This window comes from Emys orbicularis, chromosome 5 (assembly GCF_028017835.1).
Source record: "Emys orbicularis isolate rEmyOrb1 chromosome 5, rEmyOrb1.hap1, whole genome shotgun sequence".
Lineage (NCBI taxonomy): Eukaryota > Metazoa > Chordata > Testudines > Emydidae > Emys > Emys orbicularis.
Genome location: NC_088687.1, coordinates 14,569,042 through 14,683,330, shown reverse-complemented (window position 1 = coordinate 14,683,330; position 114,289 = coordinate 14,569,042). Strand labels below are relative to the sequence as shown.

At 44.5% G+C, this 114,289-nt stretch overlaps 3 protein-coding genes across 3 annotated transcripts; 2 read left to right on the top strand and 1 right to left on the bottom strand.

Annotated features, from left to right (window-relative positions):
- Window positions 1-10,477: 10,477 nt before the first annotated feature.
- On the top strand, window positions 10,478-44,946 carry SCARB2 (scavenger receptor class B member 2). The gene is made up of 12 exons (XM_065405163.1): window positions 10,478-10,594; window positions 16,875-17,032; window positions 21,020-21,167; window positions 27,077-27,265; window positions 28,030-28,121; window positions 31,407-31,526; window positions 32,920-33,098; window positions 35,610-35,728; window positions 38,063-38,136; window positions 39,314-39,365; window positions 41,080-41,238; window positions 43,960-44,946. The coding sequence occupies exons 1-12, from the start codon at window positions 10,478-10,480 to the stop codon at window positions 43,999-44,001; spliced, it is 1,449 nt and encodes a 482-aa protein (XP_065261235.1). The 3' UTR covers window positions 44,002-44,946.
- Window positions 44,947-51,089: 6,143 nt separating this feature from the next.
- NUP54 (nucleoporin 54) lies at window positions 51,090-76,141 on the top strand. Its single transcript, XM_065404877.1, has 12 exons — window positions 51,090-51,166; window positions 57,962-58,045; window positions 58,167-58,304; window positions 60,740-60,966; window positions 64,279-64,466; window positions 65,981-66,177; window positions 71,513-71,567; window positions 72,335-72,428; window positions 73,797-73,904; window positions 74,053-74,172; window positions 74,572-74,682; window positions 75,435-76,141. Exons 1-12 carry the CDS (start codon window positions 51,115-51,117, stop codon window positions 75,561-75,563), a joined length of 1,503 nt encoding a protein of 500 aa, XP_065260949.1. The 5' UTR covers window positions 51,090-51,114; the 3' UTR covers window positions 75,564-76,141.
- A 1,258-nt stretch (window positions 76,142-77,399) lies between these two features.
- On the bottom strand, window positions 77,400-109,000 carry PPEF2 (protein phosphatase with EF-hand domain 2). The gene is made up of 17 exons (XM_065405262.1): window positions 108,946-109,000; window positions 103,952-103,981; window positions 100,772-100,899; window positions 98,692-98,749; window positions 96,782-96,957; window positions 86,746-86,860; window positions 85,932-85,978; window positions 85,072-85,238; window positions 84,947-84,983; window positions 84,704-84,853; window positions 83,040-83,390; window positions 82,454-82,639; window positions 81,559-81,701; window positions 80,637-80,743; window positions 79,987-80,150; window positions 78,887-78,974; window positions 77,400-77,626 (listed from the first exon to the last, which is right to left on the bottom strand). The coding sequence occupies exons 1-17, from the start codon at window positions 108,998-109,000 to the stop codon at window positions 77,400-77,402; spliced, it is 2,229 nt and encodes a 742-aa protein (XP_065261334.1).
- Window positions 109,001-114,289: the final 5,289 nt, after the last annotated feature.

Here is a 114,289-nt window from a genome sequence, read left to right as displayed (position 1 = left end):
TCAAATCAGGATGGTGAACGGCTCTGCTGTCTGCCTGGGGCCATGAGGGTGAGCTTCACACGCCCAATGTGAATTTGCCAGAAGGATGGGCACAACTAGGCAATGATGTACAGCCTCCCCACAAACCCCGCTCACCATGGGGCTGAGCCCATCCCTGCAAGTAGGAGGCAGCTGCTGCGGACCGTTGGTGGGACAAGGTGCTCCTCTCCCCCTCCCCACCACAAGGCAGAACATTAGGGCTGTCTCCGTTCCAAGCACCGGCTCCAACCACCCAGGCTGAGAACGCTGGTTGCTACGAGACCATGGCCAGGGGGTGCATGCAAGAGTGGGAGAGGCTGTTGGGCAGAGTAACTGTCACATAGGCTTTGACTGACCCCTCTCCTATTGTATCTGCCCCCCACCCTCCCTCTCTTCCCCACCCCCATCATGTCTATCATGTTGGCTCCAGTGCACCACAACTGTTGGCCAGGCTTCCTCTCCACACCATGGCTGCCAGGCCTGGCCCTCCCCCAAGAGCAGTGTGGCCACGGGGCCTGCCACTTCTTGTGTCTTCACGGCCTGCCTCCCACCTGGGCACAGCAGCTCCAGGGCCTTCCCTCCAACTGGCGGTGCAGCAGTCAGGCCTGTTCGCTCCCCCTCACACACTGCACCCACAGGGCCAGCCTCCTCACTCCCCCATGGGCACCCACCACACACAGCGTCACTGCCGAATGCCACACCCGCCCTGACGTAACCACTGAAGTAGCTCAGCCACGTAACCAGGAAACATGGGGAGAGTTAAGGCCACACTGTGGCTGATCAGGGTGAGGGTGAAGAGCCGTGGGCTGAGGTGGTTCTGACTGCCTGGGTTCTTACACAGGTGCCCTCCCAAGAGTAGAAACTACCCCGACAGCGAAATCAGGTTGAGAATGGGACCTGATGAATGGAGTGTAGCTAGGGTATTGAGCGGCTTCACAACTTATTTCCTTGCTTGCACTGCTATGGAGAGTCTTTGATGCACCGATGCCTTGGTACAGAGACAGTCAGCTTCCTACCGCACTGCTGGGTACACTGGGGAGCTGGAGCAGCAGCACCAAGGGAATGATTCAAGGGCTGATGACTTGGTTCGGAAACAATGAGCTCTTCCCCCCACCACTCCACCTTCCAGTCCCCATGCAAAGCAAAAACCCTCCCCCCCAAGTCCCTGACACACACATGCACATACAACGTCTCTTTCCCACAGTCTCCATCCATCCCTGCTAAATCCATCCACTTTCTCTGCATTCCTGCTGAACCCTCATATCCCACAATCAGGGCCGCCGAGAGCGGGTTCGGGCCCCGGTGAAAAAAAAATTTCGGACCCCCCCAGCAAGGGTGGACCGGCTAAACAGGGCCGACGAGGAGGGGGGGGGAGCCGGGAAAGCCGGGCCCTGGGCCCCGTTCCGGACCGCCGGGCCCTGGTAATTTGGACCGGCTTCCCCCCCCCGCTCGTCGGCCCTGCCCACGATGCCCAACCCGCTGCCCAGACTCACTGGACTATGTACAGAGGCAGCTGCTGAGTCAGGGAGGCAGCAAGTGAAAACAGAACTAGCTGGCGGATGTGTGTGGTTGTGTTGGCTAACCTCGGCATCACTCAGTTAGATGTGATGAGTAAGGGAAGTGCTGTGTGTTTAATTTTAAAGTTTCTAATGTGACCTATGTCCCAGATGTTAGAGGGTGTGTGTGTGTAGCAAATTTCACAAGAGAGCATTGTTAAATGTTTCCCCTGCATAAGTTAGTAAAGATTTCACCAAAAAGATACATAGAAAATGCCATTGTCCCTTGAAAAGTTATTGTGCTAAATTTGGAGGTTAAATTCAGTCATTAAGATATGAAAGAGAGCAATTTTAGCCCTGTTCTAAATACAAACCTTAACTCAAGCCTTAACTATGGAGTCGCTACTGATGCCTCCATAACTTGTAGCTAAGTAGGGTGACCAGATATCTCGATTTTATAGGGACAGTCCTCATATCTGGGGCTTTGTCTTATATAGGCACCTATTACCCTCCAACCTCTGTCCCTATTTTTCACACTTGCTGTCTACTCACCCTATAGCTAAGCCAAGAGGGGAACTGTTATTCCATATGTAGAATACAGCTTAGCATCTATTCACATGCATGTTAACTTTAATTCTTTCAAGAATAGTTGGTTTATCTACTATTCTGTAGTATTACAGGGAGTTCCTTTCCTATATGCCAGCTGCTAATTTGTAGTGTATATGAATAATAAATTAGAATAAAAATATTAAAGTGAAACTTGCTTCCTAGAAGCTGTTTAACCTTCCAGAAATAGTCCCATGTCTCAGCCAAAGTCATATACTTATATTATTCATTATTTATATAATTCCATAAATTTACATGGCAACTTAAAGGCAAAGAAGAAGAAGCAGCTTCACCTTGTGCAGTCATTGATACTTGGGCAAAGAGGGTATTAAATACCAGTGCAAATACTTTGACAAAGATGGTATAAAATATCAGTGTTTGCAGGATCAGACAAATGTTGACTTTTTTGTAACTTATAGTCATTTTATATATTCAAGTTTACTAATGATTTAGAGTACATTTCACACCCATGAAAGGTGCTGGAGTAACACTCCTGAAAACATCCCCACAGAGTTGCACCAATATGCCTCGACCTTTATCTCGAGATGCCACCTCTTGGACTGGGAGGATAGTTCATAGCCCTGTATGTTTGTATTCTCTATGGCCCACTCAGTCCTTGGCCACTAGACTGAGACTTCCAGCAAGGGAGCCAGTTAGGGCACTTTGTGATGGTGGATTTGTTACTCATTGGAAGACTGGCATGTGAAGGATTTGGAAGATGCTGTAATATTTTATGACTATTGTGACAGGTTGGATCACAGAAAACCCCTTGGGAACTGTCAACTGATGTGCTGAGACTACCTCTGAGCCCGTTTTCCCTGGCAACTTGGGACTTCAGTGCCCTGTCTGGTTTGAGCCAGACACTCTAGCCTGCTGCAAACACAGACCCAGGTCTGAACAACGTCCCCCCAAAAGCTGCAGGCTCAACTGAAAACAGCTTAAGAAGTGTTCCTGTCTCCAGCACTCAGATGCCCAGCTCCCAATGGGGTCCAAGCCCCAAATAAATCTGTTTTACCCTGTATAAAGCTTATACAGGATAAACTCATAAATTGTTCGCCCTCTATAACACTGATAGAGAGATGTGCACAGCTGTTTGTCCCCCACCCCCCACCCCAGGTATTAATACATACTCTGGGTTAATTAATAAGTAAAAAGTGATTTTATTAAATACAGAAAGTAGGATTTAAGTGGTTCCAAGTAATAACAGACAGAACAAAGTGAATTACCCAGCAAAATAAAATAAAACACGCAAGTCTAAGCCTAGTACAGTAAGAAAACTGAATACAGATAAAATCTCACCCTCAGATGTTTCAATAAGCTTCTATCACAGACTGGACGCCTTCCTAGTCTGGGAACAATCCTTTCCCCTGGTACAACCCTTGTTCCAGCTCAGTTGGTAGCTAGGGGATTTCTCATGATTGCAGCCCCCTTTGTTCTGTTCCACCCCCTTATATATCTTTTGCACGAGGCGGGGATCTTTTGTCCCTCTCTGGGTTCCCACCCCTCCTTCTAAATGGAAAAGCACCAGGTTTAAGATGGATTTCAGTTCCAGGTGACATGGTCACATGTACTGTGAGACCCCAAGCCTTCATTCCTCCCAGCCTGACTCACAGGAAGGCCTGCAAGCAAACAGAGCCATCCACAGTCAATTGTCCTGGTTGATGGGAGCCATCAAAATTCCAGACCACCATTAATGGTCCACACTTTGCATAATTACAATAGGCCCTCAGAGCTATATTTCATATTTCTAATTTCAGATACAAGAATGATACATACATACAAATAGGATGACCACACTCAGTAGATTATAAGCTTTGTAATGATACCTTACAAGAGACCTTTTGCTTGAAGTATATTCCAGTTACATTATATTCACACTCATTAGCATATTTTCAAAAAATCATATAGAGTGCAACGTCACAACTATTACATGTTCTATCTGAGAGTTTGATTATAGTTGTGCAGTTTGCTAGATGATTACAAAGAGATTCATTCTAACAGGAGTTGTCTTGCAAGTATGGAGGAAGGGAGACCATAAGCTCAGATAGCATCATTCACCAATACTGAAAAGAATAATACTGGTGTCAAACCCTTTGAAGTTTACCTCTGACCATGTTGAGTTCAACAGCTCTTGTTTGGTATTTAGGAGGGAGGAATCCAGGTAGGAAACTGAAACAAAGAGCTTGGGAATGGATAAAAATGGTCACTGAGCCCCTGGGACACAAGGGAGAGAGACATGGGGACTACTGTGAAACACACTGAACCCCAGTCCCCAGAGGTGGGGTGTCTGGAGAAGCTAGGCCTACCTGTACTTTAGATAAGACAGATGCATGTAGACTGTTTGTTGTGTTAAAAATTCTTTTCTTGTTGTGCTTTGAAGGCCGTTTTATGTCACTGTATTCACATACTGACCACAGCTTCCGAAGGGAAGAATTGCAGGGCTCGGACCAAGTCAGGCCTGCTGGGGAATCACAGGGATCTGTATCCTGGTTCCCAACTCTGAGAGTGGGATACTGCTAGATTCCACTCCAGGGATATGAAGGCCTACAGATGAAAATATAGAGGTCTAAATCCCAGAGGGGTTGCCCTTGGACAACAAGCAGAGGAGGTACAGCTAGAGGTACAGTTGGCCCTGAACTGTGACACAGACCACCAACAGGACCAATTTTCCAACATCTGTCCTTCATTTGTTAAAACATACATAAAACATTTACAATGGAAAGGGTTTGCTTTATGATTAGAGTCAGGATTCCTGGCTACTTTTCTGGCTCTGCCACTGACTTGCTCAGTGATTTACTACTTTACTAGATTCTCTGCTTGACACACGCCCTTTTGACGATCTGTTGGGGCCAATTCAGAGAAGCCGAATCTCTAGTTTAGGTAAGTCATAATTTCTGATGCTTCCTTCTCAAAGATCTTCCCTGTGCATCTGAGGGGAGGATTCCATCCCTGGTTTAGCTTAGCATGCACAGGGGTGCTTGGACTGCTTCAGAGTGTGGAAAGCACTTTGAGATAATGGACACCCTTCCCCCCTCCCCCCCAAATGCTTCCACTTGGGGGCATGAGGATTGCACTTCAGATGATGAGTCACGGGTTCTACCTCCAAACTTGGAGGAGCCTCAGAAACCTGTGTGGATCACAGAGGTTGCGCAGGAGGATAGGCCTCTGTGTGGAGGCTCCATGCCTACCCACTGATTCTATGTCCCTCCTCCCTAGCAGCATGGAGACATCAGAGCCACACTACCATGGACTCCCACTGGCAACAGTTGCCTGCAGGACCCCTACTTAAAAGGATATCCCCCTGTGGGCGGGGCTCTGCAGAAAAGGTATTACAGACGCTTGCTATCTGGCCTTTTCTGGGAAATCTCAATGGGACTGAAGTGGAGGATGATATGCATCCACACTTGTCCTGCTCCCCACCCTAAGTCTCCCCAGTCCCCTCCTTCATGCAGATCCCAACCCTGCAGAGAGCCCATCACAGGCTACAATGCAGAGGACACTGCCCTAGAGATGGCTAAGCACCTTTTTGTGCATAGGGAGTGAGATTCATGCATAGAAGGGCCTGTCTGCACTTGGATATTGGCCCATTTTGCCTGAGAGAGTGACACTATCACCACCATTAGTTACTCAGTGACGCCCCAGTGCAGCAAAGTGTTTTGCTGAGGAGGGATGAGATGATTATTATTTATGATGTTTATTTTGGTAGCGCCTAAGCACCAATCCCCATTGTGCTAAGCACTGTACAAACATAGAGTAATAGACAGTCCCTGCCTCCATAGAGCTTACAATCTAAATAGACAAAACTGACAAGGGATGTACCATACAAGCAGAGAAAATAGAGGTATGGTTTGCAAACGTCATGTTAGTGCCAGAATTCTTTAGGATTTGTGGGGTGGTATTTTGCTAAACAGAAAGACAAAGGAAGGGAGAGAGGATATTGAAGGGAAGTGGGTGAGAAGGCCAGGGCTGGGGGGGGGGGGGGAGGGAAGGGGGGAAGTGGGAGGGGAGGGAGAAAAAAGATAGCAGGATTGTTACGATTAAGCATGTGTTTAAATGTTTTGCTGAATCAGGGCTATCATGCCTTTTCCCATTGGCAATGTCATGCTGAAAGGAAGATAAGTCTCTGCTTGTTCTGTGATTACAACATATTATGACACATTGATCTAACATTGCACCCACTGTCTTCCCACACTGTACTTCAGATGTAGAAATTTTGTCAGTTATGTACTTTAAAAATATAATCAACAGCCGCTTCATATGTATTTTTAAAGGTGAAATAACTTTCACCAAACCAAGACTTCATATAAAGAATCTAGAAAATCTGTATGGCGAAATCGTACAGATATACTCTCTATGGATAGATCTTTATGAATGAGAAAAATACTAGCACAAACAAGACTGCACAAAAAAGCCTTTCAAGGCTTGATCCCACAAATCCTCAAGCATGTGTCCAACGTTAAACATCCGAATAGTTTCATTAGCTTCAAGGGAGTTTTATTTCTTTGCAATAATAAATTAAATTTAGTCTTAAGTGATCCAGTCAAATCTCAGATTCCAATTTCCATTTCAAATGTGCTGTTACCCTCCAGAACTCCGACTGCATCAGTGTTCCTGCCTTTCTATTGATTCTCATTATTTCTAATGTTCAGCTAAAACAGCATTTTCTTTAATTGTATTAATACAAAAAGCTTCACCACTATGAACATCAGATTCACAGGAGAACATTGCATTTAGCTACAAGATTCAGATTTTTTTTTTCCGATTTTGTCTTTGATTTAGAGACTAGGGACTGATTCTCTTCTCACCCAAGGCTTGTCTACATGGCGAGTTAGTGTGCAGGAAGCCAGAATATGAATCCACACATGAATCCAGCTTGTCACACACTAACTGGCCATGTAGACCCTACTCCCGCTCACTAAAAGTTCCCTGCTGTTTGAAATGGGAGTACGTCAAAGTGCACTATAGAACTTTTAGTGCAGCCAGTTAGCATGTGGCAAACCTGTGCACTGTAAAGTCACATCCTGGCTTGCTCTTCACTAACACACCATGGAGACAAGCCCATACACTAGTGTGAATCAGGAGTAACTCCCCCTAAAACAATGGAATTATCTGATGTGAAACCAGTTTAAGTGTGAGGAAAAACATCCCTTTGAAAAATAAGGGTTTCTAGTTTGGAAACAAACTTCTGCTGCATTGCTTCAAAGGCCATTAAAACTGTGTTTAATGCAATCTCTAAAGAGGCATCTGTTCTTGAAGAATCCCCAAGTGATAATACATATGGTATAGGGGAGAATTTGTAATTCCAGTGGTTGAACTCATGCGAGTTTCCTTTCCTTGTTCCAATGATTTATTCTGTTGTTTGCATTTTGGAACCATTATAAGAAAACAGAATTAAATCACCCCCTCAAAACTGAAATCTAATAACCTTTCACTAAATTAAACAAAGTTGCCCATAAAATCGTACACTTTTTTACTTCGGGGGTAAACTACATTAATTATAACTTGGTTGTTCCAATTTCCCCATACATGTTGAATGTGGTTTAGTATCTTTTAAGAAGCAGAAAAATGCATACCACAAAAATATTCCAACATTTGCTGCAATGAAGGAGGGTGCAACATTAGTAATTTAAAAGAAAAACCCACATGGTTGTAGAGAAAAGCTTGAAATGTGAACCCCAAAGGCTCAAAACCCAGAAGGCAAACAAAACAAACTTTTTATTTTTTAAATCTCATGATTTTTTCATTTATTTATTTATTTATTTTTGGAGGCCTGACTTGTGATTTTTGATTCTTGTGGTTGGAAAACTAGTGCTGCTAGCGCCATTGTTCCCTGCTACAGGAAAGGAGTCCTCTTAACTGACAGGGCTCACTTTTCCCTTGGAAATCACTGGGGCCATAATGGGAGACAGCTAGATCAGTAGGCACTGCTGAAGGGAGGGAGCCTTTGCTTTCACAGGGCTCCTTACTCTCTGCAAGCAGTGCCCTGGAGGTGATTACTGAGGGATGCTAGAGCAACACTCCTCAGCTGAGGGCCTTAAAAGGAGAAATCTCTCAATAGTGCATTGGTCTGTTTATTTTTCATGAACAGTTCAACTATATTAGCGCAAGCTGATTTTCACTGAATTATGGCAGAATTTGCTCTCTACGAAATAATGACATGTGAAGGTTAATTCAATACTGAGGCAATTTGTGTGTGTGTGTTGATCCTATGACAATGGGCTTTTCCCCCCCTTCTGCTCTCCCATCTGGGGTATTGTTGTTCTTCCACTTGTTCACTGGTGAAACTTTTAAATAGCTGGATATATTGTATAGCTAATATATGCTCTAACAAAATTCCATGTGCAATAGGATCCCTGCCAATGGGAGCATTTACTGCAAGCAGTAACCATAAATTCCACATGTCCCTTTTGCTAGATTTTTTCCTGGTAGATCAGGCAAATAATGGTTGAGGGTTTTGTTACTCTTGAAAGACGTATGGGCAGCTCATTGCCCTGCCAGGGCCTGCTTAGTCCTGGACACAAAGATTGTTGGTTTTGCCTTTCTTGGTATAACAAACAATCAAGGATTTTCCCATGGCCTGTGTGCTCAGGAAAGGGTACTGGATAAAGTGATTTTTAGCAATGTAGGCATCTCGGCCTTCTTATGCAGCGTAGTATCAGTGCAGTGTTACACCACAGTGGTTTATTCACCAGCAACTTCAGAACTTCTGATGAACAGATCTCTGCAATAACTGTATGATAAAAGGTTTAGATCCATTGGGTGCCTTCGCCAATCTTCTCAAATTTTAGCTCTAAAGCCACAATGACTATCTTGCTGCCTAGCATTTCTCTGAAGCAAAGAGCTTCAAACAATGCTCATATGAATCAGAATCTCCATGACCCCAGGGCACACTTGTGCAGATGGCCTATAATCAAGCAGCCAACCAGGTCAAGTCTGAGGATATGTCTACACTAGAAATGCTACAGTGGCATAGCTATAGTGTAGACACTTCCTACAGCATCAGGGGTTCTTCCATTGTAGTAAATCCACCTCTCCAAGAGGCGGTAGCTAGGTCAAGGAAAGAATTCTTCTGTTCAAGAGGTGTCTAGACCAGGGCTTAGATCAGCTTAATTACATCACATAGGGCATGAAATTTTTCACAGCCCTTAGTGATGTAGTTAAGCCGTCCTAACTGTGTTATGTGGAACAGCTCCAAGGAAGTAGCATACAGTTCTCAGGCTCTTCATGTCCCACCTGTGCTCTGTGTGGGTACTGTACTGACACTGTCATAATCACTCAGTCCCAAGTAAGTCAAATGAAAACGAATCTTCAGAGATCCCCCCTGCCCAGAGTCATCCCAGTGCATTTTTGTCTCTCTCCATTTGATTGTATTTCATGTTCTGTTGCTGTTACTCACTCAAACTATCTCACCCTGCCAAACTGGCTCTCCCAGCACTAGAAAAACCAGTCTCCATACATGAACCCGAGCTGATTGCTATATAAATACAACCCACAGAAAAACAGATGGGAATGGCCAGCCTGGTCCAGATCAGCAATCCACCTCATCCAGTGGCCAGCCCCAGCTGCTTCAGGGGGGAGAGGCAAGACCCCTTCCCAAACTGGGCATTTAGGATGACCCGTTTTGGGGGACTTTTTCTTATACAGGCGCCTATTATCCCCCACCCCCATCCCGTTTTTTCACAGTTGCTATCTCATCACCCTATGGGCATGAAACATTAAGTCTGTGGGACAGAGGGGGGCCAAACAGCAAGTGTGAAAAATTGGGACAGGGGATGGGGGGTAATAGGCGTCTATATAAAAAAATCCCCACAAATCAGGACTGTCCCTATAAAACTGGGACATCTGGTCACCCTGGTGGGACAATGCTGCAGAGGGGAGGCCAAGGGCTGGGCGTAGGGTGACCAGATGTCCCGATTTTATAGGGACAGTCCCGATATTTGGGGCTTTTTCTTATATAGGCGCCTATTACCCCCCGTCCAGATTTTCCACACTTGCTGTCTCATCACCCTAGCTGGGCGGGCAGGACTAGGGCCTGGCTGCAGGAGCCTTAGCCCTGCCCAGGTGCCCAGCCAGCGCGTCACTGCCCGGCGCCCTCGGCCCGGCCTCGCCTCCCTCTGCCCTGCCCGATTGCCCAGGAAACCGAAACTCGCAGCATCCCTCCCCAGGCAGCAGCAGCAGCAGCGCCGCGCTCCCCCGGCGGGCGGCGCCTCGGTGCCCGGCCCAGCAGCACCGCCTCAGGCCGCCAGCGCGCTGGCGTAGGCGGAGAGCGGTAGCCCGGCAGCGGCAGGCTCCTCTCCGGCTCCCCAGCAGCAGCGCGGGCTGTGTGTGCGCGGCTCGGCCGCCCGGCGCCCCCCGCCATGAGGAAGTTCTGCCTCTCCACGGTGGGGATCCTGTCCATGACCCTGCTCATCGCCAGCGTCGCCCTGCTGGTGGCCCACGTCCTCCAGAGAGCGGTGGACCTGCAAGTGAAAGAGGTGAGCGTCCTGACCCGGCTCCTTTGCAAGCCGCAGGCGGCCTTGGCTAGCTCTAAATATAGCGAGGGGCGCAGGGGAGAGGCCGGGGATGGCGCTTGATGGCTTCCCTCGAGGCCTGGGTAATCCTAGGCAAAGCATCACTGGAGTCCAGGCAGGGTGGGGAGCAGTGCCATGAAATCAGGCTCTGGGGGAGAGCTAGAGAGGTTGCCCCTGAGCTGCAATGAGAAAGCTCAAAATAAATGTATTTTAAATAAGGCTGATTTTAAATGTCCTGTTGAAATGCAGCAACAATCCTTTGAGACTTCAAGGGCTGCCTTTAAAACAACCATCCTTTGTTAATAAGCCTCCCCCCTTCCCGGGGAAGCCTAATGTGAGATGTGTGATTTTAAAATAGTGTGAAATGTAATCACATGCAAGTAGCTTTAATGACTGTAATTAAGGGACACACTCCAAAGCAGCAGTAAGTAAGTGGTGAAAAGCATATAAAGCTTTAAGTACTTGCTGTCTTACAGTTCATCTTATACCAGGGGTCGGCAACCTTTCAGAAGTGATGTGCCGAGTCTTCATTTATTCACTCTAATTTAAGGTTCCGCGTGCCAGTAATACATTTTAACCTTTTTAGAAGGTCTCTTTCTAGAAGTCTATAATATATAACTAAAGTATGGTTGTATGTAAAGTAAATAAGGTTTTAAAAATGTTTAAGAAGCTTCATTTAAAATTAAATTAAAATGCAGAGCCCCCCGGACCGGTGGCCAGGACCCAGGCAGTGTGAGTGCCACTGAAAATCATAGGTGCCATAGGTTGCCTACCCCTGTCTTATACGGTCCTAGTGACATTTATCTTGAATAATTCTGTCTTCATGTTTGCTGATAAATTTCTCTCAACTTTTCCTGACTTTTGTATGGATCAGTGCTTTATTTGTTGTCAGGCTAGGATAGCCATGGCAAATCATTAAAATATATTCAGTATTTTTAAACCTCATAACACGTGGCTATCAATTTTTAAAAGCATTTAAAATTAATTCCTGGGTGTTATTTAGCATAGTTTTTTTTTTTTTAAGCCATTTGTTCTCCCCTCCTATCTGCCCTTTGTTTCTGAATGGTTGTTGTCCAGAGTTTCTAGCCTGGAGTCAAGATGGGTCAATTCGATTAGCATTAATGGTTACTTTTAAAAAATGGTTATAGTAGGAATCATCATTTACTGATATCAGCCCTAACAGTAAGTGCACACTCTTCATGCCAATCATTAATAATATTTGGTTATAATACAGTGCTATTCAATTCTAGATCACAAAGCAGGGTGAGTGTCCTCATCCCCACTTTTCAGCTGGGGAAGCTGAGGTGCAGAAAGATGAAATGATTTGGCCATGTCCATACAGCAGTGGCAGAGCAGGGATTAGAAACCAGGTCTTCTGAAGCTCAGACCAGGCTGCCAAGCACTGCGTGGTACTGTTGTTGTAGCGTTGACAAAGGGCTTGTCTAAACGCAGAAGCTGCACTGTTTTAACTTAAAATCAGTTTAGTTAAGCCTGTGCTACTTGTGGGTGAGGACTCTCTTCAGTCTGTTTAAAATTGATTCTCTGAGTTTAGCGTGACCCTGTAAATTTACCAATGCAAGCTAAATGGATATAAGACAGGTTGAAACTGATATAGGAGAGTTCACATGCAAAGTTGCACCGGTATAAGACTCACACAAAAACAGTGCAACTTTGCGTGTAGACCAGGCCATAGTTTCCTAGCATAAAGGGTTAATGGTGGGGCGGAAGAAGGAGAAAATCTGGCTAGTCCTTGTGCAGCACACAGCAAGGAGTGCAAGTGAAACTGTGAGTGGAGGGTAAGCTTAGGCACAAGTAAAGTTTCAAATTTTCAAAAGCACCTACGTGACTGGTGCACTGAAGTCCCATTGACTTTCAGTGAGAATTAGGGATCTAAGTCACAGAGGAACTTTTGAAAATTATGACTGTATTCCTTTGCACTAAGTCGAAGTTGGTTGCACCACCACTGTATGTATGCTCACTCTGACTTCAAAGGGTGTGAGGTACAACAGAGCTTGGGATGGAGAATGGGAGTGTCTGCGACAGACATGGGCTTATGTGTGATTGTCCTCATGCTGGTGAAGCCCTTAGCTACATTCTCTTCTTTGGCCTTACTCCTGTTATTAGGTAAGAATAAATTAGTACTGGCGCAATGGTGCTCTCGCTACTGTTGGATTGGGTTCCCTTGTGCTCCTCTTGCTCATCACTTTTTACTTTGTACTTATACACACCTGCGCTATGCAGGGTCAGGTACTCTCTCTCCGCTTACCTAATGCACCCCTCCTGGTCGGATCCAGGTGCCACATGCAGAAACCGAAGAAAAGCCCCCAAAGATTGTGCTCGCTATCACTCCATTGACTCTGCTGTTTACTTAGTGGGGTTGTTCATACTTGTTTGCATGCTAGGAAAAAGCGTCTGGCTATATGATGTAGTCAGTGATATTTTAGGACATCGTGCAAACGGATGAATCTTGCATTGCATTTGAAATGTGGCAAGATTTGGGCTTTCCCCAATCCCGGATGGGGGAGTTCCACAGTTCAGAGTCTGTGCCAAAATCCCTCAGCTCCAAGCTCTCAAGAGTTTTATTCTGGTCTCCGGCAGCTGCAACAACTCCATCTGCTCACAGCCGTTGAGGTAGGTTGCAGAGGGAGAGGCTGTCTTTGTGACAGATGAACCCTAATCCATTGAGGGCCTTACAGCAAAACTGGAATTGCAGCCAGGTATGATGATATGCTATGATGGGCAGTCATCAGTCTGAATTGTGTAGTAGGAGGAATGGCCACACCTAGGACAATCACAATTGCTGTAGGCTAGCCTGGGGATCACTATACTTATCTCATAGAGCTGGAAGGGACCCTGAAAGATCATCGAGTCCAGCCCCCTGCCTTCACTAGCAGGACCAAGTACTGATTTTTGCCCCAGATCCCTAAATGGCCCCCTCAAGGATTGAACTCACAACCCTGGGTTTAGCAGGCCAATGCTCAAACCACTGAACTATCCCTCTCCCCCTGTGCAGATAACATGCAGGCGTATAAGACTGAATGACCAGTTTAAATGTTACTTTAGAAGTGAGTATTCCCTAGGAGATAGGGAAAATATACCTAGATTTGAGTCAAGGAGTCCTACTCAGAGTGGTTGAAGAAGTTTACTCTGCTGTTCAGTTGTACTCAATCCAGGAGTGTGGGCATCTTGAAAAATCAGAATGAAACCTTGCAGGAGGGGAACATAACTATTCCCAGGTGTTACAACTTCTTAGGATCTTTGGCATGCCTATGGGGAAACAATGAATATTTAATCCACTAGCATGAATTCTAAGGAAGGATCGGTGGGGTTCTGCATGGGTGCAGGAGTCCACCTGCATGGAATGAGTTGCAGGATCAGGGCCTAAGACATCAGGACCTACAGGAAACAGGATGTCAGAAATACTGGGAGTTCCCATGGAATTAAAAAATAACTCCCCAAAACATTTCTAAAATAATGTTTTCGTAATACATGTGGCATATTCAGAATACATGATTTGAAATTCTTTTATGAAAAGCACCCTGTAACTCCTGTGTATTACTATGGTTATGCTGTGGTGTGCTACATGACATGATGGGCCAGATATCCCCTCTCAGGGCGTTTGCCACAGACTCTACAGCCTCCATCTCTAGATGTCCACTCCCACCTCCTTTATATCCACAAAGGATAGAAATCCACTCGCTTTGGTGAATCAGCAGAACCCATTTAATTTAGCATTCCTTTGCAGGACCAACATCTCTCAGTGGAGAGGTTTTCCATGCAAACACTGCAGCCTGTTACAGGCCTTTAATCCTTTGTCCCAGATATCAGTGGGTGTGCCTAACTCCCGTTGGTATCAGTGGGAGTTAGGTGCCCAAATACTTTGGAGGATCTGGGCCAGCTTGCTTTCCCATTTAGAAATCTTGCGGCCATCCCAAGCTCATTCTATCAATCTAACCACTCAAAAATAAAAATGTAAGTGGAAAGGAAACAGAAACTGAGGCTGGGAGACTCAGAATGTGTCTGAGAAACAAATGGTGTTGATGAAATTAAGATCCTATAAGCACCAACCAAGAATTGGCAGTTCTCCAGGCCTTTCTGCTTTTGAGCTTGTGTTTACAATATTTAATGTGATTTCCCAGAAAAATAAAAGGAGCGAATGGAGATGTGATCCATTTAGTTGCAGATTATTTCCCCCTCTTCTGCCTCCTGGTGATGTAGCATTGAAGATATGGTTTTCTTTGTGCTTTTTTCTTAAATAGTTTAACTTAGTGGGTCAGATTTATCTCTGCATTGACTTTAGTGGAGCTGAAACCGTTTTCCCCAATATTGATTTATTTTCTCTTTTTATAGCACTGCTGCATTATAGCTGTAATGTCATTTTCAAAACAAAATGAGCACGTTTGGAATGAGACTTATATATCATGTTTCTAGAGGAAATGTAAAAAGGTGGCATTCTGACCCCGACCCTGCAATTATAGATGAATTGCCGATACAATAGTTAAGTGATTCTACAATAACAGGGATTTATGGACATTCTTATATAGACGTCTATAGAATACAAGATGAGCTGATAGCAGATGGATTTGTGTGCATTTATTTTTTGTTAGAAAAATCTTTAATGGGGGTGGGAAAGGAACCCAGGCCCAGCCAGGGATTTTGCTAAAACAGCTGTTAAGTCCTGGTCCACATAATTGTGAGGACCCTCAGTAACTTGCAGGCTTGGAGCCTGAGACTAAGTGCTCATGCCAGTCTGACCTAAAACAAATGTCACACGCTGCAGAGTCAAAACTTCACCCCTTTGCTGGAATTGGGTTTATTAGCAAAGAAATTAACAATAACACAAAGCTCAGCTTCTCTCCTAGTCTGAGCACTCCTAGGGTGCCTGCCTCAGGGCTGTTTGCCACAGACTCTGCATCCTCCATCTCTAGATGGCCACTCCCACCTCTATATTCGCAGAGAATAGAAATCCACTTGCCTGGGTGAATCAGCAGAACCCATTTAATTTAGCATTCCCTGGCAGGATCAACATCTCTCGGGGGTGGGGGGAGGTTCCATGTAAACACTGCCGGCCTGTTACACGTAATCCTTTGTCCCTATTTTTACTAGTGCAATGCAGTCGTCGGAAATTGTTCTAGTTAGAAAACTAAAAACATAGGGTTTGAAAACCCCCAGTGCAGCTAGCTGTTTCCGTTCCTGCTTCCCCGCCTCCTGCTCCCAGTTTCTATGAATTAGAGAACCCAGGACTCCAGGGTGCATACTGGTGGGATCCTGTCAGGTTATACCTGGTCATTTATAACAGGATAAAGCTTAAAGCATGTCACTATGGTATAACTACATCTGACTTGTAATAAGATGACAGGCAAAGACAAACCTCCCTCAGTTTATGTAAATTCTGAGTTGTATTTATATGTATACAGATGGTTGCATTCACCTCTGTGCAACACTCTATTCCCCACTTAAGCATAATGGTCCCAATCCTGATCTTACTGAAGCTAATGCAACAAGGAATTTACAGTCTAAGGCCTTGATTTTCAGAGGGGCTGAGAAATGCCTAAGGGGTTAAGAAGTGTGGAGGGGTGCATTTCACCCAGAATTAATATAGGGACAGATTCTGATACCCTGACTCTGGTTTAGTAGAATCTTACGCTGGAAGAAACCACTTGTGGAGTAAGGCCCAGATCCTCAAAGTTATATAGGTGCCTGAATACCTTTGAGGATCCAGGCCTAAATGATAATTCATTGTGAGTAAGGGTGTCAGAATCTGGCCCAAAGTGATATTCAAGAGGGACCTACTACTTGAGGACAATAGGTCCTTTATTTCAGTAATATTTTAAAAGATTTCTGTGCCCCAAATAAAACCAAATGGACGGGGTGAAGCTGTTCTCTCACCGAGGCACAGGTGTTGCTGTACCTCAGTAGCCAGTATTGGCTGGTATGGACATAGTTCATTGTGCTCTGGCTGGTAAGTCTACATGCCAGGGAATTTAAGACACAAACATTTGAGGGAAATAGAATGAGAATTTCTGCAGCTCTAGGCCCCGGCCTTGCGAAGGCTAATGCACACGTTTGATTTCAGTGGGGCTACTCGTGCTTAAAGTTAAGCCCATAGAGAAGTATTTGCAGGGCCCAGGGCCGCCTCAGCCTCAGTCCAAGGGCAACTCACGAGTCAGTTTCTTCTCTCTCCTACAGCGAATCTTCACAGAATGCCCAGCAACCGTGTGATTTTATTTTTTTTGTTGTGTAGGGAACAGTACTAAAGAATGGCACAGAAGCCTTTGACCTCTGGGAAGACCCTCCTCCACCAGTCTACATGCAGTTCTACTTTTTTAACGTGACCAATCCTCTAGAAGTGGTCAGTGGAGATACCCCTTTTGTGGAAGAAATAGGGCCGTACACCTACAGGTAAGTCTATATCACTTACTGTATTTGCAAAAATAAAACTTGGGAGGGTTGGTGCAACCATGACAGGTTTCTTAGCAAAAAAAAACCCCAGTTGATATGTTATGTGCTGGAGAGTTTACTCAAGGGAGGCAGGATGTTCTAGTGGCTAAGGCACTGGACTGGGACTTGGGAATCTTGGGTTTAATTCATTGCTCAGCTCCGGATTTCCTGTGTATGACTCTGGACGAGTCACTTAATCTACCTTGTGCATCAGGAGCGGGTCTGGACCACGGTTGTGACCCAGGGCCAGGAGCGGGACCGCATTGGGGCCGGGAATCAAGAGCCGAGGCTGGAGCCGGGAGCCGGGGCCTAAGGCCGAGGTCAGGGCCAGCGCGGAGCTGGAAGCAGAGTGGGGCTGCTGGCTATTCTGGGCCCCTCCGTGCCCCCCTGAACGTTCCTCTGCCCCACAGTTTGGGGACCATTGGGTGAAAGGAAATTAGGCCCCTAGTGTTTGAAGGGATGCTAGAGAATTGAAGGGAGAGCCTGGTTTGTTAATGTTTCACAGCCACATTGATCTTTGCACATGCCTTTATTACCCATGTTATTTCTCTCCCTCCGCCTTTTTCCTTCCACACCTCAGCATCCTCGTTCTCTCACTGCCTCTCCTGCTATTCTCTCATCTTCCTTTCCCCTCCTGCAGTCTCTGCCTCTCCTCCCTCCTTATTTCATCATGGTGGCCAATCTGGTTCCTTCCATATATTCTCCCTCCAGCCCTTCTGGCTCCCATCCCAGTCATTGGAAGCTTTGCTCATGCAACACCCATGCCGCTGAGAACCACTGCTGCAGCATCTCTGTGTGAAGTGTTCTGGCAGAGCGTGGCACTTACAACTAATCAGAGCGCTCTCCTGTGTGTCAGACAGATAAACAGGGCTCTAGTTTTTGTAGGGCCCTATGTGAAGTGACACAGAGTCCCCCACCTCCTGGTACTCATGACACATGCCTGGGTGCCACCTTCCTGTCATCCTTCTCAGGCTGTGATTCCCTCCCCGCCACATAGCCTTCGCCAACACATATTTGTGAGGCTGCACAAGCTAGAAAGCCAGCAGGTAGAACTGAGTGGAAACCTTCTGACTGGGGAAAGGGTCCTGCGAGAATTCAGTCTTTGCTAAGGCCCACTGGCCCCACAGTCAGTTGGGATGGAAGACGGAGAATCAGGGATGGTGCTGTGGCTGGTGGATCAGGTGTATGCATGTGGAGAAACACAGCATGAATGGCTAGTGTGTAGATCCCCTGGCAAGAGCTCTCCCATGACATGTAATTTTGCAGTCAGTGTGCAGGAGGCGGGGCTGGGTGGTGCAGGCTCAGTCTCAGTTACTTGTGTGTATGACGTGGGTAAGCCAGGGCTGCACATTTCAAAGGTCTGTGATTCACTCTCTTTCTCTCTCTTTCTCTCTCTCTTTTGTTTGGTTTGCCCTATTTTGACTTGTCTGTACAGGATAGGGTCTGTCTGATACAGAAACACTGGAAGCCGAAGGTCTATTTTCCAACAGATTGATTGGCCTTTCCAGGGCTGTGGGTTGCTGACAGCACCAGCTGTGTCACGTGGGAGCCATTGTAGACTGCTCCCCACTGGGACGGAGAAGAAATATCAAGCTGCTTGCTCGGGCCACAAGCCAGCAAAGCACAGAAGTGCATGCTTCTCTTTAAACACATGAGTGCTTAAACCATGCTTAAAGCTAAGCCTGCGCTTGTGTTTTTGTGGGGGCAGTGCAGGCTGGCTTGATAGTGGACATGCTCTGAAATTGGGCAGGGGGAGAACTGTGTTGTGACTGACGTAAACAAGATTGGACAATACTGAAGGGCTATTTATAAACTCAGCATGCTGGACAGATGACGTAGCTTTAAACAAATCACGTTTTTGATTCGCAGACTGTAAACCCAGTAAACACAGGGACATTCAATAGGACTGTTGTAATTGCAGAGATGGGCATCAGCTGCAAAATTCAGATCTAGCTAGAGCCAAAAATAGTATTAGTGAATGTCTCTCTAGTCACCTGAAACCATATTTACTGGTTTTACAGGATGGAGATCAAAGGAGTAATTTATTGTAAAGCACAGCCTGCTCATCTGTCCAAACTTGCTGAGCTGGGAAACGCTCTTTAATTTTGTCTGGTTTTGCCATATTGAAGATTTTCCTCTTTAATCTTTGCGACTCAACCCTTGGAATCCTGAGGGGTGAGTTTTATTTTCTCCTCCAAGCCTTTAAGGAGTGGGAGATTTCTCAGACTGATTATGGCGTAGAAATTGGGAGCCCTCTACAAGTTCTTCTGCCCCCTCCCCTCCAATTCAAGTCCTGGCTTCCAGGGGTGATTATTCCGTGATAGTCTGTTGCCAAGTCAAATGGGAAGTGTTGCCAACTCAAAATGTTCCCAAATAGTGAGGATGCTGAAGTGTGGTGGATCTGTCATGTATAAACATTTGGGACAGGGGGAATGGCTGGTTTCTAACTGGAATATTTTCCATGGAACATAAGCATCTCTCTAAACAGCTTAGAGGTTGAACCAATATCCTGAAAGAAAAAAAAATTAAATGCAAATATAGCTGTATGTTCGTGTGTGTGGATTAGAATGCTCTGAAGATTCTTGTATGCACTGTTGTTGTACCTGTATCGCCCCCAGGATATTGGAGAGACAAAGTGGGTGAGGTAATATCTTTTATTGGAACAACTTCTGTTGGTGAGAGAGACGAGCTTATACAGAGCTCTTCTTGACCTGAACAAAAGCTCTGTGTAAGCTGGAAAGCTTGTCTCTCTCACCAACAGATGTTGGTCCAATAAAAGATAATGACCTCACCCACCTTGTCTTTCTGAAGATTCTTGTGCAGTAGGCATAGAACATGGGAGTTGAAATGTATGAAATACAGCATTGATTATGTTTGCTCAGGAAGAAACCCTTGTAAAAGGCAACATATGATCCTTTTAACTCAGGAGCTGCTGTGGAGTTAGTGAGATGTAACCAAATTCTTACACAGCTATAAAGAAATGCTGGCAAAGCATGTACCCTGACATTTATATCTGCTTCTTCTGCTTTTGTTTTGCAACAGTTCTAGGCACAGTTAATTTGGGAATTGGGCGAGCCAGCTCTGCAGAACTTCGTATATATTGTTTGTGAAATGGTAGCTGCTAAAGTTTGTAAAAGGGTGGGGCATACGTTTCAAAGTATTGAAAACTGGAATTCTGATCAGATCAGCTGGCAGCATTCCACCCCTATGCGTTAGGCTAGTTTATGAGCAATCCTGGGACGACCTCTGCCTGGGATGGTAAACAGGATTATAGAGGTGAAATCCTGGCCCCACTGAAGTCAGTGGAAAAAATCCAGTGGACTTCAGTGGGGCCGGTGTTTCACCTGGCGTATTCAAGAACCTAGGGTGAAATTCATCCCTGTGCAGAGAGCAGCATAAGGCCTTTTCCACAGTCTTGTCTCACATAAGCCCATAGGACCTGATCTAAAGTGCACTGAAGTCAATGGAAAGACTCCCCTGTTGGTGTCAATTGGTCTTGGATCCGGGCGATGAGGCTTAAGCGGAGCATACACCTTGCACTGGCCTTCTGCACAGGAGGCGTGAATTTTGCCCACAGTGAAGAGGCAAAACTATAGTTTTCAATCCATATTTCATGTGCAGAACCTTAGATTGGGCCTTTAAATCTTTTTGTGTTGTCTTGGGCTATAATCTTTCTTCTTTTCCCATTGTCATTTATAAAGCAAAAAAGTATACGTCACTAGACTGCATTAAGAACATTGGGGGGTGAACAGGATTTTAAAAAGTGCTCAGCATTGACCTAACTCTGCCCCCTTTGGATCCAAAGGGATCCAGACTTCAGTGAGAGCAGAGTTAGACCAGTGCTGAGAGGGTGGGATTTTCACAAGCATTCTCTTTATGCACTTAAAGCAGGAGTTCTGTAGTCATAATAAATATTATTTGTACCATTGCAAATTTTCTGTCTCCCAGAGAGTACAGGCCAAGAGTGAATGTTCATATTTTGGACAATGACACCAGAGTCTCTTCTGTGAACCCAAAGACCTATGTATTTGAACCAGAGAAGTCTGTTGGAGACCCTGAAGTTGATCTGATCAGGACAGTAAATATTCCTGCAGTGGTGAGTTCTGTTGTATTTATGGCTGGAATATTACTGACATGTGGCTATTACTGACATATGGCTACAACTTGTATTTATATGCATGGTATTTCTCATCTTCAAAGCGTTTTGTTAATTGCCAACTCATTTCTTCTTATGACAACTTCTTGAGATAGGTAAGAATTATCCCCATTGATGGATGGGGAACTGGCGACAGAGAGGTTAAAAGGCCATCGAGGCAGACCGTGTCAGAACAAAGATTGGAAATCAGGCATTCCTGGATCCCAACCCTCTGCTCAGACCACTGGACCATACCGCTCTCAGTCCTTTCATAGGCTCTACTGTCTCATTTTAAAGGATGCATTACCCCATTTACAAAAAAAAGGAACTTGATCTCTGAAGTCCTCAGATACTCTTAAATGAACTGAGTCTGATTCTCCATCGCCCTGCACTTTGTGTAGTCATGTCCACCTGTTCAAATACATGTAAAATGATCCCAGATCACAGTAGTAGCATTTTACACCCACTTTGCACTGATATAATTGACTGCACAAGGTGCAGGGTAACAGAATCAGGTCCATTATCTGACTCCGTTCTACAGCTCTTGGCTATACACATAAAGGCAGGACTTATACTAAAGAAATACGCAAAAGCCAGATATAGTGGTTAATATTTTAATGTTTTTTTGACTAAAGGTTATGTGTTACAAGAATATTGTTTCTTGTCACTGTGACAGATAGGGCAATTTCCTGTAATATCTTTGAAAGACCTTATTTTATTATGTTTATGTATAAGTGTGGGCTGGGATTGCATATAAGTTACCTCTCTAAGGAGGAGATGTGACAAATGCAAGACCTGGGAATACCGGAGACTATTGAAAATGTGCCAGACAAGTATGGACTTTTCGGACAATATGTGTTAAGTGGATTTCCTGGGGAATCCATAGGAAGAGGTTAATGCAGATCCCCTGCTCTGGTTATGCAAAACCACAGCCTTTTGAAGCTATGCCCTGAGCAGAGGGTCATTGTCTGCTGATTGCCTGTTACAGAAGGCCAAGATCAAAGGCCCAAGCTGTATAAAGAAGCGGCTGATACGCCCAGTCTGTTGTCGTTCTGGATCTAAGACAGATGAACTTGTAATCATGGGGAAAGCCCAGTTGTGGGTTTTAACCAGAGCTCTAGGTTGGATTGGGGGTGACCTCTGCTAAGCTTTTTAGCATGCGCGTAGGTTCTTTTATGGTTCTAATGTGTTTTCTCTGTAATGCTTTTACCTTAAGAATAAATGTGCTTGCTTAAAAGGAGCTGTGTGGTAACTTACAATACTCTGGGCAATACTCTGGTCATAGCCCTTGGAGAGAAAGCCAAGTGCAGGTGCTGGCCTGTTAGGCAGTCTGGCTTGCTGGGGTATCACAGTGTAAGGTAGGGAGCTGTGTAGCCTGGAAAATCCCCAACAGGTTAAAGATGGAAACAAACCTCTAGAGACAGAATATGGCTCTGCAGAGAGCCATGACTTATAATTTGTTGTGTGCAGTGTTGTTGTAGCCATGTTAGTCCCAGGACATTAGAGAGACAAGGTGGGTGAAGTAATCTCTTTTATTGGATCAACTTCTGTAGACCTAGTGCTGTCTACACCAAGGATTAGGTTGGTGTAACGGCATTGCTCAGGGGGGTGGATTTTTCACATCCCTGAGCGATGTAGTTATACTGACCTAATTTCCTAGTGTAGACCGCGCATAAGCTCGAAAGCTTGTCTCTCTCACCAGCAGAAGTCAGTCCAATAAGAGATATTACCTCACCCACCTTGTCTCTAATATCCTGGGACCAATGTGGGTACAACAACCCTGCAAACAACAAATGATAAGTTGTGGCTCCCAGCTTGATCGGGCACCAGCTCTATCTTGTGGCTGTCTGCAGAGCCATATTCAAAGGCTTGTTTCAATCTTTAACCTGGTGGGCTACATTTTGAAGAAGATGAGGTGGAGTTGCACACCTAAAACTATTCAGTGTGCACATAAAGGGGTGCTCAGTTGCAGTGTAGGCACTTGAACATTTAACGCGTGACAACGATGTTAATGAAACAATGTCATGGCCAGCTTCTCTTAGCTGAAACCAGCCATAACAGATCTTTGAGGTCCTCTCTAACACAATTTATACTGCGTGAGTCTGCTATCCAGTCCCTATTTTGTGCAGTCCTAGAGTGCATACTCAGGCAAAAATTCCTATTGACCTCAATAGTAGTTTTGCATGAGTAAGGACTGCAAAATCAAGCATTTTTTCAATGTCAGCTATTCAAGACAAAGGGTGCTGTCTCCCTGACCCACCTGCAATAGATTTAACAGAGTGGCATGCAATCTAAAAATCGCACTTTTAGACTCAACCATACTAATAATCTCTTGTAACTCAGTTGCTTGTTTTTATTTGTGGTTCAGTTTGCAGTTAAGAAGGTGAGGGGTTGGCATTTAAAAAAAAATTGTTAAAAATAAGATTTGAGGGTTTTGACGTTTCCTCCTTGTTTTTTATGTAAAAATCAATTATTTTATGTAGAAGCTGATAATTTCTCCAAAAAGCTAAAAAACCAACAACCCTCAAGCGAGTTAATTTGCATTAGCAGTTGGACTTTCAGCTCATGTGCCAGAATGTAACTTCATTAGGTCTGACACTAATTCACAATACAGGGCAGGGGACTTGGGTGACGGCTAGCAGCAGAAGCTCAGGCAGCAGTTTTGTTGTGGTGGAGTTGGATGCTCAATGATTAGGGCCCTACCAAATTCAGGGTCCATTATGATCAAGTTCACGGCCATAGGATTTGAAAATTGGTAAATTTCACGTTTTCAGATGTTTAAATCTGAAATTTCACAATGTTGTAACCATGGGGGTCCCGACCCAAAAGGGGATTGTGGGCAGGTCGCAAGCCTGTTGTAGGGGGGTCATGGGATTGCCACCCTCACTTCTCTGCTGCCTTCAGAGCTAGATTCTGAAGGCAGCAACCGCAGAACTTCCTGCAGCCTCAGGAGGTTCCCGGAGTTGGAGGTGAGGTCTGATCTCCCTTTTCCCCCTCTCCCCCCCGAGCAGCTGTGCAGGGGATGGACAAATCCTGTCCCGCCCCAGCCCAGCTGGAGGTAGGAGCGTCCTTTGCTGGGGTGCTCCTAGGAACAAGATGACATCGGATTTCATGGGGAAGGGCTTATTTCACAGTCCGTGATGCGTTTTTCACTGCCGTGAAATTGGTAGGGTCCTATCAATGATCATTTGAAGACACTGATACATCAGTGTAAAACATACTGCTGCAGAGCTCAGTGTAGACACTCATTCCAGCGACAGGAGGGGTTCTCCCATTGCTGTAGTTAATTCACCTCCCTGAGAGTGGTAGCTAGGTCCACAGAAGAATTCTTCTATCAACCTAGAGATGTCTACACTGGGGGTTAGGCTGGCTTAACTACATCACTCAGGGGTGTGGATTTTTCACATTCATGAGTGACGTAGCTGGGTCGACATAACTTTTCAGTGTTGACCAGCCCAGAGCCTTTCGTTTAGAAGCTGGCTATCTGATGGCCAGCACTGAATATCTGAGCTACTGGCTAGTCAGGGCACAACATTATTTGCCAACTGCACAAGGGTTCAGAGGGGGATCAGGGCTGGGGCAGAGGGTTGGGGCGCAGGAGGGGGTCAGGGGTGCAGGCTCCGGGCGGTGCTTACCTCAAGGAGCGGAGGCATGGCCAGGTGGCTCTGCGCGCTGCCCTGTCTGCAGGCGTTGCCCCTACAACTCCCATTGGCTGTGGTTCCCGGCCAGTGGGAGTTGCGGGGGCAGCGTGCGGAGCCCCCTGACTGCCCCTACGCGTAGGAGCCGGAGGGGGGACATGCCGCTGCTTCCGGGAGCCACGCAGAATGGGGCAAGCCCCAGGCCCCGCTTCCCGGCTGGAGCTCGAGGGCCGGATTAAAATGTCTGGAGGGCCGGATGTGGCCCCCGGCCGTAGTTTGCCCGTCCCTGATCTAGACATACCATTTAAGAACTCTGAGGCTTTCTGTGGTTAACAGTACCCCTGCTTGGGGCTAGCTTAATACCAGAACTAGTTTACAACAACCCAGAGTCCCAAAGCGCATAGCAACAACACAAAGAAAAAGTCCATACTTAACTCTGGCATTTTCTCTCACCCCTCAGGGCTCTTCTGTCCTAGTCTGATCTCCTAGCTCTCCCTCACTGGGGCTCTGACTTCCAATCCCAGAGTCAGGGTTTCCTGCTCCCTCCCCCGTAGCCTCCTGCACACTGGGCTTTACCCGCCAAGTTCCCTGGTGTCATGAGCCTGCAGGAGCCTTTTTTCCCTGCAGTGTCTACTGACATAGCGACAGCTCTTTAGGCTTCCCCTTTTACTTTGTAGGGACTTGCCCTGTTCCCCTCACTGGGGCTCATTCCGTAATCAGGGTTGGCTTAGTCCCAGGCTCTCCAAACTGTGGGGCAAGCCACCCTGTCACCCCAACGAAAACTATTGCCAGCGATAATCATCAAAATGTACAGCTAGGCAAAGTAAGAAAAACACTGCGTAAGAACGTATTGGAGTTTGCTTTAAGGATGTACATTTTGACATGCGATGTTGCCAGTTTGTGTGTTAGCAGTTATAAAGCTTTAACTTTTTGAATCTCCGTGTCTGCTGTCGTTCAGTAGTTATTGTCTGATCACGCTCCTAAGTTCCCACAACTGTGAAAATTTAAATTGATAAAAATTGAAAAAAATGCTTTAAAATAACCACTGATATTATCTGTCAAAATGATAAAATAAAAATCAAATTCTGCCAAGCCTAACTCTAGCCCGGTCCACACAGGGGTCATTCATGTTAGTGCATTTGAATGCAGCTCTTGCAAGCACGGTTTCCCTGACCTGGACGAACTAAGGTTTCTTTTTTTGAGGGCGACGCTACAAAAACCCTATTGCGGACTACCTAGGGAAGTAGTTTCTTGCACTGTTTGACTAACACTGTTCCCTGAAAAGAAGCCCTGCCCACACCTGTCTGGGAAATCAGGCTAGAAACTTGCTAGTAACAACCGTGTTTCCATTCTGTTGTTGATAGCATGATTTGGATGCCATAAGTAATCATTAGTCCTGCCATGAGTGCCGGGGACTGGACTAGATAACCTCTCGAGGTCCCTTCCAGTTCTATGATTCTGTGATTTGTACCAACCTGTTCTTATGTCAGTTTTGCTCTTTTTTCACATAAGAAACTTGACTTTTAACTATCTGTTTAACTTCACTTCTTATATTGAGCTGTAGAAAGTGCAATGTACCACAGGTTACAGGAAAAATAAATTCCATTCCGTTCAGCATATACTGTCTTCACTAAGTAAGTGATGCAGCCAGTCCATGCGTTTTGGAGAAGTGGCCTCCTTTTATAGAATTTAATCCGCATTTGGTTTCACAACTCTGAGCCACATCTTTTTTTAAACTAAATTTCAAACACTTCTCAGGTCAGTAGGCTACTGTGCTTCAGCAAACCACCTCTGTTTAGTAAAGCATTTTTGCATGTACTTTGGTTTAATGCCTCGGAGCCACAACATCTTGAAACTAAAATTCAGTCACTCTAGCCAATAGGTTACCGGGCTTAAGGACCATCTCGATTCAGCAAATCACTTACACACATGTTTAACTTGATATACATTCTTAAGGATATGCTTAACTTAATGGAATGAAACTTACGTGCTTTACTGAATAGGGATGGATTTAAGCAAGGGCTTAAATGTTTTGCTGAATTGGGGCCTGTGAAAGCAGATATCGATAAGAACATATCAAAAGAATCCCAGTGACCAGTAAATTACCTGTTATCATTAAATCATAAGGTTGAAAATATGCTTCATGCCTATACACTGTTCTGCTATTGTGTGTATAAGTACATTTTATTTTAATACTGTATCAACTTGTCCTTGATTCCTCTCTCATATCAGACTGCAATGGAATGGGCCAAATCGACTTCTCTACGGCTACCCACAGAGATTCTCCTAATATTATACCAAGAAAACTTGTTTATGACACACACTGTCCACGAATTACTGTGGGGCTACAAAGACAAACTTTTGTCAACCCTTCATGTGCTTCATCCTGAGATTGATTCAGAGTTTGGCTTATTTAATAAGGTAACTTGTCTACGATGTCTTGCTTTCCGGAGCTTTAAATTAATGGCACGTTACTGATGCAAAGTTGAGCCTGTAATTGCTGGGCCAGTTGTAAAGGGTCTATCGGGGTCACACGCAAGCATTATGGGGAGGTTGTGGGGAAACAACTGAAGAGATGACAGTGCGGATAGCTGAAGGACTACATCTGCCTTTTGCTACTCGGGTTCAGAGCCTCTGAGTAGAGGGCAGCAGAGCCACATATGCTTCTTTTCCCACCCATGCTTGGCAAGGAGGTTGCAGAGTTTCCTTATTCAGATGTGGACCGTACCACTGTTGCTCATGCCTTAGTCCCCTATAATGCACTGTTTGTGGGACTAGCCTTGAAATCCACTGGGAAAATTCAGCTGAGACAGAATGTGGCTGCCCACTTACTTAATAGCATTTCATTGTGGGAGCACATAAATATCTGGGCCCTAGAGAGACTGTATTGGCTGCCAGTTTGTGTCTGGTTGCAATTCAGAGTGTTGATTCAGTCTCTAAAGTTCTTTATGGCTTGGGCCATAGATATCTTGGATACCCCTTCTCTCTCCTTGAAATCATCTGGAATACTTCGGTTGACCGTCCCTCTCTGTCAACAATTAGCTTGCAGCCCCCAGCAGAGTCCAACGCATGGTAACAGGGTGGCACAACAGTAGACACCTACCACTCTGTTCTAGTGCATCAGCTAGCTGCCCTAGGGAGTGACTGGCCCAGCACTGTGCAGACTAACGCTTCTGTGTTTCTAGATGAATGGAACGGATGACGGTGAATATGTTGTTCTCAGTGGGAAAATGAACTACCTTAACTTCTCGAAGATCGTGGAGTGGAGAGGAAAAGAGTAAGTTGTCGAATCGGATGTTGTGAAACTTCTCACTTCCTTTGAGACCTTTCAGTCAGCAGAGACAGCGCCTTTCATTTCTAATATTTTTACAAAGAAGCCAGTTTAGTGACAGGCTCTCTGCACACCCCAAATCCCACAGCTCACAGGAAGTTAGCCTTTGCCTGCAGAGGACAGAGGCAGGCAGAATGGACCTGCAGGGTGCTGAGGGAGCAAAACGACTACTATACCCTTTACATGGGTGCTGCATCCGCTCCCTCCACCATTGCCCTCAGGCCACCAGCTGGTGCAGAAAGGGGGCTGCGGTGTGGCCATGCCCCCGCACAGACACAGTGCACCTTCTTTGAGAGATGTCATTGCTGCTGGCATTTCAGATGCTACAGGGATGGAGCAGTATAAGTACCTGGGTGGATAGATGGGGAGAGAGAGACACTCCCACAACTTGCAGTTGGTCAGGAGAAGCCCCAGGATTTTGATTGCTGCCTGCACGAGCAAACCTGCACGCTGGGCAGCCAGAAGTGGGAGGGGTGGATGTTGGAGACGATACAGTTTTAGTGAGTGTAACTTCTCAGCAAACAGGGCTGTTTCTGTCGTGAAAGGAGAGTTTAACAACTAGACCAAGTCCATTCTATCTGGGCACTTGTCTTCCCTGGGAGAAAGGTGAGTTTTTAAACGTGTGTTAACCTGTCCTGTGTTCAGCTAGCCCATGGTACAGTCCTAGTAAAGAGGGGGCAGTTGTAGTTTTAACCAGTATTAGATGGCCAAGGTACATAGGTTAAAACTGCAACTGCCTCATTGTCACTAGAATTGTAGCAGGGGTTAGTTACACAAATCATCTTAGGTTACGTCTTCACTGCGCCAAATGGTCTGTTTGTGCATTGGTGCGGTTGATTTAAAATCCTAGTGGAGACAAGGCTCTATAGTTTTGACTGTGATGTAGCTAGGCCAGGTCAGCTGCAGGTGGGGTTCACCCCCCTCTCCCCCCACCTCAAGGGCTTTCTTACTTGGTTAACATGCATGGGTTTAGTTTGTGATCCTTTTGGTCTTTTGACTTGATATCAAAACTCTACTGAAAAGCTGGGGACTATAACAACAAACTCCATATAGGAACTGACATATTTCTCTGCATACTGATTTTACAGAATCAGCTTGAATTTGAAAACTATTGCCAATAATCTGCTACATCATATTCACTGAGTATTTAGCAGTATTGTGGGCTACTACTTAGTTTTCCCTTTGATTTTATTAAGTATACAATAAATATTAATAAAAAGGGTGGTGGAGCTTGCGTTAATGCATTCAAGCTGGAGATTCGCTCCATGTGTTTCCTGCTAGTCAACATCCATCCATGTACTCTTGCAGATTTCTATAACACAGATGGCATTTATCTTTATTTGGAGTGAACATACTTGGGTCCTGCTTCCATTTGCTGTTTCCCTCCATTAAATTTTCTGGTTAGTTGCTGTTTTCTGGTGGCTTTCACGCAAAGGAGGAGATTGTGACTTTAGATACAGTAGTGAGCAAGGGGTGGTGCTCCTCATAAAACTGCCCCTCCCAGGAGACATTGCAGCTCTGAGTCACAGTCATCCCCTGCTTCCTTGCTCCTGGGGAGAGCTCCCCACACCGTGCAGCTGGTCAGCTACTCTGGGTTGCAAGTAGTGGGGTGGAGCTTCTAAGGCAAGGCTCAGACCATTCCCCATGTTCCCAGCAAGTAGCCTTGCCTACTCCTCTGCGTCCAGACCCAAGGTCTGGGGAGAGCCTGTTATTGGCACCAGGGGGCTACTACCCCTGAATGGATCTTTAATGGCTCCTAGTGGAGCAGATTACTGTCATACCAGTGAAAAAGGTCCACAGTAATTATCTTGCATACACAGCACTTTATTTGAGAAGGAATCACACCAGCGGTAAAAGGTTACATTAAGCACATAACTCCTATGTTAGACATTAGAGAACTATACAGTAAGAGCAATACATTCCTCTTAGCGAGCCTCTCATTCACAAACGTACACAAACAGGCCCTGTGCTAGCCTCACGCAGTTCCTGCTTGGCAAACAGAGAAGGTGGTCACCAATTCTATGGACGGCTTCTTCCCTCCAGGTTTGGTCTCCTCAGCACTCTGGTCTGTCTCGATTCCCTCGAGGCTAGGCTTGGCTACCTGGAAACCCCTCTGGTCACAATCCTACTCGAGCCCACGGTGCAGAGTTTTCGCTACTCTGTCTAGCAGCTTCTTCAGGCGTCAATTAAGGAATCCCCCAACAGTAATTTAATTTGCTTGATTTTTATACTCTTTTTCCTCAAAGGAGTCACATGTCTTAAAAGCATGCCCAGTGGGCGTGTGGTTACTAATTTTTACCTGGTTAGTACTTTTGGAGGAGACTGCAGAGTGGTGCCAACTGAACGTTACCCCACATTCACTCCCTTATCAATCATTCACATCAGCCCCCTGTGTGATGTCCTTTAACAGGGTTGAGATGACCCCGTCAGCCCATGCTCCACTCAGGATGTTCTACACGTGTTGTTTGCTTTCAAGTGGACATATTTGCTGACCCAAAGATCAGTATTGATCATACACGCAGCATGGAGCCAATCAGTTTCACCTCTGGCATCTGCCTGATGCTAAGAGGTCTAGAGGCAGAAGAGGGTTCCTACACACTTGCTTGACATGTGGTCTGGCTCATAAACAAGCCCAAAGTGAATAACCCAAACCACCGTGCTGTTAATTAAAATGTCTGCCAGCAACTTTTTGCTTGGGCAATATACTCCGAGCCAGATTCTCAGTTACACTAAGGCCCCAACGTAAAGGGGATGTAAGTGTAATTTATGTGCAGTTTAGGCCCTGTATACACTGCCAGAGCTACTTCCATTGCGCTACGGGTAGGTCTGCACTGCAATCCGAGGTCTGATCACAGCGCAGGTAGACGTAGCTACACTAGCTTTAATCTAGCTAGCGCAGCTAAAAATAGCCGTGAAGCCACAATGGCATAGACCCCAGTATGGGTTGTACAAGTCCACCCAGAAACCTGGGTGTGTACTTGCATTCCTAGCCCGCACTGAAGCCGTGCCACCGTGTCTTCACTGCTATAGCCATGTTAGCTCAATCAGAGCACGTGCGGATACGGTTACCCAGCTACAATCACACCTCTGACTGCAGTGTAGACATGCTTTCAGTGTGAATGAGAGTCAGGCCCTCCCGGTCCTTCCCACACCAACCAAGCAGTATTAACTCACCATTGCTCAATAATTCTTTGGTTCTTTCGTTCCCTCTCTCTGCTTCTTTTACTGCAGGTCACTGAACTGGTGGACCACAGAGTCATGTAATATGATCAATGGGACAGATGGAAGTGCTTTCCACCCATTGATAAGCACAGATGAAACAATTTATGTCTTTTCTTCTGATTTCTGCAGGTAAGGAGAGGAATTCCAAAAGTAACGTATCAAACTGTTCACACTGGATCCTTCTGAGATTTCAGATGAAATCTTTTTCCCTAATGTTATGTTTTACAAGCTCTATTCCTGAAGTACATTTGTCCTTTATTAATTCACTCTAACAAGTAGGAGTGAGTTAGCCCCTAAAAACCAAGTCACATCTAGTTTAAAAATGAACTATTTGTGACAAAAGTAAAATGAAAATTTGAGTTACATCCTGAAATATCTGCTGAATTCCCTCACTCAGCAGGATGAGAGGAAACAGCACAAGCGTGCTAAACAGATCTTATTTGAAACTTCTCTTTCCCTCTGTGAAATCCTCTTTCACTTCCTAGTTTGCTAAAGACATTCCAGAATGCATCATTCTGTGACATCACTTCCACCATTAGACACATGCACACATACATAAATAATGGGATATGGAAGAGCCTGGGATTTTTCTCTTGCCATCCTACCTAGTAGCCTCCTTCCTCCTAGGTTTCTCTGCCATTTGAAAACAAAATTGACACATTTTCTTTTTAAAATCAGGAAAATAACCCCCATTAGATGAATCCAGGGCCGGCTCCAGGCACCAGCATTCCAAGCAGGTGCTTGGGGCGGCAATCGGCAAGGGGCGGCAGTCCGTGTGTTTTTGCGCCCCCAAGCAGCGTGCCGAATTGCCGCCGCGGACGGCGGGGGCAGTCCATGTGCCATTAGGGCGGCACACGCATTTCCGCGGCCGCGGCAATTCGGCGGCAGCTTCTATGTTCAGCTGCCCGCGGCGGCAATTCGGCGGCTTCTGTCTTCCTGCTGAAGACAGAAGCTGCCGTCGAATTGCCGCTGCTGCGGAAACGCGCATGCTGCCCTAACGGCACACGGACTGCCCCCGCCGTCCGCGGCGGCAGTTCGGCGCGCTGCTTGGGGTGGCAAAAACAGTAGAGCCGGCCCTGGATGAATCCAGGCAATGTTGGGGGTTCAAGAATTGCCCTCTTTGGGGCCTGCTGGTACTGTCTCCCCCGTCCATGCTTTTCATTGTCACCATTGTGGTTGTGAGATCTGTGGCACAAAAACAGCTGCAGCACCACTGAAAATCGTATGGCTGAAAAGATAATCGTGAGGACTTGAGAAACCCTTCTGAGGCCAGGCATCTGTGCCCCAGACCTCCATTTTTTTTAAAAGGCTCATGCAACACCACAACAAGGTGTATAGGACCTGATCCAAAGCGCATCGAAATTAGTGGCAAGGCTTCTGTTGGTTTGAGTGGGCTTTGGATCAGGTCCGTAGCTTACCGTAAATCCAGATGGGCATACGGATGCCACTTTGAAGGCTATACAGCATAGGCTACTAAGTCCTTGTGTCTCTCAATTCAGATTCTTGCTTTTCTTCCCCACAGATCTCTGTATGTAACTTTTGATAGCTTTGTGAGTGTGTCTGGAATCCCTGCCTATCGGTTTGTGCCCCCTGAAAAGGTGTTTGCCAATACGTCAGTGAACCCAGACAATGCAGGATTCTGTGTGCCAGCAGGAAACTGCCATGGCTCAGGTGTCCTGAACGTCAGCGTCTGCAAGCAGGGTATGTAGCCAAGGAGTGTGGGGAATACTTCTGGGGCAGCACATTTTCACATTTAACTGAAACACGTTGGGGCTTGGTTTGATTGGCTTGATCCTGTGAGGTCCTGAGCACTCTCAAGTCTACATGAAGTCATTGGGAGCCGAAAGAGTCCAGCATCGTGCCAAATCAAACCCAGTATCACCAGTTGTTATTAAAAGGCTCCAGTAGTGAAGAAAACTGACCTGAAATAGCATTCCTGAAAGATGTCGTCTGCTCACGCTCTAGTTTACATCATATAAAGACTGGAGTCAGAAGCACATCCTAGGAGCCGGACTGTAAAGTTAAAAGCAGTCACAGCCAGCCATGCTCTACGCAGCACAGTCACTTCTTAGTGGGCAAAATTCAGTATGGGGCCTATATACCACTTGACCCTGGTGCATAGGCCTCATGCTGGCTGGCTGTACTGGGTGAATTTCTCCTCTGTGAAGATGGGGCATGTCAATCAGTAGCCTCTGCCCAGGTGACCCCTTATGGCCTCCAGGCAGCCCTGCCAGCAGCTCCTCACCTCCAGTTCCCCTCTTGGTTCCTCAGTAAACTCAAAAAGAGACTTTTACAAATCCAACAACAGCTTTCCTCAGGGTCTGGTTTATTAACTTACATTTCAAAAACTGAACACAAGAGCCTTCCCTCCACCATTAAGCTGGGCACAGCCCCAAACTCCCCTGGTGTGCAGGGTCTTCCCTGCTTTGGCAAGCTACTCCCAGCCTTTCCTAGCTGGAGCTGAGCCTTCAGGCTCTGGCTTCCAGGCCCCACCCTTTCTCCCAGTTAGGGGCTCCTGCATTATTATTTAACTTAACAACACATTCCAAATAGAGTTTTCAAGTCCATCCATTCTCCCAGGCCATTCCTTGCCTGTTGCCTCACTCGCCCAGCTTCAGTTTCTCTGCTAGAGCCTCGCTCCCAGCTACTTCTGTTCTCCTTGAGAACACCTGCTGCAGGGCCAGGTGTTTCCTGCTCAGGTGTGCCTCCTTACTAATCGGAGCTGGCGGGCCTTGGGAAAGTTCTGCTTTGGTAAATGTCACTTCCCCAGTCAGCGTGTGAAAGTCGTGTTCTGTGCTGTCTTCAGTGCTTTCCGTGTGTGCTTTGTGAAGGTTAGCTCTGTTGGCATGAAATTTGTAATCACACCTCTTTAGAATGTCCTTAGACCCAGTCTGTGTTGGGAATAAAATAGTCCTAGTAGAATAATTTTTCATCCGTGCAATGAGACTGCTCACGTACCTTAAAGTTACACAGCTGCATAAGTGACCGGACTGTAACATGAGTGACACCTCAGAAGTGTAGTGTGGGCTCACAGCATGGATGACACGAAGGGCTAGATCAGGGGTGGCCAACCTGAGCCTGAGCAGGAACCAGAATTTACCAATGTACATTGCCAAAGAGCCACAGTAATACGTCAGCAGCCCCCCATCCGCTAACCCCCCCCCCCAGCACCGCCCGCCCATTGGCAGCCCCATCGATCAGCACCTCCCCTTCCCTCCCCACGCCTTCCGCCCGCTGCAATCCGCTGTTTTGCAGTGCGCCGGAGGCTCTGGTGGGGAGCAGGAAGGAGCGAGGGCATGGCAGGCTTGGGGGAAGGGGAGGAATGGTGGCAGGACCTGGGGCAGAGCAGGGGGTTGAGCAGTGAGCACCCCCTGGCGCATTGGAAAGTTAGCATCTGTAGCTCCAGCCTCGGAGTCAGCGTCTATACAAGGAGCCGCATATTAACCTCCGAAGAGCCGCATGCGGCTACGGAGCCACAGGTTGGCCACCCCTGGGATAGATCCTCAGCTAGTGTCAATTAATGTAACTCTTTTGGCTTCAGTGGGACTGCCTGTGTGCCCAAGTGCTTTGCTGGATGAGGGCCTAACCCTCGGGAGAGAACAAACTACATGTGACAGATGTTAGTCACCTTGCTTAATGCACTGCTGGAAGGCCCTCGATGACTGAAGTGATGAGAGTGTAAGAACCTAGATAGTAATAGTATACACCAGGACTAGGTTGGAATCTGTTACGTTGATGGACCATAAGAATATAATAAATAACAATACCCAGCTCTGATATAGCACTTTTCATCGGTGGATCTCTTAGCACTTCACAAGGAGCTTGTACGTTATCCCCATTTTATATATGGGGAACTGGGGCAGGGAGAGATGAAATGATTTGCCCAAGGTCACCCAGCAGGCCAACGGCAGGGCCAGCAATAGAACTGAGGTCTCCTGATTCCCAGTTCAATGCCTTATCCACCAGGCCATGCTGCCTTCTGTAAAGTGCTGCCAATCAAGTGAATGGGCTCCAGAAGAAACCAGTTTTCTTCAGTTATTTATTACTGGATTCTGGGAATGTATGTTAGTGATGATGTTGCTTACTTTTTACTATTGGAAGTTGTTTCATGGTGTGTGTGCGGTACCTGGCCACACTGATAGGCTGGATGGATGGGGATCTGATGCATTGTTCTCTTTAGAAGATAGTGACTTCACTGTTTTAAAATTCCAGGTGTCCCGATCCTTTTATCGGCCCCACATTTTTACCAAGCAGATGAGAAGTATATTAAGGACATACAGGGCATGCATCCCAGAAAGGAGGATCATGAAACATTTCTGGACATCAATCCTGTAAGTATGTGCTTCCCTCTGAAATGGCTTGCAGGGTATCTGATTCTCCCTCCACTAGATGATGTGAATAAATGAAGGCAGCCACCTCCGGTTAGCAATCTGCCCCACAGTGACTAGGGGGCATCACAGAGTCCTCCTGTCCTGTTGATACCAGACCCTTGAGAGAGAAAACCAAGCTCTACCCAAAAAAGCAATACAAGAGTACTGATCTGTGCACTTAGAGCGTTGTGTTTGTAGATCCAAGACTTCACCAAAGATATGGGCTTGTAGAATACACTCCCTAGGCAAGGAAGGAAGGAAGATGCTAAGGCCTGATCCAGCTCCCATTGACTCAGAATTGAGTCCTTAAACCTTATTCCCTTAGGCATCCAGTTTATATGTCATGCCATGAATGTTATGGCTTAGATAATGGCAGGCCAGAGGGTTTCACAGTGTTTATTCTGGCTTCATCCCTGGTCTGACAATCTCCTCTCTAAGCGCTGTTCACTAGCCCTCTCCACTAGTAGCCTGGTTCATATGATGAACCCCAAGACTAACCTTCTTCCAGAGGAGGAAGGCAGAGAGACACCCCAGCCAGACCTCCTTAGAAAGGCACTTCCCACTCCAAGCCCCAGGATCATTCTGCTCCAAATTCTACAGCTCTCAGTACCAGAAAGGATCAGTTTGATGTTCGCGATATCTCAAGCTTTCCCACCAACCCACCCACACTAGGCAGCCTCCTCAAGGACAGGTTTTGACAGGAAGTTTTCCCTTTGTGTGGGACAGGATTTCTTTTTGCCTGAGAAGGGTGGAGATTGTTTCCATGCAGTTGGTGGTTTCCATCATAGCCACTCGATAGCATTCCAGGAAAACCCCCTCCCTCTTCGCTTGGCTCTCTTCCTTCTCACTTCCTGGCTCATAGAGCGACGAGCAGTCCGCGGGCTCCAGCTTTCGTCTCGTGTTCACCAAAGCCATCGCCCAGTTTCCCCTGAGAAAGAGGAAGTGAAATCTTCTCTATCTACTTCAGGGCCAAAAAATCAGGAGACTGAACACCAATCTTACACCTCAAGAGGCTAAATCCATTCATACTGCCCCAGAAGTTCAAGATAGAGGCTCTGCATTCATCCCTGATTGTCAATAAGCCCAAGTAGTTGCTGGCCTTGGTCAAAGAGCTGTTAGCTGGGTTTACAGCTATTTTGCATCCCAGAGGAGTCGCAAGGTAGCTGGAGTTGACCACTGAATCTGGCACAGCATTTGTATTATTATTGTACCTATTGATCCGTGGCTTTAAAAATCTACTCTTCCGTAAATCCATGCAACAGAGCAGTGGCCTGGAAGTGAAAATGTGAAGGAGTACAGTGGAGAACAGAACAGTAAAAAAACAGAATGAGGGGAAAGAATAAAGGAATGACCAGCATAATGACAGGGGGAAACTAATCCGACTCAGGATGCTGGGAGGTACAATTTCCTTCTGCTTCAGCAAGGGCAGCTCCTTTCCGAGCACTAGTGCACATGCTGTTCAGAATCCAAACTCTTGGTGCCAGCAGGTTCTTGATTGCCCAATCCCTTCTTACCCAATTCTTTCTCAATGTGTGATTGACAGTCATATGAACTAACCCCTGCCACACCAAAAAAATTAAAGCTACATTTTGCCACCTCTACACTTACAAATCTCCTTCCTCCAACACGCCAGACATTGCAGCATTGATGATGATGATGATGATGATGGATTATTATTGCAACTCGTAGAAGAATATTTTGCACAGATCTTCTCAGTGGCAGTGCAGCCAGCTTCATCACTCTATCTTGGGTTGTAGTAGCAATTTGTTTTATAGTTAAGGCACAAGGACTCTGGGTTCAATTCCCAGCTTCGCCACAGACGTCCTGTGTGACTTTGGTCCTATCAATTTAACCTCTCTGTGGCTCAGTTCTCCATCTGTAAAATGGGGCTAATAGCACTTCCTTTCTCCCACCCTTTGCCTTTCTTATCTGTTTACACTGGGACAGGGACTGTCTCCTAACTGTGTGTTTGTACTATGCCTTATAGAATGGTGCCCCAGGCTCAGTTGGAGCTTCTAGGGACACCATTAATACAGAGTCTCTCAGGTTCTATAGTAATGAGGGTCATCTAAGTATCTGGATGGATGGATACAAATAAAAATAATCCCCTAGCATGCATCTACCTAATTCTCCTGTAAAGAGATAGGAAACCCATCCAGTTCCATCTTAACTTGCAGATGTGTTGTTTTATCACCTTAAAAGCAACTCCTTCCCACTGTAAAAATTGGGCAGAAATCATACTTTTGAAAAAAAAATCATAATTTTTTACTCTAAAAGTTTCCCTTTCTTTCACAGCTGACGGGGATAGTTGTACAAGCAGCCAAGAGAATGCAGATCAATGTTCTTGTCAGAAAACTAGATGGATTTATGTAAGTATTCTGCTTTAGCAGTGTGGATTTCAGGGTTGCTTGCCTGACTTCGTATTTGAAGTGACTTTGTCTGCAGAGTCCTTGGGGGAAATACTATTTGTAGAGATAGTTCAGTCCAATAGAATCTGACCTAGAAAATGGCAGGGTAGTTCCTTCGTCTCGTTTCACATTCACAGTGGCAATTTGTAGTTATTTCAACAACCTGAAAACTCAGGGGTGAGCTGTTGCAAGCTACGGTGGCCCTGCTATGTTTTCTGAACATATCTTTCAAACTGCGAAAGCCAAAATGTGAAACACACTATGTGACAGAGAACTAAAACGTATTGGTGGCATGATTTCTGTGAAGTCAATAAAATAGATTCACATCGACTGAGGATCTGGCCGACTGTCCTTATGTTAGTTATAAGAGAGACACTGTCACAGGAATGCACGTGTACCCACACACAGCCACGATTTCTGCCACAGCAAATGCCAAACACAGTCCCAGCTGATGAGGCCAAATTGGTGTCAGAATGGTAGCAGGAGCTAGTTAGAAACTTTACAGGAACTCCCATTCACTTTCAACTTGACACTTCAAAGTTCCCACATGAGTCTGTATGTACAAGGCACTTTAAAATATATAAAGGGTGGCATTTTATCTGCCCAGATGCCTTTGGGGGACTGGATCCTAAGACAACATTTCCTCATATCTACTGTACTGTACTTTCTAGTCGTTATGAGATCTCTCATATCCCAGTATTGCTGGCACCATTAACATAACTCCACTGTAATACCAGGCATCACTTTAGCTGGTGTGTGTCTCTTATAACAGCATATGTATATTTCACAAATCTGTATAGCCTTCAACAACCGCTCAGGTTGGTGTTCCCATTCCCTGGCACAAACTTTCCATGAGGTCAGCTATTAATAAGCCTCTCATGGATCCTTTTTTTCCCCCGCTCCCCAGGAAACCCCAGTATATTTTATTGCTTTAAAAACAAAGACTACATTCCAGTTTCTAGATCTTGATTCTTATCCCAATCTGGGGGAGAGGAGGGTTAAAAGTTTAAATAAAGATAAGAAAGGTCTAGAGTTTTCACATGGGAAAGTTTTCCCCCCTTGATTGCTGTGTTCTAATCTGTCTGGAGAAAGCTGAAATCATTGCAGAATCTCAGAGCTTTGTTGTCTTTTTACACAGTGAAACAGGCAGTGTCAGAACATTGGTTTTCCCCGTGGTGCATGTAAATGAGGTAAATATTGTAAATGGGGAATGTGTCATGTTTCTCCTAATTTTACAGTAGCAGCAGGGTAGGAAATAGTTCTTTGTATAAAATTTCTGGTTGATGGTTGTCCAAGGTCCCAGTCCTGCAAACTCCCCTTCACATGGGAACTCCTATTGACTTCAACGATACCTTTCATGGGCGTAAGAGCTACTCATGGGGAAGAAGTTTGATGGATCAGGCCTTTAGTTTGTCAGACTTCCAGGGAGGTTTCTTCCCTCAAGGTGGATCCCTGAATTCCTTGGATTTGTGATGCAGTCAGTGTTAAAGGGGACTTTGCAAAGAGGTTTAGGTTATCTCTATGCAGGAGCTTTATCTCACTGAGGATCTTCATTGTGGCCTGCTGCAGAACCGTAACTAGCTATTTTTGCGCCCAAGGCAAGAATATAAAATTGCGCCCTCCCCCCTCCATATAAAAAGAAACGGCACACATGGGGTGACCAGATCACAGCAGTAAAATAGGACCCGCCCCCTCCCCGCTCGGCCCCACCATCACACCCCTCTTTGGGAACTGGGATTGTTTAGTCTGCAGAAGAGAAGAATGAGGGGGGATTTGATAGCTGCTTTCAACTACCTGAAAGGGGGTTCCAAAGAGGATGGATCTAGACTGTTCTCAGTGGTACCAGATGACAGAACAAGGAGTAATGGTCTCAAGTTGCAGTGGGGGAGGTTTAGATTGGATATTAGGAAAAACTTTTTCACTAGGAGGGTGGTGAAGCACTGGAATGGGTTACCTAGAGAGGTGGTGGAATCTCCTTCCTTAGAGGTTTTTAAGGTCAGGCTTGACAAAGCCCTGGCTGGGATGAGTTAGTTGGGGATTGGTCCTGCTTTGAGCAGGGGGTTGGACTAGATGACCTCCTGAGGTCCCTTCCAACTCTGATATTCTATGATTCACCCCCTAGCCCCCAGCTGGCTTGCTGCATCCCTCCTAGTCAGTCCCCCACCCACCACTCGCCTCCTTTCACCTTCTCCCTCCCCTGCCAGAAACCCCCATGCCCGCCCCTAGAACCCCTGCTGGCTCACTGCTCGCCTCTTTGCCCACCCGCCACTTGCCCACCCGCTCACCCCCCCCCCCCCCAAGTATAAAGCCTCATTCAAAGACCCAGGGGTCACTATATTACAGGCCCTGCAGCCATGTCTCTTCATGCTCTGAACCTGAGAGGTCTCACAAATTAATGCCCAATCCTGCATATAGTTACAGCTGGGAGTAGAGTTTACTGTCTTGAGTCCCACTGACTTCAGTGAGACAACTCCTGGCAGCAAGCATGCCACCTGGCAACAACAATTTGCAGGATCAGACTGTGGGTAAGGTCAAGCGAGGTCAGCACTTGAATGGGAGACCTCCAAGGAAAATCTTAGCTATTGCAGCAAGTGTGCTGGTGATTCGTGAACCAGTCCCTCCGTGGGGTGCTGGAGAGAAAGCACCTTCCCTCTGAAAAACCAACCCTTTTAAGGTGTCCCACAGTTGTGCACACAAAGTCATTAGTCACTTTTGAAAACGCAGACCAGTTTACCCCTAGAGCTTCTAAACTAGAGCTAGCAGTTCTAGTCAGAGGCAAGACATATCAAACAGTCATTATGGCAGAGGGGATGCTGCTGTTTCCTCTTATGCTTATTCTAAGTAAGAGAGCGAGGTATTGAAATGTATCATTTTTCTCTTTCTCAATGCTCCCTGCTCCTCCAGAGTGTTCTCATTGACGAAGCATCTGCCAAAAAACTGAAGAGCGTTCTGTTTGAAGCCACAGTTGTAACCAGCATCCCCTTCATAATCATGGCATTAGGAGTTATTTTGGGGATTTGTTTCATTGTGCTCATATGCAGGCCCCCTGGAACAAGGGAAGAGGTTAGTAGCATCTGAAGTTGAACTTCCTTTCTCTGTGTTTATCTGTGTTTTATTTGCCTTTCATTGATTTTACCTTTTGGGTTCCCACAACGTTTTTGCTTTTTGTTTTTGTTGCAACTGCTCTTTCCAGGTTAGAGAAGTGTTAATAGACCCAGAGTAAGTGCACCCAAACAAAGCTATGCAGCCAGTTTAAGATACATGGTAAGGTGGGTGAATATAAATATTTTGTTTTGTTCCTAATTCTTTTGCTAGCTACAAACACTAGTTGTAAAAAGAAGCCTGTCTAGTGAACTCTGAAGGGTAAGATCCAAAAAACCCACATATTTGATTGACATTTTGAGCCCTGTTCAATTTGACAGTTGCCTTTTGAGGAAAAAATATTAAATTGATTTTCAGGTTTTCTTGTAATACTTTGGGCTGGGTCTAGGCCCAGTGTTCTTCCTAAACCAACCGAAGGCCAAATCGGCATCTAAACTAACAGCCCAATTCTGAACACCCAGAAACTACAGACAAATTCAGATTCTTATCCCAGCTTTGCCATTTGGGCCATTCAACAATACTGTCCCCCTCAGAGAACTGAAAATCACTCCATAATGCACAACCTTAACTCTGACCGTACCATATTTAACCATTCAATGGCAATTATAATCTTACAACCTGAGCATCTCCACATGTCAATATACCTGATACAAAGACGATACAAAGTGGATCAGCTCCTCCAAATTACTTCTCAAACGCACAAACTTATGCTATATATGCACATTACGACTTCAAAAAAACCCACCGATCAATTGTACAATACAGTACCATACACCGATAATAGTGTTCCATATGTGTATTCTGATCTGTTATATTAAAAAATTGGCATTAAGGTTGTCAGTGCTGTCAAAGATTGTGAGCCAAAACTTCACCCTACTTCAGTGGTCCTGTATGGATGCTAAATTAGGGACATCTTCGTGATCCGAGACAGGGTACCCTAGTAGGCTTTTTCCACTTCTAGCTGCTGTTGCTCTAGGACCGTCTTGCTTTTTGTGTATTTTGCTTTCTAAACGGGTTCTTGCAACTGCACGAAAAAGCACACACAACCTGCCTCCTGAATTCACACCCAAACCGTGCGTGTGCTGTTTCTCAGTTTGTGAGGACCTGGGCATGCTTATTAGTTAGCCTTGTGGTGGTGGTTTTGTGGCAAGACCTCAAGAGAGACACCTGTGTGATCTTTCTGCAGCCTGACAGACTTTTCCTCAAATGTTGACTGCTCCCACTTGGAAACTTTTGCTTCATTCTTGCACTCTGCTCAGCTTTTTGGCAATGGATGTTTTAATGACTCTGGTCCTGGTTCCTTTATGGGAGAGGCGGATCCTGTTTCTCCTCAGCACCTGAGTTTCTTTTTCCCTTCCCTGTCTGGTTGACAGGCTCAGCCTGAGAGCCAAGCAGCAGGCCTGTGGGCTCCGGCCAAGGCCCCAGCCCTACCTGCTCTCTCCTCTCAACCCCAGCGAGATCAATCACAGCCACGTTTCTCAGGCTTTTTCCTGCAAACTGTGAAATCTGTAATGGCCATGAAAATCATATAGCCCTGGTTATACCCCCTTGTATTGCACCAGTTCTTTTCCCTCCCTCCTGTTTATGGCCTTAAACTATTTGTAGACTATTATCATATCGCTGACCCCACCCCTCAGTTGTCATTTCGCAAAGCTCAACATATTTAACTCTTTAAATCTTTCCTCTAAATCTGTCTCTTCAGCCCCGCATCATTTTTGTTGTTCCGTTCTGAACTCCCTCCAGTCTGTCATTAACATACTAGGTGCCCAGAAGTGAACACACACATTCCAGAGGTGGTTTCAGCCACATACAGAGAAACTCTCACCTCCCTGCTCTCTGACTCAATATTTTTGCAGACGCAGCCCAAGATTGGCCTTTAATTTTGCAGCCTTATTACCCTGCCTTCTGTCGCCCATAAGTCTCCAGCATTACTGGTTCCCAGGATTCTCCCTCCTGTTGAGTGCGTGTGTGTCAGATTATTTTCCCCAAGATGCATTATCTTGCATTTTTCCAAGATTTCCTGCCTTTGACCCTGCCGCTCTGTAGGTCCCTTTTAATTATCTCTGTTCCCACTGGCGCAGATAACTCCTCCCAGTGTAATCTCGTCAATATGCTGTTCACTCCCAGCATCATCATGGAGGATGTTAAATAAGCCCTGCCCTAACGCTGGTTCCTGTGTCACCCCCTAAACATCTCCAAGGAATGCAGACAGCGTGTGCCTGCTGCACCATTCCCTAGGGTGATGCAGCACGCTCCCCTCTCCGTGGCTGGCCAGCAACACTTGCCCATGCAGAGAAGAGGGGGGCATGTCCTTTTCTCCTCTCCAGCCCCTTTGGGGCAGCTTTCCCAATGGGAGCCCTATGAGGAACAATCCGCGTGCTCACAGTAGAGCATATGCTGCGGTTGTGCTGGTCCTGGCATAGGGCGAGCAAAACTGGGGCGGCTTCTTGCATCATCCCCCTTGAATATTTATGCAAAGACCACTCACAATCTGCCCCGCGGTGCTTTTTTTAGCTTAATAGTTGTTCCTGTATGGCACAAGGGATGGAATTCGGACTTAGGGGATGATGATAACCAGGATCACTCTTCTTTGCTGCTTTGAAACTCAGTCTTACATTTGCTGTCCTCCAGCTGTCTAACACCCTGCAGTTAACTTTTCTGCTTTGCCATTTTGTATTTCAGAGTTCTGAAGAGGAAAGGGCTCCGCTCATCAGGACATCCTAATCTTCTTTTTTTCCCCTTCCCATGTGAGCTTGGTGAATACACTATGCAAGTTGATCTAATACCGAACACTACCCAGCATTCAGCATTCTAAAAACCCACCATGCTAATTATAATTATTTGTAGTACAGGGATGGAAAAAACTAAAATGCTAGTGAATGAGGAAACTGTTCTTCTCAGCTGCTAAGTAAGTTTTAAAACCAGATATTAAAATGACTTGAGATCCTGCTTTATTAACTAGTGTTTAATATTCCCAGTGCTGTTGAAAGCCATAAAAGCTCAGAACCACTATATCAGTGAGAGTATAATACCCTGATTCATGTATTAGAATTACATGGGGTAAACTTTGTAAATGGACCTTAGTAATGTGGGCTCCTAAGTCCCTTTTGAAAATGGAACTTAGGCATGTTTGAAAATATTGCCCTAGGTCTAATTTTGTCTTTTGTGTAGAGTACACTTGGCTTCTTATTAACAGTGTGTGAATGGATTGTTTTAGTAGTTACACATCATGCCTTTCACCTCCAAAATTGTTTTGTGAATCTAAGCCAAAATGGTAAGTGAGGCCTATTTAATCATACCTAGTTTTCAGTTAAGAAGCCAAGTACTTCATAGCTCATTTTCGTACAGCACCTTGATCTGTCCCAGTATTGCTTGAAATCCCATTGTGTGGTATTAATAAAATGCCCTGGCAAGTTTTTTAATTTTTAATTGTTTTTTACACTGGAAAACAAAGGGTTGGTTAGCTGAGGGTACAATAGAGCGTTCTCCTTTTTCCTGTGTCAGTGTCTCACAAATATCTATTCTCTGGAGCACTGTACAGGCAGATGTTGCAAGGGTATTTGTAATTGCATTCAACATTTAGGAAACCTACAGACCTTCTGTGTTGAGGTATGTTTGGAACATAAAGGAAAGCAGCATAAACGTTTTTTTAAAAATACTGGTAGTTTAAAATATCATAAGGGTACCTTTTTTTCTCTCCGTGAGGAAGAGCATTCTCACAAATATATTTTCATCAAATAAAGTCAGTGAAAAATTGAGACCTACTTTTTTGACTGGCTGAACACTCATGCGTAGGATATGTATCAGAGGGGTAGCCGTGTTAGTCTGGATCTGTAAAAAGCAACAGAGAGTCCTGTGGCACCTTTAAGATGCGTCCGATGAAGTGGGAATTCACCCACGAAAGCTTATGCTCCAATATATCTGTTAGTCTTAAAGGTGCCACAGGACTCTCTGTTGCTTTCCACATGCGTAGGATGTTAGCCTATCAATTGTCCAGCAATCCAGACCATTTTGGGCTGGCCCAGTCAGAAAAGCTCATTATTATCACTATTATTATTATCTGTATTACTGTAGCACCGAGGAGCCCAAGTCCTGGACCAGAGCCCCACTGTGCTGTGGTCTATAGATTTGTACCAATCACAGAAGGCTAGAGAAACTGGCATTGCACCAGGCTGACTTCTTCAGCCAACTGGCTCCTCTCCTATGCAAGCCAAAACCAACCAAATAATAATCATCCAAATTCAGGCATCTGCCGCGCTGCCTGGCTGAGGATAAGGGCTCCTGTACATAATGGAGCTCCCAACCCATCGTGATCTGCAAGTGTGTTCCCAATGAGTGAGAGACTCAGGCTAGCCAACTACAGCCATTCATCTCAAGGGATTTGCTCTGCAGTAATGTCTCCATTTAACCTCATGAGAGGAAACTGTCCAGCCCTCATCTGCCCGGTGATTGGCCAGGATGAAAATAATGCCATGTGAAAACCCTTGTGGGTGAGGGGGTTTGGAACTCTGCCCTACCTTTACCCCAAATGTTGTTCTGCGGGAGGGGAGACTCTTCCTTTGCCAATTGTGTAGATTCCAGTTGCAGATACCCTCCTCCCCATCACCCCAGTCTGAGAGTCCCAGGACCCCTTTCTTTCTTTCCTTGGCTGACCTCTGGAATAAACCTGCCAGCTAAGGAAAACCCCAATAGCTTTGGCCCAGGGCCCTTTTAAATTCTTCCTTGTATTTGGAAAGGGGCAGCTACAGAATGCCCAGTGCTGCTGGTAAAAGGCTACATCACCCTCAGATGAAGGGCCAGCCTTCCTTAGCTGGGGAAACTGAGTCAGTAGCTGCAGAACCTGTGTTCTGTGAGTGGGCCATTTGCCTTTTGCAGTACGTTATGCTAAATCAGGAACTCCAGATAACCTTTCTGTCTCAGTCTTTATGTTGTACAGGTCAGATCATTGTATGATCCACATTGAAATATAGCACCTTGTGTAAAAGCTATCTGTGCACAACAACAGTAACCTACAAATCATCTACAAAGCCTCGGGTATTTTCTGAGGAAGTCATTTTGAAAGCGTTATTCCTGATAAAACGACAAGGCCTCACAGGGTGAAATTCATCCTAGCGCAGAGGACCAGCAGAGGGACAACGCACTGCTGCAAAATACCAGTCCTCATGCCACTGTCCAGACCAAGTAGTCGTGGACTCGGCTGAGATGTCAGGAACAGGTTTTGTCCCAAGGACTCAACTGATGTGCAGGATCCTCTGCCCTGGGGTGAATTTAACCCCAACATATCCATTTTAAAATGTTACATTCTGCTTATTGGGTCAGTTCCTCAGCTGATGTAAATCAATGGAGCGCCATCAAAGTCAGTGATGCTGTGCCAATTTACATCTATTCAGGATCTGGCTCATTATTCCTTTCCATTTATTGATTAATTTAGCTGAACTAGTCAAATGTCTGAATGACTGTGTCTAGAGGTTTGTGTATATGCTACAGCAGATTAAGCTGTTTCTTGGTTTTGTTACTTCATTGCTCCAATGTTTCCATTCTCTACCTTGCTCTGAAGAATTTCCCCCCCAAGGAACATGTGTTTCTTAAATCTCCATTAGACCATAGGGAAGAGGTCTTATCTGTCTAAAATACAGGAAAGGTGGTTATTTTAATAAACGTTTCCATTTTATTTTTTGCATGCTCCTGCTGTTACGTCCATTCCTGTACAGCTGTCCTATTTCGCTGCGCCTCCTAATTTCCCATGTGCAGTTGGAAATCCGTTAAATGTCGTGCAAAGTGACGTTCATCAGGTTTTAAAACATGTGCATGTCTGTTAGAGGTGAGCACTGTGGGCAAAATGCCAACAAAATCACATTCAGTTGTACTTTATAGACACAGACTTTTAGTCCATGGAACATCTAATTCTTTCTGGAACTTCTCAGCTACTAACTCACATGTAAGAAATATAGTACGTTCTGTATTACAAGCGGGATGTGCCAAAGCGCTCAGCAGTGGCCTGACGCTGCTCCCACTGAAGCCAGTGGGATTTTGCCACTGTCTTCAATGAGAGCAGGCATAGGCCATCACCAAACACATTTTAAAATCCCATGTGTTACAGATACAAATAGACGCATAGATATTAAGCAGTTTGGAGAAGGGTGTGTGCATTTCTATGTAAGGCAAGAGCAAAAATGACTACAGAGTTAAAAGCTAAAACCCCATTCAAGCAGGATGCATGATACAATTTTAGAGTGTTTTATTTCCTTTTAGTTTTGTGAAAATGGTACATTGCAGTTTGATGCCTCTTAATGGAGCATGCCACCCCCTCTCTCAATCCAGCACATACAAAAAGTCAAATATACCTGTGGGAGAGCCATTTTATTGGATGCCAGACCTTCCAGCTGTGTTTTATAAAGGGTCAGTATATTTGATATGCAGGGACAGTTATCCTTGACAGGCCTTTGCACTGTTTCTTTGTAAACTGTCCCCTGGGTACCTTAAAAATCCAGAATCCCATTTGTTCATCTTTCTCAGCTGTTAACGTGTAAAGAAACACTACAAAGAATATCATTCTCTGGATGCACACATGCAACTCACAATAGCAGCTAATTAACACTGAAAGGCAGCACAGTCTAGTGATTAGAGCCCAAGGCTGGTTGTCAGGAGACCAGAGTTGTAATCTGTAGGGTTATTAACATTTACCTATATATATACCATCCAGAGGTGTTGTGGGGATGAATTAATATTAGTAAAATGCCATGGGCTTGATCCTTCAAAGGACAGCTTACTTCACTGTGAGTCAGACACTCAGTACCTTGCAGGAGTGCTAAGATCACTGTATGTTAGTTCCTTACATACCGTGACAGTTCCTTATATACCTATTATTAATAACAATTACTTGTGCCTGCATCCAGGGAAGATTATCCATCTATAATCCTTTTGTTCAGCTGTTCTGTAAAGCATTGTTTGTTTCACACAGTGGAAGTGATTCCAGGCAGTGTTAGATACTTTTTTAATTATTGAAGACTCACGGGAGATAATTGTCAACTGTTACTTGTTGATGGATTCGTATTTGTTTTCCTGAGGCTGACTGTTGAAGAGGAGATACTCACAGCAATGATCAGTATGTTTGCACACTTGATTCACTTTCTCTGACTCTAGCCATTTTTGTTTCCACTATTAATGCAGATCAAGTGTTGCATTAATAAAAGTTAATGTTTCTAGAAAAAGTGTGATGAACTTGGTATTTTCTTTCCCTGTACAACTTCTGTGTTTATGTCTGTGTATCTGGCGCCTTTTGAAAGAAAACAGTTCCTAGCCAATATTTTCAAACCTAGCTTTTGGCTCTGAAGGGCTGAGCACCAGCAGCTCCCACTGACGTCAGTGGGAGTAGTGGACACTCATCGCTTTTAAAAGGCAGGACACTGATTTAGGTGCCTGAAGATGGATTTAAGAACCTCACCGGGGGATTGTTGCAGTAGTGCTCAGCATTGGTCTAACTCTGCTCTCATTTTGAAGTCAAAACGGCCCCTAACTCTAATGGGAGAAGATGGCACTGAAAGAGAAAAGTAAAGCTGCTTGTATCTCAGTGGAACATGGCTGTGAGACATTTATTTCACCCAGAGAGTTGGGATTGTAAAATATGGATTATGTAAATTTCCAGGAAGGTGCTGTGATTTAGAATATTGATACCTTTGCTGATAGTTTCTCACTATCTTGTTCCATAGAGAGGCAGGTTCACAAAGAGCAATACAGTGAGTTGGATGTCTGTAGGTAGGAGGAACCACCAGACACAAGAGCCTACCGTTTAAAAAAGTGTCCACTGATTTTGGGTGCCTCATTATTTGGTACCCAACTTGAGATGCCTGGGGCCCCATTTCAAAGATACTGAGCCCCCACCATTCCAGTTGACCTCAATGGGGCTGCTGATGCTTGGCACCTCTGAAAAATAGGCTGTACGTGGCTCAAGCTGGGTACCCAAATTAGTGGACTCTTATGAAAATGTTGACTTTCCTCTGTTCTTTGAGTTATGGCTACACACTGGTGACTTGAGATGCTGCTTAGAGGGGAGTGAACCCCACTTCTCCCCCCCCACACATCTGTATATCTGGAGCATATATTCCAGTGAGGCCTAGTACGAGTATGGAGCAGTGTGGGGGATCTGGGGCTAGAAGACCAATAAGAAATTGCCCTTGCATCATGCTTTTCTTTGAAAAACACAGTAAATACCTTCTGAATATAGGACTCCAGAAAAGTCGGTACCATTTTCTGTCCAGAAGTGGGTGAAAAATAATAACCATTTTGTATGGAGAACTATTTCAACTGCAAGATAATTTTTAGGGAGTTACCAAGCACCCTGATTTATATTCCTTGTGTACCCAAATCTCGTATTCTGTTCAGTAGGAGCTGTGGATACTCAAGGAAAGGAGGATCAGGCCCCAAACGGTGACCTGTTTGGTGTGGAAATTTCAGTAGAAAAGGTACTGTAAGTTGCCAGTATAGATTTGCCCATGGGCCTGAGTCCCATCTCTGATAGAGTCAGTGGAGTTACCCCAGCATAAAGCTGGTGACAGTGAAAGGAGGGTCTAGCCCAATGGCTTAAATTATGATGGGTTAAGCTGGGGTGACCTCAGTGACTTCAACAGGGTTACTCTGATGTAAATGTGAAATTTGGCCCATCTTTGACCTGGCCTCATGGGATAGGTGTTAATCTAGGGTTAGGTAAAAATTATTTTAACCACTTGTGACCCTGTTGCAGTTTTCTTTTTAATTGCCAAACGTGATGGCGTGTCTGTGCAAGGCAAGTATCGGGGTAGCCATGTTAGTCTGTATCTACAAAAACAACGAGGAGTCTGGGGGCACCTTAAAGACTAACAGATTTATTTGGGCATAAGCTTTCGTGGGTAAAAACCTCACTTCAGATGCATCTGAAGAAGTGAGGTTTTTACCCACGAAAGCTTATGTCCAAATAAATCTGTTAGTCTTTAAGGTGCCCCCAGACTCCTCGTTGTTTTTGTAGAAGGCAGTAATCCTGCTGGCTTCCTTGTAGTTTGAAATCTGTAACCTCATCGCTCGTCAGAGTGCAACGATCGAGCACAACGCTGATTGAAAAGCAAGGGCCAGGTGGCTGTCAGTGGCAGGGTGGGGGTCTCTGTATAGCATGCAATGGGACGGCGTGGGGGAACTGTCCCGCAGCCCCCTACACCCTGCGGAGAAGCGGAGTGAAGTTCACCCCACGCACCCGTTGACATCAGTGGACGCTAGGTGCCTACACACCTTTGGGGATCTGGGCCCACCTCGCTTTCTAGCCACACCAGCTTCCCCCCCCCCCCCCACCACCACCACGCTCGCAGCGCAGCCAGCAATGGAACCCAGGAGTCCTGGCTCCAGTCCACTGCTCTAACCACTCCACCAGTTGCCACAAGAGGGCACCTCCCCCTCCTAGGCCACATGGTATGGCCGTGAGTCCGTGATTTCCGCCCTCCCCCCACCATTAGCCTGATTGGTATATTCCACAGCTAATGTTCTCTCGCCGCCCTCCCCCTCAATCCCAGCTCCGCTTCTGAGAGGCGCGCGACACCCATACGTCATAGCTAAGGCGTAGCCGAGCGCAAGGTTCGCCGTGCCACGTGATCCACGCATCTATTTTGGAGGTAGGGACTGGTCGCTCGTGCGGGTGACGAAACACAGCATTTTATTACGTCATCATTCAGCGCCACCCTCTGAGTTCAGGCGCGGGTTGCTGGGGCTATTACTATTTCCGGGAGCGGGGCCATCACCCGGAACCGTTCTCCTTGGGGTGACCGTTTCCAGCCGGACCCGGCGGCGGCTGCACCCCGCCAACCGCGCCGCCTCATGGCCTTCAACTTCGGGGCAGCCGCCGGCGCCGCCGCCGCTAACCCGACAGGTCAGTGCGGGACGGCCGCGGCCGGGGCGCGGAGACCGGCTGCACGGGGGTGGCGGGGCAGTGGGTGTGTCCGCTCCGTGCCTCCCCAGGGCGCTCGTCCTAGCAACCGGAGCGGTGCCTCGTCGGGACGGGAGCCGGGCGTCGCTGCTGGAAGCATGAGGCAGCGGGTCCGCCCCCCCCCCCCCGTGACACCGCAGCCGTTCCTGGGCAGCCGCCGGCGGGGCGCCCTGCCCGAGCCGTGGCTCGGCGTCAGCCTCGCTCCCCCCCCCCAGTCCCGGTGAATGGAAACGAAACCGGGCATGTCGGGCTGCGTAACCGCGGCGGTGAGTTCGCGCCCGTCGTGTGAGCCCTGGGCGCTGCTATAGCCCCACGGGGCCCCCCAGGGCTCATTGCCCCCAGCTCCCCGGGCGCGCTGCTCGGTTCCTGCCCAGGAAGTGTCCCTCTTAACTCTCCATACAACTGAAATGACTTGTGAGGGAGGGGGCGGGGTAAATGTTTGTAGCCGTCCCTCCAGGGTTCGTGCAAGCTGCTTCTGCAGATCGTGTCACAGTATGGTCTGTAATTTTCTCAGTAGAGCCAGTTGGAGGTTCATTACCTCCCCATTAAAGGGGGTCACGAATGACCGAGCAGTGTGTTTAAAAAAAAATATACCAGGGCTTGTCTCGAATAGAAAATGTTAATGTGATTATGAAAAGTTTAATCATGATTAGCTGAGATGAGGCTGTACGTGATGTGTACTAGTTGGCACTGATTAGTCAGTCATGATAATTATCAGGTACCTCAAGTATTCACAAAAGTCTTCATGTTCAAGCACAATAGTTTTTTTATTTATTTTTTAAAGAGACGTCCCTAGATAGTTTATCATTTGTGTGACATTTTCTAGGGTGTGGGGAGGAGGAAAGGCTACATCTAACTTGAAATCAGAGGAGGGGAATGTTCCTTTTAAGCTTTGTAAATGTGTTTGTGGCTTGTCTAGGCATAGGTCTATTTGTGAACTAGACACCAAAGCTTTAAGAGGTTGTGCTAAAAGGCAAGTCATTTCCAGCCCCTTCAGAGCACTTAGGTTTGTAATACACCTCTACCCTGATATAACGCTGTCCTCGGGAGCCAAAAAATCTTACCGCGTCATAGGTGAAACTGCGTTATATCGAACTTGCTTTGATCCTCCGGGGTGCGCAGCCCCCTCCCCTTCTATCCCCCCGGAGCACTGCTTTACCACATTATATTCAAATTCGTGTTATTTCAGGTCGCGTTTTATCGGGGTAGAGGTGTACTTTGTCTGCCCTGGCATTTATCGTCGCTGCAGAGGTAACTCAGGCTCTTACTTGAGTGGTGCCCCTAGTCTTGTTCCCATCCATGCACAAAAACCTCTTGCCTGACTGGTGGTGGTGTTTACACCCAGGCTGGCTAGCTGGCCTTGGGTACAGGCTAAAACCTGGGTGCTCCTTACACTCAGGCTGGTAACCCACCCATATTGCAGTGTAGATACAGGCTAAAACTCTCAGGTGCTGATAATTCTCCAGTGCCTTCCCAAAAATCCTCCTGAAAACAAACGGTTTCTCCCACAGTTCATTGAGAGAGAATCGTAGAGTGATTCATCTTATTGTAGTATTAAGAACGCTGGGATATAACCATGAAAGTCCTAGTGAGTATAGTACCAGTGTGGACACACTTGAATATGGCTTTGCAGTGTTCCACTCACACCCAAGTGCTAATCACCCAAATTAACTCTGCAGTGAAGACATACCCCTGGAAAGTTGTACTGCTTTAGCTATACTGGTTGTACTAGTATAGTTAAAATGCTACAACTCCCCTAGTGTGGACTCTATTACATTTGTGTACATGCGCTTTTTACATGTAAAGCTTTTCCTATATGGGAGAGGGAATAACTAGACCAGCATGTCACTTGTATACTGATATAACTGCATCCATGCTAGGGGTTGTACTGATGTAACTATAGCAGAAAAAATCATGCCTCTGACATAGTTACATGACTATAACTTTCATGTGTAGATTAGGCATAAGTGTGTGTGGGGGGGAAGAGAAGTTTTACACTTTTTTTTTATTCGTGCTTTAGCTTTTTAACCTATGCTGTTAGCAGATACATAGCAGAAAGCTTTGGACTACTGTTTGTGTTAAATAAATGAATCTCATTTGAAATGGAATAACTTCTCTCCTCTATGCTTTTTATTTCTTTAACTATTTCTGTTTTTCTTGTCCCTGGCTATGGAAAACACAATATTTTTTTTGTTTCAAACTAATGCTGCCTGCTCTCTTTCTGCTTCCCACCTGTTAGGATTTGGTGGGCTTGAGACTGCAAACTCCACTGCCAGTGGGTTTAATTTTGGGGGTTTCGGATTAACTGCCAATCCTGCAGTGAATTTTAATATTGGGAATTTCGGTGTGTCCACTACCTCAGCGCCACCATTCAATTTTGGTAACAGTCTGGCAAGTGCAGGTAGATAACATACACACTTGTTTGTAATGAATGTTGATAGCAGGGGTCCAAGAATTCTTTTCAGATCTCTGGTATCTAAGTATAAAAAACTACTTTGGATACTTTTTGTATAGTCCAAATTAGGGAACAAAGCTTTTAATAACTTGTAGCAAAATCTCTAAATAAGACTTTAAAAACACTTCCACTAATTTCTGGATTTCGTATGCAAATCCAGTGAAATAGCTGTTGAAAAAAAACTACTTGGTCTGTCAAATGCACATTTTCTCTAAAAACAAAATAGACTGGCAGGACACCATGGTTTAAATCTAAGTCTTGATTATTTAGCAAATGGTCAGATTTACTGGCAAACTGTAATCTCAATTCTTTGTTCAGATATTGGTAATACTGAATAATTACAGAGTAAATCTGTAAAGCCACATTTCCTTACTTTAGATTCTTGGACTACTGTAGTCATGTTTTTCATCTTTTCTATGTCTCTTCATTGGACTTCAGTTGGTTATCATGAACACACCGCACTTAACTAGTTTCTGTGGAGAAACAAATTTTATACGATCAGCACAAAATCAATAGCCCTGCTTTGTCTCTGTCCAAGTACTGTTGTTCATCTGCTGAAATAATGCACAGATGCAGGGTTGTCTTTAAAAGATGCTCTAGCTTTTTTGTTCTTCTTCCTAATGTGGACACTGGTTATTTGTTGTGAAGGGAATCGGCAATCCAGTGTAAATTAGTCAATTGAGTAATCACATTGATTTATTTTAAATTTAGTCTTCTCTTTTTTTACGTGAAAATATTTGTGCCTTGTATGATGGTATACTATTTCATATGTTTCCATTTATGTAGGGTTAGCCCTGGGATCTTGTTCTTGCAGCTGCTCGTATAGGAATTATATGCATTCCACAGTCTTACCATTTTTTGTATTTTAGCACCCATGTCACTTTCATGCACCTGATGAATAATGTAAATCTTGTTTAACTGATGTTACTCTGGTACAAATTCTAATGAATTGCTTTTTTCTAATGGATATGAGCTAAATTAAAACCAAACCTGAGATGCATGTTTTCATTGTATTAACAGTTTAATACTACAATTATCACTGGAAACCTTTTTCATCCAGTTGCATAAAGCTGATGCTCTGAATGAGTGAAAGTCAAGTTGGGTTGAAAATTAAGTCTCTGGTTTGTTTCATTCTGTGTGCACAGGGATGGTAAATCTAATAGATTTATAAATAAAACATTATTTGTTTTGATTCAGATGTAAACTGTATTTTGATAAACTGACATGTCCATTGCCAATGACTATCCATTTGTTGAATCATGTACACCGTACTGTTTGATATTTCTATATAGAGCTCTTGCTGATTGAATATCATTTTGCAATTTTAACTAAGATTGTATAACTTTGCCACTCATAACTACTTTCCTATCATACATAACATGCCATTTCAAGCTGACTGTTTCATTACATTAAGTTTAAAAAAAAATTATTTTATTACATGTAACTTACAAATGGCTTTACAACAGCTGGTCTACGTAGTGGACTCTTTTAGTTGGGGTCTGTGAGGTGCTGTCACTCCTGCTCCATGTGTGTATAGGAGGCCCCTGGGAGAGACTAATAAGTTTGGGCTATGATTTCATTGTTTTCATCTGACCTATATGATGTTGTATCTTTGCTTTTCTGCTGCCTGGCCAAGTTCAGGAGTAAGATCAGAGTGGACTGATGATCCAATTTGCTGAGTTAAGAAAGGATCTAAAAGGTATAATGGGATGGCTTATTTGGGCTCTGTTCAGGGAGAATTTCTATCTTTTGTCCACGAGTACAGTTTAGAATTACTTTTTGACGTCTTAATGCCCCAGGATACCCAAGTCTTGTCAGTGGAATAAAGTATATTTTTCATCTTTTGTCCTCTAATAAGGTGATGGTTACTTTCACACATGTCTGGATCAGGAATATGTGCCTGAGCAATTTTAGATTGGATTATTGCAATGCACACCACACACAGTTACCCCTGAAAGCCTATCGATGTTTGCAGCTGGTGCAAAACACCACTGCTTGCCTGCTAGGAAAAGTAGCTGCAAGGAGCTGCTTATCTAGGGTTACCATATTTAAAAAATAAAAAAAGAGGACACTCCACGGGGCCCTGGCCCCGCCCCTTTCCCGCCCCAACTCCGCCCATTCCCCAAAGTCCCCGCCCTAACTCCGCCCCCTCCCCTGAGCGCCCCGCATTCCCCCTCCTCCCTCCCAGCCACGCGAAAAGGGCTGCCCGAGGGCTACCGGCTTCACGGTTTGCCGGGCAGCCCCCAGACCCTGCGCCCCCGGCCGGTGCTTCCCCAGCGCAGCTGGAGCCCAGGAGGGGAAGTGCCCGGCCGGGGGCGCAGGGTCCGGAGGCATGGGGGCTGCCCAAAGCCTGTAGCGCTCGGGCAGCTCGGCTCTTAAACAAAGCCGAAGAGTCGGGGAGGAGCACAGCAGCCGGAGCCCGGGAGGGGAAGTGCCCGGCCGGCAGTATTTTTCCCGGCCATGTTCGGCTTTTTGGCAATTCCCCCCGGACGGGGGTTTGATTACCAAAAAGCCGGACATGTCCGGGAAAAACCGGACGTATGGTAACCCTAGCTTAGCCCCTTTTTGGATAAATGCACTGGATATGCTGCTCCGCCAGCTGGTCCTCTTTTCCCTGTGCTCCTCTAGACATACTACCTTGTTACCAGGACATGATTCTGCTGTTGGTGACTCCAAGTTCCTGGGGAACTGTTCCTGTTTTTTCTGCTGTGTAGCAGAGGCCCCTAGTAGAGGCGTCTAGTCTGGCTTCTTCCTGTTTCCAGCTGCTTTTACAGACTCTTATCATGAAGAGCCTGAACACCTGTAGAAGCAGCAGGAAATAGAGGGGATCCAGCACCGTATGACTAGCTAGCTGTTCATAGACCCCAGTTTGGGAACTGCTGACTTAAATTTTTAGCTAATAAAAGTAAAACCTCAAGCATGTTTGCTGGACTTCATACAGCCAGTGAATCTTGGAGGATGCAGGTGTTGCTAGCTCTTACAGATGCAGACCAAGGGACATCCCAAACAGAGTGCACTGCAGTAGTGTAAAGGGGGGGATCACAAAGGCATGGATTACCCCTGTGAAATCCATACCCACAAGGAAAGTTTGCAATTTCCAAATATTTCAGAGATGGAAGAGGACCACTCTTTGCTGTTGATAAAAGATTGTGGGCTTATGTTTAGCTGGTTAAGAGTAATGATTCGAGGTGCCTGGGATTAATGTCAGGGTAAAGGCACCCATTGCGTATATGAAATCCTGACAGCCCTTCATCTTATTGGCAATAACTCAATCTTATCCAGTCAAGTCTTTTAAAGTACTGCCTTGTATTTGTTCTGCTGTTTTGGCCAGGCAGTGAGATGGCACAGTTGGCATTAGAGACTTGAAGAGATTGTATTATAAAATTGAGGGTGCTATCAGTTTACTGAGGACATTTCAGCCCATGCTTCTGAACTGAGATATAGATATCTTACATGTTAGAGGTTCTACTGTATAGCCCCTTGACTGTTCCTCTCAAGAACCGAGCACTTCCCTTTGCATTGTAAACTATTCCGACAAATCCATCCTCCTAACAACCTGTGTGCTGCGCTGTGGACTTGATCCTGAAAACTGATCCACACAGGGAGACCCATTCATCCATGGAAGTCAGTGGAATTCCACAGGAGTCTACCCCATAAATCTTCTTGCAGGATTGGGACATAGAATGTCATCCTTCTGCTGACACGAGGGACACTGCCTTTGCCACGTATTCCGGGGTTTTAGGCCATCTTTACTATCTGTGTTCTTATTCACATGCAACCACTGTATGTAAGATGCTTAGTTCTACCCAAGTGTCTGTAGCTCTTATTTATATTTTTAATTAAATGATCCTTTATATTAAAAATGTACCACCCCGTCCCACAAAAATCCAGTTATTCTAGACTCTAGAGAATTAATGTAACAAAAGTTAGTACTAGCTATAATCTTCTGTAGATGGGGAGAGCACATCTGGCACTGAGCAACTTAAGTTAACTAAAGCCTAAGTGTTTGTGTGTTTTTTTGTTTTGTTTTTTCAATATCCATAGGTCACTTGTCACAAGCTAAATATGTATTGCTTTCTTGTCCCCACTTTCTCTCCTGTTTACTTTATTGTCAATAAAGTAAATAACTGATCAGAAAAACTTGCTTGTGCCACAACACTTTCATCTGTCAGCATCTCCCTTCATAAAACTCATTGCGTTGGAGTGTGCAGTTTATCATGATCTACAAGAGATTGAACCTTGTGGCAAAGCCACCTTGTTTATTTGTACAATTTATTTACTAGGTGCATTTGGAGGATTTGGGACAACTACCACCGCTCCTGGATCAGCATTTAGCTTTTCTGCTCCTACCAACGCAGGCACCACTGGTGAGATACCATCATTCTGATTTAGAATTAAACTTCAAACTTCTAAAAGACTGATGCTCTCTGTTTTTGCTGTTCATATGTAAATCTTCTGTTTATCTTTGATTTTCTCCCCTTCTCTAAGGACTGTTTGGTGCTACCCAAAACAAAGGTTTTGGATTTGGTACTGGTTTTGGCGCAGCAGGAACTGGTACCGGCCTAGGTACTGGTTTAGGAACTGGGTTAGGCTTTGGAGGATTCAGTACCCAACAGCAGCAGCCCAGTAAGTACAAAGACTTCTGTTTCTTTTAAAAGCTGTTGTTAGTAAGCAAAATATCTCTTGCTCATCCCTCCTGAGTAATCAAAATATTAGCATTTTACTTGAGTAATGGACAAATAATAGAAAATTATATCAACTTAATATATTAAGCTGCTTTTTTGTGCCCCCAGAACCATCAGTGAAGGGTTTACAGATCTCTGCACCCTTCATAGTCTAAGCCAGGGGTTCTCAAACTGGGGGTTGTGACCCGTTAGGGGGTCATGAGGTTATTACATGGGGGGTCGTGAGCTGCCAGCCTCCACCCCAAACCCCGCTTTGCCTTCAGCATTTATAATGGTGTTAAATATATTAAAAAGTGTTTTTAATTTGTAAGGGGGTCACACTCAGAGGCTTGCTATGTGAAAGGGGTCACCAGTATAAAAGTTTGAGAACCACTGGTCTAAGCCTTTTACACAGAGCACCAGAGCCTGAAGAGGGGGATGAGACAACTAAACCTCACTCACAGCACTAAATTCACCTCCAAGCCCCAAATCTCACTAGTGGGGAGATTGCTCTGTTGTGGAAGAAAAAGACCAAATAGCCTGGACATTTTAATGTGAACGCTTAAAAATTCACCATTTGGCAGGCTCCACACTTCAAGTTCCTCTTGCTCAAATTGCTACAGGTTGCTCCATGAGAACGAAAAACTTTGGCACATTCCCAGTAGTTTCAAGATGTACCAGTAAAGTGTCCATCCCCTTGGACCAAAAAGAGAGAGGGATCACTTTTCTTTTGCGTTATCTGCTACCTATCTTGCTGATGCTGTTCAATGTCTACAACAAGGGATCTCATGGAATAGATGGAGGAGCAAGGGTTCAGAGCATCCTGGAGAGTGTTTTCGTTTTGCAGTTAGGCGTGTAAAATAGTAAACGGTTGAACAGTTAACCAATAAGCATTAGTCTTCCCAGTTAACCCAGCCTAACCATTAACCCCCAGCCCCGTGGGTGGGCCCCTTGCCCTTTAATCGGTTAACCGGGTAAACGATATAATTTTAATCAGTTAACTTTTTAAATGATATTTAAATTCCTATTTGCCACATCATACCCGGGTACCTTCACAACATGCCTCAGGATGGCCTTTGCTGTTCTGTTGGCAGTGTAGCCATCCTTATTGTTTCCTGCAGAGCAAGCTAAACCCTATGGTAAGGTAGTTCTTTTCCAAGTTTAATATTGCCCTTCCTTTCCAAGAGGGATATCTTTGGGAATAGCCTAGATCAGGGCATGGGTTCCATGTCTTAGCAAGGAAAGACTCTGTATGAGAGTGAGCATGTCTTATCCAAGGGTCTCTATAGACCAAACAGAAATTTCAGCTCCTTTCTCTTTACCTACAGAACATGTAGGTTAAATTCCAATGGAACTTGGCCTTTCATGCCTCATTTGAAAGAGACCAAGAGACCCAGGCCAAACTCTTTGAGATATTGCTATGCCATTTCCTAAAGGATTGGCCCATAGCAAGAGACTTGCAGTTTCTGGCTGCGTGGGGCAACATTGCTTCTGAACATAGCTCACTTTTTGTAGTGACTTTATAAACTGAATACTTTTCCTCCCCTGCCTCCTGAAGCAGTCACATCCCATCTTCCTTCCTTTCCTGTAAAGGAGGAATCCGTTTAGAGCACCATCAACTGTCAATTTCAAATTCAGGCAGTGTTCCCTTTTGGCCCCAGCTTAAAAGGTTTACAAAAGTCTGTTCCGTTTATTTTTTGGTCCCCAAGAAGTCCAGGATGATCCAGCAGATTCTGGATAGTGGAGCATAAGTGTATCAAAAAGGTATCCAGCACATTGGTGATCGTTGCTGTCAGTCCAGGAGACTTCTGAGCATCTTGGTTATAGCATACATATCTCCATAGCCCCATTATAGCAGCCCTCAGAAATACCTGTGCTTCATCTTGGGATCTCCATGTATCATACTGGTCCCTTCTTTTGATTTAGCATTGGCACCAAGAATCTTTACAAAGTTGATGGTGGCAGTGACAGCATCATGAGAAAGGAAGGAATGGATGACAGATTTAGTTTAAAGAAAAGTCAATATAAGAATAGATTTGGGATCTGCTGACTGCTTTACTGTGTCACAATAACAGATGTACCTCCTTTCAGATTTTAAAGCATCCAAGAATGTTTATCCAATAACATCCCTCAAATGGGTAAATATAGACACCTCTTTTTAAAAGTGCGCCTCTGTGTAATTGAATGTCAGACAATTCTATCATCACTTTTAAGAAGGGGTGTGTGTGTGTGTGTGGGGGGGGTATAATGTCATTCAAAAAATCAAACTTTGTGCTTTATTATTTACCTACAGATTTCTTGGTATTCCCCTGACAAATGCACAAGAAGTTCTAGTATGGTGGGCATTAATAAGTTAATCTTTCTTTATTCCTCAAGAACTGTGTTTTCTGATTTTAGCATTAGGTGGCTTGTTCAGTCAGCCAACTCAGGCACCTTCCCAGTCCAACCAGCTGATAAACACAGCCAGTGCTCTTTCTGCTCCCACACTCTTGGGAGATGAGCGAGATGCTATTTTGGCAAAGTGGAACCAGTTGCAAGCCTTCTGGGGGGCAGGCAAAGGATATTTTAACAGCAACATTGCTCCGGTGGAGTTCACGCAGGAAAACCCATTTTGCAGATTTAAGGTATGATATTTCTGGTATTTATCTGAATACTTATTCTGAGGCCATTTGCAGTCTTCTGTTGTAATCCTAAATGCATCATGGGAGTTAATTTAGCTATTGCTAATTCTAAGTATGTAACATAAGATGTTCTTCAAGGTAATGTGTCCCATTCTAATATGCATGGGATAAAGCTCTGAGTGGTGTGCTTGCTGAAAATCTAGGCCCTGCTGAAGTATTACTGATGACATGCATGTTCATGTGAGCAATAAGACAGATGAAATATTCCAGGATAGTGTTAGGAGAATTAAGGTCACTCACCGTCCAAGATGAGCACTAATCCATTAGAAATGCATTTCTTCTGGTGCTAATCACTTAAATAGTAACACTTAAAATTGTCTTTCAATTAATTTTTAAGCTTTACTGTGGTTCTCAAATTTTTTACTGGTGACCCCTTTCACATAGCAAGCCTCTGAGTGTGACCCCCCCCCCCCCCGATAAATTAAAAACACTTTTTTAATATATTTAACATCATTATAAATGGTGGAGGCAAAGCGGGATTTGGGTGGAGGCTGACAGCTCGCGACCCCTCCCCCCATGTAATAACCTTGTGAGCACCTGAGGGGTCCTGACCCCCAGTTTGAGAACCCCTGCTTTAGAAGACCAGGATAATCTTTTTTTTGAGATCCAGAACAACAAACTTAACATTGATCTCTGCGTCAACCTCAGCAACAGGAGACTGTTTTCTGAATTTGGCCTGCACACCATTTTGGTAGCCCATATTCTCTTCTGCATCAGCTAGATTCAGGCCAGCTTATTCTGATTTGAACTCATCTGCTTTTATCCGCAGGAGTCTTTAAGCTGTCCTTATGCCTTGTCCCAGTTTCCAGTTCTGCTGTGTCAGCAAAGAGTAGAGGGTTCCTCATCCTCCTCAGATCGGATGATGCTTACTCTAGCTCAGCTACAGACCAATTAATAGACATATCAGAGACAGTAATAAGCCTAGCTTTCTGTACACATTTGAGATACTTCCCTAAGAGATGCAATTTTTACCCTGAATGTTAATGTAGTTTGTTGCATAATTAACACTGGTTTTGACATACAAGTCGTAGAATATTACCAACGCTCTAAAACTGAACCTATGTATAGTAAATACGTAAAGGGGTGTAAAACAAGATGGCAGGTATTTGGCCGTCTTCATAATGCATTTTATGGTGCAGTCTAGTAATAGGAGCTTCTTGTGGGCAACTTGACACTTTTCAGCAATCACTTTAATATAGGTATCAATTCTAAAAGTTTTACACCCACTTATAAGAGGACTGCTCTTAACAGAGAGCTACTAGTGCTTTCTGCAAATTACACAATACACTTAATCTTTCTCATAAATTTAGCTTTCCGTTAATTCTGGGAAGTGCATTTCTGTGCTATGTATTTAATCTTAATTGTCCTAGGGCCTTGAGTATTGCCCTGGGTTGATTCAGGCTGATGGACTTTTTGTACCCAAGTGAAATGGCTTTGAGGGAACTCTTGCTGAATCTCGTTTGACTTTCTCTTCTAAGAATGTAGCGCATACACTGACACAATAGTTGTAAGTGCAACCATGCATCCTAGGTTAAAGATCCATTTGTAGCCCCTCCATAAAATTCACTGTCTTTGCTATATTGTATCAGAAATCAAGAGATTTCAGTGACTTGCCCCGGTGTGCTAAGAAGCAGTGTATTTGAACCTTAAAACAGTACAACACCTCAGTGCATGAAAACAGTTGCCTTAAAGCAAGTTGGATAATATTCACTAATTCATGACTTTTCAAACTGTCCTGCAGTCTTTGAAAATTACTGTTGTTATAGTATGAACAACAGAGTTTCTTAGTGTTGGGATATTGAGTTGCATCAGCCAAAGAGTGTAATACTTAATCTTACTGCAAGTTTATCACAGAAAGGATAGAGAGGTTTTTAAAATAAAATAGAGAAGATAAGATTAGGGTTTTGTGTTTGGTTTTTGTGTTGTTTTTAAATACAGGCATTCAAAACTCCATCATTACACACTGAGATGGAAAAGTAACTGTCATGGGTGTACTGAAGTTCTCAAATGTTATCTTGATCTTCAAGATTGTTTTATTTCATTTAAGCCTTACACCTACAGAAGCACTCAGTATGTACACCTTGAGTTGTATTCCCCAGTATCTTCCTACTCCAGTCAATACCGCATAGAGTGGAGGTTCCAGAAATCTCCAGAGGTTGGAAGTGGTGCACTTGTGAAAAAGGCTGCTATCATTCTGTGGTATATTAATAGGAGTGTCATATGTAAGACATGGGAGGTAACTGTCCCACTCTAATCAGCATTGGTGAGGCCTCAGCTGGAGTACTGTGACCAGTTCTGGTCGTCACACTTTAAGAAAGTTGCAGACAAACTGGAGACAGTCCAGAGGAGAGCATCACAAATGAAAAAAAGATTGAGAAGACTTGACCTATGTGGAAAGGTTAAAACTTGGGCATGTTTAGTCTTGAGAAAAGAAGACTGAGAGGGACCTGATAGCTTTTCAAATATATTAAGAGCTGTCGGGGATGGCGATCAGTGGTTCTCCATGTCCACTGAAGGTAGGACAAGGAAAAAAATGGGTTTAATCTTCAGTAAGGCAGATCTAGATTGGATATTAAGAAAAGCTTTCTAACTGTTTGGGTAGTTAAGCACTGGAATAGGCTTCCAAGGAAGATTGTGGAATCCCCATTGTTGGAGGTTTTTAAGAACAGGTTGAACAAATAGCTGTCGGGGATGATCTAGGTATACTTGGTCCTGCCTCAGCACAGGGGGATGGGCTAGATGACCTCTTTAGGTTCCTTTCGGTTCTAAATTTCCATGATTTTATCTTCCTTTTTCCTTATTTCTATATTACTAGGGGTTTTTAATACCAGGCATAACAAGTCAAAATCCCCTTTCCTGTGTTTACATTTGCATTTTAGAAAATGTATACGATTCTGTTATGTTTAATTCAGTTCTCAGTTCCAAAACAGTAACAAAATTTCTGTTCAACCTAGAATCTTCCCAACAGGCCAAAATTTCTCAAAGGCAGAGAACGGACATTTCTGAAAATTTACCTTTTTAAAAACTTAAACCATTTCAAAAGTGACTTTACTGATTGCTCAATAAATGTAGTTTTAGAAAGTGGGAGTGCATTTAACGCCTTTAAAATTATTCATATACTATGGTTCTATTTAGAATTAGCTGGAAACATGCCATAGAGTAGTCTGCAAGTATTGTCCTCTCCTACACCCATGTCTTGTTGTATCTCACTTTCAGGTGAACCTTTAACAACATCCAATTTGGCTTTTTCCACAGGCTGTGGGCTTCAGTTGCATGCCCAACAACAAAGATGAAGATGGCCTGGTGGTCTTAGTCTTCAATAGAAAAGAAGTAGACATTCGAAACCAGCAGCAGCAGCTAGTAGAATCACTGCACAAAATTTTGGGAGGAAACCAGACCCTTACTGTCAATGTAGAAGGTGTTAAAACACTGCCAGATGACCAGTACGTGAATATCTTCTTGTGCAATTTCCCCCTCTTCTCTATCTGGTTTTCTCTGGGTGTATAATGTGTTGGCTCTCTTAAAGTCAATTTGCTTCAGTACAAAGCTTCTGCTGAAACTCCTTCTAAGAGTCTTATAGGGATACTCAAATATATATTTAAAGTTTTAATGTTTGTATTCTGAATATAGTACCCATCTCTGTTCTTCAACAGTATCCATTTCTTTGCCTACAGGTTTTGACCTATTCTATTTTTTTTTTCCCCCTTTAGTTTCTTTCCACTGTTTCTGATGGATCACTAAATCCAATTTTCTTGGTTTATTTGGCATTTGCATCACCAATGAGGCCAGTAAAGTTCTGGCAATAGATTTATCTTGTGATTCCTCTGTTCAGCAGCAGTGCTGGAAAAATCAGGGATGTATGTAGCGGTTACTGCAACTGGGTTAAATGAACTAAATATTTTAGAAAGTGGAGGGCATGCCCCACCAGTAAGATAGTTAAGGTAGATAGTGGGGGGGGGGGGGGGGAGTTTGGAGACCAATGCTGATCAGGTATTCTAGCATTTGAGCCCAGAAATATTTGCTTTGGAATTAAGCTTGCTTACTGACAGTGGCACTGGCTACTTCTGTCTGTGGTGTGCCAGAGGACTGTTCTTTACACTGGACTACCTTAAGTATTTCTAACATCCCCATGACAGTAGGCATCCACACACTTGCTAAACTTACAGCAAAGACTCCACTTTATCCTACCTATAGACTGACTTGATGTATGAAAAAACAAGAAATGTGATGCTCCAGTATCCAGTTCTTTTTCTCCAATGATAGAATTTGGGCTGAGTCAGGGCTGGTTCTAGGGATGGGTGAGCAGGGTCGTCACCCTGAGCACTGACTTCCAGATGGCACCACCACAGGGCTGGTTGGCTTTTCTTCTTCTTTGCTTTGATTAGGCACACTTCCCACTCTCCTCTACTCCGTCCCCTTCTCCCCGATTGGTTGGCTGTGCTTTTCTTTTGCTTGGCCAATGTGGAGGCGCACGCTGATGATGATTTCTGCCCCGGGTGGGTAGTAAAACATCTAGGGCTGCTCCTGGGCTAGGCTGATGTAATTTAGGAAGATACGTGCATGATAGCCTGTTCATTTTCCTTTGTTAACAAAATGTGAACCTAGTGGTTTCTAATACACACTGACAACACATCAGCGTGTAGATATTATTAAACTGTATAATTTTGTAGTTATGTTTTATTAAACAAGTATTTGACTTCTGAACATTTGATTAATATTTGTTTGTAATTCTGAATCTGATGCTCACTTTTTTGTTTGCTATATTAGTCAACAGTAAATATTTTCAGCTTTTTAAAAATTGACTGGAATGTATTAATTGAAAATAATGATGCCGTTCTGTTTGTCGGTTGGCTCCAGGCTTATAATGGTATTTCAGTTGTTATTTCTGTAAACCATTAACTGATCTAGGGTACTTGTATTCTTATAATTTTCTTTTCTGTTGCATTTGCTTGTTCAGGACTGAAGTTGTCATTTATGTTGTTGAGCGGTCACCAAATGGGACTTCAAGGAGAGTTCCAGCCACAACCCTGTACGCTCATTTTGAACAAGTTAACATAAAAACAACACTGCAGCAGCTCGGCGTTACCCTCTCCATGGCCAGAACGGAACTTTCTCCAGCACAAATCAAACAGCTTCTACAGAATCCTCCTGCTGGTATGTACTGAAGTGCTACCTTAGTTGGTAAACAAGCCCTTCCATGTTCTCCAGGTGTCCGTTAAGCTGACCTTACATACTAACATGTCTGTTCCAAATATTTCTAACCCTTCCAACAAAGTAACTTTATTTTGCTCAGTTGATGATACAAAGTTATGCAAATATCTAATACCAGCATAGACAGTATTGTAAACCAAACTGTAAGAGTCTTAAACTAGTTCAGTTCATCTTATTAACTGCTTCACTGAGTCCAGCAAAAGTGATATGCCAGGACAGTAACTTTTGCAGGTAAAATAAACACCGTAGGGGCCTGTATTCTCACTCCTCCCAACTTTCTCTGAGTGACTCGGCTAATACACATCCGTACATGTGCACAGACGGTAATTGTATCCCTTTGGATGAGTGCCGTGACTTTTTTGATTCCTCACTTGTTCAATATCAGAGATTCTTGGCTTCTGTTTGCTGGTCTGTGGCCTGAAGAGAAGAGTTTGTAGGATCTTCTCACACTTAAAGATAAGTGTACGTTTGGAATAACTCCTTGCCTGCTCTCCAGGTTCCAAAATCTCAAATAGTCTGTTTTTGACTTGGATAAGTTGTGTTAAGGAATAAGTTGCCCATGTTCTGGATGTGTGGTGTGTGTGTGTTTGTTTGTTTGTTTGTTTTTGGGGGGGGGGGGGGTGTTAAAGGCCAAAATAACAACATTAAAGATTGAAGTCTATTTTAATCTTTCATTCCATAGCTGGAAATCAGGTGCTTTGGTAGCAAAATTAGGATAAAAAACTTTTAACTAAGGGAATCAATTTGAAATCTAATCCAATTTCAAAAAATGAATTCAAAATAATCTTATGTACTACACCTGTGGTTCTGCTATCACGTTTTGCCATTTTTAAATGATTTTTCTCTCCCCTACTGCTACGTGAGAGAGACTCAAAAAAGGGGAAACTGACTATATGGGGACAAGTCTGTTCAATGCACAAAGTAACCACTTCTGTCCTGTCTCTTTCAGGTATAGTAACTTTAGGTGTAACTATAGGTATAAAAAATACTTACCACAGAACTCTGACAATTGTTTTTACCTTGGCAGTGTCCATTTAAACTACCGATCTGTATTTTGGAATACGTTTTGTTTTTTAGAACTGCTTCTTTATTGATTTGTGCAGCTAGCAAAGTTTTAGAATAATTGTATCATTGGTACCTCGTGCCTTTCCTGTCTGTTTGCCTTTTTACCTTATGCATAGACTCTAAGCTCTTTGGGCATGAACAATCTTTTGTGTAGGAGCCCAGCACAACAGGCCCCTTACTGGAACACCTGTGCACTACTGGAATACAAATAAAACCCTTACGTTAGGTTTTCACCAGTGTAACAAGATCGAAATCTGTTTAGAAATCAATGCGTGCACAATGGTAACATTTCTATAGCACATGAAATGTCAGACCTCCAAAAGCATCCTTTGTACTGACAGTGCATGTAGAACAAATTACGAGCAAAGCAAAATTACTACCTGAAAGTTACATGGTGGATTTGAACTCATCCTGAAAAATGGGACTTTCAAAGTGTAGGTTGAACGTCTCCAACTTCCCCATCCTTAACTCCCTCTGTTGTGCGTAGGTATTTCACTCGCAGCACACACACAAAAACTGACCGTAAACGCTGCGTACTAAATTCTCTAAATAATGGGATGTTTTGAATAGGCAGGAATTTAACATTGCTAGTGAATACATACCCGAAGTAACACAGTAAGAACAAAAGATGTGTTTAATATAGGGATCTGCATAATCTGGGTCATTGGTCATACCAAGGAAAAGATGGCTTAATAAAAAGAAATGAAAGACCGTATACCTGAGGAGGAATAAATAGTAGCATTCACTTAGCCTGAGGCTGAAATTTACAAAAGTGATCGGAGTAAATCTCGACACTTTTCCTTTTGTCTTCTGCATCCTGAGGGCTATTGCCTTTATATTCTTATCTTAGTTTTTCTAACTTCATTTTATGTGAATTAATATACTCAGTGTATGCATCTTAGCACATTATCCTTGATAGGCAATATAGTCCAGTGGTGATAGCACAGAGCTGGGTACCAAGACATCAGAATTCTAGTCCCAACCTTGCTATGGGGTTTTGAGCAAATCTCATTGTTTCCCTATTGTTGAAAATAATACTTGCCTACTTCCCAAGGATGTTCTGAAGACTAATTTAAACTAGGCAAGCAATATAAAATATGTAGGGCTGTCAAGCAATTAATAAGATTAATTGTGATCACACGATTAAAAAAATTAATGCTCACTTTATATTTTTATTACAAATATTTGCACTGTAAAAAACCAAAAGAAATAGTATATTTCAGTTCACCTAATATAAGTAGTGTAATTCAATCTCTTTATCATAAAAGCTGAATTTACAAATGTAGAAAATTCGGTACAAAAAATAACTCTTCTCTTTGAATGCAATGTAAAACTTTAGAGCCTACAAGTCCACTCAGTCCTACTTCAGCCAATTGCTCAAACAAGTTTGTTTACATTTTATGGGAGATAATGCTGCCCATTTCTTGTTTACAATGTTGCCTGAAAGTGAGAACAGGCATTCGCATGGCACTGTTGTAGCCGCATCACAAGATATTTACGTGCCAGATGCGCTAAAGAATCCTGTGTCCCTTCATGCTTCATCCACCATTCCAGAGGACATGCGTCAATGCTGATGACAGGCTCTGTTCGATAACAATCCAAAGCAGGGCAGACCGACATGTTCATCATCTGAGTCAGATGCCACCAGCAGAAGGTTGATTTTCTTTTTTGGTGCTTTGGGTTCTGTAGTTTCCACATCGGAGTGTTGCTCTTTTAAGACTTCTAAAAGTATGCTCCTCCACACTTCATCTCTCTCTGATGTGATGGCATTTCAGATTCTTAAACCTTGGGTCGAGTGCTGTAGCTATTCTTAGAAATCGCTGCCTTCTTTGCATTTTGTCAAATCTGCTGTGAAAGTGTTCTTCAAACGAACAACATGTGCTGTGTCATCATCCGAGACTGCTATGACATGACATATGTGGATAAAACAGAACAGGAGACATACAATTCTCCCCCAAGGAGTTCAGTCTCAAATTTAATTAATGCATTATTTTTTTAATGAGCATTATCAGCATGGAAGCGTGTCCTTTGGTATGGTGGGCAAAGCATGAAGGGGCATATGAATGTTTAGCATATCTGGCATGTAAATACCTTGCAATGCGCCGTGCCATGCGAATGCCTTTTCTCACCTTTTAGGTGATGTAAATAAGAAACTGGCAGTAATATTTCCCATAAATGTAAACAAACTTGTTTGTCTGAGTGATTGGCTGAATGAGATGTAGGACTGAGTGGACTTAAGTTTTTACCTTGTTTTGTTTTTGAATGCCGCTATGTAACAAAAATCTACATTTGTAAGTTACACTTTCACGATAAAGATTGCAGTACACTACAGTAACTCCTCACTTAACGTCATCCTGGTTAACATTATGTTGCTAATGAATTGGAGAACATGCTTGTTTAAAGTTGTGCAATGCTCCCTTATAATATTGTTTGGCAGCCGCCTGCTTTGTCCACTGCTTGTAGGGAGAGCAACCCATTGGAGCTAGCTGGTGGGGGCTTGGAACCAGGGTGGCCCGGCAGCCCCGCCAAGTTCCCTGTACAGCAGCTGCCCAGTTCAGGTGTCCCCTCCCCCCCCCCCCAGTGCCATGTGCTGCTCCTGCCCTCTGCCTTGGAGCTGCTCCTGGGAGCCTCCTGCTTGCTGTGCAGGGGGTAGGGGGGAAGAGGGGTGCTGATGTCAGGGTGTCCCCCTCCCCCTGCACCCCATCTCCACAGAGCGGGGGGGGGGGAGGGGGGAGACAGGACAGAGACCTTGCTGGCAGCAGCTGCTGTCTCAACTTGCTGATCTACTTAAAAAGGCAGTGTACTTAAAGTGGGGTCAGCGTACTTAAAGGGGCAATGTGCATGTCTCTCTCTCTCACTCACTCACACACACACACACACACACACACACACACACACACACACACACACAGGCTCTCTATCTCACACATGCATGCACCCCCTGGCACTTTGGAAAGTGGAGGGAGTGGTGCGCTCCAGTGGGATAGCGTGGGTTCATAACCATATGCAGTTTCCGCAGGGAATGTTTGCAGCCAGTGCCATGCATCAGTTGTGTCTCCTTCCTCCCTCCCATTCATGCTGCCTTGTAGAGTGTGAGGCTACATTAACAACAATGTGTTAACTCTTGAGGGCTCAGCCATTGCTAGTTCGTAAGGCATCCCCTGGGAAATATCCCTCCCTCTTCCACCCTCTGACTTTACCACCTCAACCAAGCGTCACAAGCATCATTGCTATGAACAGTATTAAATTGTTTAAAACTCTCTCTCTTTCCCTGGAACCTAACCTCCCTAACCCCATTTACATTCATTCTTATGGGGAAATTGGATTCACTTAAAGTAGCATTTTTTAGGAACATAACTACAACATTAAGTGAAGAGTTACTGTACTTGTATGAGGTGAATTGAAAAATACTCTTATTTTTTGTGCAAATATTTGTAATAAATATTAAGTGAGCATTGTACACTTTGTATTCTGTGTAATAGAAATCAATATTTGAAAATGTAGAAACATCCAAAAATATTTAATTTCAGTTGATAATTAAGTCTGATTAATTTTTTTATCACAATTTTTTTGAGTTAATCACGTGAGTTAACTGATTAATCGACAGTCTTAAAAATATGTAATGGCTAGATCTTTTTGATTTCCCATTTGCCAGCTCAGCAGCAATGATGGAGCCAAATGGTCTTTCCATCGCTTTGTCTTATACCAGCTTCTTTAATCATTAAATTGCTATATAAATATTCATTAATATACTGGAAAATAATGGCAAAATAAGTGACACCCTGACTGAACTGATAGAGGTTTCCAAAGAAGTCTTGTGTGTTTGATTTTGATGTTGTCATTTGTTTAACACACAATGTAGTTGCTTGTACTATTATTTTTATATTCCTTTTGTACCAGATTTTGGTGGTCTCCTGACAACTTTTTCTGATGCTTAATTTTTTTAATCACCGTTATCACTTTCCTTTCATCTCTCTACCAGTGAGACAGCTTGACAACTGGTCTTTGGCCCAGATATTTCCACAAAACATGGGCCCAGGACTTTTTAATAAACTGAATCCTCAAGCTATTAATTCAGCTTATCACAGCTGATTGTAATGGGCTCTTTCACATGCATTATTAAATCTGATCACTTACCAGCCGTGTGATGTGAAAACTATTGAAGCACCAATGAGATTGTCCTTATGGAAAGAATTTCCATTTTCTCTTGTAGGTGTTGATCCTATTATCTGGGAACAGGCCAAAGTGGATAATCCTGATCCTGAAAAGTAAGTCTTTTTTTTTTTTTTTTTTTTTTTAAATGGATATATGGTGTGAATTTAGTCTTAAAAATCAAACACTTTCTAAAATAACTTTCAGGTAACTTTAGGAGATATTTTAGGGGCACAGCTGTGTAATGTGAGAACTACAAGGTAGGTAATGAGAGGGTGGCCACAGAATCTCACAAACAATCTCCCTCACAAAAATGCCAATTTAGTAAATCTGCCTCTAGGACCCAGGGGAAGGAAAGAGAAGCTCACTCAGCCCCCTCTGCAGTGCCTTCCTTCCCTCTCTCCTGAGCTGATGAGTTCTCTGGAAGCAATATATAGAGTCTAGACAGATGGTGTAGAGTCCACTACACATGTACAATCTATGCAGCACCCCCAAAATTATTAATATGTAAATTTGTGGCAGCAGAGGATTGTGGGCTTGGTCAGAAGTCATGTCTGATTTTTGGGTTGCAAATGGCAAAAGGTTGCAAATTCTTGCTCTAGGGTAGATGTTAATTGTTTGGAGCTGTGTTAGCTCGCTGTATCTGCGAACTTCAAACCAGCCCATTTCTTGGGGTCAATCCTACCCTGTTAGTCCTGCAACTCTAAATAAATGTAATCTCCTACACCGTCAGTATGAGTGGTGAGGACTTTTGAATTTAACACCTGTAATTAGAATGACTTCTCATTCGTGTAATGAACAGCGTCTGCAATTCAGGACTACTTTGTTAAATATAGCTGTAAATCTTGAGTTGTTCAATAACTAAACCCTTCTGTTCCTGTAGGCTTATCCCTGTGCCAATGGTAGGTTTCAAAGAGCTGTTGAGACGGTTAAAGGTCCAAGACCAGATGACTAAGCAGCATCAGACCAGATTAGATGTAAGTGTTCACTTCTTGACACCATTCGTTTTGAACATGGTTGCAGACAATGGATTTAGCACTTGAAAAGTGTGACTCTTATGGCCTTATAAATCCTGACTTCCAAATGCTGAGAACTAATCTGGGAAGTATTAACACTTAGCAATAGTTCTAAACTGCTGCCACCATAGATAAGAGAAACATAGGCTATGTCTACACAGTAATTCAACACCCATGGCTGGCCTGGGTCAGCTGACTCAGGCTCATGGACTGTGGAGCTGTAAAATTGCTGTTTAGATGTTTGGGTCTGAGCTTTGGGGCCCCACAATGAGGGAGGGTCCCAGACTCCAACCTGAGCCTGAATGTCTACACAGCAATTTTTAGCCCGGCAGCCTGAGCCTTGTGAGTCAGTCAGCTGACCTGGGCCAGCTGCGGCCATGCCCTGCATCTTTTATTCCAGTGTAGACGTACCCATAGAAGCTTGCATCTGTGCAGTTATGAGCATTTATGAATTTAGAATGTCTTTGAGTAGGTGACTTAACTGAAGCTGAAACAGGAACTGCAAGACTACCCTTACGGAAGCTATTAGGAGTCTTGTATCTGATTAACAGACATTTGACACCATGCTATATGTTGGAGTGGCAGGCTTATGAAATAACTCTTCTCTGCTTTGTATGAATATCTTCTCTCTCATCTGCTCCCTTGAAAGAGAACATTATCTTTTTGGCTATGACAGAGTCTAAAATCCACTCTGCTTAGTTCCGGCATTTTCAAAAGTGTCTCAAAATTAGGCCCCCCGCTCTTCCTGACACGCGCGCACACACCCCCAATGAGTGTGGTACTTAAGACCTTTTAGGTCTCTCTTGAAAATTCCAGCCATAGCACCTGACACAGCCTCAGTTTGGGGAGCGTATATTCGGCACCAATGCTGTAGTGATGGGTGTGCTGTAACTACCTGACCAGAACAGATATTTTCACTTTGAGGGGACACAAGTGGGAAGCAGGGAAGGGGTTAAGGGTACTGACCGAATAAGGCCCCCTCGGCTGCTCTCCTGTTCAGGATAAATATTTAAAACTTTCAGTTAATTGCATACAAAACTGCCATGGCCATCATTCTGAGATGGGCTGCAAGAGACCCACTTATTAAACAATGGGGTATGATGGCATTCTTGCATGATAAACTACTCATCACATGATTCTCTTTGCAGGTGTTTTCAAATATGGCCCCTTTTCCTTTAGGACTGATCATTGTTTTGAAACTCTAATGGCAGGGAAAATTAATGCTGCTACTAGTATTTTCCTGCTTGTAAGAAGGTCTTTATTAAAAAAAAAAAAAAATGAAATTAAATTTTTGGATGGCCTCCAACTGCAACCATGTTTTTCTTTCAGATAATATCCGAAGATATTAGTGAGCTGCAGAAAAATCAGACCACAACCATGGCAAAAATAGCCCAGTACAAGAGGAAACTAATGGATCTTTCTCATAGAACCTTACAGGTAACACTTGGCTGCATTGAGTAATCTGATGTGTGTTCCATTGGCAACAGAATAGATTTTTATAGCTTTTAAAGAAAAATTATTTCCCATTCCTGTTCCTTTCTTTCAATCATTCCAAAGATCATAACTTCAGTGGTTCCTTTTGCAGGTGTTAATTAAACAAGAGATCCAAAGGAAAAGTGGCTATGCCATTCAGGCTGATGAGGAACAACTTCGTGTACAGTTAGACACCATTCAGTGTGAACTCAATGCACCCACTCAGTTCAAGGTGAGTGAGTTATGGGCTCTTGGTGTACTTACAATAGAGCTGTAAAATAACCTCCTCCACGCCGGGTTAAAACTATTTGTAGTTAGTATTCTTCCTATGAAAGAAAACATTGACATTTTCCCTGTTGATTTGAGGAAGCAGACTTGCAAGTCCTAAACCCAATCTTGAAAAAAACCCTTCCAAGGTCAAAGACTACAAGCGAGTACTGAAGCAATTTTATGAACAGTATTAGACTGTTTATTTACTGTATTGTATCCCCCACCCCTCTTTTAAAAAAAAAAATGCACGAAGCTGAGCCAAAACTTTTAAGACTGATGGTACATTTTTCTCTCAGGACTACGGATGTCAGGGGGAAACTGCTTTTCTATCCTAATACATGTGAGTCCCATCTATTTTTAGGGTCGACTAAATGAACTGATGTCTCAGATCAGGATGCAAAATCATTTTGGAGCAGTTAGGGCTGAAGAGAGGTACTACATTGATGCAGATCTCTTACAAGAAATCAAGCAAGTAAGTATTCCTTGTGGAGAACTGCATGCAGAATTCTACAACAGCCTGCTTGGGTGGAGGGTGCACAGCTTATAAATAAGATGGAAAACAGTGGTGTTGGAATTGAAGTTTCAGCAAGCCTCTTGACTCTCAAGTGGACTTAGTCTAGAGGAAATTCAGCAACAGCATCAAGCAAATACTAAGAGCTCTGTTCTTTGCAATCCTGATGTGCAGTGAAGTTGTTTTCCTGTGGTACCCCAAGCAGTCCACATGCAGGGGCTACCCAGAAGTGCAGATCCTGGAAAACCAGTCCTAGGACTTCAGGCTCCCTGGTCCACCAGAGAGCCAATGGGGCTGGTCCTAGGGCTGAGAGTCCATTAGCTTCAGCTGGGTCTTGCATGCTCTCTGCAGCAGTGCTGTCAACCTTGGAACTTGCTATGTTTTGGCAAAAGTTTAATTGAATCTGCATTTTTCCAACCAGCTCTAAGCTTGAGTGAACTCAAACAGTTTAATGTTTTTGGTAAGGAGCTCACAGGCCTTCAGGCATGACAGTAGTAAAAATGAAAATGTATTATACTTGGCACAAGTTGAGTAGTTTAGTTTTCAAAAAGTAAACTTAGCTGTTATAGTAACTTGAAGTTATTTTAGAGAGGTTCTAAATGGGATAAACCTGTTCTGATCTTTTAAACATCAAGTAGTGGACTGACCTGTAGTTTTGTGTGATAAATGCTACAGCTGAAGTGTTTCTTGCATTCTTTCTTTAATTATTCTAGCATTTGAAGCAGCAACAAGAAGGCCTGAGTCATTTGATTAGCATAATAAAAGATGACCTGGAAGATATAAAACTAATAGAACATGGATTGAATGAGAGCATCCCTATCAGAGGAGGAATCTTCAGTTGACTTGTCATAACCCATTGTTAGGGGGTATTAAATGCATTACTTTGTTTCAGGGTTCACTTTCAAAGCCTGAAACTGACCAGGTTAAAAAAAATGCATATCTTAGTATAGGATTTTCAGAAATTTGGTATCTGCTGTAATCTTTTGGACTAGCAAAGCCTCTTCCATGCTTTTCAAACTTGATGACCTTTGGAAGGTTTAGACTTATAAAGCTGTATATGCTTTCTTAAAAGAAACTGAATCTGTTCAGATACTGTTCTACTACAAAAGTTATGTACTATTGTACATTTTTACAACAGCATTGTTCTTCCATGCAATGCTAAGGGAATCTTGCCTTTCAAGTTTTCATTTTTGCAGTGAGTAAAAACATGAAAGGAATCTACATCACAAAATTATGCATACAAAAACAACTAGGCTGTTGCAAACTTGTGCATTACACTGTAAACATGTTTAATATTTATCTGCTGGGGGAAGTTGTGGATTTAGTGTTATTAGTGTAATGTGACTTTGTTTTGGATTGCAAGGCTATATTTTTATATCATTTTGCTTATTCAGAAAATAGAATAAAATGTCTAAACTGTGTCCTTTATCTTGTTGCCTTTTTATTTGTAATAAGTTACATACAGCATTGTTCATTCTTTGGAAAGATAGTTACTTGGAGATTTGTCAAATATTGTAAAAAGGCACTTGTGACTAACAAATCCAGAAATACAGCAGACTTGTGCTAGAAAAAAAAAAAATCTACCAAGCATCATACTGTAAAGAAATTAAGTTTGCCAGACTTCTTCCCCTGCATTGTATTTGCATTACTCTAGATACAGCATTTGAAGTAATTTTTTATAATAAGAAATGACTCAAACCTAACAGATGTCTTTCTTGGGTTCCCAAACAAGGTGAAAATTCCTTGGTAAATACCATTACTCTCTGCAAATTCAGGGTCAAATATTGCCTCCATTATTCAGCAAATCCTACCGAGGTACTACATTTGTGAAGGTTGGGTGAACCTAGCCCTTGATTTGTTCCAACTGTAACAGCAAAAAAATTTGAACAATGTACTGTAAATACTGTTATGTGAAAGTTTTCACTTTCCGCTGCAGCACTAGGTAGTGGTGATGGGTCAATTACCTGAACCTGTATAGCAGCTCTTAAACTTACAAGATAGATACTCTAACTCTTTCTAGCAGAAAGAGATCCAGTAGCTAAAGCTAAACCAATTCAGACTAGAAAGGTGATTAACAACTGGAGTGTCTTATCCTAGGGCTGTGGCAGATTCTCCATCACTTGACATCTTTAAAGCAAGACTGGATTTAAAAAAAAGAGAGATGGGCATCATGCAGAAGTTAAAACTTCACATGATGGCCTGACTTATACAAGTCAGACTCTAGCTCATCATTTAATGGTTGCTTCTGGGCTTTAAGTCTATTTAAAAAACAAAGATCCTGCTCTTAGGTTTGTACTTCATTAGATACTTTAACAACTTCAGCTATTCCTAATAATTCCACTTCACAAACTTTTTAATGATCCTGTAATAGTTTACCCCCATTTACTGACATTTCTGTAACAGGCTACACTATACCCTTGCAGAGTGTTAGACAACCCCACTGTTGATCAATAAATACCCTCCATTTCCTTTTAAAGTACAACTTCCATTTTTTGGTATGATAATTGGCCAAATCGGTAACAGGGGCAGTAACTGCTGCCAACACTGAGATGTCTAAAATGTAACTCAGTTCTACTTCCCCACAAGTTGTCAGAGCTGCCGGCATGTCCTTTGTTTGTGAAGGATTGCTGCAGCTCGGGAGACAGTCTAAAGGCATTGCATGTGGCATTTCAGACTGCTTAGCTATTGGGGCAGCCACTAACAGCCATCTCTGCTGCTTTATCGTCACAGTGAGTGTGTTCAATGAGGCGGAAGGCCTCGAGGAACTCGTTGAAGTCTATGTTTCCATCCTTGTTGAAATCTATGCTGCGGGCCAGGTCACTGATGCCGTCATCTGTGAGCTCAATGTTCATGTGGGAGCTGAACAGCTTCCAGGTCTGGTGGAATTCCTCAAATGAAATGAGCCCTGCAGGGAAGAAACTTGCAATTCAGTTTAGTGACAGTCCTATGCTGCCCTCTAATGTGCACAAGGGGCCATGCAGCCCTCTTCTGAGCCTGCCCCTTCAGCAGCACAGGGGTGGGTAATGGTGCAGCTCCTGCCCAGAACTGGCAGCAGGCAGGATAGCCATGTTTTGTTCCTGGCTCAGACGCACTCCGTGATGTTGAAGTCATTTACTGCATGTGCCTCATTTTCCCATGTATAAACTGGTGACAATACTCCATCTCTCAATGGGGTGTAGAGGCTAAATTAATACATGTTTAGAAAGTGCTGGAGAAGAGTAAAGTATTATCATTACTAATGCAAAGATGATAATAGGCAAAAATGAAGCAAAGATTTAATGCACTGTGGCCCAAAGGGAGCTCCAAACAGCTGAGATGCACCAGGAGGGCGGGGAGAAGATACACTGCCCTCTTACAGATAATTTAGTGGCATAAAAAATTAATTCAAAGGGCTCTGTTTACTGTGGTGCTGGGGCTTGCCATACCTAATGGGATAGGTATTGCAGGGGATCTGAGCACAAGTCTGAATCTTCACCCCTTATTGTTGATGCTGGCTAGCTGTCCACTCCCCCCAAGGGATTAACTAATAGGATAGATCAAATGTAACTTCAAACAGTTAAACATACCTTCTTCTTTTCTAGTGAACTTCCCCAGGATAACATCATATTATGCTACATTCCTACCACACTTTTCATCTGATGCTCTCAGTGTACTACAACCATTTACTGAATTAAGTTTCAGAAGATCCTGGCAGGTAGTATCCCCATTTTACAGATGGGAAACTGATGTACAGACAGGTTTAACATCTGGATCCTACACTCCTGGAAATCATTGATCAAACTACCATTGTCTTCAATGGTGCATAATTGGAGCTTAAGTAATTTGCCATTACAGAAGGCAGCTATAGCACAACTGGGAACAAAACCCAGATCTCCTGGGTCCCAATAGGGTACCTTAACCACAAAGTCATCCTCATAGGTAATATCCCTTTTGCGCTGAGGGCCTACATGAGCCCATTTTCACAGCACAAAAGTGATTCACCCACAGTTAGGGTAAACTAGACACATCCTTAGCTGAACCACAGGGCCATTTTTGGTTCCCAAGACCTTGCTCTAACCATTGAGCAAACTGCCTCCAGTTTCTCAGGTTTAACATAAGAGTGTGAGCCTAAAAGTGAGATGGAACAAAATAGAGAGAGGGGGGAGGGAAGAAAACACATCCTTACCTGAATGATCGCTATCTATGATCCTGAAGATGGTCTCCAGGTTGGATCTGTTTCGATAAATGGTTTCTAGCAAGCTTGACTGTATGTGCTGGAAGATATAACATATTTCCTTTTAGGCTAAAACTTACTACCCAGTCCTAGCATAGGCTGGGATTTCAGGCTTTTGTATAGTGATTCGAGTTGTATTGCATAAATAAAAGCAATTCATCTACACTCAAAAAGAATCGCCCTTTCATGTTACCTTGTGCTGCAAACTGAAACACCTAGAAATCCTTACTAAATATTTTAACTGTAGACAGATCTAAATCTTTTGGAATTGTCTTGACATTTTGATCCTCCTGGGTATGACTCTGCATCCCCGTGTGTCCCCCATCTGTAAGCACTTAACAGTATCGGAAGGAGGGCATGTATGTGCACGTGGGTTTGTGTTGAGATAACTGTAGTGCAATCAGCTACGATCTTAGTGATTGGCGGTGAGCCCATTCCTAAATCCAGCAACACGTAAACACAATGTCTCAGAGCCACATCCCTACAACTGGGATCTGAAAAGCCTGAACTTCAGCAACTCTAAATCCTAACTGGGGTCCAGGCCTGAATTTCACAGTGGGCTGGGTTTCCACACCTCATTTTAGGGCTTATTCCAAATCTGGATCTAAATATGCCAGTTGGGTCCCCAGCTTTAGTTTTTCTTTTCTTTTCTAATTTTAGGCCCCCTAAGTGGCTTCCTGTGGCATGAAAAGAACCCGAACAAAAAAAATGCGAATAAAAGGAACACAAATCCACTCCTACCCACCTCACAGGATTGTTGTGAGGATTAAAGGATTAACTTGCTGGTGTTTAAGCAAATAAAGGAATAGAAATAAATACATAATTAACAACTACTTGAATAAAATGTTCATTGGCCTGCTCTAACACTCAATGGGCATCTTCCCAGCAATTTCAGTGGGGTTTGGATCGGGGCCTACATGAACAAATTCTCCACCGAGGCTTTCCTAGCACATTCATGCACTCATCAGCATGGGATCTGCAGGCCCTGTCAGTTTGGTGGTCAAGTCCAAGCCTTCAACTGTGCTCTGAGGAATGGCTGCACCGTTCGTTACCTCTTTGCTCCGTTGTTCCACAGCTAAGTCATCCAGCCAGGATTTGTACTCCAGCAGGCCCCCTGCAGTGCCGCGCACCAGCTGTGGCCTCAGCATCCGCCAGGGCAGCCCTAAATGCAAGACTGACTCCACCGCAGTTGCCCAGTCACTCAGTGTGATGGTTCCTGTTTGAAAGGGACACTCATGAAAGCACCTTGGGAACCAGAGGCTGAAATTGCACTTAGGAAAGAATGGCGTTGCTTATTTAGTAATCCTTTGGTTATATCGTCACATCGTCCACTGGCTACGTGGGACCTCAAAGAGCCTTATTTTCACCCCTACAACTTTGCACTGCAGTGACATTCCTCCAGTCAAGGTGCAGCTAGATCAGCGGACATGGGGGTGAGAGGATGTCACTACAGGCACAGGTATGGTATCTTTCCCCATCCTAAGAGCAAAGTTTCCACCCACACAAGCCTGGGTTAACAAGACACAAACAGCAGCAACCTGGACACCAAGTCCCAAGTTTTCCCATTCTTGCTTTACGTCCATTGTCAGCCAGTGCTGTGCGGCTGCTGTAGACAGTCTGCTCCCTTAACCAGGGACACCCACCTGGTACCCTGTCCACTGCCCGCTAGTGCACATGAAGCTCTTTCTTTGCTTAGTCTTACCGGTTTCATCCTGGTCGTAGCCCTTAAATGCACAGATGAGGTCCGATGTGTGAGCAAAGAGCTTCTCCCTGAGCGCGCGGAAGGCTGACTCCTCCACTCTGCTGATCCTAGAAGAGACGCAGCGATTTTGAGAAAGCTCATCCCATGAGAGCGAGATGAGGAGCATCTGCCCCTGCCGGACCATTCGCGCACGCCCTGGCCATACCCATCTCTCTCACATGAGTGTAGAGCATTTGTTGTAGGCAAGTTAAACCCAAACTGCAACACATCAGATTACACACGATACCCTGCCACATAGCTTTGGTGTAACTCATCCCAACACGAATCACGGCACTAGGACCAGTGCTACAAAACTCCCCACCACCATCCCACAGAACTAGAAATCAGTTCAGGAGCCTCACTTGGTCCCAGGAATAGACACACGTGTTATTCCTAATTCACCAACAAAGGCATGGTTTGTCCGCACTTGTTTCAGTTGTTCAGATGAGAGCAGCCACTTACAACATGCTGGATGATCAGCTTCTGAAGTGATCGAGTCAAGCTTCCAAATAGTTTGCAAATGGCAAGAGTTACACTTTGTGTTGAAAAGGGAAGACTGGAAATGGACCCAAGATTAAGAGTTTATGATCATCTTCTGCATAACACACAGAACCTCACCCAGTAATTCCTGTCCCAAGCACATAACTTCTGTGTGTATTAAAGCACATCTTTTAGAAAGACACCCAGTCTTGATTCATCAAGATCCAAACTTTCTCAAAACTTCAGGAATTTTCATATCTGGGGTTTTGGATTAATCAATCAATTCTGGCTTAATTCTAAAGCAGAATTTGATGATCCAAAGTGCATCTCTTAGTAGCATGGCTAACACTGTAATAGCCTTGTATTTTTATGCCATTGATAACACTAAACTAGAAAGTCTTGCCTTTGTCTCATAGTTAACGTATGGGCTGTCTTGTTAGCTTGATACTGCACAAAATGAGGGATCAGATCCGGCCCCAGTTTCACATAGGCTCCTCTGTTACTGCCAATCTCATAATAGTTTGAAGCAGAAAATATGGTCAGTACCTAAGTGAAAAAAATGGACAGGCATTTACGGTCATGCACACAGATAATCCACATTCACCAATCAGAGCTCAGATCAAGGAGCAGTAAAACTTGTTTGGGGAAAGGAAATTCAAGGAGAACGTTTGGGAAGGGAAGAAGGAAAACGATACATGTTCTCTGTGTGCACTGCTAACGTCACTGGACTCCACTGAATTCTCTTGGCAACACTCTATTCTCAGATATACATCTATGAATCTAGACTAACTCTGTTGAAGTCAGTGAAGTCACTCTGGATTTACAGTTTTGTATCTGAGAGCAGAATTTGGTCCTGTGTCTGCTCGTTAAACAGTTGCGGTTTTCAAACCTGGCATAACTGCAAACAGTTTTGAACAGAACATCTGTTTGGAAGCCCCAGGGTTAATTATGTAACGAAGGGGATAGGATTCCATTTTGCTAAGTACAGCACTTTTCAATGCACAGACGCATGCCTGGTCTGTGTGCAGGGGCAGCGTCTGTGGGACAGATCCAACTGGAGCGTAACTTAGTTCAAGATTCCCAGGCCAAAAACTCACTTAAGGTGGAAAGCACACATATCAATAACTTCAGGGTAAAAACCGTACAGGCATTTTGTCCAGTAGTTATCAACAAAAGCACCATTAGACTCCAAGAAATTCAGAGTTAAAGCAAAACTGAAAAGAAACCCAAAGTGATAGTACGGAAATGCACTCCAACACCTTGAACTCTGACCCGTTAGCATGGGCCTATCCAGCTACCTTTCGATTGTGGCAGAACTCATAGCCTTCCTGCTTGCACTCATGAGAGCGGATCAGGAACTGCAGACTGTGCTTCTGGAGAATCTTCTCTGTCACATCCGGCCCAAAGTAGCAGCCGCCTCCTCGCACCGTATTCATTTTACAGCCCTCCTGAGGCATAGGGTCACTCCACAATATATCTACAATCTGAGAGATCAAACACACGACGACTCTGTACAGTGGTTGCCGCTGCAATGTCAACATTTAACATTTACTTCACACATCAGAGCATTTGAGATTCCACAGGTATCATTTCCTCTAAGCACTGAGAGATTTCCAATACCATGGTGCGGCAACACACAACCATGCTCTGTATTATTATTATAGCCATAACACCTAGGAACCCATCATGAACCAGGACTCCACTGTGCCAGGCGCTGTACAAACACAGAACAAAAAGACGGTCTCCACCCCAAAGAGACAAGTAAACGAGCGACAACATATTAAAAGGAGAAGAGGAGTTCCCAGGACTTTAATTTCCCTCAAAAGTTAAATTATTCTTAGTGCAGTCTTCTCTAAGACACAAATGAAACAAGGTTGAACTCACCTGCTTCCACTCTTCTTGGCTCGACTCGCTTGTTTCACAGGACTCCAGCTCTGACTCGGTCATGGTGACAGAGCTGGCGGAGGTGAGCTCCTTGTCTCCCGGAGTCTCAGAGAACCCCACCTGCCTGCGGCACTTCTCCAGCTCCTCTTGGACCGTCTGCCGGACCCATTGGGAGAGCTCCGTCCTGCTGGCCGTGCTAGCAGTGCTAGCTAGCCCAGGCTGGAGGCATGAGCCAGGGAACGAACTGCTCCTCGGAGGATCGACACCCACAGGGCTCTCACCGTTTATCACTTTGGAGTCCACGTGTCTACTCTTCTCTTTTCTCTTTTTGCCCCTTAACACGGAAACAAACTGAAAAAAAAGAGATAGAGGGGTGGGTCTGGGCACCAGGCTGGGGGCCAGGAGCTCCCAAGTTCTGACCTTGGCTCCAACATGAACTCCACCTTTGTGGCTTTGGCCAAGTCACGCAGCACTCCTGGCCTCAGTTTCCCCCTCTGTTAAATTGGGATTAATCATACTCTCTTACTGGTCTGGCCCTAACTGTTGTGGAGTCCTGTGCAAAGTAGGATGTAACCGAGCTAGCGCTGCTGGGAAGGATGGTCTAGTGGAGACAGGATTCTATTCCCAGCTTTGCCACTGCCTGCTGGGTGAACTTGGGCAAGTCACCCCCCCCCATGCCTCAGTTTCCCCATATGTAAAATTAGAGCAGTGCCTCACTGTTGAACGGGGTGATGTGACGATAAAATCCTTACATGCTTATGAGGTGCTCAGATCCTATGATCAAGAGACCCATGTCAGTTCCTGGATAGAAATCGAACCAGCTGACGGTGGGAAGGGCTGGCAGCCGGACAAGCAAAAGATACTTGATTTGAGGAAGGTAAGAGGAGGGTTTAGTGATTAAAGGAGGCGGGGGATCAGAGATTCCTGGAGGGGATGTGGAAAGGATTTGATCAGCTACAACGGAGCTTACGGAGCATTTCAGCAGCTGAGAGTGGGTTGGCTGGGCGTGGGGTTACAGGGAGAGAGCTTGTGGGTGTTATCACAGCAGGATCCCTCAGAAGAAAATGTGCCCTCCCCAAACCCCTGCACAGTAGGGAAGTGTGGTGAAGCGTGGCACACAGAGAAAAAGTAACTCGCCTAAAGTCACTCCGGAATCTTCCGAGGGCAGCGCCAGGACTAGAACCCCCATCTCCTGAGTCTCACTGTAGTGCCTTACCCACACCAGACCATCGCGAGCCCAGTGTTGAAAAAGAAATGACAAGCCAGGGGGTGCAGAGCAAGGGGACTGGTGCTACGGAGGGAAACAATCCATGAGCAAGGGGACAGTCCTAACCCTTATTACGGACCCCCTTTGGATCACAGAGCCGGCCTCAGCCAATCCGTTTAACGACGTCAAAATCCATCACAACCCAGGACAGAAACTAAGTTCTTCCCACTGAAAAGAAACCCAGAGGCTATTCTATTCTCCTCCCCTTTACACCTAGTGCGCATGCTCAGTTAAGTCAAATCAGTCCGTTTCAAGCTGGGATCTAAACATGCTTCCACTACAAAGCCATGCTCTGGGTTTTTATTCTCTCTGGCCAGGATACCAGAAATAAACAAGCTCTCGCAATCACAAACCAGCAGCGCCTTTGTATTTCAAGGGGTCCACAATGATGATGTACCTTGTGCCTTTGGATTTTGGCCAGCAGCTCCAGGTCAGTCATGTCAGACACCCCGCCGTGTAGAATCAAGACTTTCTGATCGATTAAGGTGGCCAGTGGCAGCCAGCAAAAGACATTCTGGAGCATCTTCAGAATTTTCTTCCCATGCACCTAGAAAGACAAGGGCAGGAAGGAGGAGGTGAAGCACCAGGAAGTGTGCGCCAGACACAGGAAAGAACGTGTGAGATTTCAAAGCAAACCTACCTTGTATTTTTGCATGACCTCCTTGGTGAAACCATAGCTAGATAGAAACAGAAGAGATGATTTTGAGTAGCCGTTTAGTAACAAGCACCTTGCACTCCAATACCCCCCGCAGTCTGCGCCCGTACCGTAAGTTGACCATGTGGTCCTCGTGGTTTCCGCGGTTCAGATGAACCTCCTTCGGGTACACCAAGAGAAAGGCAAAGAGAATGATCAAGATCTCAACGGACTGTTTGCCTCGGTCCACAAAATCTCCGTTGAACACATAGGACTTCTCCGGGGAGGGAAGACCGTTCTACACAAACAAGAAATACAGTCAAATGCCACAGAGCGAGAAGGGGACAGACGGCAAATCCCTCCCCTCCGCGTTCTCCGAACCACCACCCATACATATATCTGTGTTCCAGCTCCCCTGATTCACAGCATCTTTATCATACACGTCAGCAACTGAAAAGAACCAGTATTGTCATCTAGTCATTGTGCCCTATGGTGAAATTCCGGCCCCACTGGTGTTAATGACAAAACTCCCTTTGACTTTTCTAAGGCCAGGATTTCACCCAGTATAATGCTAACTGTACTGTAAAGGATTAGGCAGAAGGAGGTTGGTGATACGATTGGCCAACTCCTCTGGTGAGCCAAATGGCTGCAGTTCAATTGATGTCCGCACCCATTTACCCCACCTGAACGTCTTGGCCAGTATCTGCTCTGCAGCTTGCTATCACTTTACACGTACGGATACAAACCAGTGGTAAGAAAACAGTCAGATGTTGTCTTGGAAAAAACGTACAACTAGAACAATAGCTGGAATAACAACCAGGGATAAGCTTTTGTTTAGGGAAGCCATTTCCAAACCCACTGAGCTGAATGTGAGAAGGCAGCTTTAAGAGCTTGATCCTGGAGAATACTCCACTGCAATCGGTGGGACTGCTCTCATGAGTAAAGGCCGCAGGACGGGCCAGTGCGACTCTTAGCAAAGCACAGTACGTACCTTGTAAAATATCAGAAACAAGTCATCCAGCCGGCCATGCAAGTCTCCTAACACACGAAAAGACATTCAGTTCAGGGCGTGCTTTCCTCCTCCCTGATATTTAACAAAGCAAAGCTGTTCATGCTGTCGCTTAACAAAAGGGACGGCCATTAAATCGCTTTCTGTAAAAAACTGGGTCTATGAAATAAAGCAGCTAATTCTTTAGGATGCACCACAAACCTTGTTCATTCTCCTTAATGATTAACTGGGTTTTATGGTTTGGATTCCCCTTAACTGCTCTCGTGGAGCATTATGGGATGCATTTATTAAAATGCATCCACCCCCACCCAAGCCCCCTTCCCTTCTACAACTTCTACTGTTCCAGCAGAGCTATCGCAGCCTGAATACTAGCATCACTAGATTCACTGACCACAATATGCGCGCATGGCCAAGCCTCAGGGCAGCTCTGTTTATATTCCAGCGGCTGAACTGATCTAGACTAGGGACAGAATACAACTGACAAAGCTCCTTAGGCTGAGTGGTTAGGTTTGATTTGACTTGAATGCAGCAGGTAAAGGTGAGCTCTGATATCCAACCTGCTGTCCCACTGCATACACAGACCCAGCTATACCATTTTGAAGCTACACCACCACAAGTAACAACACCAGATCCTGCTCTGTTATACACATACGCCACCATTTCATTCACTGGGGTTACACACCTATTACAGGGCAGGATTTGGCCTACACTGTTTTGCATTTAAGAACAATAACCATCCACGTGCGTGGCTGCTAGTTCTGGATGTTCGAGGGGGTTTCCTTTCGAGCGCTCTTACCACAGACGGTGATCTCCTCGCTGTAGCAGGTGGAGACATGATTGATGTTTGGCAGCTGCATGAGATGTCTCCTGGTCTCGTGCAGGAGTTTTAAGACATAATGAGCATGGAGCTGCTACTGGGAGAAATCGAGGGAATTAGAGTGGGAAGTTCACCACACGACAGCGTTCGGGGAGCAGAAGTGAACAGACTTGGGCAAGCTGTTAGCAGGGTACTTCCAAATGGAAAGGGCCACTTAACGTGCTACTGCTGGTAACGGGGTGTCCAGGAGAGGTCCAGGGGGAAAGGAGACCTGGACTGCATACATGGGCCAGCCCAGCTGAGAACGCAGTAGCCAAGTTAGGAAGGACAAGCTGCAATTCTTCTACGTGGGAGTATGCTAGGGGCCAGATTTTGAACAGCGCCTCTCACTGAGAGCAATGGGAGCTGCTGGGGCCTGAACATGTTTGAAAATCTGACCCTCCGAGAGACAGCGAGAGCTAGTGTGTTGTGGCACAGGACCAGGGCAGCTGTGCCAGTGGTTACCTGTTACCACCTACAAGCTCCAAGAGATCAGGACCCTGCTGTGCTAGGCACGGTACATACACAGAAGAGACAGTCCCTGCCGGGAAGAGCTTACAAACTAAACAGATAAGACAGGCACAGGCTGAGATAGAAACAGCAACAGAGAAGGGAAGTGACTCGCCCAAGGTCACACGCCAGTCTGGTGACAGAGCCGGCGATAGAACCCAGGACTCCTGACTCCCAGTCGAGTGCACTATCCACTAGACCTTGCTGCCTCGCTTCCACAGAGCCACAGCCCAGATATTCCAGGTAGGAAAAGAGTCTCCTCCAGGAGTTTCTTATTTTTAGTCTTCCCCTCAGAAAGTGCGACTTTGTGTTGCCTTGTGTCCAGGTGCAGCACACGTATCTAGAATTTATTTAATGCTGCTGAACTAAGAGCACATCGTGATGAACAGTTAGTGTGTGGCAAGCTAGGTTGTAAATCCACCTCACACTAGCCTGCTGCGCACTAATTGTCCAAGTGAACCCTGCCTGCTCACGTAGTGAGCACTGACCTGCCCCTATTCCAAAGTGGAGTAGATCAAAGTTCATTATGGGACTTTGAATGCACAGCAGCAGGCACCACATGGATACTTTGCACAGCAGGCTAGTGGACTGTAGATTTAGCTGCACGCTGCATGCTCACTGTTTGTCTAGCCAAGCCTTTGTAGAGACGCCAGCACTGTTCTTGAGGGAGAAAGTCGCAGAGAACTGCCATTATTCAAGGAGCCACCACTTTGTTAACTGAGCTGGGCGGGAACCGGACTTTCTGTATTACAGGAAATTTGGTGGGTTTTAAATTTGTTTTCATTCTGATTCAGAATGAAAACAAAGCCCGTTAGACATTCTCAAAGATACCCTAAGAGAAGTTACAATAAAAGAGATGGGATTATCGGAATTTCTCCAGATGGTGTTCTAATGCGTTTTTGCTCGCAATAAGGGAAGAGCTGAACGCAATTGAAGTCTGCCGCTTGATGGGCGTCTGCGCGGCTTCAGAGATTCGGGGGTGGTCCTAGGTAGGATTAGAGTTGACGATAACAATAGCATATTGACTTTAATGGGACTTTTTGGAGAGCAAATAGGCAGGCACAATTTCATAGCACAAGCCGTAGCCGCAACCCAAGAGCCCAATGAAGACCCTAAGAATTATTTAACCCGGTGGGGTCTGATGCAGATAATGGCCGGCTTAACACCGATGGGCAACACCACAGCGCTGGACAAAGTGGCATTCAGCGTACAATCTTTAAGAGACTGCTGCTTCCCTAACCCCTATTACTCCGGGAGACTTGGAATTTGGCAAGATGGTCACCCAGCTCCCCTAGGGGAACTAAGAGGTTTGGTCCAACAAATAACTACCCATTCGGGACCACAGCCCGCTATCAAAAAAGAGAGAGCTGCCTATGTAGCTGCATTAGAACCAGCCGTTACGTACACCAATGAGAGCAGCACAAAGGGAATCACGGGGTCCCAGGGAGGATATACTAGAGGACGATCCCATGGACGGGGAAACTGGGGCGACAAGGAGATTGGTTATACCCAGACCTCCAGCAATATCAGACAGCCTCCTCCCAGGAATCAAAGGAGGGAGGTGGGCACACGGAAAATGAGGTTCGACGGATAGCCTGGCGAACACTAATGCAGCACAGGGTCCCCACACTAGAACTAGTCAGGGAAGCCATGAGGTTGCAAACGCCACCAAAAGAGGTGGCTAGCGTAACTCCTAGTGTACCACCCCCTTCTTCCTCGCTGCAATGCTTCCCGGACCCACTCCCTTTTCTGGGCAAGAATAGAGGGGCCTGCTGAATGGGGAACCCCCACCACCAGTAGGGGCACAGAGGTGGAGGTTCATAGGCAAAGTCTCCTGGGATCCCGGGGGACGGCCATGTATGTACATTCAGCAGGGTGGATATAACCCTACACTAGCTTTAATAGATACAGGAGCCACTGTATCCTTAATCCAAACAACCCCAAAAGCAGGAAAAAGACTAAAACAGGTAGCTTTGAAATCCATTCAAGGGAAACCTAGTCTCAGGTGGGAATGGACCCAAGTCCCCTTTTCGGTGCAAGGGTTCGAGACATTAGGGGATTTGATCCAAACTCCCGATATGGATGATGAAATTATTCTGGGATCTGCCTGGTTGTTCAAAAACAATGTGGTGATTGATATGCCCAGAGACACTCTTTGGAAGTTAGAAATTCCCCCTCCCCATTCAGGAAAAACCGGGCAGGATGTTATGTTAACAAAAGGGGGAGAGAGACCAGTAGCCGCACTTACAGCTCAACAAGCTGAAAAGCGGCACTGGAAATTCCCCTCAGTATGGACTCAAAAGGAAACAGATTGCAGTAAAATTAATGCTTGTGTTAAGATTGTTGGGGAATTTGTGCCTCCCCAAAAACAATACTCCTACCCGAGAGAGGCAGAGGCCCAGTTGGTGCAAACCATCCAGGAATTAGAACAACAGGGGGTCATTCGAAAAACGAATTCACCCTTTAACTCCCCCGTGTGGCCAGTGGTAAAGGCAGACGGCCAGTCCTGGCGTTTAACAATTGATGATAGAAGAATCAATAAGGGCACCGTCCCTATGGCCCCTATTGTGGCTATGACGACACAGGTCATACAAACAGTGCAAGCCACATCTAAATATTTCTCAGTTATTGATCTGGCCAAGTGTTTCTTTGCCATCCCCCTATATCCGGACTCACAAGATCAGTTTGCCTTTACAATAAAGGAGCAGCAACGGACCTTTTGTCGGTTGCCCCAGGGATGTCACAACAGCCCAGCTATTGCCCCTCGGCATGTTGTGGATATGCTAGGCCAGTTGGCTCCACAAGAAAGGCCTTTTGTGTTTTCAGATGTAGATGACATTTTGATATTTGGGGAAACTGAGGCGCAAACGCAAACACTAACAGAAAACGTTTTGGCACGAAGTCAGGAAATGGGGTTCAAAGTAGCCTTAGACAAGGTTCGGTTGGTGCCACCTCAGGTTACATACATGGGCGCAGTCGCTGGACAAGAAGGGAGACAGGTAGATCAGAGGAAGGTCAGGGCCCTGGTAGAAATGCCGGCCCCTACCGACGCTCACTCTTTAAGTGTTCTGCTAGAAGGATTCAATTTCCTTAGACCACACATTTATAAATATGCTGAAATCACTCACCCATAGTGGAAACTGCTAAAGAAAAAGACAAAATGGGAATGGGGAGAAGAGCAGGACTCCGCTTTAACCCTGCTAAAACAGAAGGCTCTCACAGCCCTGCGTTTCCCTGACGAATCACAGCCTTTGGTTAGTCGTTTGGCGGCTAATAACATGGCCTTGGCTGCCACACTATTACAAACCAATGAAGAGGGAAAGCTAGTGCCGGTAGCATATGAATCCAGGAAATTACAAGGAGCAGAAATAAATTTTGACCCCTGTGAACGTGTCTAGCAGCCATCTGTGCAGTGCAATCTTTTGAGCCCCCCAACAGGAACGGCCCCTATTACTATCCAAAGCCCCCACACTCCTCTCAAGTACATTTTGTCAGGGAGATTGATGGGAGGTAAAGTCTCAAACACCCGAATGGCTCAGTGGATGCTTATCTTAGTTAATAGAGGGGTGACCACAGAACCGGTGTCCAAGCCGGACATGCTAACACATGCCCTAATTGAAAAAGGGAACCGGCATGAATGTCCAGAGGTCACTCTGGAGCAAAGAATTGCCTTGGTAGAGGCACCCCCACTGTAAGAATTAGATCCCGTGGAGCAAGAAAAGCACGTCTGGTTTACTGACGGGAGTGCAATGGTAGTAAAAGGGAAAAGATGTGTAAAATACGCTGCCATTAACTTAGAAGAGGAAGTCATTCAGGGACATTTAGACCATGGATTGGCTCAGCATGCCGAGCACCATGCAATTGATCAGGTTTTCAGGCAATATGAAAATTCCCCACGGCCCGTGTATATTTATGCTGACAGTGATTTTTGTGTGAAGGGGATACAGTTTTGGATACATGATTGGTATAGGAACGGGTGGAAAGCAGCAGATGGAAAGGATATTGCATATTCAGAGGAATGGAAATGGATTTACCAGTGGGTAACAAAGAACCCTCAACAGTTAAAGGTGTGACATGTAAAGGCACACAGTATAGGAACAGGTATGTAGGCCAGCTGGAATAACTGGGTAGATACAGTAGCCCGACAACATGACATAGCAATTGTAACCAGAGGTCAAGAAAGGAACGTCTGTGCTGACACATCTGAGCCAACAGATGGCGCTACAGACAGCCCTAATAGAAAAATAGAAAGACAGGAGTTACTGTAGCATGAAGGAGTGGAAGGGACTTTAAGAAGGCTAAAGCAAGTAGCAGAATGGGAGTGTATGGAAGATTATGTTAAAACATGGGTGCGAAATTGTGTGTGGTGCACTCAGGACAAGGCTTGTCCTCCGCACTGGCAACACAGGATGCACCAACGAAGGCTTGGGCCGTGGCACAGGGTTCAAATTGATTTTATTGATAAACTGCCAAGGATTCCAGTACTTATTGGTAATAACTGATTCCGTTTCAGGATGGGTGGAGGCATTTCCCACTAAAAATAACAGCACCAGGGTGTTGGCCAAAAAGTTCTTTAATGAGGTAGTATCTAGATATGTAGATATGGCACCCCTGAAATAATAGATTCTGACAATGGGGGAGCCTTTGTAGGAGAAAACTTTACAATAATGATACAAGCCTTGGGAACTAAACAAAAGCTCCATATACCATACCGGCCTCAGTCCTCAGGCCAAGTAGAGCGCATGAACCGCACTATTAAGGAAGCACTCTGGAAGGTAGTAAATCACACAGGAAAAAACTGGCCAGATAAACTGCCTCTGATTTTGGGTGCCTACCGCAGCAGTAATAGATTAAGGACAAAAATTCAACCCTTTCAAATTCTGTTTGGACATCCAATGCACCTAATGATTGATACTAGTTACCTAGTACAGGGTCAAGAAGAGAGCTCTAATATAACCCAGCATGATTATTTTCAATGGCTCAAACAGTTACAAGAAGATAAAACCAACCTCCAGTATAGGGTTAATCAGGCCATTGCACACATGAACAACAAAATTCAGAAACAAAGGCCCATAAAGGCAACCCTGTGGGAAACAGGGGACCAAGTCATGTACCTTAAAATGGGGAAAAGGTTCAATCACTGGAATCAAAGTGGATAGGCCCTTACTCCATAGTGGACCGCCTTAGCCCATTGGTATACCGCATTGAAAAAGAGGAAAACTGAAATGGGTACATGTTTCACAAATTAAACTGTTTACATAAATACTGATGTTTGAATTCTTTGCAAAAAAGGACATCCCGGAGCCTGAGCACGAGGCGCTGCTTAACCACCACAATTTTAATCCACAGAAAATGAGACTCCAGTGTAAGGTCTGGCGTGTTTACCTGCCTCTGGGAACTTTTATTGCCCAGATAATTAGAGCAATCATGGGAGAAGATGCAGCCCTCCTTATAAGCCAATCTTTAAGGAATAATTCACTCCCCACCAACCAATCATGGAGTCCTACCTGTGATCCTCATGGAATGGTACGATAATAATGCTAGCCAACTCTTAAAACCCTTAGGAAATACCTATATATATCCCTGGGAAGGGGAAGTGGGATTTAAGGTTCACCTTATAAACACCACAGGAATACCAAACCACTGGGAAATAGGGGGTTAAAATAGAAGGTCCCTATGGGGATACCACGTGGTGTTCCAGCTACCCACGATTACCATATCAATGGGATAAGCCTGTTAAGACAGGGACAATACTAACAGTTATTGTGGGATACTGTCCAATACCCCATAGTAAATTGAGCCTATGGTTCCCGGACACATGCACCAGAACCTGGACCAGGAACTATGCATTCAAAAGAGGTATCCCAATTAAGATAAAGAAACCAAAATTGTTTGTGACTCAAAGTGATCCAGTAAAAGTCTTGTTAAATCCACTATTAATAAAAATAAACATTGGTATGGATTGGACTCAGTTGAACGTGTCTAAATTGGAACCCAAATGTTCACCCTACTCCCTTCCTATTATAACGGCCTAGATAAAAACACATCAACACCCCAATGGCCGAGCAAAACGAGATGTAGTAGACACCATATTAGGAGGAGTTGGATTTGGAGCAGGAATTATGAATACTGTAGACCTGGAGGTAATTAAGAATAAGTTAAGTTCCTTGTCACAACTGCAAGCTAGTCTCATTCACAAGCAGGCAGATACTATTGTGGATTTGGTACAAATAGGGCTGGGAAACCAAAAAGCAACATGGAATATGTGGTGGTGGCTGAACACCACCTCCTGGCTGCTGTATAAACAACAAATAGAAGTAGGGAATAAAACTGCCTTGGCCATAGGATGTACTGAGATGCAAATTCTTAGTTTAGCATCACTTGAACACGAAATGTTTTGGGTAATATCTGGGAATGTTCAGGTATTAACGCATCTTTTAAAACAACAGAAGAGGTCCTTGTTTGACACCTACAAACATGAATGGATGCAATATGTTTCCAGCATGGTTAAGCCTGATTTGTTATTAGGTGAAATTATTGTTAATATTGCTCACCCACAGTCTGTGGAGACAGAAATATGGAAAGTGAGCTCGCTCCCAAAATTGACCATGGGATCCTTTTGGCTACCCCGGGTTATGGGTCAGTGGGCTGGGAAAGAGAAGAAATTATTGGACACCCGAGGGTGTACGGAGTGAAGCCCTCAGAAATGGGTGTGCTTGTCCCTACCTGTCACCATAGAACCATGCAGCAAGGACACATCCTTGGGAACATGTGTATGGGACGAACTAGAAAATATGACACGTGTTTTGTACAATGGATAATGTGTGTGTGTTACATCCTGAGAACCAGTATTCTGGGAAGATGCAAGTATTAGCCAACCCCCAGTGGATGAATGTAGATGTAATGTAGTGTATTATATACTAGCAATCACACGTACTATTTACCGAAGATAGATGAAGCACAGTGCACTATAACCGCCACCCCGGTTAAATTTCTCTGTTACCCTTGGCCTGGATTGGCACGATCTAATTGATCGCTTGTTGTCAGAAACAAAGGTGACTCCGTTTTTACAATAAACACAGAGGGATATAGGGAAGCGTGTCATTCAAATATTACATGCAAATGAAGACATGCTAAAAATTGCTAGGTCTGAAAAAGAATTGACAGCCTATCACTGGTATGATGTTTTTAAAGGCTGGTCGCCGACCTCTAAGGGCACATTGTCTATTATGTTTCACCCATTACTAGTTGTGTTAATATTGTTCTGTGTTTGCTTGCTAGGAATGTGTTGTATGTGCTGCTGGACAAAAAGAATGTTTGTTAAATTACAACCACAAGCTCGAATTGCCTCTCACTATATTGCTATGAAACAGTTGTATAAAATATGACCCACTCAAGAATTGTTCTTGGGGGTCAAAAGGGGAACATGTAGTAGTAGGATTTTACGTTTGTATTTTGTATAGTTTAGAATGAAGGATAAAGAATAATAATGTAGCATGTATTAAATGTATTGATGTATGATTTGACCATATCCTGCCAGCCACCCTTTTTGAATAGCAGAAAGGAATGGCCTAATGGGCCATTGGTAGAGATGCATCAGCCAGAATCTGTGTCTGGGCTGATTTAAAGGCAGAAACAAACCTTTTAGGGTCACCACTTTGTTGTAGGTTTAGCACTTTAAAATAAGTAAAAGAATGCGATGATTGTTTTTCTTTTGCTTTGCAACTTGATGTTCCTGTTCAAAATGTTCTGTGTAAATCAATTCAGATGTTCTAGGGAGGAACCGAGGACAGACGCAAGGGTGCCAGGAGGCTGCAACACACCCCTATTGAAATGTTAGAAGAGGGCAGATTGACGACTCTAAAGATGAGACAGGCACCTATCAATGGGGACAAGATAGCTGTGATCAAAACCAGCCTGGGGTAACTCCCTGAGAGACTTGATGAAAGAACAAGATAAAGGATGAGAAAAACAATTTAAAAAAACAAGCACTCGTCAAATAACAATTGATTACAGCATGAGGTGCAAAACTCATTGGTCCCAATGAAGGAAAATCACTATATAAACAGGGTGCCTTGCCATGAAACTTCGGGTTCGTCCTGCCAAGACTTCCCCGGAACATCGTGTCGCGACCGACAGAACCCGGCTCCTACCTACCCGTGATCAATCTAGCTGGCCACTAAATTGATCTGGACTCTGAACTGGTAACGATAACATCGACTGGCAGGACAGTGTGTGGGGGTCTGATTGAGTGCATATGCTAATTGCTGTATCTTCAATAAACACGGTGTATTGCCTTTTCCCCTGAAAGATCCCGTGTGCTTCTTATATGCATAACAGCTTCCATCTTCCAGCCAAGGAGAATGGATTTCCCTTCAAAGCTGCTCCTAGGTCAGTTGACAAAGAGGGCTTCGCTGGGGAACAGGTGCTCACCTCTCCGTTCAAACAGGGATAAATATGTACGGCCAAAGTCTCTACAGGTGTCAATGGATCCAACTCTATTGATTTTAACTGAGCAGTGCCCATTTACACATGCCAAAAATTTGAACGTAAGAATATAAGGATGGCCATACCGGGTCAGACCAATGGTCCATCTAGCCCAATATCCTGTCTATGACAGTGGCCAGTATCAGGGCTTCAGGGGGAATGTAAACAACAGAGCAATTCTGGAGAGATCCACCCAGTCTTCTCCCACCTTCTGGCAGTCAGAGGTTTAGGGTCACCCTGAGCATGGGGTTACATCCTTGTCTACCTTGGCTAATAGCCACTGATGATCCATGAACTTATCCTGATTTTTTTTTTTTATCCCAGTTATACTTTTGGCCATCACACCCTCCCAGGGCAACGCATTCTACAATTGTATGCTCTGTGAAAAAGTAATTCCTCTGGTTTGTACAATATTAAATCGGCTGCCTATTAATTTCATTGGGTATCCCCTGGTTTCTTCCACACCAATCATGATTTTATAGACCTCTAACATATCCCCCCTTAGCTGTCTCTTTTCCAAGCTGAGCTGCTCGAATCTATTTAATCTCTCCTTATATGGAAGCTGTTCCATACCGCTAATCATATTTGTTGCCCTTCTCTGAACCTTTTCCAGTTCCACTACATCCCTTTTGAGCTGGGGTGACCAAAACTGGACACTACTCCAGATGTGGGTGCACCATGGATTTATATAGTGGCAATATGGTATTTTCTGTCTGGTTTTCTATTCCTTTCCTAATAGTTCCTAACATTCTGTTCGTCTTTTTGGTCAGCAGCCTCCAGAATAATCACATGTAGATTCTGTGGGTCTGTGGAGCAAAAGAAGGTGATGTTCTCAAAAATTTCCCCTTCATATTCCTGACCACATATCTGGGGGGGGGAAAAGAGGCAGATCACCCCCTAGAATTATCCTTCTACCACCCCACCTCCATGGCAGTGCAAAGAGAGGGAACCACTACAGTCCCCCTTTAGGGGGACTTACATGTTTCTGTTTGAAAGCTTCTAGTAAGGCAGTTGCATGATCAGGCAGCAGTGGGAAGGAGAGATGGGGTCCAGTGTAGGAATCTGGCACCTCTACAGATTCATAGTCGCAGAGTTTTTCCAGCTCTGTGTCTTTGTAGCTTTCTTCCTCCGTCAACATGCGGCTAATGAAGTCCCCTGGGTGGAGTTTAAAAAAAAAAGGGGGGGGGTAATTGGGCCCAATGTGTAATTTCAATGACTTGCTAAAGATCATCAGGCCGGGGGGTATTCAAGAACAACCCTTCAGTAGGCTCCTCTCAGCATCTGAAAAAGTGGGTTGTAGCCCACGAAAGCTTATGCTCTAATAAATTTGTTAGTCTCTAAGGTGCCACAAGTACTCCTGTTATTTTTGCGGATACAGACTAACATGGCTGCTACTCTGAAACCTGTCATTTTAGTCTTGATTCCAAAGCATATAATCTGGTTAGAAACTAGATTGTGTCTGCATTAGGAGGAGAGGAGGGAACTCAACCTGGTCAAAACTCAGAATTTGCTGCATGGAAGAAATTTTGACATTTTGAAATTTTTCATTCCAATGCAGAATGAAAACAACTATTTTTCAAATTTCCCATAAAACAGATTCTGAAAACTTTGAGGTTTTGGAAACTTTTCATTTTGAAATTCCAAAATGAAATTCAGACATCTGAAAGGAAACTCGGACATTTTCCAAAATGAAATTATTTTCAAATTTTGAAAAAAAAAAAAAAAAATTCTCTCCGCAGGAATTTTCACTGAAATCAACTTTTTTTTTTAAATGTTTCAATTTTGACAAAAATGGGATTTCCCACAGAAAAAAAATATTTCAACAAAAAATTTCCAAGCAGCTCTAGATATGACTCGGACTAGATGTAGGCAAGGCCCAGTATGCTCTGTGGCAAGCATTTCTGAAAGCCCTCCTGATTTCTGCAGCATTTTGGTGCAGCCAGTCTGTGGTGAGTTTTTTGTGTGTCCCCCCCCCCCACTGAATTAAATGTGAAAATGAATGGTATAAGCAGGGCAGGGTCTCTTGTGTTATTTATTTTGATATAATAGTCAATGTATTTTACTCTGTATCCAGATCGTCAAATGTATTTTGTAGTGACAATACAGAATCATGTTGTAGGATTTGTTGGGGGAGAAAAAGTTGGGACACCCAGTTAAGCGAGAGAGGCACTTTGAGATGATGGGATAAGCACATCAGCTGGATGTATTTGCTAACGTGATCAGCAGTGAAATAGTTAATGCTGACATGTTACCTGTATAGTTAGAGTTAACACACCACTGGGGGAAACTGGGAAGTCCAGACCCCTGAGAGCTATTGTTTTCAGGCTGTCTATCAACTCAGGAAGGCAGCACTGCATTGGTTTGCAGTCATATTTTTACAGTTCTCGCCACAAGCATGAGGGCTAGAAACTTAATATTTTTAAAGAAAATTAAGATTCTGGAGCAAGTTCTCCAAGGGGGGAGTCTGCAGCTGCAGAATCATGGAATCCACAGGACCCTGATTATTGTAGTTAGGGAACATCTGACAATGACAAGCTCCTTTATAACAATAATATTCTGGATGTGTACTTTTATTCCCCCTTCCAACTTCTAGAGGGGTCGTGGCTGCTCCAGAGCCCCCAAGGGATCTCCCTATTTTACTCCTGACCCCACTTCAAACTCCTGAGGCCTGCGTTATAATCCCGGTCCCTCGAACGCATGCATTGTAGTCACAGGTGCATCTGACATCTAGACAGGTCTCCCTTCAGATCCCCGTGAGGTCACTCCTTAATCAGCTGGAAGTGTCAGCGTTGAGCCATGTGAGTCCACCTCCCTCTCCACCCCCTGCACTGAGCATGCAGCTTTCAGGGCCACAAGTACCATATCTATGTATGGAATACACAGGCTTACTCTCTCTGCTGCTGCTTGGTGTGAAGTGGTCCATAAGGTAGCTGAAGAAGTTGTGAAGCTGTAGAAGACAAGAAGGAGCGCCATGTTATTCACCCTAAGACACGAGCTAAAGCTTTAAAAGCTCTACCGCGGAGTGTTCTTCAGAAGACAGTTCCTCTTTTCACTTGAGCCTCCACAACCTCCTTTGCATACACAGCAAATCCGGTCACACCGGTTCTCATTGTGGAGCAGAAGAGTGGTCTACACAGACCAGTATCCACTCTCCCAAAGAGGCCAATGTAAAATAATTCCGTGGAAGATGTAAAACCCACAAAATGCAGCCAATTGCGCAATATTACATCATGGGGGGAAATTCTCCCTGAGCTCTAGGTGGCTATTAATTTATGCTGTGAAGCCGGTGGATCGATAGTCCTGCTCATTTCTACCCTGGGCAATGAAACTACCGATGCTGCTCTTATTCCAATAAAAGATCAAACTTTTTTTTACTCTTGCCGAGCCATTTGCCTCAAAATATCCCCCTGTGGAGAGTTCCACTCATTAATTATACATTGTGTCAAGTGCTATTTAATTAACCATCTTTCCAATTTAATGCTAATTGTTAACAGCCAGATTTTCAGATGAGTTCAGCCCACTGGAAGCATGTTGGGTATAGAACAGTAAAAAAATCTGGCCCTGGGAGACCAAGAATAAAGGGCTTCATCCAATGCCCAGTGAAGACAGTGCAAATCTTTCCACTGATGTCAATGGCCTTTGGATCAGGCTGAAGATAAGCATTACCTTATAACTGCTTCTGGAATGCATGCAAAAGACAGGGCTTTCCTTACTACCTTTGCTTCACTCCACCCTGTTTTATTTCAAGGGAGTTTGCAGGTGGGGGTACGGAAAACAAGAAATCATAGCATCCCTCTCTGAGGGTCTACCCAGATTTCCATTTTCCCTTCAGCTACCGTTTCTCTGATCTAAACTTCACATGCTGAAGAAAAAGATGCAAATATCTGCTTAAAGGCAGTCAGGTGAGAAAATGCTGAGCCAAGTTAAGCAATAAGAGCTCACGTGGCTTCCCTCTTGGCGTTCATAAACCCCCCCCAGAGGAGCTGACACACCAAATTACGCCCAATCCTGTCTCATTTCATTTGCTCCCCACGGCTTCAAGATTACGTATTTCTGGCTTCCATCATATACAAGTGAACGGGGACTAACACGCAAAAGAAAGTCAACGTGAAAAGAGCCAGAAGGGGGCTAGGAAGCCATATGGATGTCAACACCTTACCAGAAAACAGACATTAACTAATACCAAGTATGAAATATAAACAGAGGAGGCAGTAGATCAGGAGCTGCTATTTCATTGCAGGAGACAACTTTCCCTGCCCAGCAGCCACCGAAACGGCTTTCAGATGTCTACCACAAAAGCCTCGAGAAGCCACCTGCTCATTGGCGGGAAGTGTCATGCAGCTCAGGCCTACTCAGGCGGAACAGAGAACAAACATAAGCAAGGGGAACAGAGAAGCTTGCGAAAAAATTCCTCTATATTTAAAACCCAATTGTCGAAGTCTCTAAATATGCCTATTACTCACCTACCTACCACATGATCCTACAGTCACCCTTCTCCTCCCCTCGTCTCATCCATTCCCCTCCGCCCACACACATACAGTGGGTCTTGTATTTTGTCTTCATCACCGCTCAATTTTTATTGCAGTTGCTCCTAAAGGCCTCAACCCAATCAGGGCCCACTTGATTTAGATAAAATGCTAAAAGATGGCATGTGCAAGGCCCTGTACATGCACATAGTCTCTGCTCTAAAAAGATTCCAATTTAAACAGACAACAGGAGTTGTATTATCCCCATTGTACAGAAAGGGAACAGAGGCACAGAGGATAAGTAAGTGATTTGCCCAAGGCCGCCCAGAAAGTCTGCTGCACAATTGGGAATTGAACCCAGGCCTCCAAAGTCTCATCCCAGGGCCTTCCTCTCTGGGAAAGGATTGTGTGGGTCTGCAAAGCACTATACCCGATAAGAATTATGAAGACGACAACGACAGAGGGCATACGCTTCCATTCTCTCCTTCTCTTTAGCACCGTACCTTGATCTGATCCTGCTCACAGGAGTACTCTATGGATTGGAAAATTCTCCACGTGCACCTTCGGCGCATCTCTAGCCGGGCAACATAGCGTCGATACCATCTTTGGATCAGGACAGCGGCCTTGAAGGCTGTGACACAAAGAACAGAACAGAACCAGAGAGCTGAGCTGCTGTATCTCAGCACCTGGGCAAGTGCTCTTCTCCCTCCCAGCCATGCAGGGAAAGAAGGGAGTTTTCTCCTTCACAAGTGAATCGTAGGAAAGGATTAACTCGGGCTGTCCAGAAAAAGAGAATTCCATTCTGGCATTTGGTTTCGTATCAGGATGAAACTAAGATCTTTCCCCATTTAAAAATGAGAGAACGAGAGAGATCTGAGACTAGCCAATAGCCCACTGGTTATGGCACTCACCTGAGATGCGGGATGCCAGGTTCAAGACCCTGCCCCAAATCAGAGAGAGCAGGGTCTTGAACCTGGTCTCCCATATCCCAGGTGAGTGCCCAAACCACCAGGCTCTTGGCTATTATGGAGGGTCTCTCTCTCTCTCTCTCCAAGTTCCATCCCGGACTCAGGAAACCTTCCAGAGAAAGTTTAGTTGAATCAGACAGGTTTCTACTTCAACAAATGGGTATTTTCCAACCAAAATCGTTTTGCTGAAAATTTCCCAGCCAGCTCAGATGTTAACATGACATTATCTTCAGGGTAAATCCTAACTAAGAAACACTTTTTTCACTGTCATAAAAGAAAAAGTCTGATCCCATAGATCTCTCTCTATTGTCAGAGACTCCCAAGACACTTCTAGCTCTCCCTGGTGGCTCCTCATGGCACTGTTATTATTTAATCAAATCCTGCCTCAAAAAGCTTAACTCTAAATAAGACAATTTCCACCACCTTTTGACTCTCAAGTATCATTATTCTCATTTTACAGATGGGAGCTGGGGCATAGGGAGATTAAGGGATTTGCCCAAGGTCACAAAGAGAGTCGGTGGCAGAGCCCAGATTTGAACCCAGGCCTGAACCCTGTCCAGTACCTTAATAAAGCTGGGCTTTGCCTGCTCTAAGTCAAATAAATACAGGGCCTGATTCATCACTGCTACTCCAGTTTTACACAGCTGTCACTACACTGATTTCAGAAGGGTTACACTGGCACAGAACTAGCATAACACAGAGATGAAGCAAACCTGAAATCTCTACCTCTGCTTTAACCTAGCTCGCAGCACGTTTTTGTAGGCTAGTCTTGCCCATCCACTCTGAGGTAAGCCTCCAATCCATGCATTCCTGTATAGGAAACAAGCGTCTACTCCCCAGAACCACTGGAAACACACAAAAGCCACCGCCTGGGTTTGAAACATGCTTCCTGCCAATGAAACGTGCTAATACTTAGCACACATATATCAGTAGTGCTTTGCATTTTATTCATTGATTAAGCAATCCCTGAATTTACAGCTATTCCCTGCGTTAATAAAAACCTGAACACAAAGGCAACATCCTCAAGTTACTATCCGAACAACCCTAAAAACAAGGACACCCAGTACAGTAGAACCTCTGAGTTACGAACTCCTTGGGAATGGAGGTTGTTCATAACTCTGAACAAAACGTTATGGTGGTTCTTTCAAAAGTTTACAACTGAACACTGACTTAATACAGCTTTGAAACTTTACTATGCAGAAGAAAAATGCTGCTTTCCCTTGATTTTTTTAGTAGTTTACATTTAACACAGTACTGTATTGTATTTCCTTTTTTTTTTTTTTTGGTCTCTGCAGCTGCCTGATAGGGTACTTTCTGGTTCCAAGTGAAGTGTGTGGTTGACTGGTCAGATCATAACTCTGGTGTTCATAACTCCAAGGTTCTACTGTAACCCATCACAGTCAAAAGCCACAATGAACACATATACTTTGCACGCTGCCCTATAAATGGCTGCAAACTTGTGACCTCAGACTAGTGGGTTCGAGTGAATTTGAGGCTACCAACCTCAATTGTTCAAATCTAAGGACTTAGTAACAGCACCTCAGCTGATCTCACCAGGGCAATGGGACATGAGGGGAGGCAGATAGCTCAGGTTGCAAGGACCTAAACCAGGCAAAGATTTCAAGATCAAAATATCAGGGGGTAGCCATGTTAGTCTGTATCTACAAAAACAACAAGGAGTCTGGTGGCACCTTAAAGACTAACAGATTTATTTGGGCATAAGCTTTCGTGGGTAAAAACCTCACTTCTTCAGATGCATAGCTTATGCCCAAATAAATCTGTTAGTCTTTAAGGTGCCACAAGATCAAAATGAATACCTGAAATTGCACCTGGGAGCAAACAGGAAGCTAGTGCAGCCTTTGGACTGTTCGTGTAATGTACTCTCTATGGCCAACCATGTTCTGCAGCAGCTGCAGCAGCCCAGCGGTCTGCAAGGTTAGGCCGGCGTGGAGCACACTGCAGTAATCCAAGCTGGAAGTGACAGATTACACACACGAGAGATGAGGTCTCAATCCTCACGCTCGGCAGATTCATAGCTTCCAAGGCCAGCACTGTGCTCACCTAGTCTGACCTCCTGTCTGATACAAGCCACAGAACTTCCCCACAAGATTTCCTAGAGCAGATCTTTCAGAAAAACATCACATCTTGATTTTAAAATTGCCAGCGATGGAGACTTCCCCCCACAACCCTTGGTAAGTTGTTCCAATGGCTAATTATCCTCGCTGTTAAAAAAGTACACCTTATTTCTGGTCTGAATTTGTGTAGTTTCAACCTCTAGCCACTGGATATTGTCCGACCTTCGTCTGTGAGATTAAAGAGCCCATTGCCACGTATTTGTCCCCCGTTGGGAAAAGGCATTTCCACCCAGTAAAGCCAGCTGGGAAACCAGGATCAATAAAGGGTCTTAAATTGAATTCATGGACTGAAATTTAAACCCAGTCTCCCTACGTAAAGCAGTCCTTCCCTCATTCCCTAAAGCCACTGCACATTAGAAACAGCAGAGACAGCCCTCAGAAAGTTGAGTTACCAGTCATTTACATTTAAAACCAGATCTTCTAAGTCCACAAAAGATTCAATAGTGACCATACACTGAGCATCTAACATCACGTGAGTCATTTAGTGCTGCTAAAGTAAGCGACTGTTTTGTTGTGCTGCTTTATGTATCATTGCAATTGCACAACTGAAAAAGCCATGTGTTCTAATCAACCAACTTACCTGGGTGAGCTGCATCTGGCAGTGTTTGCACTGAATTAAAAAAGAAAGAAAAGAAAAGAAACAGATTTTTTCCACATTTTATGAGGATCTGGGCAATAAACTGAACAGCAGATACACACCAACACTTAACTATTCACTAGAGGATATAACTCCACTTGTTCAGCAAACCCAAACAGAGGTAATCAGAAACTAAAATATGCCCGTTCATTGTAGCAAATACAATTTAAAAAAACCCAAATCAATGGTGAATAAAATATTGCCCTTTTCACCTTGTCTGAAATCATTAATAACCAAATCTGGTCACTCAAATGAGACTTCTCCAGGAGTATCCCTTAATTAAACTTCCCTGGAAGAACGTCAACCTGCCTAGATACCACAGTGATGAGCACATTAGAAATACAACTAGGAAGTTGAATAGACTGATTTTAATTTAATGCCTGTGTAATTAAGGAAACCCTACTTTCAAACCTCTACACGGTATCAAAAGTAGATCAATCAACAGCGTGGGTTCCCTACCCTAAGTGAAGATTTATGATTCTTAGCAACTTTAAGATACATCAACAAAAATACGAAGTAAGGTGCATTATTTTGGCAAATTTTAAACTGACGCATAAGCAGCGCAGAATCTATCCTGCTCTGAGATAACATTAAGGTTACATGCCTAAACATACAAAAGTCAAGAAATAACAACATTAAGACCATACACATCTTCACCACTGCCCCTCTGTGCACAAGCATTGCAATGCAGTCTTCACTGACGGTCACATACTACCATATTTCCCAAATAATACAGTTACCATACGAAAATAAAATAAGGCCTGGCACAAGTGACATTTTTGCTGAGGATTGTCCTGGAGTCTCCAGGAATTGAAGATTAATCTTTAATTAAAGACTATGTCATGTGATGAAACCTCCAGGAACACGTCCAACCAAAACTGGCAACCCTAGATAACTGTCTAGCAGTCTGGAGTCCCCTTCATGTTCCTGCTTGTATGCCTCACTGATCTCCAGTGCCTCTGGCCCTGCCGTGTATAGCAAGATGGAAGATTTCACCCTCTCCAGGTTGACCACAATGTCATTCACTTTAAGGAAAATGTGAAAGCACCTCAACCACGTCTTATTTGCTGCCTGGTTCCTAGTGTTTCAAGTGGCTTGGTTTGCTCCGTTCCCTCCCCCACCCACACCCTGAAGAGTACGTTTTCTATTGACACCCTGCAATAAGTACCTGCAGGAGCGCCACCAGCCTTTTTGCTGCCCTAAGCGGTGGAAGGTCCCGCCCCCGAAATACCGACGACCGGGGCGGCCGAAGATCCGGCCGCCGCGGTCACCGCCCCCCAAATGTTAGCGCCCATGGCGACCGCCTAGGTCGCCTAATGGGTTGCGCCGGCCCTGAGTACCTGGCACACAGGAATGCTGGGTGGAGACTGGAGTTTAGTTCTGACTTCAGTCAGCGGAGGGGTCAGAGCTACAAAAGGTTATACCCCCCATTCAGTGGCTACTTAACAGGCACCTCTCACAATCCGTAATTTCAAACATTCAGGAAAGTTGGGGTGCTCAGGAGAACAAGTTCAAGGAAGCAACAAAGCCCTTGCTTCCCAATGCGGACAAATGGACAAAACCCTTCTGTCCTATGGAGGATGTGACACAGGGTTTACACACTGCTCAGCAAAACATCACATTGGAGCATCAGGCAATGTACAAAAAGCAGATGAGACATAGGATCAGTTTGAGGCCAAGTCAACCGACCAGCACAGGTAGGACATGAGAGAGAAGGCAGCTCCCTGGTGGCCTGTTGTAGCATTAATAAAACAAATGGGGTTACATTTTACTCAGACATATGCAGGGACTCTGGCTGCAGCGGGAAACTCTCAGACGAATTAAAAATGGAGAAAGCCCCAAATGGTTAAAAAAGAACCAGCTTCAAAAAGGCCGATCTCTGCTCTTAGATCCTGATCCAAAGTCCACCAGGAAAGACTTTCATTAACTTCAGGGCGCTTTGGATCAGCTTATGCAATGATCTCAAGCCTGAAAAGAAGGGAAAGGGAGACTCAAACGACACACTTGGATTCCTCACTGAAAATTAGTCTAACCAATCCTGTCCACATTAAGTGAATGGAATGGCCTTCAAATAAAAGAAAATTAAGTATTCAAATAGGAACTGGAATTGGTGAAGAACTCTAGATACACCAGCTGTGGATCTGGCTATCTCAGCAAAGCTCCACGGCCTCAATCTACACCAATTTACCCCAGTTGAGGATCTGGTCTTCTTGTTCATTATAACAGCATCAGAAGTGGGAATTTCACACTAGAGCTACAAGGGGAGGCTGTGGGGTTTTAGTTTTATAGCGGTGCTTTCCCCATCTTAGAGACTCAGAGGTTAGAAGTGGAAAATGATCTAGTATGTTGAAATGACATTTTTGAAGTTTCTCTTGTGGAGCTTCCTCTCCACTGTTCCATCAGAGAGATCGGAGATCGCCTCGCTGGGAAGTGGGCAGGGGCTTGGTCCCAGTGGCTCCTTTGAGATGTGTGTGCAGTCCTGGCCTTCTGCACTCTTTCTTGGGCTGGGTCTAATGGAATCATGCTGCCAGGGTTTCTGCAGCCCATGTCTTCCACCAGAAACATTCCCAGGTGATTCCACAGAATGCAGGGTTACTGCCCGCAGAATGGCCATGGGGCTGGTGGAAGATGATGTGTGTCCATCTGGCTCTGCGTCTAATCCTTCTCCACAGAGCTCTGAAAGGTCCAGGAAAAACCAGTAATGCAGCTGCAGAGGCAGGGAATCCACATGGATTTTGTGGACACGGGACAATTTGGACCAAATAACAGATCCAATATTTAGTTGCACATGCATAGCTTAAACCTCAGATTCCTCGTCTGAAGAAAAGCTGAAGATTACGTTCAGTTGTTAGAGACAAGCCTCTGTATATGCTGCAGCAAGCTGGGCCTGAACCCCACAGCAACACCTTTGGTTCTGTAGTACTCTGATGTGGCAGACAAATTCTGTTACAGTCTCATTAAATAACAGACAGTTTTTAAATGAATGAAATCTGAAAATGAATATTACACTCAGACCAGTCTCCTAGGTTTTATTTATTTTAAATTAAATTCCATTTTATGTTCTAGTTTTCAGTATTGCACAGATCTCGTTTTTAACTGACAAGCGCAGCTGCATGGGAAGTCGGCAGGAGAAAGCGGATTATTTTGACAGCCAGGTACACGGCATGTGAGTCTTTTGGCAGCTGGGGATGCAGTTTGAGATTGCGGAATAAACATTAACTGGATGTTTCTGGTAAAATGAACAGCAATGAAATTAGTAATGTTTCTATTTAAAGTGTCATCTGTAGGTTTCAGAGTTAACAGGCATTTGAAATGAATGAAGCCGTTGTCGCCACTGAGAGCTAGTATTTCAGGTTGTCTATGGACTCAGGAAGACAGTACTGAACAGGTGTACACTCAGCTATCCTTTCAAAGTGGTTGTCACAACCATATGAGCTGGAAACAATTACAGTTAAAACAAAGATACTGAAGCATGATTCTAGGGTATGTGATAGACTCAGCAACAAATACCATGGCTGCATAGTGGACAGGGCCTTGGTTAAAGGTTTAAGATGCTCTGTTAGGGGTATCTCTGCACATGGAATATACAAGGGTATCTATTGTGTTTGTGCTACCAGGAGCACCCTGTGTGACATGGAGCTCTTTAACCCTAACGTTTACAAAATACTTATTAGAGAGACAAGGTGGGTGAGGCAATATCTTTTATTGGTGAGAAAGCCATGCTTTAAAGCTTGTCTCTCTCACCAACAGAAGTTGCTCCAATAAAAGATATTACCTCACCCACCTTGTCTCTCTCATACCCTGGGACTGACATGGATACAACAACACTGCATACAACATACTTATGTAAGATACTGACTGCATTTACCGAGATTACTTGGGAATGTGGAGGAACACATAGGAACATACAGAACATGGTTAACAATATATACGGACTTCACTGAACTTAAAGTACCATGGTTATCAATATCTAGATGCCTTATTGTATTTACAGCTGGGCAAGGTTTTTTGACCAAAACTTTTTTGGGCGATAAATGCAGATTCGGTGCCACCAAAACATTGCAATAATTTGTGTCTGTTTTGCTGAATGGTTTCAGTTAAAAAAAAAAAAATCAAAACACTGATTTTTTTCAAAATGATTCCAATACTGTTATGTAGCCTTAGATAACTGATGCATTCTGTTGAGAAACTGATTTTTTATTTCATTTATTTCCAAAATAAACAAAAAATCAGTTTATACTATATTAGAGCTACAAATACACATTATTGCCATCATATAGCTGGCATCATGAAACTATATCTGTGAAAACTAAAATAGAGAAAAATAAAAAAGCTCAAAAATAAACATTGACGTGATCAATTTTAATTAGAAAAACAAAAAATCGAACTCTGTCAAGCCCAATCACAAGTGACGAGACAAGAAGATCATTGCATTAACACAATTTAAAATAGACACTGTCAACCTGCTTAACCACAAAATCTAACCTCTAAAAGAGCCAAAGCGCTTAATTCTCCATCATCCCAGTTTGGTTTGGCAAACTCACTGCACAAACCAGCCCTCGTTTTGGTTTCAGTTTCAAAGTCCGTAGAAAGTAGTGTTCATGCCAGCACAGCTCTCACTATCAGAGCATGGGAGCACAATACATGCATGTTTACCAGTAACTGACAAATTAACGTGGGCAGCAACTGCAACAGATTTGCTTTGCTTCACAGCTTTGCCTCTGCCTTTAATCTCAGCCTCAGCTAAAAGCTATTTACCATTATCTTCTTTGAGAACTGAATGTCTTTTTTTATGGGACACTCAACTATACAACTGGGCCACACAATGTCATCAGGCAATACAGCTGATGCATCTCTATGCTGAATATTTGTGACTTTCTAGCAGGACCTTTATAATCCACCAGGAAAGACTGAAATATTTTATGAGAGACACTCACCTTTTTCCGATTTCCGCAGGAAGTAGTAGGCATTTGTGGAACTACCACATCCCATGATCTCCAAACGATGTTTCTATGGGGTTGCAAATAAATACAGTATCATCAAAATCAAGTAAGCAGCACTGGAAAGAGCATTCAGTCAGAATCAGGATGGGTGCCCTGTGTCCCAAGCTGCTGGGAGACAATCCTGAATATATTAATACTCAGTAAGGTTCAGAAGCCACAGCTTTACAGGTGGTCTATCTTGATTCAAGTATAACCCTGACATCTAATTTTCCCAACATACTGTGCATCTGCACACAACCTGGGATGGATTCTTTTGGCATGCTCTCCAGTTTGATTGTTCTAAGCTTCAGGTCAGATATATGGAAGGAAATTTTGCAGGTATTTTGTTTTTCAGTTAAACAGAGATGTTTTAGAATGTTGGGTACCTACATGCCAAGTCTGTATTATGTGCCTAAAACAGGTACAGTATTTAGGTATCAACATATTGATGTAGATGGCTAACTTTAGGCTCCCACGTTTGAAGAGTAGGTAACCCACAAGACTAACTGGTCTGAACCTTGGTTTGATTTATAAAAAGTGAAAGGTTGTTAGACAAATATTTATGCACTCTAGACCATATTTTATGATTTGCCTAAGAAATTCAGGCCAAATAGCTTCATCTCAGGCCAGTCAGGATCACAAACACGCCATGCAATTAGATCATTTTCACTTGGAAACAATGCATATTACAAATGTCCATTCAGAAATTCAGCCTGAATGGCAGGGTCACACTAATCAGAGCTTGTAGAGGTGCAGATAAATGATAGGATGTCCGAGGGGAGCCTGGAAGCAGGAAAGGTGGGCTGAGAAGACAGCTGGAGGCAGGCATTTCCTGTGTATGCATGGGGTGGAGTGGAGTGGACGGATCAGGTAGTCCACTGAAAGGTTAACTACAATAAAGTTAGTCAGAAGAGGGCAATTAAAGGAATGCATTCTCCTGGCACTGAACAAGTTTAGTCATTTCTAAATATGGGATGACAACCGTATGAAATTATACATGGGACTTTTCTTTGGGAGTTTGGGGATGTCATAGCCTGAGAATGATGCGAAGCGAGCCCCAAGCACACCATGTCGGCAAGCAAAGCCTTTGTATGCATCTTACACTCCCCTCCCTTCATCAGGACCTGTCCCAGGTCAGAAATATCTGACATATTAAAATAAATAACTCTGGGGCTGCACTACATCATTCATTCCACTGGGTGTCTGTGTTTGCACACACATAAGCATGCCCTCTCCCTAGGGTATATCCCTAATGATAAGGAATTAAAGGACAGGGATGGCATTTAAATCTATTTGCTATATCACAGCTGGAGTAGTGACAGGTCTAAAATAAACAACTAGCTGTCATAAGAAAATAATCAGCTTTGTTAAATAAATACCGCTTTTCTTCACCTTCTGGTTTTACTTCTGGGGGTATTACACCATCAATGAACTGCTTGGATCCCAGCCACTCTCTTTAATTCTCACCATTGCCAAGGGTGCCAAGACAGCACCCAGCCAGCAAACATTTTAGGAATCAGCCACATTTTGAAATCTCTCACTCTGGGGAACAATCAAAAAACAAAGCCAGTGGGATTCCTTTTTCATCATTCAACCTGTCATTCGTTTTGGAGACCACGGACACAGCCTATGAGTTCATACCCCTTCCAGGTACAGAAGAAGCTAGAACGAGCAGAGTCGTCCCGAAGGCTAACACAGCTAAGGTGTTCCTGTCCATTCCTTCTGAGACTGGAGTGGATGGAAGATGCACTGCTTTGGTTTGCGATGGAAGGCGGCAAGTTTAGTACAAAAGCTTGTGGGACAGAAGCCTACATTTTAGGAAGCTTCCGTGAAAGGAACGTGCAGCATTTCTGTCAGCAATATTCCTGGCAACATGTCAGCCACCCACATTCAACTGATGGTGAAGCATCGGTCACAGACAGCGCAATGTGAAAACTATGGGGTTTACTTCCAACGGGGTTCTTGGGTGACAGAAAGATGGCCAGGAAGGAGACGCAGGGGTTGGCAAGGAAGGACCTAACTGAGGACTAAGGAGGGGAGAGATTCATGGTGGGAGTGGCAGACCAGAACTCAACTAGTTTTGAAGGACACCGAAATCGTCTGATTGTGTGGGGTGCTTTTCCTCCTAGCTCTAGAACAGTGGTTCCCAAACTTGTTCCGCCACTTGTGCAGGGAAAGCCCCTGGCGGGCCGGGCCGGTTTGTGTACCTGCCGCGTCTGCAGGTTTGGCCAATCGTGGCGCCCAGTAGCCGTGGTTCGCTGCTCCAGGCCAATGGGGGCTGCTGGAAGCGGCGTAGGCCGAGGGACGTACTGGCCGCCACTTCCAGCAGCTCCCATTGGCCTGGAGCAGCGAACCGCGGCCACTGGGAGCCGCGATCAGCCGAACCTGCGGACGCGGCAGGTACACAAACCGGCCCGGCCCGCCGGGGCTTTCCCTGCACAAGTGGCGGAACAAGTTTGGGAACCACTGCTCTAGAGGAAGGGGGCCCATCACCTTTCCCTCTCCACCTGCCTCCCGAAACTGGCCACATGCATTCACAAACACTAAGTAACGATGCCTACAAGGCGTTGCAATAAGAGGGCATGTGCACAGCTTATTCTCGCCTACATAGGAAAATCCAGTTCCGTTCTGGTGCCACGAAAGGTGAGAAACCCCTGAAGTGAGAGCTGTGCAAACACAGCATTAAATCCCCACCCACCATGGGGCCTTGGGGGAAAACTGCAGAGGAACCAGCCCTAGACTCCAGCCGGCAGGGGCAGCAGCCGCCAAACAGAGACCCCTGGACATTCCAGTCTAAACTGTACAATTTTCTGACGCTCCCTGCCCTGTGCTGATTGCAGGGGCACCATGGGGGGGGGGGGGAGTGGTACCCTCCTGCTATCCCGGGGAGCCCTGACTGAACTGCAGTTGTAAGTGAATTGGGGTGCTCTGAACAGACCCCGGGGTTGCTTCGCAGAGCCTCACCCTCACCGGAGAGCCATGACTGGTCCACAGTGTTGTCAGTCAACAGAGCTCTGGGTGGGAGGGGGCTCCCCCAATGAACCAGGTGAGTGGGGGGAGGGGGCGGGTCAAACAGGGACTTCCCCTCCCCCCCCAATCCCTTTCACATGCCTCCTCCCCCTGGCCCTCCCACTCTCTCTGCAGGCAGGGGCCATGAACCTGTGATGGAGGGGAGGGGGCACTGCCAGGTGATTTAGGGATGTGTGGAGGTGGGAGGCACTGCTGGGTGCCATAGGAAAGAATCACAACAAATGCTCCCTGTGGGGCAGCACCAGCCCCAGCCCGGGATGCATCACAGAACGTTCTCCAGTTGAGAGGTCTGCTTTAATCCCAGAACGCCGCCCTGGAAAACATCCTCCCATCTAATCCTGGACATCGACTCAATCTTACTGCCAGGGCCAGATCGTCCCTCCTGGGTCTCCTCCGCTGCTTTGTCTCACGTGACCCCAAGGACAAGACTTCACTTCTGGAAAACTATAGCACAGTCAAAAACATGGCAGCATGGGATCTCGTTTCTCCACTTAGTTGTGATGTTGTGTCGTTATTATTTGTATTACCAAAGTGCCTAGGCCCCCTAGTCCTGGGCAAGGACGTCATTGAGTTGTACAAACACTGAAGAGACAGTCCGGCCCCAATGAGTTTACAGTCTAAGTGCACGGAGACTGTCCTAATAAGCAGATATTAAAAAGCAAAGCAACAGTGATAAAAAACTGCACAATGACCAAGAACACCCACCTACTCTTCAAACCAGAGCCCAACAGATGAAAAAACACAAGACAAAGAAAGAACAAAAGCACCAAAGAATGACAACTGCGTTGCCAGTCAGGTTGAGCCAGCCAGCAAAGCAGCACAAGTTACGCCTTTGTGAAAAAACAAAAACATATGCACAGTGCCATTTCCCTGCTCAGCAGTGTTGTAATCATTGCCCTTAAATATAGACAAGTCTTGCAAGAGTCCACACCTCCTACCAATGCAGCATATATACTCCCCTGTTGGGTCAGGTAGCAAACTGAGACTACAATAAATCTTTGCAGATTTGCAAGTTTGTTTTGGTGTGACGATTCTTATCACTGAGTTTTCTAAACACCCAGAATACATATATTAAAAAGGCAAATGATAAGAAAAAACAAGGTTTGAGTCAGAGCACGTCTTAGAAAAAAGAAGTAACTTGCAAGTCAGAGCTAAAAGTTCCCTGGGCAACCTAAGAATTAATATTCTTGATAAAAACTTTATGGGACTCAGTTTTGCACTGAGCAGCTACATGAACTTCCCTGAGATTGTCCAGGATGTAAATCAGCACAGAATTTGCCGCCATAGCTATAGGAATCCCAAGCGAAAACACTATGTTGTTTAGGTGCAGGAAAATGCATTGTTACAAAGTAGAAACACAGCTGAGAAAGATTCTACCTAGGATGTACATTATGTGGGGCTTATACAATAGAATCTAAATTGCTTCGGCAACTCCAGATATGCGTGGATAATTGAGAGCTCAGATAATCAGAATTCAACAGACGGAGTCAACAGAATAGACATACACTGGCACCTCATTAGATAGGAGCATAGATGCTGGAACGAGGGGTGCTGCTGCATGCCCTGGCTTGAAGTGGTTTCCATTATATGCAGGGTTGACAGTTTGGTTCGTTGGCTCTCAGCACCCCCACTATACACATTGCTCCAGCACCTCTGGATAGGATGGATAGGATAAGGGGAGTTGGAATAATCAGGATTCTACTGTATTACTAAGTAGTGGGACCATCTGTGGAACGTGGCCAAGCCTGCTGTAAAAAGGAAGATGTTACCATGTCATCTACAAACCACCAGTAACTACAAATTAAGATTTTGCAAGAAAAAAATAAGATTAAAATAAAAGTCCAACAACAAGAAAAAATTAAAGGTAACTGACACTAAAGACCCAACAGCTTGTCTTTACCTCCTGATAGCAAACACACGTGTTCCATTGTTTGCAGTAAAATTGAATCCCGACATAGGCTGATAAGGGTTGTTATGTTTTATAAACACAGTCATCTGCACACGAGCAGCAGCTGGGGTGTTGGCAAAGAGAACTGCACTTAGAAAACACTGCGTCTCACACAGCCGATAGCGAAAGAACTTTATCAAGGTCCACTTCCCTCCACAGGAGGGATTTAATAACCCTACCACACAAGACACTGCTACAAAGAAAGAAGAAATAGAAAACTTACCGTGTCCCCACTCTCTAGTTTAAAGAAGGATTTATTTGGATAAACACTTCAAAGCTCTCTGGGTTGTTTTTTTTTAAATGTAGTTTGTTGTTTGTGCG

What these genes read in the sequence shown, in the direction of transcription:
- SCARB2 (XM_065405163.1), top strand. Translation starts at nt 10,478, where the DNA reads ATGAGGAAGTTCTGCCTCTCCACGGTGGGGATCCTGTCCATGACCCTG. An exon ending in GTGGAGTGGAGAGGAAAAGA is followed by an intron (nt 28,122 to 31,406) that starts GTAAGTTGTCGA and finishes CTTTTACTGCAG; the next exon opens with GTCACTGAACTGGTGGACCA. An exon ending in TTTTCTTCTGATTTCTGCAG is followed by an intron (nt 31,527 to 32,919) that starts GTAAGGAGAGGA and finishes TCTTCCCCACAG; the next exon opens with ATCTCTGTATGTAACTTTTG.
- NUP54 (XM_065404877.1), top strand. Translation starts at nt 51,115, where the DNA reads ATGGCCTTCAACTTCGGGGCAGCCGCCGGCGCCGCCGCCGCTAACCCG. An exon ending in GATAATCCTGATCCTGAAAA is followed by an intron (nt 71,568 to 72,334) that starts GTAAGTCTTTTT and finishes CTGTTCCTGTAG; the next exon opens with GCTTATCCCTGTGCCAATGG. An exon ending in TTTCTCATAGAACCTTACAG is followed by an intron (nt 73,905 to 74,052) that starts GTAACACTTGGC and finishes TTCCTTTTGCAG; the next exon opens with GTGTTAATTAAACAAGAGAT.
- PPEF2 (XM_065405262.1), bottom strand. Translation starts at nt 109,000, where the DNA reads ATGGGATGTGGTAGTTCCACAAATGCCTACTACTTCCTGCGGAAATCG. An exon ending in ACCAAGCAGCAGCAGAGAGA is followed by an intron (nt 96,958 to 98,691) that starts GTAAGCCTGTGT and finishes AACTCCACCCAG; the next exon opens with GGGACTTCATTAGCCGCATG. An exon ending in CCAAAATCCAAAGGCACAAG is followed by an intron (nt 83,391 to 84,703) that starts GTACATCATCAT and finishes CTTTTTTTTCAG; the next exon opens with TTTGTTTCCGTGTTAAGGGG.